At 44.1% G+C, this 142,226-nt stretch overlaps 2 protein-coding genes across 2 annotated transcripts; both read right to left on the reverse strand.

Moving 5' to 3' along the window:
- Window positions 1-198: 198 nt before the first annotated feature.
- LOC123856721 (phosphatidylserine synthase 1-like) lies at window positions 199-1,937 on the reverse strand. Its single transcript, XM_045892841.3, is given in 1 exon segment — window positions 199-1,937. A coding segment is annotated over 1 exon segment (1,419 nt). The 5' UTR covers window positions 1,841-1,937; the 3' UTR covers window positions 199-421.
- A 46,355-nt stretch (window positions 1,938-48,292) lies between these two features.
- Window positions 48,293-120,771, reverse strand: BARX2 (BARX homeobox 2). The gene is made up of 4 exons (XM_045892843.2): window positions 120,413-120,771; window positions 62,769-63,069; window positions 57,899-57,983; window positions 48,293-49,263 (listed from the first exon to the last, which is right to left on the reverse strand). Exons 1-4 carry the CDS (start codon window positions 120,597-120,599, stop codon window positions 48,997-48,999), a joined length of 840 nt encoding a protein of 279 aa, XP_045748799.1. The 5' UTR covers window positions 120,600-120,771; the 3' UTR covers window positions 48,293-48,996.
- Window positions 120,772-142,226: the final 21,455 nt, after the last annotated feature.

Genomic DNA, 142,226 nt, shown 5'->3' on the forward strand with positions numbered 1-142,226 from the left:
AGAATAGGGGCCTGAACTCACACCCATAGGTCGAATGGGAGAGGCAGATGCGTAAAAATAAAGCCCGGTCACCAGCCCGAACGTGCCGCGACCGCAGCGGACCACAGTAGGCTCAAGCGTGGCGCTGCCCGGGGCAGCGGGGAGGGAGCCGCCGCCCCCCGCCCGCCAACGCCCCGCATGCCTACCCGGGACCGCACGCCAATGCTGAAGTTGGAAGAGACCTCGAATTGGCAAAGGATGCCTGCGGTGGCCGGGTCTGTGGGAAACAAGACTCACGCTCTCAAAGAATGACCCCCGAGCCCCCTCTCCTCCTCCCGATGGCACTGCATGTTTGCCCTCCTCACAGGGAGGTCCACACCAGTCAGTTTCCCCTCTCAGTTCTAGGCACTCTCTGGGACATCTGCGATGAGCCAGGCTCTTCTCATTTCTTCCCCACTCCATTGGTGACTTTTGACTTGGAATGTCGATTCCTTCTTCTGGAAGAGTGGCTTTCGTTGTTGCCTGGATGCTTGGGTGGGCTGTCCTCAGAACCTTTTGAGCCTTTCCCATGAGACCAGGAGATGTCTGGACTGTAGGTGCCATCTTCACACCCTGAGTACGTCTTTTCTCGGTGACCATAGTGCTCTGCATACCAAACCATGCCATAGAGACACAGGAAGGTGGTGAAAGCAACACAAAGAAGCCAAAGCACAACATAGAGTATTTGGGTCTTAGAGAAGAGATCTTGTCCACATTTTATGCACATGATAGCTTCCAGGAAACCAATGACCCCAAACACCCAGCACTGTGTTCCTACGCTTTTGCACTGTGTGTCAGTGAGGTAAGCATAGTACTACCTCCCTGTGGGAGCCGCGATGCCACCCATGAAGAGAATTCTACACCAACTTAATGGATGACTGGCTTGGAACACAAAGATATGTTTCAAGAAGAAGGTATTCAACTCAGTTAGCTGCCAGATGATCATGAAAAGGTATATTCCAGCCACTCTCTGAAATGAAGATCTGGGGTCAAACCATCAAACGTAGGTCCAACTAGCAGGGGTAAACTGGAGCACGGCTCTTTTGATTTTCCCGGTGGTGGTGTGGATGTCTTTGAAGCTGGCCCAGTGGTAGGTCCTCATCTCAAGAAAGCGGCAAACGACCATGCCCAGCCAGATGCCGCCGCCATTGCACAGCAGGATGTCCAGGATGACCTGATCCCACCAGCACTCGGCGAAATTGGGCAGCAGGTGCATGAAGAAAAGCTCAGTTAGCTCCCAGGTGATACTGATTGTCCAGCAGAGACCATAACTATGGATCAACAAGGCCTTCATGGCCCAGCCCCAGAAATGTCCAAATGCAAATATATCAAAATGGCTGATAATCCTCTCCCAGGTGATAACGTGACAATTGACAGCAAACTCCATGGTGTCTGCTTCCCTTGTGGCGTATCGAAGATTTGGATCCAGCCAATACATCAGGGATTTAACCTGATCGAAGTTCAGGAAGAGGAGGAATACCAGGAAAAGGAAGTAGAGCACACTGAGTCCAAAAACCATTCTCCATAAGGCCGGATGAGGTCGAGTAAATGGGCCATTGGGAAAAGCTAACACACTGATGATAAGGAAGAAGAAAATGACAGAGAGGATGCCCCTCCAGATGTTGTCCTCTGGGACAGAGTCATCCTGGGTGAAGGCCAAGTACATGAGGCTGACGATGGTGAAGCTGAGCAGGGTGATGGTGTGCGGCCGGTAGAAGTCGATGGTGATGTCCTCCACTTGCTGCTCATTGATCATCCGGAAATGCATCTTGTAGTTCACATCATCTTTGCTCAGGGTCCGACTCCCCACGCAGGACGCCATGGCCCGCCTCCCCGTCCTGCGGTGGCGGCGCCGGTCCCCGCCCGTGGAGGCTGGGACCCCGGAGGTGACGAGCCGCTGCAGGAGGGCAGCCGGATGGCGGGGCCCTAAATATATTTATCTTATGGGTTTTTTCATCTCATTCCATTACTGAAATTCTTTGGGGTCTAATTTGTTAGGTCTGATTTTGTTTTTTTTATGCTCCTGATGACTTGCTTCTTTCTGTGTTTGGTAATGGTTAAATTATGAACTCATCTTGACAGTCATTTATTTCTGGCTTTATTTGTGGAAATTTGTGGAAGCCTGGATTACATCTATATTTATGTAGATGTGAAAGGAAGCGTCTCTGTCCCTCCAGGGAATTTGTTTTTGCTCTTGCCTAAGTTATCAACATAGGACCACCTTTTATGCTACTTCCTCCCCAAGGTCATGTATGTTTAAACCCCCAAATCTTTGAAGTTATGTAATTATAAAGTTTCAGGGGAACTTACTTCCCTCCACCAGAATCCAGACTAAGACAAATAAGTCTTCTCATCTCCCTTTACTTGCTGGCAGTTGTTTTCTGTTTGTTTTTTTATTTTAAGTCTATCCTTTCACTAATACGGTGAGTATCCTAGATTACATGAGGGTCTCAGTTTTAACCAACCAGCTTTGGGGAAGTGCCAAAGGTCTTCTTTCTTGAACCAGTGTGAGTATTTCAATCTAAGCTCCGTAAGGGCAAAGATAATGTATATTTTGCTTAACAGTAAATCTCCAGGACCCCACACAGTGCTTGATACATAGTAGGTCACAGATAAAGGGGTGTGGAATGGATGGAGTTGCTGTGAGGTTTAAATGAGAAATGGTATGGAATTAGCATATAATAGGTGCACAATTACTAGAAGGCATTTGTTCATAGTGTCTTTTTATTGTCTTCTTCATTTATGTGGATTCTTGCTTCTGAAAAAATTAGAAAGCTTCAATGGGACCACTTATCTTATTGTGAACCTACAATTTCCCTACCACTCTCATAAGCCAATTTGATTTGAAACAGCCTCAGATATGGAGGTGTAAAGGCTCCTCCTCACAAGTGGGTGCACTTATATTTTTTGAAATGCATTGTGAGGAAGATGTAGATGGAAGACAGAGATGGGCATTTGATCCTACTGGGCTAGCTCCTTTGACCTATATCCCAACATATTTTCTTCTGGTCTTTCTCTTCAACCGTTGCATTCTCTAGCACCCAAATGGGCTCTTATTGGACTAGCACAGAACTAAGCACAAAAAGACCAAAGTTTTAACCAAGTTCTGTCACTGGCAAGCTGTATGATCTTAGGCGGTCACTTAACATTCTTATATTTTGTTCCTAATAAGGAAAATTAAAACTTTGGGCTCCACTGAAAAATCTTCTGCAATGTAAATAGTTTATAACTTACTATAAAATTGCTTGCCTGTCTACTGGGTATTTACCCCAAAGATAATGTAGGGATCCAAAGGGGTACGTGTACCCTGATGTTTATAGCAGCAATGTCCACAATAGCCAAACTGTGGAAAGAGCCAAGATGTCCATCGACAGATGACTGGATAAAGAAGATGTGGTATATATATACAATGGAATATTACACAGCCATCAAAAGGAATGAGATCTTGCCATTTGCAATGATGTGGATGGAACTGGAGGGTATTATGCTCTGCGAAATAAGTCAAAAAGAGAAAGACATGTATCATATGACCTCACTGATATGAGGAATTCTTAATCTCAGGAAACAAACTGAGGGTTGCTGGAGTGGGGGTGGGGTAGGAGGGATGGGGTGACTTGGTGATAGACACTGGGGAGGGTATGTGCTCTGGTAAGCGCTGTGAATTGTGCAAGACTGTTGAATCTCAGATCTGTACCTCTGAAACAAATAATGCAATATATGTTAAGAAAAAAAAAAAGAAGAAGAAGATAGCAGGAGGGAAAGAATGAAGGGGAAATCAGAGGGGGAGACGAACCATGAGAGACGATGGACTCTGAAAAACAAACTGAGGGTTCTAGAGGGGAGGGGCGTGGGGGGATGGGTTAGCCTGGTGATGGGTATTAAAGAGGGCACATTCTGCATGGAGCACTGGGTGTTATGCACAAACAATGAATCATGGAACACTACATCTAAAACTAATGATGTAATGTATGGTGATTAACATAACAATAAAAAATTTTTTTAAAAAATTGCTTGCCTGTCAGACTATCTTCAACCTTCCATCACTACCAAAGCAGGATGCTTTCTTTCTCCAGCTTGCTTGTCTACCTTCTGGCTTCACTGTGCCAGTTGCTTCCTCCTTCCAGTCCATACTTTCATCACTGGCTTATCGCCTATTAGAACAGGTAAGCTACTTGAGGGTGGAGTAATATCTGTATAGAATCTACAGATGAATTAATGATTATCATTGTTATAATAATAATTACACTTTATTTTCACCCTGATCCTTTGAGCTCAAATTAATCCTGCCCTACCTTCCTAAATCAACAAGTAAATAATTGCTTGGAATCTCCTAAAAGAGGGATTTCTATTTTCCAAGTGTCTCACTCTCTGTGACATCTTGTCACTATCCTCCCTCTTTTACCAAGGAGATGACAGTGGCACAAATGAGGGAAGAGTTTCTTTCAGAGCCTTGTAGGGATTCAGTAACTCCCTACTTCCTCTCAGATTATAATAGCAATGAATGGCCTAGAAGGAGAATATAATTGAGGTTTGGTCGTCCTAGAATTGGTTTTATTAGAACATCTTGGTGTCCTAAGGCAAGTCATTTCACCTCTCAGTCTCATTGTCTTTATCTGTCATAAGAAGGAATTAGATCAGATGACTGATAAACATGGACCTTAAAGTCACATAGATCACAATTCAAATCTGGGCTCTGCTGCTTTAGCAGCTGAATAATTCTGGAGTCATTAAACTCTCTGAGGCACAAGGGCCTCCATTTCCTAACTGTCCAGCCTAAGTTAGCTATTAAGCTCAATATTTCTCTTAATTCACTCTATTTCATTTCCTGTCCCAACTAACTCAGTTATCTCACATCCTCACTCACTGTTCTCCTTTTTCACCAATTTTTTTCTCCCTCCCAAGGCAGCTCTCATTCCTCACATTTACTGGCCCCCACCTAGTCTCATACCCCTTAGAATCACACAGACTCAGGCTTAAAGCTCACCAGGGCTTTCCATCCTTCCTCATATGCCTAAGATCAGCACAAGGAAACATATACCCAATTAATAGTCTCCCAATCTCCACCACCACTACCACCACCCAGCCCTTGCTTACGACCCTCCACTGATAAGGAGCACACACCTGCTGAATCAGCCTTTGCCATTTTAGGTTACCTCTCTCTCCATCTCATCTATTCCTTTCAGCAGACTAGCTTTTTCCATGTGTTGAAAAATACGGTCCTTTAGTTTTTCATCTTATCACTTCACTCACAAGAGAGGACAAGGCTTTAATTATCTAGATCTTAAACATACTAATCTTGGAGAAGATATCTGTTGACCTATCTCAGATGAAAACATGATAACTCCTATAAAAGCCATATAAATGGAGCAAGAATGTAGTTGCCAGGAGAAAGGGGACGAGCTTAGCTGATAGAGTAGAGTTATATTTTACAGGGGTGTTCTAAAAGCATATAAAAAGTAAAATTTAAATATAGCATAGATCACCCTTGAAAATCTCTTAAGGATGCACTGTATTAGAGACTGAAATCCAGTGTCTCACAAAGTCCAAAGTCATTGGTGTCTCTTCCAGGGTTGGAACAGATTGTTGCTTCCTCACTAGATGATGCCTGTGGGTTATGTTTAGTGGCCATGTGATACCAAACAAAGCAAACACAAACAAAACCTCTGAGCAGACATTCACATTCATCTCACTAAGATTTACTATGTGGGGGCCCATGTGTATTGTTTGGTGCTGTGTGAAAATGGCTCAGGATTGCTTAAGTACTTTTGAAATAACAATCGCTTACTCCCTCCCTCATTCTTTCTCTCTTTTTAATATGGCCATACAGGTGAGTTCATGCGAATTAAAACCATGGAGGTGGCCTTTCCACCCTATTTCTACAAGCAGCTTTAAAGATCTTACAGCTTAGGGGCACCTGTGTGGCTCAGTTAAGTGTCTGCTTTCGGCTCAGGTCATGATCCCGGGGCCTGGGATCAAGCCCCATGTCCCGGCTCCCTGCTCAGCGGGGAGCCTGCTTCTCCCTCTCCCGCTTTTCCTGCTTGTGTTCTCTCTCTCACTGTCTCTCTCTGTCAAATAAATAAATAAATGAAATCTTTAAAAAAACAAAATAAAGACCTTACAGCTTAATATAAAGGGCAGACTGGTAATGGGCAAAGAGGATAATTGCCACAATAGAGTCAAATGAAAGGTCATGGGAGGCCATTGAAGAAACACCTAACGCAGTATAGGATGGGTCAGGAAAGCTGCCCACAAGATGGGACAACCAATTGGAGACCTGAAAAACAGAAGAGTTAGCCAGAGTGAGGAAAAAGATGATCCAGGCAGAAAGTACCAAGGTTAGGAGGCAAGTTGGAGCGTATTCTACTAGTTCAGGATAGGCTTTGAATACTGTGGATATATGACAGAAGAGTCAGGGAGCTGATGATTCAAAGAGAGCCTTGAATACGGTACTAGGGAGTTTGGAAATTATTCTGAAAGCAGTAGGGAGCCACTGAAGCTGAAGAGAAATATGATCAAGTTGTGTAGTACAAAGAAAATTCTGGTTGTGCTTTGCAAGTGAGAGTGAAGAACAACAAAGTATTAGAACAGGGGATCAATTAATAACATTCCAATAATGCAGGCAAAAGATGATAGGGGCCTAGACCATTGCAGTCGAGGTTTAGCGGACAAGAAAAAGGAATTTGTGACGCTCCCACAGGGTCTGGCTTGAACAATTAAGTAGATGGTGGTGCCATTTGCCTAGGTAAAGAATCATGAGAGTATCTTCCCATTTTCTAATTGGCTTTAAATTGCTCTTCACATTTCCTATCCAGTCATCTCTTTTCTTCCTCTCTCTTCCCACTTTCAGCCAATGAAGACCAGGATAGCAAAGGCTTTCCTATCTTCATTGTATAGGAATCTAGACAAAAAGACCTCAGAAAGAACCTTCTAACTTCAAGACTTCTCATTCCTTAGTCCTTAAAATGGTGACTGGATGGAAACACACAGAAGGTGGGGCATAATGGGATACAGAGAAAGAGCCTTCCATGGGGTAAAGAGTGATTTGGATGGCAGTTGAGAGACGATTGCAGTCCTCCCCTTTCCCTTGGTAACTCAAGTTCTGGGATGCCAATTTCCCTGTGGTTCCCCATCTCTCCATGTCAAAGCTTTCCTGGTGATGGCTCACCTTGGCTATAGTTGCTTCATCTTACTCAGAGCCTCAAAGGTCATTTCACCTGACAGGAGATTGCCACACAAAGAGCCATTGAGCAAAGGAAATCTAACAGGTGAAACCTTGAACATGATGGACTCCTCCTGACCCTTCCTTTTTTGGTTATAGACCAAAGGGCACACATGAATCCCAGGTTTTAGGATTAAGAGATTACCTGTAAAAAAAGAAAGAAAAATAGATAGTGTTAATTAATTTTTATTTGAGGTCTCCACCCTTTTCCTGCTCTCTATTCCTCTTTTGTCTAGTCCCAGGGAGAACCTGTGGGAGAGGCCCAGCCTGTCAGCAGAGTTCGCTCTTCTGCAGCAGGGGACTCACTGTGGCCACTGTGAGCTGCCCTGCCCTGGCCACTCCTCTTCTCCTTCCAGGTCTTACACAACAGCCAAGCAGGTAGATGGAGAGTCCAGTTTGTGCTTTTCTTTCTGGGCTCCCAGGCTTTTCAAAGAATCCCTTTGTTAGTTAATGTCAACCTTTCCCCAAAGGCCTGAAGTGGGAGCCAAGGAGGCTGAGCCCAGGTGAGGTGGAGGCTTCTGTGAGGCTTCCCCCCAGGAGGATGGGGATTTGCTGGTTGCCTCTGGGGTAACCTTGGCATCTGTCTGTTTTCCAGGGTGAGAGTGGTCTAGGACTTTCAAAGTCTTTTATAAGTCTTACCTACTAAAGGAAAACCTCCTAATTACTCCCATTCCTGTTCCAAGTGTGTCTTCGTTGGGCATTCTCTCAGGCTAGTCTGTGTGTAATGCCTCTTCCTGAGGTATTTCAAAGACCACTGAATACACACAAAAAAGGTACATGCTTGGGTCAGAGACAAATTCAAAGCCAAGACTCAATCAAAATTCTGTGCTCTTTCTACTGCACTAAGTTCTCTGGTCCATTCAATATTCTAGAATCAATTATAGAGTTTCAGGTGCCCAGTGGAGAGGTTGGTCCTTTTGTAGGACATATACTACTCTCTTGCAATGCTCAGTGCTTCCTCATGGCCTGAAGTGGCTTAAAGACAGTGGACTCTGTCTTTCTGGAATCCTGAGAAGTTTAGGAGTATTTAAAAGGAGGCCCTGACTGCTCCAGGCCATAGCACTCCTCTTTGAGAGCTTGTTTGGAGGTTCTAGCAGGGGAGCGCAGCTACTCGTATACCCTTGACCGAAGAACGGTCCTCCTCTATCGGGGAAGGTCGTCCTCTTCGACCGAGCACGCAGCTTCAGGAGGGACGCACATGGAGCGGTGAGGGAGGAAGGGGACACCCGCCTAGCCAGCCAGATCAGCCGAATCGACCCTGGCGATCAGTGGGGTGGCAGATGTCGCAGCCAGATCGCCCTCACATCCGATAGCACTCCTCTTTTCCGAGCAGGCCCTCTCACGGACTCCTGACATGGTGATATATTCGGGTTCGGGTGCAAAACAACCGGCTCCAAGAAAGACAATGGGACGGGAAGCTTACACAGCTTGTATAATATTCTCCATCTTTGATCCATTCTCACTGACAGGAGTAAAGAAAGAGGCAGCTAATGTTGGAGAGGCTGCACAGAGGAGCATTTCGAGCATGAACTTGAAGCCAGATGGTGCAAGTGGGCCCAAATGCTGGCACTAGTCATTCGTTGGATGGATTTAGAAAAATTTACTTATCTCTCTCTAAACTTTATTTCTTCCTCCTTAAAATGGGATTTATAATATATCTACCTAAGCTGTCATGAAGGTTAAATGCAGTAATGTAATTAGAAAGTACTTAGCATATGGTACTTCTTCAATAAGTGGTAGGTGGTTTAATGAAAGAATTCTGTACTGACTAGCCCGGGGTTAAATCTGAATTCTGTCTCTTTTGGTTCTGTGACCTTGAGCAAGTCACTTAACCTCTTTGGGACTCAGTGTCCGCTCCTTTAGTGAGAGATTGGACTGATGAACTCCAAGTTCCCTCCCAGCTGTGAAAGTCTTTGATTCTGCGTGTCTCCCTGCCTCATCTCCATGTCTGACTCCCAACTCACCTGTAAGCAAGGACCATTTCACTTTTAACCCTAGAGCCAAGAGCAAAAGGAAGGCTCTTGTCAGGGCATCTTGACACTTTAGGCTCAAGGTGCCTAAAAGCCTAAGGCACTGATAGCCATGACCACTAATCACAGGACACACTTCACGTGTGTACCCTGTAGACACAGCTTTGAGATCTTCAGCTTTGTCTGGATAATAGGAACATCCAATTGGTCATGAAGCCTTGTGGGTCCCACCTTTAAAAACTTCATGATTTCATTCCCCACTTTCCTTTCCTTACTGCCTCTCCCCCAGTGACATGCCCCAAGGTTTCACAGGTTTGTGAATGCAAGTGGGAACACATACACATACATACTGCTCTTCTCAGATCTGAAGGCTTACCTGCCACAAGAAAATCCAGCCCTTCTCAAAGTCTCCATGTTAGTCATGGATGTTCATAACATATGCAGTCTTCTGATTAATATCTACACACACACACACACACACACGCACACGCACCACCACCAGCTCTGTTACCAACACTTTCTGTAGGATGCCCATGTTTGACCTGGGCTCGGTTCTATGCCAGTCAGGGAGAAGTCCCTCAGCCCACTCTTTTGTACTCGGTCACAGCTTCTACCTGGGGGTCCATAAAGATCCTTGTGGAAATGGCTCCTTTCTCTTTTAGCTCCGCTAATTTCTCCCCAGAGTCTCCAAACCAGTCTAACAGACATCTGTCAGCCATTCAACCATTTTCCTCAAGGTCCCCTCTTCTTCCCTCAAACCCCGGGATGATTTTTCTGAAGGGGGAAAGAGTCCTATGCACACTGGCACATTCAGTCAAGAACCTGGGGGTAGGCAGGTGAGCCCTAACGTCATTTCTCAGAAGCACCCAAGTCCACTGTGGCCAAGCAAAGATGTCCCATTAGAACAGCTAAACCACCATTATCTTCTGCTTGAATTATTGATCACCAAAATCTCCTGGTTATCAGTCTCTCTTTCTTCCAGTACACCACCGACACTGCTTCCAGAGTGTGGAAGTTTCTAATCCAGCAACAACTGACCATTGTTCACAGAACAAAGAGCATGTTTTCAAGGATCTGCCAAATCTAATGATTGGCCCTACCCCCAATACCACCTCCTTTGCACCCCAGAATCCAGCCACTGGGTTCTCTTTCCAATTCCCTAAATAAGCCAGGTGTTGTTGTGTCTTGATCTTTTGTTGACACTGTTTTTTGCTTGAACTCTTCTCCCAGCTAACTATCCATTTTACTCTCTAGTTGACTAAATCTTACTGAAATCTCAAAGCCCAGCTTATATAGCATTGCGAAGAACTTCCGGCTTCCTCTATGCCCTCCTGCTACAGAATTCTTGGAAAGGGTTAGGGCTTAGAATTGGAGAATCCCACGTTCACATCCCGGTTCTTCTGTTTCTTAACTCTGTGAAATATTTAGCAAGTTATAAACTCTATAAGCTTCACTTTCTCATCTGCAAAATGAGGATAATAACCCTTTCTTCCTGAGAATATTTTACAGATTAAATGAGATAATGTACGTGAAGTGCCTAGCACAAATTCTTATGACTATTATTTATGAGTTACCTTCTCTGAGCTTCAGTTCCTCACCAATTAAAGTGCAACTAAAATACTAAATGTGAACATATTTTTTAAAGTGATTTATCAAGTGTTAAATGCAATTCACTAATTTCAGTATTTTTTACTTATAGCTATAGGCGGTTTATCCTCACCTGCCTGAATTCTTGTGGTCTGCTGGATGATGCATACTTGGTTCTGCAGTTAAGTGTTGTCCTTGGGTTTTCCATTTGTGTTCTACAGCTTTGTCTACTTTGGGGGGCAGATTAGAAGGTATTCAAACTATGATGTCACCACTGCCACCTTCCCCATTACAATGACACTCCATTTTTTTTCAGCTTTATTGAGGTATAATTGACAAATAAAATTATAAGAAATTTAAAACATACATCATGGTGATAAGCTATACATATACATTGTGAAAAATTCCCACCATCCCCCATCCACCACCTCACCTATTTTATGTTTTTTCTTTTTCTTTTCTGTGAGAACATTTAACATTTATGTTCTTCTTTCTCAGCAAATTGTAATTAAAATGCAGTGTTATTAACTACAGTCAACGTATTTTACATTAGATCCTCAGACCTTATTCATCTTATAACTGGAAGTTTGTACCTTCCCTTTTACTAACCTCTCCCCTCCTACCACCTCTCAGCCCCTGGAAACCACTCTTCTACTCTGTCTCTGCAAGTTTGACTTTTTGAAATGCCACATTGAAGTGATACCAGGCAGTATTTGTCTTTCTCTCTTTGACTTACTTCACTTAGCAAAATGCCCTGAAGTTCCATCCATATTGTCACAAATGGCAAGATTTCCTTCCTTCTCATGCCTGAATAATATTCCATTGTGTCTATATCCCATCTTATTTATCCATTCATCGATCGATCGATTCTTAGCTAATGTAAATGCAAATAATGCTGCAATAAACATGGGAGTGCAACTCTCTCTTTGATATCCTATTTTAATTTCTTTTAGATGTATACCCAGAAATGGGATTGCTGAATCATATGGTAGTTCTATTTTAGTTTACTTTTCTAAAATTTAAATTCAATTAGCCAATGTACAGTACATACTTAGTTTCAAATGCAGTGTCCAATAATTTATCAGTTGCATATCACACCTGGTGCTCATCACATCACGTGCCTCCTTAATGCCCATCACCCAGTTACTCCAACCCCCCACCCTGGTAGTTCTATTTTTAATGTTTTTAGGAACCGTTATACTGTTTTCCATAGTGGTTGCACCAATTTACATTCCCACCAACAATGCACAACCGTTCCCTCTGCTCTATATCAACACTTGTTAGGTCTTGTCTTTTTGATGACAGCCATTCTAACAGGTGTGAGGTAATATATCATTGTGGTTTTGATTTGCATTTCCCTGATGATGAGTGATATTGAGCACCTTTTTGTGTAGCTGTTGGCCATCTGTATGTCTTTTTTGGAAAAATATCTATTTGGATCCTCTGCCCACTTTTTAACAGATTGTGTGCTTGTTATGGAATTGTTAGAGTTCCTTATATATTTTAGGTATTAACCCTTTATCAGACATATGATTTGCAAATATTTTCTCCCACTTAGTGAGTTGCCTGTTCATTTTGTTGATGTTGAGCTAATACTAACATCACACTTAATGGTGAAATTTTGAACACTTGGCCCTTGAGATTAAACAAGAGGAGGATGTCTACTTGTATCACTTGTATTCAATATTGTACTGGAAATCTTATTCAATGTAATAAGGTGAGAAAAAAACAGGCATAGTTTAGAAAATAAGAAATGGAATGGTCTCTATTTGCAAATGATAACTGCTCATATAGAAAATTCTAACAAATATGGCAAAGAAACCTTAGTAGAACTAACAAGTAAATTTCCTAAATTTGCAGGATACAAGAAAAATATAAAGAGCAGTTGTGTTTTTATATGTTACTAGCAAAAACTGGGCAATGAATTTTTTTAAATACCATTTATAATAATGTAAAAATCATAAATATTTAGGCATAAATTTAACAAAGAGCATTCCAAACCTATTAATGAAAATTACATAACACTGCTGAGAGAAATTTTAAAAGATCTATATGAATGGAGAGATACACCATGTCTACAGACCAGAGGACTCAGTATTGGTGAAATAGCAATTCTCTCTAGATTGATCTGTAGATTTAATGCAATCTCAGCCAAAATTGATGTAGGGCTTTTGTATACACTGAGCAGCTGTTTCTAAAACTAATGTGATAATGCAAAAGACCTAGAATATCCAAAAGAATCCTATAAAAGAATTACCCTGGAAAAACCAAAATGTGTTCACACCACAACCTCTACTGTTCTAGCAGCTATATTTAATATTGCCCGAAATGGAAACAATCCAAATGTTGTTTAATGAGTGAATGGATAAACAAACTGCAATGTGTTCATAAAATGGAATATTACCCAACAAATAAAAGAAATATTATTGGTACATGCAACACCTTGGTTGAATTTCAAAGGCATTTTACTGAGTGAAAGGAGTCCGTCTCAAATGTTTACACATACTGTATGATTCCATTTATGTGACATTTTCTAAAAGACAAAGCTATAATGACAAAGACTAGATCAGTGGTTATCAGGGTTTAGGAGCAGGGAAAGGGTACCAGTGTTCTGTATTCTGAGGGTGGTAATGGTTACATAGATTTATATATGTGTTAAAATTAATAGAATGATACAGATTTAAATTTGCTTTTACTAGATGTTCATTCTAAAAATCAAATTTTGGGGCACCTGGGTGGCTCAGTAGGTTAAGCGTTTGTCTGTCTTTGGCTCGGGCCACGATCCCATGGTCCTGGGATCGAGCCCCGCATCAGGCTCCCTGCTCATGGGGAGCCTGCTTCTCCCTCTCCCTCTGTTGCTCTCCCTGCTTGTGCTCTCTCTCTCTCTGTCAAATAAATAAATAAAAGCTTTCAAAAAAATCAAATTTTAAAAAGAGGAACAAAATTAAAAGACAAAATATCTGGCTTCAGAACATAAGTTGTAATGATCAAGACTAGTGCTACTGGCATGAGAATAAACAAATATAGGTCAATAAAATGATATGGAGACCCACATTTATATGGCAATTTGATTTTCCAAAAAGACGTGAAGTCAAGCCAATTGGAAAGAAAAGTCTTTTAGACAAATGATGCTGGAAACACTATCTATCCCATATGGAAAACGATGAACTCCTACTGTATTTTCTACACAGCGATTAATTCAAAATGAATTAGAGACCTAAACATAAAAAGCTAAAACTATAAAACTACTAGAAGAAAACTTAAGAGGATATCTCTGTGACCAAAAGGTAGGTAATTTTTTCAGCAAGATTCAGGAAGAATAACCATAAAAGAAATACTTGATAAATTAGACTTCACCAAAATTAAACACTTCCCTCAACAAAAGAAACCATGTAGAAAACGAATAAGCAAGCCACAGGCCAGGAGGAAATGTTTGTAAGGCACATGTGTCTGATTAAATTATACCCAGGATCTCTAATGGTGGAGGATCTTCCAGAGACTCAGTGAAAGTTCACTGTAAGCCCAGTTCATATAGATGGCCTGAAAAATGGTGTGAAGTGTCTACAGAACCCAGAACATATCCTGAAAGTTCCTACTTGCCTAACCCCTACTGTGTATTTCTTTTCTAAGAATTATTCTCTCTCTCTCTCTCTTTTTTTTTTTTCTTACTGGGAAAGCCATAAATGCTACACCCCTCCACCAGGCGCCTGATTAAAATGCATACCAGAAGGTTTGTTGTTGCATCAGTCAGGTCTGTTTGCAAACAGCTCCTGCCTGGTTGGTTCATAGGAAAAAAAAAAAAAAAAAAGAATAGAATGTGTGGAATTGTTAAGGGATATTATGAGCTCACTGAATTTCCAGGGGAGCCAGAGAGGCAGAATCTGAGGCTGGGTAACAAGCCCACTCAAGGGCTTCTCTAGCAAAAACAGCTCCACAAATGTTGCTGGGCACCTATAATGCCTGGAACCAGATGCCAGAACTTCTACCACTGTCGCCATGAAGACTCAGCTATCGTTACCCAGCATGCTCTGCAGATGATCGCTTCCCCCACATATGTGCACCACCTCGTCACGTGGCCTACTTCTGATTTCAGGGCCCAGCAGGACGATCTGATTGATAGAACCTAGATCACATTTTTGCACTGTAGTTGGCATCTTTCTTAGAATAGGAGGTCTTAAAATGTAGGAAATTAGGGGGCGCCAGGCTGGCTCAGTCAGAAGAGCATGGGACTCTTGATCTCAGGGTTGTGAGTTCAAGCCCCACATTGGGCCTGGAGCCTACAATTAATTAATTCATTAATTAATAGGAAATTAGCAAAACATTACAAGGATGTTAAAAAATGCTGGCCGCCAAGATAATTTTCTCTACACGTACCAAACAGATGAGTTAAATGGGGGACATGGTAGGAATCACTACACCTGCATCTTTTAAGTCTTTAAAGTTACACAAATCTCTGTAATTTCCTTGGGGCTATAGAATTGCTTGTGCTTCCAACTGTGAGAACTGGGAATTTGGTGAGCGCCCATACGCTCTATTGTAGTTGCTAGAGACACATCTCTGTTCATCAGACCTAGGAATTTTTTTTTAATCTCTTCTAGAGTTGAAATAAAACCCTGATGAACTGACCAACTATTTCAGTCCTTAAGAACTTAAGAACAATTAGTAATGCTAATGGTCATTCTAGTTACCACATTAGCCCTGCTAAATTATGATAGTTATTATGGTGGCCATCCATTTCACCCTTGTTCTTGTACAACTGAGGCTGGAAAACTGAAAGCCACATTTCGTGGACACTTTTGCAGCTGTGACTCTGGATGTAATTTAGGTTCCACCAACACGACGTGTTTTGCATAAGATTTGGAAGTCCTAATTGAGGAAGAAACCATGCTTTTGCTGCTTCTGTTGATTCTCCTAGCAAGCATAGTTACATAGCATGTGTGTGGCTGTATTGAGTTTTTCTTTGTCAGGGTTGGCTGGATTCCCAGTATCCAAACCTTAAATTTATGGGTGTTAAGAGGCAGGACGGGGGAGCATTTATGTTTTGCTAGTATGGGTCTAGTGGGTATCCTTTGGTTCTGGAGTTAGCTGTTATGATGGTGGCTTATTATTCCATGGGTGGTGGATATGGTGGTATGTTTCTAGAGCTATCATTTATAGTGGTGATTCCTGATTCCCTATCTTCCTGATTCTTGAAAATGTAGAAGCTCAACTGACTGGCAATGTTGCTGTAAATGTCAATCCCTCAGCCCTTCTAAGGATTTTTGTAAGCACTAAGTCGCTGTACTTAATCCTTTTCTGATAGATGGTTTCCATGACTTGTCATTGAGCCTTTACTAATATAGACATTAGATAAAGTTCCCTTCACATACTGCTTTAGCTGCATCCCACAAAATTTGATATGTTTTTTTAATTTATTTTTATTCAGTTCAAAATACTTTCATACTTCCCTTGTACTTTCTTTTTTTAGCCCATGGGTTATTTAGTTGTGGGCTATTTAGTTTCTAAATATTTGGAAATTCTCCTAGTATCTTTTTGTTATTGATATCCAATTTAATTCCATTGTAGAGAGAGAATAAACTTGATTTGAATCCTTTAAAATTTATTGAGACTTGTTTTATAGCCTAGAATATGCTTTATCTTGGTAAAGGAAGTGTTGTATACCTTTAGTGATTTTCTATTTGTTTTACCAATTGTTTAAAGAGGCATCCTCAACCATAATTATGAATTTGTCTATCTCCCCTCGCAGTTCTCTCAGTTTTTGCTTCATATATTTTAAAAGATTTTATTTATTCATTTGAGAGAGAGAGAGAATGCATGGGGGGGAGGGGCAGAGAGAGCCTGCCAAGGGGCTCGATCCCTGGAGCCCAGGGTCATAACCTGAGCTGAAGGCAGACACTTAATTGACTGAGCCACCCAGGCGCCCCTGCTTCATATATTTTAAATGAATTATGTTACTGTTATGTCATTAAGTGTTAGGTGCATGATATTAAGTGCATGCATATTAGGTGCATGAACCTTGAAGATTGTCACAATCTCTAATAAAATGATCCCTTTACCACTATGAGCATACTTTCTTTTTATCCCTGGTAATATTCTTTGTCCTGAAATCTACTTCATTTGATATTAAAATACCCACTTTTTCTTTTAAGTAGTGTTAGCACTGTATATCTTGATCCATCCTTTTACTTTTTTTTTCTTTAAACTTTTTATTATTTGAGATAGAGTGCGAGAGAGAGTATGAGCAGAGAGGAGGGGCAGAGGGAGAGGGAGAAGCAGACTCCTCACTGAGCAGGGAGTCTGATGCAGGGCTCAATCTCAGGACCCTGAGATTATGACCTGACTAAAGGCAGTGGCTTAACCAACTGAACCACCCAGGCACCAGCCCCCCCTTTTACTTTTAACTTAGTTGTGTCTTTATATTTGAAGTGGGTTTCTTGAAGGCATCATATAGTTGGATCTTGGTATTTTATCCAATCTCACAATCTCTGCTTTCTAATTGGAGTGCTGCGACCATTTACATTTAATTGAGTCTTTTGTCTTACTATTTGTTTTCTGTTGGTTCCACCTGTTCTTTGGTTAATTTTTCCTTTTTTGATGCCAATTTTAGATTGAGTATCTTTATAATTTCATTTGAGAGTCATCTCAGAATGATAAAAGGGTCACTTCATCAGAGGATGTGAGAATCCTACGTGTTCATGTGCCTAGTAACATAGCTGATCTCTCTCAATCTCTCTCTCTTGCCTTCTCTCTCTATATATAGATAGATAGATGATAGATATAGATATATACAATCCTTTAATGTACACACACAGATAGATATAGATATCTATGTAATATATATATAGGTCTATAACAATTTATTAACTGTCTTAGAGGTTGCTTTCAGGTTTATAGTATATATCTTTAAGTTATCATAGTCTATCTTCAAACAATATTATACTATTTCACATAATGTATAGGAGCCTTACGACAATATACTTCTATTTCTCTCCTCTTGGCCTTTGTACAATTGTTATCATACATTTTCCCTCTTTATATGCTGTAAATTCCATAATGCATTGTTATTATTTTTGCTTAGTTACTTTTATTTATTTTTTTTAACTTTTTTAAGATTTTATTTATTTACTTTGAGAAAGAGAGAGAGTGAGAGAGCGCGCGAGCTGGGGGAGAGACAGAGGCAGAGGGAGAGGGAGAATCTCAAGCAGACTCCACACTGAGTGCAGAGCCCCACAAAGTGCTGGATCTTATGACCCTGAGATGATGACCTGAGCAGAAATCAAGAGTCAGACGCTTAACCGACTGAGCCACACAGGTGCCCCAACTCAGTCAGTTACTTTTAAAAAAGGTTTTTTTAGGGGCTCCTGGGTGGCTCAGTTGGTTAAGTGACTGCCTTCAGCTCAGGTCATGATCTCAGGGTCCTGGGATCGAGCCCTGCATCGGGCTCCCTGCTTGGTGGGAAGTCTGCTTTTCCCTTGGATAAAATACCAAGATCCAACTATATGATGCCTTTTCCCTGCTTGTGTTCCCTCTCTCTCTGTCTCTCTCTGTGTGTCAATTAAATAAATAAATAAAATCTTTTAAAAAGGTTTTTTTTTTTAACAAGAAAAAAATCTTGTATATTTATCCACATAGTTACCATTTCCGGTCCTTTTTAATCGTTTGTGTAGATTCAAAATTTTCATATTTTTATTTATATACATCCAATAAACTCCATAATACATTGTGATTAATTTTATTGGCACTGTCAATTATCTTTTCAGAAGGTTAAATAATAGACAAAAATATTTGATATTGATCCATGTAGTTATCATTTCACTCATTTGTATAGATCCTAATTTCCAACAGGCTGCATTTTCCTTCTGCCTGGAGGACTTTCTTTAACATTTATAAGTTGTGATAAATTCTTTCACTTTTAGATGGCTGAAAAAGTCTATTTCACTTTCATTTTTGGAGAATTGCTGGTTGTATAATTCTAGGCTGAATTTTTTTTTCCTTTCAGTATTTCAATAATGTTACTACACTCTCTTTGGCTTGCTCTTTATGACAAGAAATTTGCAGTCATTGTTATTTTGTTCTTCTGTACGTGATTTTTTGTTTTTTCTGGCTACTTTTAAGATTTTGTCTTTATCATATGTTTTAAGTAAGTGATTAACTATGATGTGCCTTGGTGTAGTTTTCTTCATGTATCTTGTGTTTAAGATTTATTGAACTTGGAGCACCTGGGTGGTTCAGTCAGTTGGGTATCCAACTCTGGATTTTGGCTCAGGTCACGACCTCAGGGCTGTGGAACTGAGCCCTGTGCTGAGTGTGGCGGAGCCTGCTTGGGATTCTCTCCTTCTCCCTCTGCTCCTCCCGCACCTCTCTCTCTCTCTCTCAAAAAAAAAAAATTCTATTGAACTTGCTGGGTCTGTGGACTTAAAGTTTTCATCAGATTTAGAAAATGTCCAGCAATTATTTCTTCAAATATTTTTTTCTGCCACCCACCCTTTCTTTCCTTCTGGGGCTCTAATTACATGTATATTGTGCCGCTTGAAATTTTCCTACAGCTCACTGATGCTCTGTGGGTTTGTTTAATCTTTTTCCTCTAAATGTTTCATTTTGGATAGCTTTTATTCTAAATGTTTACTAATCTTTTCTTCTATAATACTTAATCTGTTGTTAATCTGATCCAGCAAATTTTTCATCTCAGACACTATAACTGTTATAATGACTGTTTTTTTAAAGATTATTTATTTATTTGACACAGAACGAGAGAGAGAGAGAGAGACAGACAGCAAGCACAAGCAGGGGGAAGGCAGGCAGAGGAGAAGCAGGCTCCCTGCTGAGCAAGGAGTCCGATGTGGGGCTCTATCCCAGGACCCTGGGATCACGACCTGAGCCGAAGGCAGACGCTTAACTGACTGAGCCACCCAGGTGCCCCTATAATGACTGTTTTAATAACTTTTCTTTCTAGGGGTACCTGGGTGGCTCAATTGGTTAAGTGTCTGACTCTTGTTTTCAGCGCAGATCATGATCTCAGGGTGAGATCAAGCCCTATGTCAGGCTCCATGCTTAGCACAGAGTCTGCTTGACATTCTCTCCCTCCTGTGCTATCGCTCTCTCTAAAATAAATAAATAAAATCTTTAAAAAAAAACCCTTGTTTTCTAATTGCATCATCTGTGTCATTTCTGAGTCAGTTTCATTTAATTAACTCACCTTTCCTCATTACAGGCTATATTTTCCTGCTTATCTGTGTATGTCTATAAGTTTTGATTAGATGCTAGACATTGTATATTTTTCTATGTTTGCTGTTGAATATTTTATATTTCTATAAAATTCTGTAACTTTATTCTGCAATCCAGTTAAATTGCTTGGAAATAGTCTGATCCTCTCTAGTCTTGTGTTTATGATTATTTTCTTGGTGTCAGAGCAGCATTTAGGACTAACACTTCCCCACTACTCAAGCAAAAACCTTCTGAAGACTCCATCTGATGCCTCATGAATTATGAAGTTTTGCGCTCTGACAGGTGAGAACAGGAACTATTCTCAGCCCTGTGTGAACTCCAGACATTCTTCATTCTAATTCTTTAATGTGGTTCTTTCCCTGGGCCTAGGGTAGATTCCTCACATGCATTTGCTAATCTTTACTCTTATTTACCCTCCAGGGGGGATCTTCTACAGTCCTGCAGAGATGTCTCTTGAAGCACGTGCTTTCTCTTGGTCCTTTGCTCTGCAAACCCTAACCATTTTGTTCTTTGTACCCTCCCAGCTTTGTCTTGTCGATTCAGGGACATTACAAATTCTGCCTGGGTCTCCCTCCCTGCATCAAAGGAGAGTTCCCCAGAAACTGTCTCCAGAATGTAAATTGGTACCATCATAAAAGTCCCATTTGTTTCTTATTTCTCAGGGATACTTTGCCTTTATTACCTGATTTTCAATTTTTTAAACCATTGTTTCTTATATTTTCTCTCATTTTTTGATATTTCAGGTGGGAGGACAAATCTGGTTCTGGCTCTTTCATCTTGGTCAGGAGCCAAAGTCCTTGTTATCTACCATCGAACCTTGACTAATATATACACCAAGCTTGCCTTGCCTTTTGTTGGATAAATTCTGCTACCTCTGTTCCCATACTACTCCATAATCTTCATTCAATCAAAGAGATGCTTTCAATAGAAATATCTACCATACGCATCCCCAGCCTGCAGAAAACAGCAGTGACAACACAACACTGATCCATTGGTGTTCTCTTCACTAATGTTATATCTCAGGGCCTTAGAGAATGGAGTGTCTTCTGGGTTCTTTCAAGGACATAGTTAAGGGTTAGTGAGTGAGTTACATGGATAAATCCACTCCAAGCTTCCTTTTCTTTCTGTGATCTTGGGATTTCTTTCTCCCTACATTTTCCCCAATGATGTCTAACATCTCAAGTTTTATTTGGCATAAATCCTTACTGAGACTAAATTTTAACCAACTAAATGAGAAACCATAAAGTTACTCTCAACCATTTGAGCTAACACATTCAATTCAAAATCTCCACTAAGTGAACCCATACTAACCAACTTATCCCTATCTAAGATTACATTTCTACTCTTACCACATCCATCCTCTTATCCTCTATGACCATATGTATTTCCCAGTTTTTAACTATAGAAATTAGGAAAATCTTATCAGTATTTGTGTCACTTCCATAGATTGCCTTGGTAATCGCCTCCCTGGCATACCCAAGAATTTGACTTTAGTTCTAGATTTGAAGGCAGTGCGAGGTGGTTAGCATAGCCCATGAAGACAAAAGGTTACCTCTATGGTAACATCATGCAGAAACAACAGATTAAATGAGGAAAGGAGAAGTCCTCTCCTCCTGAGACTTTGGGAATTGTGATGCCTCAAATGTCCGCATACCAATTCTTCATGCCTCACTCTTTCCCACTCAGTGTCTTAACTTCCACATAAGAATCCTCTTAAAGCAATGAATTCAACCTATTTTAGAAATCGGTGTCCCACTGTGAATCTTATTTTCAGTTACTTCAGCCCTGTGGCTGTAAGAGATAGCATAAAAGCTACCTGATTACAGGATAGTCTCATGTGCTAAAAATTTTAACTTTTGACTTAACATTTCTTTCTTTAAAACTTCCAGCAGAGGGGTGCCTGGGTGGCTCAGTTGGTTAAGTGGCTGCCTTCAGCTCAGGTCATGATCCCAGGGTCCTTGGATTGAGTCCCGCATCGGGCTCCCTGCTCAGTGGAGAGCCTGCTTCTCCCTCTCCCTCTGACTGCCGCTCGGCCTACTTGTGCTCTCCATCTCTCTGTCAAATAAATAAAAACCTTAAAAAAAAAAAAAGAAAAAACAAACAAAAAACCCCCAAACTTCCCACAGAGTTAAAAGCACCAAGCTCAGCCTTGCTTTCCTCAGGCCTTCCAACATGGAAGCCACCAATACCTTGCGTACGTAGGTCGTGTGGTAATTTATGTAATTGTTTCATCACTGTCCCTCATGGGCGACCTGAATCCTCTCCTCTAACACCAGCTAAACAATCATTGCCTTGCCATCAAATCCAACCACTTCAGATAACCAACAATCAGGTTCCCATTTCCTTGAGTGTTTATTGCTGGTAACCATTCCAAGTACCAATCAGTGCACCTGGCAGGGTATTTAGATGCAAAGAGTAGAAGCTATTCTGGCCCTTTAAGCTAAAAAAAAAAAAAAAAGGTTTAAGAATATTAGGTAACTCATCAAATCTCCTGGAGGCCAAGAGAGCTAGGCCCTGAAGGTAAGCAGCCAAAACAATGTCCACCCACGTAGTCTCACAACACTTAGTCTCACAACAAGAAACTCCACCACTTCTGAAGATTTGGAGACTTCTGTTCCCACACCTTGAGGATTGATCACTCATGTGTGGCTATCTCCTATTTCTGACTTCTGAATCCAACCCTCATGAGGGTGTACCTGATTGCCAGAACCTAGATCATATGACTGCACCATAGTTGGGTGATGTCTGCAGTTGTGAATTTTCTGGCTTCTACCTTGGGAAGAGGGGATTCATAATATGGTAACTTACCAAAATGTAAGACAGAATTGAGAGTTGCAGGATGACCACAAATAATTAATGTCTTCTATACAATATTATAATTTATAATCATTTGTACCCCTAGTGCACAATTATGAGTTAATATACACAGACACACAATTTCAGTTGCCCAAAGATCTCTGAGATTTAGGGATCAGTAAAAGCCTCAATCTAGATTTTGTATCCATATACTACTTTCCTCCACTAAAATGGAAGCGTGGGTGATATAGAAAGAAGCCAAATCAGCCCACAGTGCAGTCTTACCTAAGACAAGAAGGCTAGATCTAGTGCCAAGAATGCCCCTCTGTCCTGGAAATCCCATCATTCTATCACCAAGCAATATGCTTCAGTGACCCTCGCTGCAATCTTGCGTATTGGTTCCTCTATTTATAAAGCAGAATTTCTGGGTAGAAGAGCCTTGGCGAATGTCAGGCTTCCTCTGTGCCAAGATACGATTAGGGTTCTCTTGGATCTTGGTCACACCAATCACTACCAGAAGAGACACAGGCAGGCTGGGGCTAAAATTAAGTGTTCAGCCCCACCTGACCCCCAGTAGCCAGCCCATTATGCCCACTTTTGGAACAGCTAATGTTCCCTGCCTCTCCTGGGGATCAGGTGGCTGGGGACTGCAGCCAGGGCTCTTCTGTATGGCGACAGGGACTCCAAGGTTTGCAGCAGAAGCAATATCACCTGGGCTTAAAGGATTGCTGCCTCTTTAAATCTGATCTCTCTCAGAGTTATTAGTAGGCTGGTCTTTGGCCCCATTTCTCTATCATCATTCATTCAGGAGAATAATTTGATCCAGAGAAACAGATCTCTGGGTTCAGGGGGATCTTTTCAAGCCAGAAGGGCTATATGGGAAGATCATCGTTAAGTAGACACATTCATCAAAAACCTGATTTCCAGCAGCTCTGCCTAGACTCTGCAGAAAGAGAAGTGGCACGTCCCCTGCTTTGGGGGGCATATAACTCAGCACAGACATGGGGGCTCAGACGGCTCTGTAAAGGACGGACATGTGACAAGGAAGAGCAGGGAGCAGCTGACTCATACCCAGACCACAATCTATGGTGCTGACTTCAAACCCACTGCTGTTCACCTCCATGCAGGTCCTCATGACCTCTCCCTGGAGCTCTGTGAGCAGCCTCCTCACTGGTTCCTCTACCTTCAACAGCTCCCTTCTTCGACCCACACTGAGCTTCTGTAACTCTTCTCAGAAACCTCCAGGGGCTCCCCCTGCTCCCACAAACCCTTCTCAATCATTCTGTCAAAGAAATTTACAGCTTTCCACATCATGGAAGTTGGACTGTACGATCTGCTTTAAATAGCCCAAAGCTACTTCATATTCAAGAAATCTTTCATATTAAGTTATATTTTATCAATCCAAAAACATCCACACTTGCTTCTCCACTTCTTCACCTTTGCTCACACTTTTCTTGCTCTGAAGGCTGTTTCCTACCCCTCTCCCTCCATCATCATCTGCCCAAACCCTCTCAATTGTTTGATTTGAATGCCACCCACCATCAGAATAATCTGCAGGTCCTTTTTTAAAAACATGGATTCCCCAAGGCCCTCATTTTCTAGCTCCTTAGTTCTGGGACAAAGCCCAGGAATCTATTTTTTATTGTCCCAAACCATTTTTACATCCCCCAGATTTAGGAACCACCCACTAGGGCTATGGATCCTAAACTTTTGGATTTCACAGAACAACAAGATTTACAGACACATGTGTGCATGCACACACAAATGCAATTGAAGGACTCAGTGTAGGCTGCCAACTTCATATTTTGCTCAATAAGGATATTATAAAACATCAGGAGAAAAGCACATTGCTTTTTATGTCTCCTGAATAAAGCCATCAGCCCAGCAGCATTAGTTGGTGCAATCTGAGCAGGGGCTCAGCCCTAGCCCAGATACTGGGGGGTTGGGGACACTGGAGGATGGTCCCTGCCTGAGGGGCCTGCAGCCTCAGAGGTGTGGGGGGCACAGGATAAGAGTCATCAACTGAAGAACAATTCAAGTCCGTGTCAAGGTCGGAACATGAGCTGACTCCCTGGGGCCAAGGCCACAGGGGAGGACTTCACAGGGAGGGTGGAATGCAGTTCCCATGAGTGGGAACCCAAGGGAGGGGAGGGGACAGATGAGATGGTGAGGGGGCAGCCTGCAATGAGAACTACCAGCCGAAAAGAACTTTGTCTCCTCAAGACAGAACTTCAGTAGCCTTGTCCCAAAACAGAACTTAACCCAATAAGGAGGGAAATAGAGGCAAATATCGGTGTTATCAGCTGAGCTTTAAAATCGGGCTCTGTAACTTTGCTGTGTCTCTAAAATTTAGCAACCTGTGTATAGTTTGTAGAAGTGTAATGGAGCAGAAAGGGCAGGGGGCCTGGATTCGACTCCCAACTCTGCTTGGACAAGTCACATGGCTACACAGAGCCTCAGTCTCTTCATCTGAATGATGGGAATAATATCTGTCTGCCTGGGATGTTGTCATTAGGTAAGAGGAGTGATCCGGCTCAGCCATTACCCTTTCTGTGAAACTTCTCTGTTCTCAGCCTCCCGATGTCATAGTTGGAAATAATCACTTCATGTTTTATGTCCTATTGTACTTTGTAGAGATTTCCAACACATCTTCCTCCATGCTTATATCCCTCTACCAGACTAAGAGCTCCTGGAGAAAAGAACTGTATCTTACTCATGTTAAGTTCTGGTGCCTTATGCACTCTTTTTTTTTTTTTTTTAAGATTTTTTTATTTATTTACCTGAGAGAGAATGGGAGACAGAAAGCATGAGAGGGGGAGGATCAGAGGGAGAAGCAGATTCCCCACCGAGCAGGGAGCCCGATGTGGGACTCCATCCCGGGACTCCAGGATCATGACCTGAGCCGAAGGCAGTTGCTTAACCAACTGAGCCACCCAGGCGCCCCGCCTTATGCACTCTTAATACAACTAAAAACTATCCATTTGATGACAGAAAAAATGAGTGTGCTTTATAATGTAAATAGATATTATGTATATCTAAATATTAAGTATATATAGAAAAAATATGTGGTGTAAAACACTATAAAAATGGTAGTAACTCTTTCCATTCCTTTTAGGAACTTCCTGCATTTGCAGTATTTTCCTGTGCTTGTAATGGCTGAGTGGTCATATGACAAAGGTAGTTAGCTAAAAGAGAATTCAGGGTAGGAACTGTAACAATAAAGCCTCTCTTTAAAGAAAACAGCCCCCTGAATTCTTGGGTGGTGAAAGATAATGTTTTTATGTGGCCCCCTGACATTTTGTGATTATAGGTCAAAGGCAGCTCTCACTCATGGGGTGGTGTTAACGCCATGGCTAAGGGTTCAACAGAGGCTGGTAATTAGTAAATGTATTCACTGTGCTTTGGTTTATGTTTTCGTTCCCAGAGGCAATTATATAAGTAAATATTTTGGCCTGATAATAGATAATAATAAACCAAAGTGCACTCACATTTCCTCAAGTATGTCTGAAATTCACAGATCTAGCCAGGATCATTAGACATTTGTTATCACCTCTAATCACAGTAAGAACCTTATGTAAACAGCTAATTGGCCTTAAGAACAGAAGGGCAAATGGGACCATGATTTGTGAACATATTAATTATCTTTTGTTGCTGTGGCTATTAGTTGACTTTTAGTCTTCTCTGATCATGAAGCTGGTAGAGACCTCCAAGATCATCTAGTCCAACTTGCTCCCAACACATAATTGCCTCTGCTCTATTGGATAGATCATTATCTGCCACCAAGAACTTTCAGTGACAATGTGCTCTCATTTTCAGATATTTGTAATAAGTATGAAAATTGTTCTTGATTTGGCAGATTCTGGCTACCTGCTCAGCAAACCCATCTCCTCTTCTTCCTAGGAACACAGAAAGACTATATCTCCTGGGTTTCCTTCAGTGAGATGCAGCATGTGACTAAGTTCCAGCTATGCTTGGCAGAAGCATGTATCCCACCTCTGGGCCTGGGCCAGTGAAACCTCTACTGTGTTCCCTGCTGCTCATCTACCAGCTGGATGCAGAGTATTCAGAGAGGCATTAAGAGATGGCAGGGGCCCAAGAGACATGAGCAGACAGTTCTCCAAATAAGACATCCAGAGGGCCAACAGACACATGGAAAGATGCTCAACATCACTAATCACCAGGGAAATGCAAATCAAACCTACGATGAGATATCACCTCACGCCTGTCAGAATGGCTATAATCAACAACACAAGAAACAACAGGTGTTGGCGAGGATCTGGGAAAAAAGGAACCCTCCTGTACTGTTGGGGATAATGCAAACTGGTGCAGCCACTCTGGAAAAAGGTGTGAAGATTTCTCAAAAAGTTAAAAATAGAACTGCCCTATGATTCTGTAATCGCACTACTGGGTATTTACCCAAAAAATATAAAAACACTAATTCAAAGGGATACATGCACAGTTGCATCTGTTTATTGCAACATTATTTACAATAGCCAAACTGTAGAAGCAGCCCAAGTGGCCAATGATAGACAAACGTATAAAGAAGATGTGGTATGTATATATACAATGGAATATTACTCAGCCATAAAAAAGAATGAAATCTTGCCATTTACAATGACATGGATGGAGATAGTGAGTATAACGCTAAATGAAATAAGTCAGAGAAAGACAAACATCATATGATCTCACTCATGTGGAATTTAAGAAACAAAACAAAGGAGCAAAGGAAAAAAAGACAAACCGAGAAACAGACTCTTAACTTAGAGAACAAACTGATGGCTACCAGAGGGGAGGTGGGTGGGGAATGGGTGAAATAGGTGATGGGGATTAAAGACTACACTTATGATGAAAAAAAAAAAATTTTAATCTATTTGAATAAGACAATAAAACCACGAGAAAAATCGAGAGAGAGAGAGAGAGAGAGAGATGGCCGAGCCCCTAGAATGAGGTCCCTGATGCTAAGTTTGGAGGAAAGCCATGCAGGAGAAACACGGGACTAGGAATATTCACGTTGGACCTCTGCAGGAACCAGTGAATTACACTGTGCTATGTGATAGAAATTAGGGGTCTGTCTTATAAAGCAACTAGCATACCTTGATTTGCACAAAACTTTGTACCTTGAAATAGAGCCCTGAAATCTCAAAAAACCACGATGATATATGACATTGGCTTAGCAGTGTGATGACAAGAGAACTGGTAATGAGGACTAGGAAAGGTATATACAATGGCAAAATCTTTGGTACAAATTTGCCTGTGTGAACTCAGAAGGCAGCCCTGGGGGTACCGAGCGTACAGCTCCAGGGGCGATGGCCGGAAAGAACCCAAGTGTTAGTGTGTGTTGGTTACTAGGGGCTGCCTTCAATAAATATTCTAAGAAAGAGATAAGCTCAGGAAAGAAATTGACCTTGATTAAAGATGAGATTAAGGGTTGTGGCCTCCTCACCCAAGCCGATTAGCACAGCTAGCTTCAAAGGAACAAATAAACTTGTTGAGGAAGCAAAGTAACTAAGCAAGGCTGAGAAATGCTTGGGGAAGAAATTTTAGGTATAGTCCTGGCACAGAGCACTGACTAGAAGCACACAGAATGGAAGCCCAGAAAACTCTTAAGGCTATTATATTACCAAAGAAGCCACAAAACCATACTAAAGAATCTTTCACCGTTCCAGCTCAAAAAAATCCCTTGGCCCTCAAACCGTCCACAAGCGTGAATGAGGTACCAAGGCTGTACAGGAAGTGATGTCACAACTTCTTCCTTCCTTGAATAAAAGGGATTCTTTGCCTCCTGCTTATCTCCTTCCCTTACCCTCTGTCCCAGGATTATATAAAATTTGAGTTCTGTACAGCAGCTCCCCCCCATTCTGCAGGGGATGTATTTCAAGACCTCCAGTGGATTCCTGAAACCACGGATAGTGCCAAACCCTGCTTATACTATATTTTTTCTTATACATACATACCTATGGTAAAATTCAATTTACAGATTAAGTACAGTAGAGATTAAACAACAATAAATAAGAAAAATAATAATTATAACGATATACTATAATAAAAATTTTATAAATGCGGTTTCTTTCTTTCCCTCAAAATATCTTATTATATTGTTGTTATATTATTTTTAAACCACATCGAATCAAACACCCCCTGGGAGAGACAGCAACATTAACCTCTGCAGTAATGGATCAGAACAATTAGCTAATAGGAAACGGTAGTTTGCCAGAAAGTGCTAGGATAGAGATAATATATGAAATAAGGAACATGAGGGGGTAGAAAGGGTCAAGAATGCTCTCTGGGTTTCTGACCTGTCTAACTAGATGGATGATAATGCCACGCACAGGGACACAGCATAATCTACCTTTGCTGTCTTTTTTTTTTTTTAAGGAGGAAGGAAGACCAAGATTGGGAGGATATCATGAGTTCAATTTTAATATGTTGAGTTTACGAGGCATTTTTCAGCAGCTAAGTGTAGATGATGCGTAGGCAACTAAATTATATTTGAAGTTGTGGATTTTGACGAGATGGACTGTAGCCATGCACGGGGGAACAAGCGCACCTGGTTCCGGGCGTCCCAGACAGAGCAGGTTCGGCCACTCACTGCTGACAAAATCCACAGGCAGAGAGAGGAGTGGTGGGGAATCAACGGGATTTATTTCAGTGAGGCCAACACAGGGAAAGACAGCTGATTAGCATCTCAAAGACTGTCCCCAAAGTGCCTAAAATACTTCCTGGTTTATGTAAAGAAAATGGGGGGCAAAGGTGGGTGGGTCCGCGCAGGTGGGCAGGAAAGGTCAAGTCAATCATTGTCTTGGGGTCAGTCACACAGAGTATCGTGTCTTGCTGGCTCAGGGCCATCCTTAATTGCTTGATGGGGGTAGTTTCAGTTCCCATCTCGGGATGCTTTGCCTGCAGGGTCTTCCCCCTGAGCCAAGAGACTAGCTGGAAAGAAGAACCCAACTACAAAGTTTAAGGTCCAAACAGAGACAGCCAAAGTCTTCTTTAAGGAGCAGGGAGGCAATATAGATTATAGAGAAAATAAGGGGTCTATGTAAAACCTAGAGAGATGCCAAGAATTTACTGGCCTTGATAGATGAGGATGAGCCTACAAAGGAACCCATGAAAGGTGTCAAAAGACAGTGGAAGAGCATGGTGTCATCAAATCCAGACAGAGAGGATCCAAGAATGAGGGAATGGTCAAACAGGTGGAAAGGCCAAGTAAGATGAAGGTGGAGAATTGTCCACCAGTTTTAGAGACATAAAAATCTTAGCTCTTCTTAATTTAAAAAGTGCTTCAGGGCACCTGGCTGGCTCAGTGGGAAAAGCGTGCTGCTCCTAATCTCGGGTTTCAGAGTTCGAGTCCCATGTTGGATGTAGAGATTACTTAAATAAACTTAAAAACAAAACAAAACCAAAAAACCCACTTCAGTGAAGGGAGAGCAGAAGCTAGATTGGAGTCAACTGAGCAAAGAAATGGAATACAGACAACTTCCAGGAACGTGGCTGGAGGAAGAAAAAGGTCAATAGCTGAACATAAAGATATATATATATATTTTTAATTTTTTATTGTTATGTTAATCACCATACATTACATCATTAGTTTTTGATGCAGTGTTCCATGATTCATCGCTTGTGCATAACACCCAGTGCTCCATGCAGAACGTGCCCTCTTTAATACCCAGCACCAGGCTAACCCACCCCTCTCCCCTCTAGAACCCTCAGCTTGTTTTTCAGAGTCCATCTTCTCTCGTGGTTCATCTCCTCCTCCGATTTCCCCCCTTCATTCTTCCCCTCCTGCTATCTTCTTCTTTTTTTTTTTCTTAACATATTTGTTGCATTATTTGTTTCAGAGGTACAGATCTGTGATTCAACAGTCTTGCACAATTCACAGTGCTCACCATAGCACATACCCTCCCCAATGTCTATCACCCAGTCACCCCATCCCTCCCACATCCCCCCCAACTCCAGCAACCCTCAGTTTGTTTCCTGAGATTAAGAATTCCTCATATCAGTGTGGTCATATGATACATGTCTTTCTCTGACTGACTTATTTCGCTCAGCATAACACCCTCCAGTTCCATCCACGTCGTTGCAAATGACAGGATCTCATTTCTTTTGATGGCTGCATAATATTCCATTGTATATATATACCACCTCTTCTTTATCCATTCATCTGTCGATGGACATCTTGGCTCTTTCCACAGTTTGGCTATTGTGGACATTGCTGCTATAAACATCAGGGTGCACGTAACCCTTCGGATCCCTCCATTTGTATCTTTGGGGTAAATACCCAGTAGCGCAATTGCTGGGTCATAGGCCAGCTCTATTTTCAACTTTTTGAGGAACCTCCATACTGTTTTCCAGAGTGGCTACACCAGCTTGCATTCCCACCAACAGTGTAGGAGGGTTCCCCTTTCTCTGCATCCCTGCCAACATCTGTCGTTTCCTGACTTGTTAATTTTAGCCATTCTGGGTGGTGTGAGGTGGTATCTCATTGAGGTTTTGATTTGGATTTCCCTGATGCCGAGCGATATTGAGCACTTTTTCATGTGTCTGTTGGCCATTTGGATGTCTTCTTTGGAAAAATGTCTGTTCATGTCTTCTGCCCATTTCTTGATTGGATTCTTTGTTCTTTGGGTGTTGAGTTTGATAAGTTCTTTATAGATTTTGGATACTTGCCTTTTATCTGATATGTCATTTGCAAATATCTTCTCCCATTCTGTCGGTTGTCTTTTGGTTTTGTTGACCTGTTTCCTTTGCTGTGCAAAAGCTTTTTATCTTAATAAAGTCCCAATAGTTCATTTTTGCCTTTGCATCACTTGCCTTTGGAGATGTTTCTAGGAAGAAGTTGCTGCGGCTGAGGTCAAAGAGGTTGCTGCCTGTGTTCTCCTTTAGGATTTTGATGGACTCCTCTCTCACATTGAGGTCTTTCAACCATTTGGAGTCTATTTTTGTGTGTGGTGTAAGGAAATGGTCCAGTTTCATTCTTCTGCATCTGGCTGTCCAATTTTCCCAACACCATTTGTTGAAGAGACTGTCTTTTTTCCATTGGACATTCTTTCCTGCTTTGTCCAAGATTAGTTGACCATAGAGTTGAGGATCCATTTCTGGGCTCTCTATTCTGTTCCATTGATCTATGTGTCTGTTTTTGTGCCAGTACCATACTGTCTTGATGATGACAGCTTTGTAATAGAGCTGGAAGTCCGGAATTGTGATGCCGCCAGCTTTGCTTTTCTTTTTTAACATTCCTCTGGCTATTTGGGGTCTTTTCTGGTTCCATACAAATTTTAGGATGATTTGTTCCATTTCTTTGAAAAAAGTGGATGGTATTTTGATGGGGATTGCATTGAATGTGTAGATTGCTCTAGGTAGCACTGACATCTTCACAATATTTGTTCTTCCAATCCATGAGCATGGAACGTTTTTCCATTTCTTTGTGTCTTCCTCAATTTCTTTCATGAGTATTTTATAGTTTTCTGAGTACAGATCCTTTGCCTCTTTGCTTAGATTTATTCCTAGGTATCTTATAGTTTTGGGTGCAGTTGTAAATGGGATCGACTCCTTAATTTCTCTTTCTTCTGTCTTGTTGTTGGTGTATATGAATGCCACTGATTTCTGTGCATTGATTTTATATCCTGCCACTTTACTGAATTCCTCTATGAGTTCTAGCAGTTTTGGGGTGGAGTCTTTTGGGTTTTCCATATAAAGTATCATATCATCTGCAAAGAGTGAGAGTTTGACTTCTTTGCCAATTTGGATGCCTTTTATTTCTTTTTGTTGTCTGATTGCTCTGGCTAGGACTTCTAATACTATGTTGAATAGCAGTGGTGATAGTGGACATCCCTGCCGTATTCCTGACCTTAGGGGGAAAGCTCTCAGTTTTTCCCCATTGAGAATGATATTTGCTGTGGGTTTCTAATAGATGGCTTTTATGATATTGAGGTATATACCCTCTATGCCTATACTCTGAAGAGTTTTGATCAAGAAAGGATGCTGTACTTTGTCAATGCTTTTTCTGCATCTATTGAGAGGATCATATGGTTCTTGTTCTTTTGTTAATGTATTGTATCACGTTGATTGATTTGCGGATGTTGAACCAACCTTGCAGCCCAGGGATAAATCCACTTGGTCGTGGTGAATAATCCTTTTAATGTACTGTTGGATCCTATTGGCTAGTATTTTGGTGAGAATTTTTGCATCCATGTTCATCAATGATACTGGTCTGTAATTCTCCTTTTTGATGGGGTCTTTGGTTTTGGGATCAAGGTAATGGTGGCCTCACAAAACGAGTTTGGAAGTTTTCCTTCCATTTCTATTTTTTGAAACAGTTTCAGAAGAATAGGGATTAATTCTTCTTTAAATGTTTGGTAGAATTCCCCTGGGAAGCCATCTGGCCCTGGACTCTTGTTTTTTGGGAGATTTTTGATGACTGCTTCAATTTCCTTAGTGATCATAGGTCTGTTCAGGTTTTATATTTCTTCCTGGTTCAGTTTTGGTAGTTGATACATCTCTAGAAATGCATCCATTTCTTCCAGGTTATCTAATTTGCTGGCATAGAGTTGCTCATAATATGTTCTTATTATTGTTTGTATTTCTTTGGTGTTGGTTGTGATCTCTCCTCTTTCATTCATGATTTTGTTGATTTGGGTCATTTCTCTTTTCTTTTTGATAAGTCTGGCCAGGGGTTTATCAATCTTGTTAATTCTTTCAAAGAACCAGCTCCTAGTTTTGTTGATCTGTTCTACTGTTCTTTTGGTTTCTAGTTCATTGATTTCTGCTCTGATCTTTATTATTTCTCTTCTCCTGCTGGGTTTAGGCTTTATTTGCTGTTTTTTCTCTAGCTCCTTTAGGTGTAGGGTTAGATTGTGTATTTGAGAACTTTCTCCAGCTCCTTTAGGTGTAGGGTTAGATTGTGTATTTGAGAACTTTCTCTAGCTCCTTTAGGTGTAGGGTTAGACTGTGTATTTGAGAACTTTCTTGTTTCTTGAGAAAGGCTTGTATTGCTATATACTTTCCTCTTAGGACTGCCTTTGCTGCATCCCAAAGATTTTGAATAGTTGTGTTTTCATTTTCATTGGTTTCCATGAATTTTTTAATTCTTCTTTAATTTCCTGGTTGACCCATTCATTCTTTAGTAGGATGCTCTTTAGCCTCCATGTATTTGAGTTTTTTCCGACTTTCCTCTTGTGATTGAGTTCTAGTTTCAAAGCATTGTGGTCTGAAAATAGGCAGGGAATGATACTAATCTTTTGGTACCATTTGAGACCTGATTTGTGACCTAGGATGTGATCTATTCTGGAGAATGTTCCATGGGCACTAGAGAAGAATGTGTATTCCATTGCTTTGGGATAGAATATTCTGAATATGTCTGTGAAATCCATTTGTTCCAGTGTTTTAAAGTCTTTATTTCCTTGTTGATCTTTTGCTTAGATGATCTGTCCATTTCAGTGAGGGGGGTATTAAAGTCCCCCACTATTATTGTATTGTTGTCAATGTGTTTCTTGGCCTTTGTTATTAATTGCTTTATATAATTGGCTGCTCCCATGTTAGGGGCATAGATATTTACAATTGTTAGATCTTCTTGTTGGATAGACCCTTTAAGTAGGATATAGTGTCCTTCCTCATCTCTTATTACAGTCTTTGGTTTAAAATATATTTTGTCTGATATAAGGATTGCCACCCCAGCTTTCTTTTGGTGTCCCTTAGCATGGTAAATGGTTTTCCACCCCCTCGCTTTCAATCTGGGCGTGTCTTTGGGTCTAAAATGAGTCTCTTGCAGACAGCATATTGATGGGTCTTGTTTTTTAATCCAATCTGATAGCCTGTGTTTTTTGACTGGGGCATTTAGCCCATGTACATTCAGGGTAACTATTGAAAGATATGAATTTAGTGCCATTGTATTGCCTGTAAGGTGACTGTTACTGTATATTGTCCATGTTCCTTTCTGGTCTATGTTGCTTTTAGGCTCTCTCTTTGCTTAGAGGCCCCCTCTCAATATTTCTTGTAGGGCTGGTTTCGTGTTTGCAAATTCCTTTAGTTTTTGTTTGTCCTGGAAGCCTTTTATCTCTCCTTCTATTTTCAATGACAGCCTAGCTGGATATAGTATTCTTGGCTGCATATTTTTCTCATTTAGTGCTCTGAATCTATCATGCCAGTCCTTTCTGGCCTGTGGTCTCTGTGGATAGGTCTGTTGCCAATCTAATGTTTCTACCATTGTAGGTTACAGATCTCTTCTCCCGAGCTGCTTTCAGGATTTTCTCTTTGTCTCTGAGACTCGTAAGTTTTACTATTAGATGTCGGGGTGTTTACCTATTTTTATTGATTTTGAGAGGGGTTCTCTGTGCCTCCTGGATTTTGATGCCTGTTTCCTTCCCCAGATTAGGGAAGTTCTCTGCTATAATTTGCTCCAATATACCTTCTGCCCCTCTCTCTCTTCTTCTTCTGGGTCTCCAATTATTCTAATGTTGTTTCATCTTATGGTATCGCTTATCTCTCGAATTCTGCCGTCGTGATCCAGTAGTTGTTTATCTCTCTTTTTCTCAGCTTCTTTATTTTCCATCATTTGGTCTTCTATATCACTGATTCTCTCTTCTGCCTCATTTATCCTAGCAGTTAGTGCCCCCATTTTTTATTGTACCTCATTAATAGCCTTTTTGATTTTGACTTGGTTAGATTTTTGTTCTTTTATTTCTCCAGAAAGGGTTTCTCTAATAACTTCCATGCTTTTTTCAAGCCCAGCTAGTATCTTTAAAATCATGATTCTGAACTCTAGGTCTGACATTGTACTAATGTCCGTATTGAGTAGGTCCCTGGCAGTCAGTACTACCTCTTGTTCTTTTTGTTGAGGTGATTTTTTCCATCTTGTCATTTTGTCCAGAGGAGAATAGATGAATGAGAGAACAAAATGCTAACAGGGTAACAATGTACCCAGAAAATATACTCTAAACAAATCAGAAAAGACCTGAAGCCGGGGGAAAAGAAAGGGAAAGAAAGAAAAAAGAAAAAAAGAAAAAGAAAAACATAAAAACAAACAAAAACAGAACAATACAAAAAAAACAGAATATGATCAAATATGATCAGGCTGGTGTATAGATCAGTGCCAGACACTAGATTTTGGGTGTATTTTGGTCTGTTAGAAGAAAGTGCCTCCAAAATTTTAAAGAAAGAAAAACTTATATATGTACAAAATAAGAGTTGATATGATGAAGGGATGGAATATGACTGTAAAGATGAAAATTATAAAAAATTTTATAAAAGGGATTGATAAGTTATTTGAAAAAAGAAAGAAAAGGATTTAAAAAAAGAAGAAGAAGAAAAAAAGGGAGAGAATGTGATCGGGCAGGAGACTAGAACAAAGCCATACACCAGAGATTTAGGGTATATTTTGATCTGTTAGAAGAAACTGTATCTCAAAATTTTAAAGAGAGAACAACTTATATATATATGCCAAAAATAAGGGTAATTACTATGAAGGGATAGAATATGACTCTAAAAGTGAAAAATAAAAATGTTTTTTAAAAAAGGGATTGATAAGATGTTGGTTGAAAAAGGGAAAAAGAAAAATTAAAAAAAAAAAGTTAAAAAAAATTAACTTTGAAAGACTAAAGAATCATGGTAAAAAAGCCATGGATTCTATGTGCATTATTCCCCTAGTGCTGGAGTTCTGCCGTTCTCATTGATCCGTAAACTTGGTCTTGGCTGGCTGTTCTTGCTGATCTTCTGGGGGAGGGGCCTGTTGCCGTGGTTCCCAAATGTCTTTGCCAGAGGCAGAATTGCCCCACCCTTGCCCGGTCCCGGGCTAAGTAATCTGCTCGGGTTTGCTCTGGGGAGCTGTTGTTCCCTGCAAGCTTTCCATACAGCTTTGGAGGCGGAGAGTGAAAATGGCGGCCTGCCAATCTCTGCCTTGGAGGATCCGAGAACTCGGGGCCCTGCTCCTCAGTGTGCCCCCAGAGAAAAGCCGTCAGTCACTCCCGGCTCCCCGGTCTCCGGCCGCACTCCGTGCTCACCCGGCCTGTGACCAAGCGTTTCTATCTCTGGCACCCGACCCTGTGTGGAGTCTCCAAACCCAGCAGATCCCTGCAGTGCACTCCCACACCTCTCCTCCAGGGGGAGGAAGGGGAGTCTCCCCAAATCTGCCGCTTGTTGGGTCCTGCTGGAGGAGCAGTGAGTGGCCCAACTGTGCCACGGATCACGGTTTATGGCCACCCCGAGCTGAGAGCCCGCTCCTTGGCTCTGTCTCTGCAGCCGGCTTCCCCGCTCCGATCCCTGGGAGCTCTGCCGCACTCAGGCACCCCTGGTCTTTCTGTGACCCCGAGGTTCCTGAGACCACACTGTCCCACGGGGGTTCCACCCCCCGCTTAGCCACCAGAGTGTCCTCCCTCAGTGGAGCCGACTTCTAAAAGTTCCGATTTTGTGCTCAGCTGCTCTATCACTTGCCAGAAGTGGCTGACGGAGGCCCCCCGCCGCCGTCTATCCTCCCGAATATCACCTCGGATTCACTTCTCTGCACGTCCTACCTTCCAGAAAGTGGTTGCTTTTCTGTTCAGAGAGTTGCTGCTATTCTTTTCTTCGATTTCCTGTTGAGTTTGTAGGTGTTCAGAATGGTTTGATCCCTATCCAGCTGAATTCCTGAGACCAGACGAAATCCAGGTCTCCTACTCCTCTGCCATCTTGCTCCGCCCCCTCATAAAGATATTTTTAAATGTTGCTTGTTTCTTAAAATGGGAGAGTCGAGATTTAAATATGTATGAGATAGATTTCTGCTTCTGCCCAAGATGGAGTCAAAGTGGCCATATTGACCCTCTGCCTGAAACAACAGCCACCAGATAAAATATATGAAACAAATGATAGGAAACAAGAGGGGAGATTGCCCCGAGAGATGGGAAATAAATGAGCAAAGTCTTAAGATTGCCTCAGTTTACTGCCTTGAGAGAGTTTCCAGGCTGTGGTTCATGGAAGAGGAATTCAGGCAACATCTGGTGGACCCCTGTCTCCCTTTGAACAGACAAAGCTGAGGGTTCGGGGATACCAAGGCAACTAGAATTTGTAGGCCAGAGTACCAAAAGGGAGAACACGGCCCACAGGGAGAATCCTGGAAAGCTGAAGACTGTTTCCTTGAGTGTTTGGCAGAAAGCTGACTATTTACAATAGTATCAGATTATAAAATACTTAGGGATAAATCTGCCTAACAATAGGACAGACTTGCACACCAAAAATGACAAAACTATGTTGAAAGAAATTAAAGAAGACCTAAGTAAATGGAGACTTATGGCTTACTCATGGGTGGGGAGATTACATATTGTTAAATTGTCTAATCTATCCAAATTAAATGAATTTCCGATCAAAATTTCAGCAAAAAAAAAAAAAAAATCTCAGCAAGTTTTTCTGTAGAAGTTAACAAGGTGATTCTAACATTCATATGGAAATGCAAAGGACCTAAAACAGCGAAATGAATTTTGCAAAAGAAGAAAAAACTTGTAGGGTGAATGCTAGCTGATTTCCAGACTTATTATAAAGCTGTAGTAGTTAATATAGTCTGGTATTGGTATAAAGATAGAAAATAGATCAATGAACAGAATAGTGTGTTCAGACGTATGTGAGTGAGTCTAGACATACAGAAAACTGTTTTTTGACAAAAAAATATAAAGCAGAAATGTCTCTCACTTACAATTTTTTCAATATGGCTATGAAAATATTGGCTATCCATATGCAAAGAGAGAGAAAGATTAAAGAAATGACAAAGAACTTTGATCCATTCTTCACATTTTACACAAAAACTTACCTACAATGGATCATAAATCTAAAGGTAAAAATCTAAAACGAGGGGCACCTCAGTTAAGCGTTTGCCTTCGGCTCAGGTCATGATCCCAGGGTCCTGGCATCAAGTCCCGCATCAGGCTCCCCGCTCAGCGGGGAGCCTCTTCTCCCTCTCCTTCTGCTGCTCCCCCTGCTTATGCTCTCTTGCTCTCTCTGTGTCAAATCAATAAATAAAATCTTAAAAAAAAGAAAAAACCAAGTATGCTGAATGAAAGCCAGACAAAAGCATAGGAGTTGATACCATCAATATGAGTTGATATGAGATGATACCATCTATCTAAATCTTCAGAAGATACTAACTAATCTCCAGTGACAGAGGCAGGTCAGTGGTTGCCTGGGGAAGTGGGGCGGGCGGAGATTAGCAAGGGGCATGTGGAAATCTTCTTGGTGGTGGGTATGGTTACTATCTTGATTGTGATAATGGTTTTCCATGTATATACATATGTCAAACTTGTCAAATTACGCAATTTATGTGAAGTGTATTGCATGTCAATTGTGCCTCAATAAAATTATTTAAAATAATACTTACGTGATAGATACAGAGATTGAAGAGTTGAGAAATGAGACGGCATAACCTATGTGATAAGGTTCCAAAAGTTGGAGGTGGGCATCCAAAACACAGGTCAGAAAAGTAATTGTGCATAAATGTAGGGACACTTCTTCAGTAACAAGAGGAAGAAAAGAGAGGCTGGGGACAGGGTATAGGTTTGTAGTTTTGGTAGCAGAGCGCTGAGCGAGTCCCATCTACTGGCTTCTTTTTTTAGTGGAAAGTCGGAGGTGTCGTTGCAGATGCAACACAATGTGTCTAGTAAAGAGAAGAATGGGGGATGCCTGGGTGGAGCACCGGTCTCATGATTTCAGCTCAGGTCGTGATCTCAGGGTCGTGAGATTGATCCCCGCATCTGGCTCCATGCTCAGTGGGGAGCTGCTTCAGATTCTCTCTCCCCCTGCCACTCCCGCTCATGCGCTCTCTCTCTAAAATAATACATAAATACATTTTTAAGATAGAAGAATGGAAGTCAGCATCAGAAAATAGTTGTAGGGGAAACGGCTGAACCAAGGATGGGAAGCATTGAAAGTTGTAATCAGAGAGCAGAGAGTAAAATGTTTCAATGAGTCATTTTCCAGGTAGGTAAGTCTGGGATGGTGACAAGGTTCATGGTGTGACTGTTGAGGTAGGACATTGAGGGTGCCTTGGTGGGGAAAGTTAAGAAAGCCCATTCAGATGTGTTACGGGGGGAATCGTCTGGATTTTGCTGATTGCTTCACTGGAGCATCATTTAACATGTCCACTGTCCATTTATTTCCTATAAAATTGGTATCTTGAGGTAGGAGCTCAATCAGGTTCAGATTCAATTTTATTTTTCCTTTGCAAGACTCCCTCATTGGTAATGGTGTGTACTTTAATCAGGATACACATCTTGTGGCTCTTTCTGTACTATTAGCATGTATTGGTGATCTTCACCCAGACTCATTCTGAATGAGGTTCTGAATGGTGACATTCGAAATCAATCATTCCTTGTTCACTTACTACTTTTTCTAAAGAGAAACCTCCCTCATCAATTATTTCATTACCTGGAGGCACAGTTCATATAGGGTAAATGCTTGATGCTTTCCCTTTATTCACCAGTTTTCAAAATCATAAATTGGTTTCATAGCATCCCTTCAAAGGTGATGAATGCATTTTGTTTTTTAAATTCTGGACACAGGGACTTATACATATTTGATGTACTTCAATCCATTGCAATTATTATTCTTACTGACACTCTCATGGCCCCACTTGTAGTCAGGGGAAGCTTCTTCAAGTTAGCCCTATGGCCCCTCTATCTTTTTGACATGACCCAGCTTCACTGCTTTTTAGCGCAAGACTTTCCAAAACAACCTTATGCAATTTCTGCCCTTGACCTAGAATGAGTCATTTCCAAGGAGTCCCTGTTCCTTTTAGTGGAAAATAAAATTTTGAGATCATCATGTAGGGGACAGAAGTTTCCACTGCCACTGGGCTAACCATTGTTCTTGGTCTTTTCCAAAGGCAGAGCTAGAAAACACTTTTTTTTTTTTTAAGATAATATACATCATGAGTTCATACTGATGGCAATATCTTTAAAATTCATGGAAACCATATGTCCAATTAGCCAATAAATTGGAGGTGAGGAAAAAAGAGAAGGGGAAACTATAGACAAAAAGGAGACTTAGGGACCCACCGGCTCTTAAGCCCAGACTCCTGCTTATATGCTAGAAAGGTGAAGAACTGGGCCTGTCCCTTCCTATAGTCCCATTCACCAAAAGAGAGTCAGATTCTTTTAACTACAAGATGACCCCGAATAAATTTAAATTAGAACATTCCTCCGGCATATGTAAAACAATATGTAAAAATGGAAAAGATCCATTTATATATCTTGCAAGATGTAAACTATAAGGTGAATTGAACACTGGAGACTCAGGTGAACTAAACTCACAAAAATTCTCTTATGCTTTTTCCGTAAATACTGCTTCCCCACCATTATGAATTAAAACTAGCTGCTTCCGGAGCACATTCTGTATCAGCCAGGGTTTTAAATAGTTAGAACCTGACACTAAACCAGTTTGATTCTGGAAAGTAAGTCTTGTACAGCTGCCTCTGTGTGCAGAAGCCTTTTTTTTTTTAGAAATATGCACTCACTGAATTGTCATGACCACACACGTGTTCCAGGGTCCAAATAAGCACAACAGCCTCGATTAGTTAATAAAAGCAAATGTTTGCCATCCTTAGAAAGCAATACAAAACAACCAGCTCCAACACATCTCCAGCTTTTGTATGTGTGAATGAAGCCCACTTCTTGCTTCACATTTGCATGCTGAACATGGGCTTTGATTGTACATTGTATCTGTGTAACTATGCTGTGATTCATAGTGACTTTCTCATATGGAATTTCTTTGCCTTGCGCACAAACTTCAAATAAAAAACCAAATAATTGGCTGAAAGGGAAGCCAAGAAGAAGAGAAGGAGGATGGCAAGGAACAGGAAAAGGAAGACTGGCTCTAGGGTCTCTGAGGGGCAGAAGCATGATGAGCTGGGGCCAGGGCCAGGGCTCCAAGGCTGGCTTTGACCTCAGAGGTCACTCCCAGAGCTGCTGAAAAAGAGCAGCATCTGCATTCAGAGCTAGAACAGAGGACTCAGCATTCTGAGCAGCTTCTACCCAGCATCCTCAAGCTTCTACTTGTGCCGCTCCCATGCTGGGACGGAAGCCAACATCCTCTAGCACTGCTTGCCATTGCGAAGTGAGAATGCCGTCCTGTGAGTGTGCCCCAGATGGGACCCCTTCCCCCGAGCTTCCTCCTGGGGCCAGCCTCCCTTTCCAAAGTCACTGCGAATGACAACACCATACAAGGACTATTCCCAAGCCCCTGGATCCACAAGAGAAGAGTTGGGAGGGGCCTGGACTGGTTGCTGGTCCGAGTGGGTAGATGGAGGGCTTGCTCATTCACATCGGAGGGGCAGACTGAGGTCTATTATCTGCACGCCAAATGCGAGGTCATGCTGTGTGGGGGTTACAGCAATGTGAGGACGGGGGGGTGGTGGCGGGGGGGTGGTGGGGGTGGGCAAAGGCACCTGTAGGGGAAGCTGAGGGACAAAGGGGTCTACCTACCTCCATGCTCTGCCCTGATCAGGCTCAGTCAACTTGGCCTTGGGAGAAGTAAGACTGGCCCAGTTGAGGGACGAGCAGTCCTCCCAGCTGTGTTGGGCAACTTTGTGTGGTGACTTACCTCACCACACGTTGTCTCAGCTTCCCCGGGTCTGAAGTGGGGCTGGTAACAGTGCCTTCTCACAGGGCTCCTGAGATGATGCAGGGCGATGATGTGACCAGCCCTTGTGACAGGGCCGGACACATAGCAGGGTGCGTGAAGACACTGCCCCAGAGTCTTGCGGCTTCCAGCAGAGCTCCGTGTGTGTGTGTGTCCAGGTGTGTGTGTGTGTGTGTCCAGGTGTGTGTGTGTGTGTGTGTGTGTGTGTCCAGGTCCTAGGGAAGAAATGCCACCTGAAGGAGGGAAGCCCTGGCAGAACCAGGAAGGCTCTCAGATCAAGGACGTTGTCTATGGAGCCCCAAAAGGGCACGGACTCAGCCTGACATGCCTTGAGGTTCTTGGCAACCATTTTGAGCAGGTGCATGGTTGCCACTCAGCCTGCCCCAAGCGGTATGCTCTCAGGCAGCTGAGACAAAGGAATGAACTCTAGACCCCAGAGTCCTGAGGGGGAGATGACACACGTCTTCATGGACAGGGTGAATTCAAAGCAACTCTGAGGGCCCTGGCTACATTCTTGAGCTCCAGGAGAGGCCGTGGCTTAGGTTTCAGTTGTTCTTGGCCTCCTCGCTGACCTGGGGCACTATTTCCTCCTCCTCTCCCCCTTGCCTCCCCACCTGCTTTTTAAAAAATGTTTAAAGGGTTTTGTCCGTGAATGATCTTATTCATAAAGCAGGCGTGATGACAGTTTGCAGAGCTAAATGGGCACTTAACTGCGTGTCTAATAAATCTGCAACAAAAATAAACAGAAGGGAAGCGGGTTTGGGAAAGAAAGGAGGTCAGGTATGAAAGGGGCCTGTCACAGTGATTTACCACCGCCCCCCTCAGCAGGCAGTGTCTGCCTGGTCCCCGCCTGGCCACTGTCGACCTGGAGATCCGGGGGGCTGACAGAGAGACCCGGGTGGAGGCCACTCCAGAGCACGCAAGAAACCAAAGGTGGGCTGGAGTCAAACCTCCTTCCTTTGCGCATCCAAGCCCAGATCACAGATGGTACGATCCGCATCTTTCTTCCTGCCCCAAACCACCCAGGATTTGGGTGACAATCTCTGGGATCAGAGGCCCATTCACGTGAAACTAGCAAACATCTGTTGTTCCAGTGTTAATCACCCTTCCAGGTGAACAAGGGGCCTACTTAAAACATTAACCCTCCCTTAGCGGGACTAGCCTGGTGAGTGACAAGCCGAGGATGTATCGTCCATAAATCACCTTCCTTGCTCTGAAAGAACCATCTCACAGGGAAGGGCAGGTGCAAACACCTCACAAGCCTAGCTAGAATCCCTGCCGCTTCTCCAAAGTCACTAAAGTAGGAGTTTCTCTGACAAGATGTTAGCTTATTTGAGGCGGGGCCATATTACCTTCACCTCTCCTCCCCCAGCCTCCCCCCCCCCCCAGCCCAGTGCTAGGCACAAGACAGGTGCTCAGGAAGCACCTGTGGGTTTCAACTGTGGCTACCACTGCTTCTGGTGGTAGAAGCCCGGAGCGCTCGGCTTCCTGAGGGCGCAGGACAACCGCACGGGCCTGCCACCCGGCCGGCTGGGGGGGGGGGTTCTCTCTCCCAGTTTCCCCCGCTGTGGGTGGGAAGGACGTTTCTGGCTACTGCCCAACCCAGGGTTTTAGACTTGGTTGCAGTCCTCAATGCTGAGCCCCGCGGTACACTGCGACCTTCGGGCCACGGCCCTCCCAGCCGTACTTGAGGATGAGTTCACCTTCCTTCAGCCACTCCATATCACCTCGTGAATCAGGTCAAACAACTTCACCAACCCCACCGCCCCCTACCGAATATGATTCTGGTATAGACAGGATGTTAATTTTTGTTTGAGACCAATGTCTTAGTAGGCATCTTCCTCCCAGCCTGCCCCCTGAAACCCTGCCCGTGATCTCCTTGAGGAGAAATCTTCTGAGAGCATCTTCTTCAGAGCCCTGTCAGTACTTTTTCCAAAAGGAATTAGCAAAATGGACGGGGTGGGATGGGGGGATTGACCCTTGGCCATGAGGGTCTTCAAGTCTGGGCTCCTCATCATCCTTTGCCTTCTTTGGCTCTGGGGAAATGGGCCCAGCATTGCTTCCCGTGGGTGATGGGAATGTTTTCCCGGACAACAAGGATCTTTTGCTCTGCCTTCCTTCTTGGCTCTGCAAAGTCCTGGCAGCCCCAAGCCCTGTAGCTTATTTGAGGCGGGGCCATATTACTGAGTGTGGCTCTAACAATGGCCAGTGACCAGGAGAGTTGCTTCATGATTTGGGGCCTCAAGGCTTCATGACAGTGGGCTGTACCCACCATACTGCTGAGAACTCAAAACATCTGGGCGTCCAAGAAAGATGTCAACAGGAGACCAGGAGCATCCAGATCCTCTCATGACCTACTCGTGGACCTTGGGAGCCCTGAGCACAGAAAAAGGAACTCAGAACACATAAACTGAGAAACAGCCTCAAGGAATTTAGGCTCTTAATAGGGAAACAAAACTCATCCATGTCCTCTTTGGAAAGATGGCAGGCCCATGGTGTTAACGACAAAAGGTGCATTAAGAGGGAGAGGTGGCGAGGAATGAACAGGTTAGACTGGAGAGGAGCTGAGGTTAATAAGGAACAGGAAGAGCTGGCTGAGAAGGGTAAAGGAGAGGGGAGTCAAGGCAGGTCGGAGAGAGGATGCGGTCTCCTGGGCATGGAGCAGGCTGGGGTGCAGCCCCTAGGAGTGTGACTGAAAGAGAGAGAGGAAGGTGGCATCTCTCGCGGAAGATGCAATACAAGGCAACACAATGGAGAAGAGAGTGGCGAAGGCGGTGAGGGGGTGCCTATCCAGACAAAGAGCCACAGCAGCTCCTCGGGGCTTAGGCAAACAGAAGCAACTCAGTGCACAGAAATCCTGAGAAACAAGTTTGCTTTTTTTTTTTTTGCAAAGCACATTTCAACCCTCTAACCCAATAGTTCCTGCCCTTCAAAGATCCTTCAGACGTGATAGGCGGCAAGATTTAGGCGGCACCTAAGGAAAATGGCAGGAGGATCAGGCAGCGACCTAGCGGCTGGCCCAGGCAGGGGGGAGATGGGGGAGAACCTCTTGGGACAAGCTTTAATCTGGTCCTTCGAAGTCCCTGCTCCTTTTCTGCTGACTGGACAACACGTGACCAGGCTGACGAAGCACAACCCATTGAGGAAAGCGCTTGATCCCCTGCAGTGGAGTGCTAGCCCAGCCCAGCCTAGGGCGTAGGACGGGTGGCGTGAAGTTGAAAGGTCGTGAGGAGGGCAGGGAACTCTAAGCGCCTGGGGAAGGGCAGAGGGGCTCACAGAGGTTCTCTGACCCCTTCTCTAAGGCACCTTTAGAACTGACTCGTCTTTGAGAGAAACTGAAAACCAGCCTAGTGAGGGTTGGTGTCTGATGGATCTGTTCAGACTAGTTTGAGGACTACAGGCTCCCAGCAGGAGACCCATTTGGTTATTGTTTGAGTCAAGCTAGGGCTGAGTGTGAGCAGAGGCAGTGGTTCCCGGTGCCTCATCTTCTGTAGCCAGGAAAGCCCCCACCCCCTCCCAATCCCCGCCTAGGACAAAGCTGACACAGGGGGCAGACCGCTGCTGAAAGCCCCCCAACCCCGTCACCCCCTGCCGCCTTGGGAGGGACGGTGTGGTAATGCTCACCTTAAAGGTCCCCGCAGGGAACCTGGCCCGGGCTTGGTTCTCAGCATGGCTCCTGACCAGCTACCTGACCCAGGGAGAGCCAACTTAACCTCTCTCTGGTTAACAGGCTTCCTATAAAACTGGAAGAAACAGCCCATTTCACAGCCTGAGGGGGGAGGCATCAGCTAAAAGTGCTCCTAAAAGCATTCTCCAATGCTCAGAGCAGAGACACTACAAAAAAAAAAGGGGGGGGGGGTTGCAAGGTCTCAGAGGCCGGCTTCCCTGTGTGGGCAGTTGGCTTCGGCTCGCTCCCTTCCTCTGGAAAACTTCAGAAAGCATCAAATGACTAGACCCTACAATAAGACTCTGAACCCTCACAGGGTCACCATCCTGGATGCCAAGCAAGGGCAGGAATGCTTTTATTTAGTAAGGCCCACAAAGTTGAGCTCAGGTCCAGAGAGAGGCCTCCTAGAAAGCAGCAGAGAAAGTGAGCAGACTGGGCTTGGGGCAGGGAAACCCTGGGGTCAGAGGTCCCTGAATAGCCCTGCTCCAGGCTGCACACCGTGACCTCCTATGCACAACTCAGAGACACGCTGTGGAGCTGGGTTTCTGGGTGCCATCACATGTCGTGGGAAGTAGAGGGAAGATGGGAAGACTGGAGGGACAAGGGAAAGGCGGAGAGCGAGCAGGGCTTGGTGCGGAATCGATGCCCACTCACATTCCCGAGGCCCAGCCCTCACCCCTCCTGGGGTCCCAGAGCAAGGCTATACAGAGCTGAGGCCAGAGGACAAGCCCAGGGCTCCCAAGTGGAGGTGCCCTTGGGCTCAGGGCTTCCAAAACAGTGGGAAAGATCAGGGGAGGTCTGAGACCATGCACTGAAATACCTCCAACCCCTGGAAGCATTATAGATGACAGGCCAAGGACTAAGGGCCACAAGTCAGAAACAGCGCAGAACCCCAGCTCAGGAAAACTACGTGTGGGTGACGCGGCCACCGTGGGACACCTCAGAGGGGGACGGTACGAGAGCCCATGACAAGAGACTGAAAACCCCCACAGGAAACCAGCATCAGTGAGAAGTCTCTCTGGGGCGGGGCTGAACGGGACAGAGCAGTTCCTTAGGAGTGAGCCCAGATTGGCACAGACCCACCTGCTTACTGTGGCCAGGGGTACACTTGGGCTCATTAGGACACCGCTTAGTAGGCAGACCATAAAACTGTCCCCAGGGGGTGGGCTAGAGATGCAGGAGGCAGCTTTTCGCCTGCACAGCACCAGAAACCTCGCACACAGCTGGGTGTGGTCTGCACAAACTGGTTCTCGGGAGGCCCAATCCTTAGCTCCTTTGTTCGCAAGAGGTAAGAACCCGCCGGCTGTCTTTGTGCTGGTCTCAAGAGCAGAGGGAATGAAGGCGCTGCCTGGCCAAGTCCAAATCGCAGTCACTCTGACTGGCAGTGTTAATGGAGGGAAGCAGGCGCCCCATGGTTGTAAACAAGCAGATCATTTCGTGTGTAAGTTTCCAAAGAATTACATGAGTTGTTTACAGAACTAGCAACAGGTTTTGCTCCCTAGTTGGGGCCATTACGAAACCGGTTAGATGTTTCCCGAGCCCACAACAGGGCAGTTACCCTGTGATCAATAACTGACAGTTGGCAGGACATCAGTGCTGAGCAAGAGGACCTCTGTGGGTTCAGGCCTCGGGGCCTGTGGGCACGACAACCAGACAAAAAAGGGTCAGAATTCCTACTTGAGCGAGTCTGGAGCCTCCCTCTTTCCTGTTCTTCCTGAAAGTGGGACATGGTTTTAAATTTAAAATCACAGAGCACCTCTAGCCAAGAAGCTCTCAAATCTTCTTTTGTTAAAAGGTGCAGAGCCCATCATCCAAATGGATACTTAATAAAGAAAGATAAACAAGAAACCTGTAAAAAATGGTTACCTGTGCAGGCCAGGGGAGGGGTGGGGGAGGGAGTAGGTGGGAGAAGCAAGCCTTCTTTTTGTTGGACTTTTGAAGCATATATTTATTATCTCTTACAAAAAAGTAAGGCTGTTTTTAAAGCTGGAAGCCCACAATGGAAAGTGGCTGACGACAGAGCTGCTCTGGCAGAAGGTGGTGGGAGGGGTGGTGGGCAGAGACCAATCTCTTATTTTACAGTGGGGGAAATGAAAGCCCAGGGAGCCGGGCTATCTCTCTGGGTCTTTCCATAAGACGTATACAGACAAGGCTAAATATACTCCCCAGAAGACACAAAACACCCAATCCTTTTGCAAGATTTATCTTTAATTAAAAAATAAAAGTTATCTTAACATAATCTGCTTTGCAGCTTCTGGGATGGCAACTCAATAAAGCAAGAAAACCAAGGCTTCTCAGTTCTTGGGTCACCTGACCATCTTATAATGGGTACAAAGGCACACGTGTCTTCAAACGAACTTTATTCAGAAACAATTCTAGTAACTCAGAACTCGCTTCCCCCAACTCTTCTTTGCCCACCCTCACCGGCCCCACCCTACCCCCCCCCAAAAAAACCAACAACCAAAAACATTAAATTCTCTTTTAAAACTACAGAAATAAGTGCTGAGTCAGCAAGGAAGCCAGGCCTGCTGCCCAAGCTCCTCCATGATCTCTCTGCTTTGATGACTGGCTGCCCAGGGGCTGGAGGGAGAGAGCCCGGGGCAGTCCTTCACCGCGCCAGCACCAGGGGGGTGCGGGCCCCACAGCCCTCACCCCAGCAGGGGCAGGCAGTTCCAAGGCACTGTCTCCCTTCATCAAGGGCATCCCGTGGCTAAAGCAGCCTTTCAGGAAGAGAAAGGCCTAAGGCAAGCAAGTCTTCGTCAAATGCTTGTGATGAAAACCACTGAGACCCGTGGGGGTTGGGAGACGTGGATCTCTTCTCCCCAAGTTTACCAGGCTTTGGGAAGCAGATCCCTCCCTGTTCTCCCTGACTTCCCTCTTTCCATTCCTCCCCGTCTCCCCCTTCCCCCAGAAGAGTTTTTATCTTAGCTTGATGGTGGGGGTTCCGAAGAGGCTACTGGCAACTCCTGGGGCTGGCCGGGGGGCTCTGCCACCTCTAAGGGGACGTCGCATGCTTTTGGTTCCTGTGGGTCACAGAGCTCCTCCTGTCTCTGGGAGGGTGCAAGGCATTCCTGGCTCTGGGCCTGGCTGTTCATCTTCTCTTCAGCTTCAATCTCTTCTGATGTGGGGATGGAGTTCTTCTTAGGACGACCTTTGGGTTTTGTGGGTGCTTCCTGTCCACCTTTAAGAACCTATGTGGGAGAAAAAAGTCATTAAGTCTAATAAATAACCCCCTCCCTCCACTTTCCCACTCAACAGTGTCTATACCGTTCCTTCCCAGCAGTGATAGTCTGGCAAAAGGTATTTTCAACCCATCACCTCTAGAGTATAAAGACATCTTCATTCTTTATTATTATTATTATTATTATTTTAAGGTGACATTTAAAACAAATTTTTATTTACTTATTTGAAAGAGAGAGAGAGCACATGGGTATGCAAGCATGAGTGGCAGAGGGCCAAAGGGAGAGGGAGAAGCAGACTCCCCGCTGAGCAGGGAGCCCGACGACTCGGGGCTCCATCCCAGGACCCCGGGATCATGACCTAAGCAAAAGTCGGACACTTAACCCACTGAGCCAACCAGGTGCCCCAAGACATCTTCATTCTTTAAATGTTCAATGCACTTTCAGCAAGTATCACATATTTTGGCTTTAAATAAAATGATCACAAACACATTAAAAAAATCCAACTTCAACAGTAAGGAAAGAAATAAAAATTAAAATATTAATGCATTATCTATCAAGTTGACAAGTTAAAAAGACAATATTTGTAGCAAGCAGGAAAATAAATCGTGTGGAAGGGTGATTGGTACAACCTTCTCAAAAGGCAGTCTGAGAATTCGAATCAGAAGTCTTAATATGTGCATACAGAAATTCCACTTCTAATAATTTAGCCTAAGTAAATCATCAAAGACTGAGATAAAGACTGATTTGCAAAAATGTACATCAAAAAATTGGTTATAATGGCGAAAACTGGGGGGAAATAAACTTTTGCTATATGATTGGGTAGGTAATTATAGTATATCCCAAAGAGAGAATACTTGATAACCATTACAATCATTACATAGGAGAATGTTTAATGACATGGGAAATATCATTGATGCACTTTTGTGGAAAGCAGGTTATAAACCAGCATAACCCAATCTGGAGGACAGACAACCTGTTCGCAGTGTCAAGATCATGGAGAATTTTTAAATTTTTTCTTTTTTCTTTTTTGTATTCTCTAATTTTTTTGGTACAATGATCATGTGTAAGTATTTCTGTAATCAGAAAAAATATTATAAGGAACATACAACTGAATGGTTCAAAGACGGAGTAGAGAATAGAAAGTTCTAGCTAGCTTTGAAAGGCCAATCACTAAGTTAAATTCTAACTCTGCTCCTTAGCAGCTGTGTCTTAGAGGGTGACCAACAGATACATGTATACAAGAGAGCAAGAACTCTTCCTGCCGTGCAGAACAGGCCTCCCACCTTCCTCACCTGGTGAACTCCGCTTAGAGAGTGCTCCTCCGGGGAGCTTCCCTGACCTCCCAGGTCCACGTCAAAGGCCCTCCACCGTGTGCACGATGAGCTCTTACATTTCCTCCATTAGAGCACTTGTCACAAACCACTGTCCCTGCATGTTTACTTGCCTGCCCCTCCCACTCAGCCCCTGCACGTAGCAGGCATTCACCAACTGGTGAATGGTATTGAACTGGTATTGAACAACGAGCCTTTCCCTGGAGGTGAAGAAAGGTACAAAGCAAGCGAAGTAACAGTGTCCCAAATAGCCTTTGCTGATGTCAAAGGACTTGCACATTTATTATCCCAACGTGTGATGTCCATGAGAATATTCTGACTTAACGAAGGGAGAAATTTAAGAATATGTATAGGTTACTTTAGAGAATCACAGACAGTCCCTTCTTCCACTGGCTCTGAACTCTGACTTGCTGCCTTTGTGGCTTTTCTGGGCAGCTGGTGAGAAGGGCTTCAGGAGGACCTGGATTAGCACAGATAATTAGGAGTGAAATGTGTTTTTGCTACTTACATAGCCTGCTTAATCTTATCTTCCGTAGTTGAACAGAGGTTCCTTGAAGGTGAATCTTGCAACTATCCCTTGCTTTATGCTCCAGACAAGTAACTTTCAACTGACTCTACTCAGTCACTAAATCCTTATCGATTACATCTCTTTCCTTCAAGAGGACAGGACCTCCGGGTGCTGAACTGTAGTAATGAAGGCAGTAACTCAATAAGCCAAAAGTTCCTTTTTTAAAAAGCTTTATTGAGATATAATTCACATACCATACACTTCACCCATTCATAGTGACGATTTAGTGATTCTGAGTAGTCAGAATTGTACAACTATCACCAGAATCCAATTTTAGAACATTTTCATCACCCCCAAAAATGAACCCCACACCCATTAACAGCCACCCGTAGTTTGCCCCAGGCCCTGCCCCCCAAGCCTAGGCAACCACACATCTGCCTTCTGTCTCTACAGATTTGCCTATTCTGGCCATTTAATATGAATCGAGTTATACAATATGTTATCCTTTGCGACTGGCTTCTTTCCACCAGCATGGTGCTTTCAAGGGTCATCCATGTTGCAGCCTATATCAATATTTCAATTCCTTCTTATGGCCAACTAACAGCCATTGTAGGAATATACCACATGCCATTTACCCATTCATCACCTGAGAGACACTTGGGTTGCTGCTACCTTTTGGTTGTTGTGAACAGTGCTGCTATGAAGAGGAATATAGAAATATCTGTTCATTTCTTTTGGGTGTATCCCTACAACTGGAATTGCTGGGTCATATGGTAACTCTATCTTTTTTCGAGGACCTTCCAGACTGTTTGCCAAAGCGACAGCACCATGTTCCAATCAGCAGTTTATGAGGGTTCCAGTTCTCCATATCCTCACCAATACCTGAGGGTACGTCTTTCTGATTACAGCCACACTAGTGGGTAGGAAGTGGTACCTTGTGTTTGTGAATTCCATTTCCCTGATGACTAAAGAAGATGAGTATCTTTTCCTGTTTTTATGGGCCAGCCATATGTCTTCTTTAGACAGATACCTATTCAAATCCTTTGCCCATTTGAAAATTCGGTTATCTTCTTATTGTTGAGTCCTAAGAGTTTTTTATACACATTCTGGATACAAGTCCATCACCAGATGCAAGATTTGCAAAGGTGTTCTCCCATTCTGTGTGTTGTCTTTTCCCTTTCTTGGTGATGTCCTTCACAGCACGAATGTTTTTAGTTCTGATGAAGTCCAATTTATTTTCTCTTTCGTTGCTTGTGCTTTTGGTGTGCTCAGAGGATTTTGCCAAATCCAAGGCCATGAATATTTACTCAAATTTTCTTCTAAGAGTTTTACAGTTTTAGCTTTTACATGTAGGTCTATGGTTCACTTTGAGTTATTTTTTGTATAAGGTATGAGGAAACCCATAAGCTCTCAAAACCATCTCCTTTTAGCTGGGAATCTGCTCACCCACTGCACTTTCCACACGCACAGCTAACACGAAAATATGAAGGGGACCTCTAACAAGGTATAGATGCTGACAGAATCCACCTCTGGGGAGAAGGCATCCCTATATTCCTTTTCACATAAGTCAGCATCTGATTTTTATTTCAGTCTGAGTGCAGGCTGTTGAAAGTGCCCAGATGTGCCAAGATGGAATTTACATGTTGAAAGCAGCTCTCCACTTGGTATAAAAGAGGTTCTACAAAATTAAGTTGCCCCATATAGTAATCAAGTTATAATAGGGCAGGTCTAAGGAACCCACCTAATTGGCAAAAGAAAGTCCAGCCCAGCAATTAGCGAACACCACCCACACAGCTTGGATAGACCCCACCTGGCTGTTTTCCTACCGCACAAAAAAAAAAAAAATCAAAACAATCAGACCATTTTCTAAATGGAATAAAACATTCCAGCGCAAGCAATAATTAGGAGATAACTACCCTCTTGACTGCTTCCCGCGCTCGACCTCTGGCCCCTTGCCTCCCAGCACACCTGAGACATGCAATTATCTCACAACCGCCCCATGCCAGGAGCTGCGCATTCTCATGCACCCCATGGCCCTCCTCCCGGGATCCCTCCCGCCCAATTATTCCTAAAGCCAATTTAGTCCCCTTGGTGGGGGGAGTCCAGACAACCCACCACAGCACCTGAGGTCACATGCCTCTCGGAAAAACAGCTAGACACCATCTACTTCTAGTGGCTGTGCTTGCTGCCAGCCTCAGAGCACCCCCCGCCCCCCAAATCCTTAAACTAGATATTCAAATGTTCTGTTGCTGAAGATGTCAGGACAGGCCTGTTTCCTTCCCAAGGTGCTCAGGTGGGAGACAGGCAGTCTGACAGCAGAGCATGGACTGTCAGTGCAGGGAGGAACCTTCTGCCTCCCCCATCACTCAGACAGGAAACCGAGCAGGCAGAGGTGGTTTGTCATGGTCCAAGAGCAAAGCCAAGGGCAGGGCTGGGATTTGAACACACAACCCTGCCCACTTGAATCTAACGCTCTTACCCGGATCTCATCGTGCATAACGAGCGAGGGATACATCGTATTTGCCACCGTGCTTTCTGATTCTAATACTGACCTGCAGTCCCCCCGTCTCCCGGCAGACCCTGGGTCACAGACTCCTTCACTAGGGGTGCTTTCTGCCCCTTTTTCTTGGTCTTCATCTGCGGCTCTCTGGAGCTGGGAGAGTCGGATCAACCGATGACTATTTCCATGAAGCTGAGAAGCAAGTTCAGATTCTCCGGCACAAATCTCTTCCCAGCACCCTGTTCCGCAGCCTGTCTCTGCCTGAAGATGCAATGCCGTCTCAGACGGGGCCCCACATGCTAAGGCACTGAGTGGGAGTAGGCCCGGCAAGTGAGGAACGAGCAAGAACAAACAGCCAGGATTGTTCTCACCCAGAAGAAAGGTTCAGGGCCCCAGAAACCTATAGAATTCATTTTCTGTCTCTATGTCTTCTGGCCTCCCAAACTGTGGATTCTCTGGAGACTTGAATTACGTGGCCAGGTAAATAATAATAATAAAGAAGAAGGAGGAGGAGAGGAAGAGGAAGAGGAGGATGGCGGCTAACACTTCTCAGCTCGTACAGGGATGAGCTCAGTTAGTAGCTATAAGGTACATATGTATGAGGCATTTTACTAATGAGGAAACAGGCCCACAGAGGTTAAGTAACCTGCTCAAGATCACATAGATAGTCACCATTAGCCATTTCATGGAACTGTTGATCATCTGGAGATCTGCAGCACCAAAGACGATGACGGTGCATGGTATGTGGCCCCCCCAATTCCGTGACCGGGGCAGGAGGGTGGTATCCATTTGCATCCTCTCATGGAACTAGGTTTTAGAGCTGAGAGAGATCCCTGAATGATGAGGCACTTTCAGCCTGTTGCAAAACTCTGGGTCCTCCCGAACTCAAGCCAAACAGAAATGGAATAGAGGGTGAGCGTCCCACCTCGTGTGCAAGATTAAATTTACCCAACCCTCTATAGGTTACAAATGCTGACCGGTAAAAACTAGTCCAAGATGCTATCTGGCCTCTGGCAGTGCTCTCCTTGGCTGCCGTGTGAGTAGCTCTTGAGAATCAAGTGCTAATCTTTTTCCAGTTCCAATTAGGTGACTAGCCTTGAGACATCTTTATTACCCAATTAGCTTTTTCTTTTCCTCCCAGTACTTGAAGAGATAGCCTTGAAAGAGTTCTACTAGGAAAACATATGAGGCAATCAGGATCCCAACAATGCCTCGCTGTTCTGGGGGAGTCAGAATTCAGACCTGCAATGGCACAACCACCTTCCCATTTTTAGCTCTGGCCATTCTGAAGTCATTCAAAGTGCCCCAGGTGCTCCGGCTCCTTCCTTCTGCCTGTGACACGCTCCTCACCTTTGCTTGGCATACTTCTATTCATCCACTGAAACCAATTTAGACAGCACCTCTTCCATGAAGCCCTCCCTTTCTCTATCCTGATTCTGAACCCAGTAAATCCCACTGTGGCCCTGATCCCTCTGAATAATTACTAGTTTCACGGGGCGGCCTCCTCCCACCTGACGGGAGTACTTTTTTCTTATTTTATTTTGTAATGGACAGTTTTGGGACTTATCTTGGCTTCTCCATCGCCTGGTGCTCCATTCTGAGGCTCAACATGTAACTGCTAGAGTGGACAGAGAGCTTGGTGCTCCCGCCTCCCCCAGGGACCTGAATTTGGTCGGCCCGTGGAATGCTGAGGTTAAATGTGCTGACTGACTTCCATTTTGCTTTATGCAACATGGATGACCCTCAATAACCAGCTCCCACTTGTGCCGCCGGCCCAGTGGCTGGTGAACAACAGGTAACGTCAGAGGTGAAGGCACACGCTCGTCCCACGGGCATCGGGCGGCGCGGTGCTGACGGGGATGGCAGGCTGTCAATTCCTTAATCGTCTGACTCATGAAGAGATCGCTGATAACCGATTTCAACAATGCCTCTGCCACTCAGGAGACCTTGATTTCGATGATGATGATTGATGAGGAAGGAGGTGGGTGGTGGACCTGCCCAAGTCCAAAGTCAGCCAGGGAGGGACAGGCATGAGAACTCGGGCCCAGAGTTTCTAACTCCCCGATCTGGTTCTTTCTGAGAAAGATCAGTTCCCCGGGAGGTTTCTGCCATCACTTTCTTCTTTTCTTTTCTTTCTCTCTTTTTGTTTATTAATAAAGATTTTATTTATTTGTTTGTCAGAGACAAGAGTGAGCGTGGGCGCGCGGACAAGCAGGGGGAGCGGGCGGCAGAGGGAGAAGCAGGCTCCCCACTGAGCAGGGAGCCCGATGCAGGGCTCGATCCCAGGACCCTGGGACCATGACCTGAGCTGAAGGCAGGTGCTTAACCGACTGAGCCACCCAGGTGTCCCTTCACCAACATTTTCATGTGTCTATAGCATTCTGGAGGTTTTGGACCGACTACATATTTAATCGAATCCCATTTATCCTTCAACATCTTCCTACACCTTTCTCAAATACCCATGCCCTGGACATTTCCGGGCTTATACACCTACAATAATTACAATTCAAAGCAGCCCTGGCTGCTTTCTGGACCTTGCTTCTCCAACAAGATCACAAATGCCACGAAGGCAGGTTTCTATCTCATTTCATTACTTCCTACAGTGCCCAGGATAAGGCACTGTTCACAAGAGATGCTAATACACATTTGTGGATTCATCCGGTATACGTGTGTTTGTACTGACGTCTCGGCCTCACTTTGTAAGCACTCTGTGAGCCACGGCCTCCACCTGAACATCCTTCCCTCGCAGGCTCGGGTCCCCCCAGAGGAAATTATGAGATTTGCCCAGGAATTCCCTTTTGGGAATATAATACACACTGCCTCACTGGCTTTTAAAAAAAATGTTGCCATCAATATTAATTTACAACGTATTTATTTTTCTCATTGTGAGTAGGCAACAGCAAGAACTAACGTTTTCAGAAAAAAATTATCGGACAAAAGCACAAAATTGAGGAAATGTCTCCGTATCTATTAGCTATTTTTTTTAAAGACTTTATTTATTTGAGAATGAGCAAGAGAGAGAAGGAACGGGAGAGGGACAGAGGGAGAAGCAGACTCCCCGCTGAGCAAGGAGCCCAGTGCAGGCAGGACTCGATCCCAGGACCTTGGGATCATGACCTAAGCTGAAGGCAGACGCTTAACTGAGCCACCCAGGCACCCATAGCTATTAACTTACCTGTTTTCCTGAAAACTAGGGGTGGAAGAAGGACCTCAGTTTTAGTAATTGTAAAAAAAAAAAAATCATATTCCAGCCCTTGAACACCAGGAAAGATGGCTTGTGGCCCGATGGGTTAGCAAATTAGAGTGTCATCCAAGCAGGTCTGGACTACCTGGCCCACACAAGAGGAGAAAGGGCCAGTAAGGTTCGGTGAGGGTGTGAGGAAGTCTCAAGGCACAGGCCATTGCTTCCTTGGTCTCTCAAGGAAACGGGCTGCTTCCCACCCTCTTTTCCCAGCTCACCTCTTTTCTCTGGACTTTGACCTCTTCCCTTGTGGTTTACAAAACTGGCAATGAAACACGCCAACCAATTTGGATAATACGGATTTAACAGATTATTCAAATTTGCTCTTTTTTAAGAAAGAGTGAACTATGATGAAGTGGAGTCCCTCACAAAATATGGAGATGTCTATTTTTTTTTTTTTTTTAGAGAGAGAGTTGTTTATGCTAATAGGTCCATTTAGAAACCAAAGATGGAATGATTCATTAGCTAGGTCGTAAAGCAGTTTTAGGGAAAGCTTAGTCCATGATACCATGTGCATCAGAGGAACCTGGGAGCTCGTGAACACCACATTCCCAGCCCTGTCACGGACCTCTGCACTCAGGATCCTGGGAGGGCCTAGACTTCTGCATTTTTACCTGCAATCCAGGTTCCTCTGACACCCACCGAAGCCTGACAACCCCTGCATTACAGCACACGGAGCCCAGGAACAGATGCACCCTATATGTCATTATAAACAAACAGTCCTGACTTCTATTCTTGGTGACTGGTGGGAGGGGGAAGGAAGTTCTTTGAAAAGGCTAGCAGGTGGGGTTAAAACTAGCAACGGAGAAGTTTGTGGGCTTTCTTTTATTTCTAAGGAAACTGTGAAAAAGAATATCCTGCTGGTCAGGAAATCCAGGTCAGGAGAAATGGCTTATCTGACTGTCCCAACTACCTCCCTCCCAGACAGCCAGCATCATGAAAGGCCTTCCACTCTCTGGAACCCCAAACCACCAATGGTCCTTCCTGCCTTCTTCCCAGTCCTGGAGTAAGAATTTTCCCTATCATGATGGGGGCACGGTGAGACTCACTCTCTTCTTTCTTACCATTTTCTTCCACTTCATCCTGCGGTTCTGATACCAAGTCTTCACCTGCAGTTGAGTGAGTCCCAGAGACTGGGCCAAGTCCAGCCTAGAAGGCGTGAGATACAAAGGAAGGATGAGGAAGGAGGGAAGGGGCAGTAGGGATGGGGTCCTGTGGACTAGCTCTAGGCACTGCTATCAGAGCATGGACTTCCCCCATTAAACCAGTCCTTCCCCCAAGAATCTCATGGATGAAACTCTGAGAACCTAAGAAACAGATGCCTATAACCCAAGGACACCTGGTGTCATCATCCTGGAAACACTGTCTGCACGGGACCTGAAAAGGATTTCTCAGAGTTGATCGCGAAGTCCTCCTTCTGACCTGACAGAGTCTTTACTGGGATCCCATACAAAATGAGGACTCTGCCCCCAAATCCAAACTGGAAAGGAAAAGTAAAGACCTGCCATCCTTGTCAAAATCCTGCTTATCACCACAGATGCAACGCAAGGCCCCTCCTACAGGGGAGCCTCCCCACCCCCATGACGCCTCCCACAGGTTCTGCCCTCTGGACCTTCCCACTGGTCAGCCATCACCCGGGTGGCTCCACGTTCTCAAGCATTCTCTGTTTCCCACGAGTACTTTCTGCCTTCCTGACTCAACCACAAGAGCTTCCTTTCTGTCCACAAAAGTGCCTATCAGGTTCTCAATCCAGACCAAGGGCTCAAAAATACTTTCCAAAGGATGGATTCATTCACTGTAGCTGCCCTAAGCTGTTATAATGTTGGGTTCCAAAAGAAACATTCCATCTGTAGCCCCTCCTGCTTCCCATTCTATTGCTAACCGTGGTTCTGCATTTCTCTGTAGCCTTCTGGAAAGTCCTGAATGTCAAAGCCATTCCTGGCAAGTGTGAGGTTGGAGCTACTTCCAACAACACAGCAACCATTTCTGGAGAACCGTGGCATCCCAGGCCCCAGGCTCAGCCCCCAACCTAAGCTGTCTTATTTATTCCTTTCATGACGCTGGGAAGTAGGTATAATTATTCCCATTTTATGGATGAGAGATCTGAAGCTTGGAGAGATTAGAATCTCTCGGTAACCATGGCCAAATCCTGTCTGCTGCCTGTTTTCATAAATAAAAGTTTTTATTGGAACACAGACACCCATTTGTCTGGTACTGTCCACGGCTGCTTTCCTGCTGCAGCCTCAGAGGTGAGTAGTTAGTTGCGACAGAGACTGAACTTATTTTCTCTCTGGCCCCGTACAAGAAAAACTTTGCTGACCCCCGGTAGATGATCCTAGAGCGAGAGGTGGAGCCGGGATGTAAACCTACTTACGTCTGGCTTGTATACCTCCGCCTGTATGGGGGCTCCCCTCCACCCACCATATTTTTGCACAAGTTCAATCTGTCAAAGGAAAGCTCTTGCTCTGGTTTTTGAAGAGAAAAGGCGCACAACCCAACTGGAGCATATTAAATGAGAAAGAGAACCAGGCTTCCAAACTCAGTCCTCAATACTACAACTAGGGACCTATATTGAGAAGAACCCCAAGTCTACTACCTGAGCGCCAACTGGAAGGACCACTTCCCTGGGGCTCCAACCCTGGTCGCTGCAGCTATGGGTTTCTAGAGCAGCAACCTGGGATGGGCATCCTCGCCACAGGGAGCGGGGGTCACCACTTTCGAAGTCCTAGATGTCTGAACATTACAGTTTGTGGCTCTGAGGTCCCTTAGGTCCCACAAACCTTCACAGCCACAAGCCTGAGCCATGGGGACTCCCGGGTGTGTGTTCTCGGCCTCAACTTTCTCTCCCCAAGGAGTGCTGAGCAGCATCTCACGTGAGCAAGGCCAGTGGGTATCGGCAGTGAAGGTTCCAGATACTGACTGCTGGCACTGCAGCTGCTCAGCCCCCTGCTCCGACCAGAGGGCACGATTTAAATCTCCAACAATAGGGCGCCTGGGTGGCTCAGTCATTAAGCGTCTGCCTTCAGCTTGGGTCATGATCCCAGGGTTCTGGGATCGAGCCCCGCATCGGGCTCCCTGCTCGGCGGGAAGCCTGCTTCTCCCTCTCCCACTCCCCCTGCTTGTGTTCCTGCTCTCGCTGTCTCTCTCTGTCAAATAAATAAAATTAAAAATAAAATAAAATAAAAAATAAATCTCCAACAATAAAAACAGTCTTCCCTCCAAAAAACCCTCAGAACCTGTCTTACATCTGCATTCACATGTATCTGGTTGTCCCAGGAAAAGGGCTACTGGAAGCTAACAGTTTTACTCGAAGTGATTAACAGACTGAAGCTAATAAATTCCCAGCGCCAACAGCACTTAGCTCTCCCCACTAATGAAGCGCTGCTTTCCAAGCAGCCATTCATTAAGAACCAAAAACCCAGGGGGCTGTCCCACAGGCTTCTGGTCTCCCAGGCTCCCACTGCGCCTTCCAGGCCGGTTCACCTGAGGCCATCAGGTGCATTAGTCAATGGCAGGCTCAGTTCACAGCTCGGCCACTGCATTAGCAAATGGTGTTAGCTCACTTGGGAAAAATGCACCCCTGACTCACTCTGGCTACAGAAACCCGCTTCACTGTCATCGGCTTTCTCTCATTACCTGCCACCGTTAGAAATTCTCACTTCCCTGCATATTCGCTTAAATGGGGTCACCTAGGAAACTGGAGAAACAAACAAAGGGGAAGACGCAGAAAGCTGTGGGAGGAGGGAGTGCTCATGGCGCTGGTCACGTAGGGAGGTGAGGAACATGGGAGAGGGCGGGTTAAGGCAGCAGCTTCCATGCCAGCCAGATGGTGTCCTTCTCCCCAGGCAAGTGAATCAGTCCTGCGTAGGTCACCTGAGAGGTGCCTGGGCAGGTATCAGGAAGTCCCAGGAGCTTGATTAGGAATGAACATTTCTGTTAAAACATTCTCTGACTTCTAGAAAATAAGCCTAAAATTCTACCCACGCCTGCTGAAGCCCCTTCAGTGTACTACCATGCAAGTCATAAATAATGGCGCCCACCTCCACTGGCTGCGCAACTCCCCGAGGCTCTCCATTACCTGCTGGGGGCACCAAAATAGCTCCTGATAACTGGGGATCCCTTCTGTCAATCCCCAATTCACAGCCACATCTCCACTGTCTGGCCAAAGGCTCCCCAGATGCTCATATCCAAACAGAACTCACTCTTTCCCCCACCAAACCCACTCTGCCCTCTACCTTGCAACTTCGGTCCTGGTATCCCTGTCTACGCCGTGGCCCAATCCAGGAGGAGCAGACTTCCCAGCTCTCTTCTCTCTTTCTCACACCAATGTCAAGTCTGTCCATTCCACCTTCTAAACTCTTCTCCAATCTATTCCCCTTTCTCTGTGCCCACTGTCACCACCTTAATTCTAGTCTTCAGTGACGATCCCTGGGCTCCCTCCCACCCCCCTGCTCCATTGCTTCCCTCTCAAATCAACCGTTTAGGGTGCCACCAAAGCAAGGAGTCTAAAATGTAAATCTGGCCACATCCCTTCCCGCTCTTAGTGGCTGTCAATGAGGATAAAGTCGGCATTCTTTGTCCAGGCACGTGAGCCTTCCCACCTCCAGCCTCATCTCCTGCCAGGCTCCCATCTGCCCCTTAGCCTGGAGACATCCTGACTGCCTGCAGTTCACTCGATGTGCCCAGTGAGACGTGCTTCTGTGCCTGTGTGGGCCATTCCCTCTGGACTCAAAGCTCTTCTTAAGTGCTGCCTCCTCTGAGATGCCTTCCTGAGCCCCATCTGACACACTGAGCAACGTCTCTGGGCTCCTCCAGCCCTTGGAAACACATTGGCACCAGGATCCGTGCCCTGTGTTGTGGGTACTTGTTGTCCTGTCCTTCCCTAGGATCTCCTCCAGAGCAGGACTCTTGTCTCCTACTTTCTGGACTCACAGCCCCTGCCGCAGTGTCTGGCCCCCAGCAAACCCCCAGCACACAGCTGATGGGGGGCTCGATTAAGTGAATCAGTAAACAGATGGCCTTTGATCAGTGATTTGTATATTCCTCTCTCAAATTTGGGTCAAACAGCTACTAACTAGCTTAAGAGATGCATGTGAGTTTCCTTCCCTTTCTCTTTAATAGGACTAGAGACAAACCTAATACAGACAAGGAAGTGAGCAAAAGAACAGAAAAAGGACCTGGAAAATCCTCCCAATAAATAAGATCACATATTAGCTCAGCCATCTCCAGCCAGATCCCCAGAATGAGTTTGAAGGAATAAGATTAAGATACACGTTCTTGCATATTTTGTAGTTAAGATACTAAATTAAAGAAATAAGGTGAGATATTAAGGCCTCTGAGTAGGTCAGGGGTCACAGTCCCCTCACCTGGCTCTCAAAGGCGTTTAAAGAAGGGACTCACATCCGGGTCTTGCTCGTCTCTCAGCCAAGTGGTTCTGACTTGATATCCACCAAATTTACCAGGACATCTAACAGCTCCTCAACTGAATCAATCCAGGCCTTCCCAGTCAAGAGCGAGGCCCGCAGCCTGAGCCAGCTGGGAGTCAGAGGGTGGGGAGAAGCCTGAGAAGGTCACAGGTCCCAAACGCCCAGTGGACCCCACTGCGTCTGATCCTACTCTAAGTGGCTTTAAACCCCAAACCTATTTTCCAGCTCAGAGCCTGGGCAACCATTCACTAAACTTGACTTTGTTTCTTATGGTGGAGTAGTTAAGTTAAATATGGGGATACAGCCGGGGCTTAAGTGTGATGAGGGCAGGTGGGCTGGGCTCTGTCGAACAGGCTGAGATTACACGAGCCAAGGACGAGACTCCTGCCATCATGAGGAACCTCTCTCTAACACAGTCCTTGTGGCTCTCCGTCCCACCCCGAGGGCAAAAGGCATCTCCCCTTCCCAAGGGCCTTCCCTGCGGACAGTCATCTCCCCGGGTTCTCACCTGTCTGGGGTGGACAAGTACTTCTGCTTCTGGAACTTCTTCTCCAGGCCCATGAGCTGCAGCTCGGTGAAGATGGTACGACTCCGGCGGGGCTTCTTCTGCCGCGGCGTGGGCTGCTCTGGCTCCGACTCGCTGCTGCCCAGAGCCTCGCCCCCTGGGGCCTCGGCAGAGGCGGCCTCGGAGGCCGGGCGGCAGGACAAGGCCTGGGCAGCTCCCGGGGGGGCGGAGACCAGGTGGGAGATGACCGCGGGCTGTCGGGTGATCACTGAGAGGAGAGGGTAAGCCCGAAGGGAAGCGGGGCCTAGAAGACAAACAGGGCGGCAGGTCATGAGACGAGCCAGGGTGGAAGGGAGCCAGGGGCGCTCAGAGGACCACTCACCCACACCCGTCGGACGGGTGGGGCCTCCTGATCGTAAGGAGGTAGAATGGAAGAAGGGGAAGAGGACCTAGAACTGCTCGGTGGGCAGGTGAGCTGTGCTCAGCCTGATGTGTGCGAACATTCGAGCTCCCCGCCGCCAAGAAGAGGTTCCCAAAATTCGTCTGGTTTTAAGTGGGCATGTCCCCACCCCCTCTCTTTTAAACCCCTAAATTCTGGCTTCAGAGATACGGGTCAATAGTCTGAGCAGATGAAAAGAAGTAGTTAGAAAAAGCTAGAAACCCACACTGAAGAATAGAGAATAGATTTGTAATATACAAACTGCCTGAGAACCCCCTCTGGTCTTTATAAAAACACATAGTTGCAACTATGAATTCCTCCTGAGAGGTCTCCAGACCTTGAATTGTGACATTTTTCAGAGCTGGAAGGAAGCTTAAAGATGATTTAATTCAACTTCTTCATTTTGGACACAAGACCGAGTGAAAGGCTCAGTGACTTGCCTAAGATCACAGAGCTAGGAGTAAGAAGATCCAGGAGTCAAACCAAGTTCTTCCGGCTTAAAGTCTAGAGCTCTTACCACATCATGAATCACATGGATACATCAATGGGGGGGGAGGCGGGGGGGGGCAAAGAGAAATCGATTTTAATTCACATGAAAACTCAGATCCATACGACCTGCTGCATACAGCACTGTGTGAAGGAGGCCGGTCAGGCTGGGTCAGAGCGTGGCTGAGGAAAGAGAGCGAAGTTTGACTGCTGATGTCTGCCGTGGGCATTTGCAGGGGCGTATGGTGGCACGTAAGCTAGTTATGTGCCACTCCTGCCTTAGGAATTTCCAGGCAGTAGTACTTTTCTGTCCAAGACTCTGTTACGTCTTTAAAGTTCAAGAGCTCTTGCTTTTCGTTACTCAATAGAATCGTGTTTAAAATGTCATGATCATACCTATGTAAGTCATTTTATCTCTCTGGGCCTCAGTCTTGCCATCCATATAGCGAGTAAAAAAAGCAGGTAATTTCAAGGACTTCTTCAAACCCTAATATACTGATGCCATAAAAGTACCTCTCATCCCAAGCCCATCTTGATACCTGATGAAAATAGGGAAGACTCAGGGGTCGCCCTTCGGGACTCGGCCCAGCCCTGACAGCTCACTACAAGGGCAAAGGCAAGCCTGTGAGCCAACCAACGCTCACGCTACCTCTGGGTTAAAACCAACCCATGTCACAGAAACACCCGGGTGCTACTTGTATATTGTATTTCCCTCCTCTGGGTTGGCATTTCTCTTCTTATTCATTCCCGTGCTTCTGTTTTGGGCCCCAGTCATTGTTATTAAAACAGGTAACTTCTCTTGTTCTTTGACTCCTTCTCATAAAGCCCAGTAGAAACCACAAAGTTGTTAAATAATAAATCACCAATGGCTATGTCTTCCATTAACTCTCCAGCCAATGCTAACACTTGAGGTTTTGTGTGGTGGATTCTTCTTGAGGGAAAAAAAAAATCATCTGGGAATGAATTATAGCAAGAAAATGAGGATACCTGGGTCTGTGGTTTGGGATCTCCCAGGATACATTATGAAATGTCACTTCTTAAAAACACTATCAGAAAGCTTCTTCACAGGTACAACGTAGTTCTCATCTCAAATCACTTTATTCCTTTAATTCTGACATTTCCTTTTAAAAGGAACTATCTTTATGAAACAGGCTAATTTAACATCTAGAAGCTTAGGAGCTTACCAGTATAGGAAGTGGCTAGTTATCTACCTGTCTGTAGGTTTTTAATCACCAGAGTTTTGGCTTTCTCTTTTGTAAGAGAGTTAAACTTTTTTTCCCCTAACATTAAAAAATATTTGGGACGTGTGGTAGTATCTAGTGTTGGCCAGGATATGGGGAAATGGGTACTCCTATATTGTTGGTAAGAGCGTAAATCAGTATAGTCTTTTAGAAAGACAAACTAAGCAATACCTCTCAAAGTACTGACCAAGCAATTCTATAACTTGAGACCAATTTTCCCACAGGCACAAAGATTTATGTACAAGCATATTCACTGCAGCTTTGATTATAATAGTGAAAGAGGGAAAACAACCCACATATCTACAGCAAAATGATTAAATAAATTGTGGTACATCTATAGTATGAACTACAATGTAAGCACTAAAAAGACCTATGCAAAAAGATAGCTAGATTACATGGAAAAATAAACTAAAATGGAAAAAAATTCTAAAGTAAATTATTGAGAGAAAATAAAGGTATGGAACAATTTGCATTCTATAAAAAAAAAATCTGGATGTGTGCCTGCATTTATAAATGCATTGTTTATAAGCCCTGGAAGTTAGTCACCAAACTATTAACAGTGATTACCTCTAGAGAAGACATGGGAGTGAAGTAGGGTGAAAAGTAGTCTACACGTTTGACTCTAATCCTGTATTCAATCCTGCCATACATGTTTATTGAGCATCTACTATGGGCTGTGTTCTGTTCTAGAAGTTGGCGATAGAGCAGTGAATAACATGAAGTCCCCACCTTCAGGAAGCTTAAATTTCAGTTGGGAAGTAGGCAGCAAACAAACAGATATATATATAAGGTCAGGTCGTGATAAATTCTATGAAGAAAAACACAGCAGATTGTGAAGATGGGGGAGGTAAGGAGGAGGCAGGCATTACCGAGAGGGGAGGCAAGGAAGAGGTAACAGTTCTCGCAGATAGGTGACTCAGTGGAGAGGAGAACATTGGGAAGGGTACCCCGGGGGCAGAGAACCAGCTCAAGCAAAGCCCTAAAGTGGGAATGGTCTTGTGTTCAAAGAGTAGCAAAAAGGCAGAGTGAGCAGGGCGGGGGGAACGTCACAGGAAATAAAATGTGGAGAAATCTGCCGTAGTCGGATCACGTAGGGTCTTGAAGGCCAGCGCAAAGAGTTTGGATTTTCTTCAGAATGTGATAGAAGCATTGGCGAGATCTTAGCTGGAGGAGGACATGATGGGCTTTGCATCCTCAAGATCCCCGTGGCTGCCGTGTGGGGGACTGAGCGCAGGGGTGAGTGTGGAAGCTGGGACGCGAGCTGGGAGGCAAGGCACCCTTCTAGACCAGGCACCACTGTGGCCTGAGCCAGAAAGGGAGCAGCTGCATAGTGAGAGTGGTCCATTCAGGGCGTGTGCCTTCCAGTGAGGGGTGGAAGAGCCTGCGGAAGCGCTGAATGTCACGTCTGAGCTACAGAGAGTGCCACGTCAGGTCTGGGTTTTTGGCTTTAGCACACAGAGGAATGACGGTGCCATTGGCTAAGAAGGGAAAGATGGGACAAAGAGCAGACCAAGATCTCTGTTTTATTTATTTATTTTTTTAAAGATTTTATTTATTTATTTTGAGAGAGAGAGAGAGAGAGAGAGAGAAAGCACAAGCAGGGGGAGGGGCAGAGGCAGAGGGAGAAGCAGACTCCCTGCCGAGCAGGGAGCCTGATACAGGACTAGATCCCAGGACCCTGAGATCATGACCTGAGCCGAAGGCAGATGCTTAACCAACTGAGCCACCCGGGTGCCCCGAAGATTTCTGTTCTAGAGAAGCTGCTGTTAACAGCTTCTCTAGACGGTAGATGTGCTGAGGAGGCAGCTACATGTACCAGTCTGGAGTTCAGAGAAGAGCTTAGGCTGGAGACACAACCTGGACTCCTGGGAGTACATGTGGCTCACAGAACCAGAGGATTAAATGACATCACCTACAGAGCAAGTGAAATAAAGAAATAAAGAGATCCAAGGATGGAGCCCTGGGGTACACCAACATCTGAGGTCATAAAAAGGAAGAGAAGCCCATCAAAGGGACCAATGAAAGGAAGCGGAGAAGTAGTAGGAAACCACTCCCTAGATGATACTTCTGTAGTACACCTGACCTCTAAACAATGTGGGGGCTAGGGGGACTGACCCCACAGTTGAAAATCCTTGTATAAAGTCTGACTCCCCAAAAACGTAACTGCTAATAATAGCCTACCAGTGACCAGAAGCCTTACCGATAAGCAGTTAACACATATTTTGTATGTTACATATATTATATACTGTATTATTACAGTTAAGTAAGCTAGAGAAATGTTATTAAGAAAATTGCAAGAAAAAGAAAATGCATTTGCAGTACTGTACTGTATTTATTGAAAAAAACCTGCAGCTAAGTGGACCCATGCAGTTCAAGCTCGTATTATTCAAGGGTCACCCGTATTTAGATTTTACTATAAGCTCGTATTATTTTTGTAATTTAAAAAAGGAAGAGTTAGACTAAATGAACTTCAGTTTTGTTCTCATTGTAAAGTTTTAGTATATGTCCAATTTGTCAAAAAAGAATTTTCATGCCCATAGTTAAAACTTCTTCTAAAAAGCTGAGCAAAACAAACAAACAAAAACCCCCCAAATCCCACAACCAACCAAACAAAAAACCTCAACAACCTAGAAATCCAGCAATATATAAAATATGTTTGGTTTTAGGACACTGCTAGTAAAACAAATATTGTGGTGTTCCGAACAAAGGGGACTCTCTCTTTCAGCCACTCCTGAGCCAATGGGTCTAAGGAATTTTCTTCTTTCATGATAGAAGATGTTTGAGTTCTCATGCTAGGTAGAATCATATTCTTTCTTTTAAAATAAAAACTGTATAATGTGGAGAAGTGATAGTCTTTAACAAGTGGTCCTGGGATGACTGGATATCCATATGCAAACAAAAAAACTGTAACCTAGAACTCATAATTTATTTTAAAAATCAACTGAAAATGGATCATAGATCCAAAAGTGAATATAAACTTATAAAACTTTTAGAAGAAAACATAGGAGAAAAATCTTCATGACTCTGGGTTAGACAGGGAATTCTTAGCTTTGACTCCCAAAGAATGTCACATTAAGGAAAAAGGTGAAAAGCTGGTCTCCATCAAAGGTAACAACTTTTACTTGGCAAAAGATACTGTTAAGAAAAAGGAACTACAGGGCGCCTGGGTGGCTCAGTTGGTTGGGCGACTGCCTTCGGCTCAGGTCATGATCCTGGAGTCCCTGGATCGAGTCCCGCATCGGGCTCCCTGCTTGGCGGGGCGTCTGCTTCTCCCTCTGACCCTCCCCCCTCTCATGTGCTCTCTCTCATTCTCTCTCTCTCAAATAAATAAATAAAATCTTTAAAAAAAAAAAAAAAGAAAATGGAACTACAAGCTACTGACTGGGAGAAAATATTTGCAAATCACACACCTGACAAATGATTTGTATCCAGAATATACAAAAAACTTCTCAAAGTTCAGCCATTTAAAAAATCACTCAATAAGAAAATGAACAAAAGTTCTGAGCAGACACTTCACCGAAGTGGATACATAGACAGTATATAAGTACGTGGAAAGATGCTTAGCATGATTAGCCATTAAGGAAATGCATATTAAAACTATAACAAGGGGTGCCTGGGTGGCTCAGTCAGTTAAGCAGTGGGCTCTTAATTTCAGCTCAGGTCATGATCTCAGGGTCCTGGGATCAAGCCTCACGTCAGGATCCACACTTAGCGTGGAGTCTACTCCAGATTCTCTCTCTCTCCCTCGGCCCCTCCCCTCGCTTGAGCATATGTGTTCTCGCTCTCTCAAGTGAATAAATAAAATCTTAAAAAAAAATAGGGCACCTGGGTGGCTCAGTCGTTAAGCGTCTGCCTTTGGCTCAGGTCATGATCCCAGGGTCCTGGGATCGAGTCCTGCATCGGGCTCCCTGCTCGGCGGGAAGCCTGCTTCTCCCTCTCCCACTCCCCCTGCTTGTGTTCCTGCTCTCGCTGTCTCTCTCTCTGTCAAATAAATAAATAAAATCTTTAAAAAAAAAAAAAATCTTAAAAAAAAAAAAAACTACAACAAGATACCACTACACATCTGTTAGAATGGTCTAAACATTTTTATAAACTGACAGTCTCAAGTGCTGACAAGCATATGGAGCAACTCAAACTCCTCTCATATGCTGCTAATGGGAATGCAGGCAAACAGTACAGCATCTTTGAAAAGGTGTTTGGCATTTTCTTATGAAGTTAAACTTACAGTTACCACATAACCCAGTAATCCCCCCCTCCTAGTATTAATTCAAGTGAAAAGAAAACATAAAAACCTATATGCAAATGTTTATAGTGGCATTATTAGTCATTATCAAAAACTGGAAATGATCCAAACATCCCTCAACTGGGATGTAGAAACAAACTGTGGTACATACATACATACGATAGAATCATGGAATACTATTCAAGAATAATAAGGGAATATGTAGCATCATGGATGAATTTCTTTGTTTTTTTTTTTTAAAGATTTTATTTATTTATTTGAGAGAGAGAGAGAATGAGAGAGAACACATGAGAGGGGGGAGGGTCAGAGGGAGAAGCAGACTCCCTGCCGAGCAGGGAGCCCAATGTGGGACTCGATCCAGGGACTCCAGGATCATGACCTGAGCTGAAGGCAGTCGCCCAACCAACTGAGCCACCCAGGCGCCCTCATAGATGAATTTCAAATGCATTACGCTAAGTGAACAAAGCCAGACTCAAAAGCTGCAGAATTCCATTTACAAGACATTCTGGAGAAGGCAAAACCAGAGATGGAGAAGACATCTAGAAATCAGTGGTTTCCAGAGATTAAGGGTGGAGGAAGAATTTGACTATAAAGAGGCAACACAAGATAATTGGGGGTGACAAGGCTGGGTTTTTATTATTATTATCAAAGTGCAGTTGACATACAATGTGACATTTGTTTCAGGTGTACAACATGGTGATCGGGCTACTCTCTACCTCACACTATGCTCACCCCAAGTGTAGCTACCACCTGGTAACAGGACTGGTTCGTATCTTGACTGTGGTTCTGGGTTATACAATTGGATGCATTTGTCAGAGCTCACAACCATACACTAAAATAGTGAAATTTTACTGAATATAAGTTAAAAATACAATTTAAAAGGAGGAACACTCATACACTGTTGATGGGAATGTAAATTGGTACAGCCATTATAGAAAATAGTATGGAGGTTCCTCAAAAAATTTAAAAATAGAGCTACCATATGATCTAGTAATTCCCCTACTGGGTATAAGACATCAATTCAAAAAGATATACGCACCCTTATATTTACTAGCATTATTTAAAACAGCCAAGATATGGAAGCAACCTAAGTGTCCATCAATAAATGAATGGATAAGGAAGATGTGGGCTATATAAATATATATATATATAATAATACATAATGGAATATTATGCAGCCATAAAAAGGATGAGCTCATGCTCTTGGAGAAACACAGATGAGCTAGAGGGGATTATGCTACGTGAAATAAATCAGACTGAGAAAAACAAATACCACATGACTTCACTCATGAATGAAATCTAAAAACAATTTAATAAACAAAAAGCAGAACCAGACCTATAAATACAGACAACAAACCAATGGTGGCCAGAAGGGTGAGGGCTTGGGGGATGGACAAAATGGGTGAAGGAGAATGGGAGGTACAGGCTTCTAGTTATGGAATGAGTAAGTCATGGGAATAAAAGGCACAGTGTAGGGAAGATAGTCAATAATATTGTAATAGCATTGTATGGGGACAGATGGTAGTTATCCTTGTGGTAAACAAAGTATAATGTGCAAACTTATTGAATCACAATGTTGTACACCTGAAACTAATATAACATTGTGCATTAACTCAAACAACAGATAAATGGCTTTTGGAGATTTATGCGATTTGGTTCTATAACACTTAAAACCAACCAAAAAACCTTCATCAAAAACAAAGAGGGGCACCTGGCGGGCTCAGTCAGTAGAGCACACGACTCTTGATCTCAGGGTCATGGGTTCAAGCCCCATATTGGGCATAGAGCTTACTTAAAAAAGAAAAACACAAAGTTCTAACGAATGACCATGATCTACGGCACCGTCCTTCACCAAAGCCTATAGCTGCAGGAATCCTGACCCGAACTCTGAGGCAAGTTCAGTGACAAAGCTGCACTCTATTCACGGGCTTCGAGCACCGTGTGATGTTGGAGACGCACACACAAGGCCACTGGGATGAGCATATATGTTTGGGGGTTTCAGGAGAACCGCCCTTGTAAATAATACGACTGCAGTGGGGTAATGTGTTGAGTTGTCGGTCCTTGGAAAGAAGGAGCTCAGCCGCACCAGAAGTCAGGGTGGGTAATGTGCGTGCTACGCACTGAGTCAGTCTCCCAAAAGGCAAACCAACCAGGGAGCAGAAAAGTGAGACAAAATACACTTTAGCCAGATGTTTGCTGTCTTCTCTTGTTTTACTATATGCCCCGATTCCCAAAGAAACCACACTGGCCCTGAGCTTTAATTTCACAAAGCTCTGGCAACTTCCATTTCATATTCCCACAAAAGTACTGTGAGATCATCCAGCCACATTTTTATATTTTGGCTGAAAATCAAATGTAGGTTTTAAAAATAGTAGGGAGAAAATAGTAGGGAAAAATTTACAATTAACACATACGTTAGGGGGCACTGCGGTCACTGGGAAGGCGGATGATGTATAATGCTATGTATTAAGTACGTCTTTCTCTTTCCCTGAGAATTATCACTATGTGAAAATGTTGACTGAAGACAGCTGCCCTGCTCTGCCAGATCATTCACATACACTTGTGAAATTCAAGCACATTATCTGCTACCGAGTAATGACTATAAACCAAGGACATTGTTTAAACAAACACATTTTTAGTTGACAAACGGAGTGTAAACATGACCACAGTGAATGGGCATTTTCTAATCATTGTTTTCCCTCAACCAATCCCCCTAGCCAATGTTTTGCTGCAGGACGGGTATCACATAACTGTCTGTATTGTATGCCTAGAAGTCATTCCCTGCCAAACGACTGGCTGTTTTGAGAATCTGGTTTTGGATTAGAAAATCTGAGTGCATCAGTGGTCGGTATGCCCTGGGACATCCCAGGGTGTTTGGGATGATACAGAACATTCAGCAGGCTAAGCAGAACATTTTCCGGTTGTGCTGATTCTGGAAACTGTAAGCTCGTGCACATGAATGTGTTTGGGCCAGGGAGAGGCACGGTCCAGGCACATCTCCTCAATATAAATCTTCCTTCATGGCAGAAGTCTGTCCCCTCCAACTACAGCTGTACTTGAACTTCAGAGCAGAATCCCCAAAGAACAGCTTCTGTTCCTACGCATCTCCCGTGGGCTTCTCTTCCATTCTTCCAACATACCAGTCCCCAAATCGACTCTCCACACCCACATTTCCGGTTGACACAGGCGAGGGCCAAAGGTCTGAGTGGATAAGAATCTCCAAGCTGCTTGCTTGACTGATTTATGTTCCAGGAATGTGTGACCTATATATCTGCTGAAAGCTTCAGAGGGTCGAAAGCAACACACACAAAAACATAGTGCTGAAATACTCAGATAACCTGACAGACTCAATGGGACAACTGGGTGGCTCTTAGCTGAGCTTCCTGGGAAAAATCATAAAATCACCCATGCCAAATGATTCCCAGAGGCTCACATTCCTACCAATTGGCTGGTAATCTGGGGTAGGGGAAAGAAGAGGATCTCTACCATTGACTTGTGGAGTGATCTTGAACAGGTTACCAAGACTTTCTTCGTTTCAATTTCCTCTTCCATGAAGCAGGGCTAATTATAGTTCACCCCTGAAGATTTCTGTGAGGATGAAATGCATTACCCTTTGTGAAGTACCCAGTGGGCATTTCATTGCTGTGCCCTCCCTTTCCTTTCCTGCCTTCACTGGAGTTGCCTGATGCTCTGTGAGGAAGCCAAAGGAAAGCAGATACATTTTCTTTTCTTTTCTTTATTAAAGATTTTTATTTATTTGAGAGAGAGACAGAGATAGTGAGAGAGAGCACATGAGCTAGGAGGTGAGGGAGAAGCAGGCTCCGCAGTGAGCAGGGAGCCCGACATGGGGCTCAATCCCAGGACCCTGGGATCATGACCTGAGCCAAAGGCAGCTGCTTAACCAACTGAGCCACCCGGGGTGCCCCGCAGATATGTTTTCTTACCGAGAAAGCAGAACATACTCATGAACTGCGCACTTGGGTCTCCTCCTCCTCTGTGCATTCATAGGCAAAGCAAGACCTCCACACCATAATCTGCCAGTTTCTCTTTGCCACGTGGACATCCTCAAATGCCCTTACAACTATGTAGAGAGACTGACAGCAGCAAGGGATCTAAAGGAAACTGGTAGAAGGGCTGACCTAGCTGGACATCCCCTAAAACTATCAAGATTCCAGAAATCATTTGCAGGTTTTGCAGACCCATAAAAAAAAATCCATAGAACACTTAAGAGGCCCAAAGCATAGCCCTTCCCAAGGTTAAGAAAGATGGAGGCAAAGAAGGATGGAGCTGGGGAGACGCTAGAAGGACCAAAGTCAATTTTTGACAATAGCAGGGAAAGGAGATGCGGGGATTAAAATTCATTGGCCCTGTCTTATGCTGAAAGAGGGTGAAGGAAAGGCTGAGTGGAGGGTAAGTGGTAACCAGACATGAAAATTCCGTCACTGTGTGTCTAGGTGGAGAATCTAAAAGCATGAGAAAGAAGGGGAAGAGGGATGAAAGCAAATATAAAGACGCTCCAAGGGGCCTTTTGACTTTGGCATGCACCAAGTTTCTAGGATGGTTCTGTACGACTAAAGAAAAGAGAAAATGTTTGAAGAGGCCAACTCAAAGGCTGACAAAAATGCCTTAGCCATTAACTACTTCATTTAAAAAAGGGGGGCATTTTGATGGGTTAAGTGTGAATGAATTAAAAACACATGGAATAAATTTATTCCAAAATCCACATGAGACTGCCATACTGTCACGTCTGGAATAAACATCTGGCTAAATAAAAACTTAAGATGGTTCACAAGGTTGAAAAATAAAGGAAGTAGGGAGAACACACTGGGGGGTGGGATTTAGAAAAACGTAGGAAGTTCGGAAAATGAGCAAAGGACATCGGAGCAACCCTGGTAGGCTGACGGCATGGCGCCATCTTTCCAGATTCTTGATTTTTGCACAGAGACAAGCTCAGTCTTATCACAGTCAGCCTGCAATGTCATCAAAACTGCAGCCGCCCACAGGAACACTGGGCTACACCGAGAGCTCAGTGAAACCAATTAAGCCAGTTGGGGCCGATAGGTTTAGGGACCTTCCCCTCCTGCCTAGAATGTTGAACTACCCAAATGTGGTCACCATCCACCTTCAGCCTTCACCACTCCCCGGCTCCTTCTGCCAAGGAACATACTGGAGATGGCACTGTCTGTCTCCTCCCGGCCATTCTGTTTTCTACAGACGCCCACACCTGCTTTCATCCACACCTCATAACCACTCACTGACAGAAAGCTTCTCAGAGCAGATGCTGCTCAGTACAAAGACTGAATTAATCACTCCTCCCTTCATGTGCCCACAGCATTTTGTTTGTGTCCTTATTCACCCTTAATTCAAACCTTGGAGTAAGAGTTAGATTGTTTACTCCTCTATTTCTCACAAAATTGCAAACTTCTTTAGGCCAACAGCACGAAGTGCATCTTCCTAATGTTGAATTCCTTGTCTTACTTGAGCTGATTTTTACCTGGGACCAGAGGATCAGAGCTGGAGATGCGCTTCTGCCACCTTTGGGCTCTACGGCCTCGGGTCAAACCAGATTCCCAAGCTTCTGTTTTCTCTTCTATGAAGTGGCAATATGATACTTCTCCACAAGCTTGCTGAAGGTTAACATCAGATAATGAGCAGGAAAAGAAATATCTTCCAACAACGAAGAACGATCCCAAAAGAGGCACTGACTTTTTCCAACGCTCAAAAGGAACTCATGTTCCATATTTTGGAGATGCCTCTGTTCATTAGAAGTAACAACACTGCTCTCTTGTGCTAACCTAATCTACCCCTTTGCTTCATATCTTGTGCTTTGCCAGTTCTAGTTAAGGTCTTGGCGTCCCATGGATGCAGACCAGGAGAGTCCTCCCGCTCACTGTCATGGTCATCAGTGAACCTGACCCACAGCTACGCAGCTCTACGCTAACTGCTAGAGACGGGAAGACAAACAATTCCTCATCTCTGACCTCAAGAAGGCAATCACCTCATTGGGAAAATGAGACATTAAAAAAAAAAAAAAAAAGAACTCAAAATTAAAAAGCAAAACAAAACAAAACAGGAAAACAAAGAAGCATGTGGCAATGCTGGGTGCCATAAGAACCCTAGGAATTCAGGACAGATGGCTGGGTTCTAGAGAGTACACGGCCTCGTCACAAAAAGAGAAGGAGCTGGGTGGTGGGGAGAAGGGAAGGAATGGATGCCAGAGTCACTGTCAAGGAAAACCCAACATGATCTGGAAAACCACGAGACTGGGGTGGGAGACAGGTGCAGACACATGCAAGGCACAGGGAGACTCAAAGACTCTAGCGGTCCCAGCCGGAACTGTGGCACCCCTGCCATGTGAGAATGTCCTGGTAGAAAAGACAAGGCTTACAGAGGCTTATTTAGTTTGGAGTGACAATCAGATACCCAATCAATGATACCTAACAGGCAGGGACGGTCACAGACTGTCCTGCCCAGAAGCGCTCAGAGATGGGTATGGAGATTGTCCCGAGAACCAGAGTTGAAGGCCTGAAAGTCAAATCCATCTCCCAAAAAGAAACACTTACAAACAACAGAGGATCAAGGACTGGGCCCCGGGGTATGACTTTGTCAAAGGGGCTGGAAAAGGAAAAAGCAGCAACAAGCAAGACACTTGCCAAAGGAGGAAGTAGCACAAGGGGAAGGAGCGCAGGCTCAATGAAAATGGCCAGAGAATTTCAAGAATGACAAACTTCCAGGAGGTTTACTCACTAGGAAATCTTCTGACTTAAGTTCTGAAACTAGCCCCCCAACCCCATTCTCTGCTACATCCAGACTGATCTTCCTAGTATCGGAATCTCTAGCAGGCAAGCTGGGAAAATGTGCACCACGCCAGGGCACTGGGCAAAGTTTCTAGAAAAAGTCACAGGAGGTTACCTTTCTGGAAGTGGCCCCATGGGTCCATAGGCAAGCTCCTCATTACCCAGAAGGAAAATCATCTGCCAAACTTAGAACCTATCTCATGCCAAAATGTAATTTTCCAAATTCAAGTTCATTTCCTCCTTCTCCCTATGCATTCTAATCCTGGCTTAAATGTATTCTCTCTAGCTTGCCTTTGGTTGCAAAGAATAGAAACAAAGTGGGATAAAAGAGAATAAAATTCAATTTAATTTGACAAATTATGGAATACCTCCTGTAGACACTGTGCCAAGAACTGGGGATAAAACAGTATGCAAGACAGACCAGGTCCTTGCCCAGCTTATGGTCTGGCCAGATGGCAGACACTTAAGAAAGCACTAATTCAGGGTGCTATAAAGAGCATTCAGCAAGAGGATTTAACCAAATATAGGTGGTCAGGATGCCCCCAAAAGAATGTCATTTAATGGAGATGTGAAGGATGAGATTAGCTGAGTTCCTAACCAGAGACTAATAGAGAATAAAAAGAAACAGGTCAAAGTATACAAATTTGCCAAATACTAACTGTAAAAAAAAAAAAATTTAAGAAAGACAAAAAACACAGGCTGGGAAGGCATTTGGGCCTTACCAGAGAATACCTAAAGAGCTTCTAAGGTGGAAACTGGTTCTACTGAGTAGGGCCAGTGGGAAGAATTCTCTGCTGGAACAAGAAGGCAAGTTGCTAAACTGGAGTGCTCTCAAAGAAACCAGGGTCTGGTAAGGCCCCCCAAACATACTCAGGCATCAGAAGATTTCCCTTTGCCATAACGATCGGCAACATACAGGCATTTTCATCCAGCTGTCTCCATGTCAGGCAGTCCGTCTTATCATTTCTGTGGTCGAGTCTCCTCTTCCTGGTAATTCCCTTGTTTTCTGATAAAAGTGCATCCTTAAAGGTTATACAGTGAATGAGGTCAGGGAACACAGAACTCTGTGGCAGGAAGGGCTCCAACTTAGGAGAGATGCACCCTATCAAAGAGAGGAGGAAAGAGCATCTCCGTATTTGGTAGAAGAATCTTGTTGGATGGAATGGACGAGTTCCTCTCCCTTTCTCTCCTGCTCAAGCTATTAAGATCAAGTGGCAGATAAACAGTAGTTGGAAAATTATACAGCAGAAATATCAATATGTACTCATGCTTGAGTCTTGCTCCTGTAGATAATAAAAGATAAGAGGAATAACAGCAATAAGATTCTGCAAAACAGTGAATGTGTACCACGTGGACCATGGCTACCCAACTGGCCAGTGAGGACCAAAGATGGTTGCTCCCTACAGCAACAAGGCCTCCCCCTTCCTGCACTGAGCCAAACCCTGTCTGTTAAGATCCAACTCTACCCTCAACAATACCAACATTAAGCTTACGTAGCCTTCAGTCCATAATGAGATCGTTGTCGGAATCTTCCTCATCTGCACACAAGGGAGTTAGATAGTTTTTAAGGTCCCTTTTTGGTACCGAGAGGTAATGATTTTATCAGTAGTTATCACAATGACAAGAGACAATGTGTCTCTCTTACATTTCTCAATCCAACTGTAGAGTCTTATATTTCTATCTCCCACACTGTACTTCCCATACTATCTCCCACACTGTACTTCCCATACTTTGCAAGAATACCAACTGAATAAGTATTAGCTGAATTAAACAAGGGTGCTGAGAACGAGAGTATTAATGCATGCAAGTAAACCTCTCCAGCATAACTGAATCTCCGTGCACAGGAAGTGCCGTGATAAAACTGTGTACTCATCTGATATCCCCATAAGTGATCCAGATCGCAACTATTCAAGGCAAAAGACTATCTTTGCATTAAGTCTAACCATTTACAATGAAGACTTTGAGGCTATGTGCTTTACAGCCAATGACACAGTGAATGACAGAACACAGACATTACTTTTTCTAGCCTGGCCTTTGACGTATGAGGCAGATGGTATTTGACAAACTCACACAGAAAGTTGATGTCTGAACTAGGACCAGAGCTCACACCCTTAGAGGTAAGGACAAATGCTCTGTTCATGTCATGTATTGCCTTTCTAGGCAGGAACTACCAAAACACTGAGTAGTGTCTGGCCTCAGACACTTCTTTTCTTCCTTCGTATCGTCTATCTTTTTTTTTTTATCACTAACTGACTCAGCAACCTATTGTTAAAAGCACTGTGATTTTAATAATCTGAGAGGACATGGTAAATACTACTTTGGAAGTTTCTGGGCCTTTGCAATTCCCTTTTATCCCCCCAGCTATACTGAAGCATGACTGAGAAATAAAAATTATATAAAGTGTACAACGGGATGATTTGATATAGGTATACATTGTGAAATGATTATCACAATCAACCTAATTAACATACCTATCAGCTCACATAATTGCCTTTTGTGTGTGTGGCAAGAACACACTTGGCAAATTTCAAGTATACGATACATTATTATTAACTATGGTCACCACCTGCTGTGCATTAGGTCTCCAGAACATATCTGTCCCATAAATGGACGTTTGTCCTCTTTGACCAACATCTTCCCATTTTCCCCAACCACCAGCTCTCTGTAACTCTTTTCTTCTCTGTTTCTGGGAGTTTCTAGACTGCACACATAAGTGAGACCATGTAGTATTTCTCTTTCTGTGTCTGGCTTATTTCACTCAGCATAATGTCCTCCAGGTTCATCCATGTCACAAATGAAAGGATTTTTTTCAGGCTGAATAATATTCCATTGTATGTGTACACTACATTTTCTTTATCCACTCACCTGTCAATGGACACTTGGATTGTTTCCATGTCACGGCTACTGTGAATAATGGTGCAATGAGCATAATAGCGCAGAAATCTCTTTGTGAAAGTGACTTTATTTCCTTTGGATGTACACCCAGAAGTGGGACTGCTGGATCCTACGGTAGTCCTATTTTTCATTTCTTTAGGTACCCTCCATACTGTTTTCCACAGTGGCTGTAATCACGTGGCCCATTTTTAAGGAAGCTGGAGTGTTTTAGAGATTAACAGCTAATAATCTGATATGTCACAAACCAATTTGAAAGACTTCTGCTTAGAAATTTCTCCTAAGTCAGGCAAATACACGTTTAGGAAGAGAGGAGGAATGGAAGGGAAGGCTTCTGATTTATGTATTACAACTTGATGGTCTGCAACATTGACACTGATTTGCTCACTAAAAAAAAGATAATAATAATAACTCACCCTGTGTTAAGGGCAGTAGGAAGGGTCAATCTCTCTAAAAGAAGACAGGCTCAATGAGACACTGAATTAGTGTCACACCTCTTATATTCTACCCGTATCTGAAGGCAACGGACAGAGGAGACAAAAGAAGGAAAGCTTACCGAGCACGACCACGGGCTAGACTTTGCGCAAACCTACCTCTTAGTCTGAGCAAAAATTTTCAATGACAGGCATACATCTGAAACCTGAACAGATATCCACCTGATTCATGGCCATGCTCTTTTAATTATATCACACTACCTTCCAAAATTCTAAAATACAATTTACCAGGGAACTTTCCTTTCTGATATTTCTAGTGTTCTAGGTAATCAATGTACATGCATATACAGTTAAAGCCTTCTGCTTCTTCCAGGGAGTGCTAATGAGTTAAGCACTGGTGTTGGCTCATATTGCCTGAGAAGAGTCAATCCTTATCTCAAGGCTCCCATAATTTTCATGATATGGTGCCCAATTCCCAAAAGAAAAAGGCAGGCAAGGAGATATTTTGGTTTCTTCTTAAATCGCATTAATTTTTTTCCCAGTAGGAAGCAACATGTTTCAATGTATAAAATTTAAATCTACAGAAATATAGACACCAAAAAAAGTATATTCCCACGTACAGAAAAACCAGCGAAGTTCACAGATTTCTGAAAGATAAAGGAGATCCTATTCAGAGACACTGTGCTTGGAAAAAAGATGGCACCATGGTTTTAGCCTAGGCCAGAAAAGAGAACAAACAGTTGTGTTTCCTGGGGAACAGCCTGGGTTGAAACAACATATGACATCCTGAAATCCATCTAACACAGAAATAATGGCCCTATTACCAAGACCAAAGAAGTGAGCCAAGCCATCCGCATGGGCAAAGAACTAAGATTTGTAGCCAGATGCCCAGGTACTTTCTCATTTTCCATGAGCCTTTTCCCCATTGACCATGTGAGAAGTAGAGAGGCATTTTTATAGAACTTGCAACCATTATTCCCAGAGATATGTATCAATACTGCTTTGGGTTTCCCTTAATTACTCAAATACATTTCCCCACGCTGGTAACAAGTTAGCAAATGCTGGAGTAAAGTAAGTGGAAAAGCAAATGCTCCCCTTCTTCATTTGATTCTGAGCTCAGGATTATAGGCTCAAAAATGGTCACTCTATCAACAGAAAAAAAAATAAGGTCAATAAATTGCAGTGTGGAATTGTACCAAGATTTATGTCAAAGGCACAGATTTTTAAAATAAGTGTATGTTTTTAAATTTTAGGATCTCTTTGGCCTCCTAAATAAGATGGATGTCAGAATAAGGTTTTGAAATGTAATCAGAAATGTTAATGTCATGGTCAGCATATTTCACTTTCTAGGTACTATTAACAGCTGAGAGGGGCAATACAAACGTATGCTATACTTATCATCTGACAGGGACCTCTGGGCTAGCACAGTCTTTCCTAGAATATCTCCCTTCTTACCGTCCGCACTACAGAACCCACTTCCCACGCCAAGTAGATCCACCAACACAGACACAACTTGGTTCTGCCACAGGCCCTGGTCCCCCTAACACCTGCAATGTGTATTCCTCAAAAGAGGAGTTTTGACAAGAGCAACTTGCCCCCAAAGAGAAGAACTTCAACATGCAATTTGCCCTGCCAGCTTGCACTCGTTTACATTGGGCCATGGCTCTCTTCCAACTGGCCCGACTCCGCAGGCTCTCCATCCAGCTGCCCATCCAGGCCCTTTCGGGCCAGACCCTGCCTTCCCTCTCCCATCACACAGCTGAGAGCATGAGATGGGAGCTACTCCGGGGCCAGTGTCTTCCCTGCCCTGGGGGACGAGGCCGAGAGTGAGTCAGAACACAGCGGTGTTCTCTCTGATCCAGCTGTGTCTATTTTACGACCCCGCAACTCAGTGAAGGACTGGCAGAAGGCAGGAGTGCTACATACAAATAAAACCATTGGATAGACAGACTCCCAGGACACACCAAAAGCCTCCAAAAATAGCCTCAGGCAGCAGCCAAATTATACCAGACCAACATCTCAGTAGAAACCATCCATTCACAGAGGAGAGGATGAACCACTGTTGATCTTTTTACATTTTTAGGCCTATAATGGAGTTACCAGAGTCAGGTTCAAGTTATCACTTTTCTAAGGCAGTAATTAAATACAAACTAGTGGTGACAACTTGTTAACCCACTCACCTACTGATTAAGACTCATGGCTGGTCACAGTTCAAGGGGGAACTGATCAGTCCCGACATAGCAACTCCAAGTACTGTTGATGGACTCTGCAATTTCTGCTTGTTCTTAACTAGCAAGGCTCGATACGATCCTGAGCTTCACAATTCTTTGCACATTATTCAAAGATAATCAATCAGAAACACTGAGCCAACTCATTTCCCCTAAGCCATCTCTGAGAAAGTTTCTGTAGGAAAAGAATGTCCTGCCAAACGTCTCCATTCCCCGGCACTGCTCCTCCAACTTCTCAACACACTGACATTTGCTAGTCTTTCTTAACCAACATTCCCACCTCCACCCTTAACCACACCCTACTCTCTCCACAACAACCACTGAGCATCACCCATCTGTCAAGGCTGGGTAAACAATCTAGGACCAAGACACTGGCCTGATTCCCAAACACAGAGAAATGAAACAGCAGAACTCACAGGGACACAGTGTGAGGATTTAAAAATAAAAAGCACATTCAGCCTCATCTTCTGTACCAGCCGCTGGCCCTGAACGCACCTGCAGACCATGGGAAGGCCCACATAGAGAACAGTGGGCCCATCTAATTCAATGTTTTCCATGAAAGAGACAGATAAAGCAAAGGACAGGAGATTTTTTTTTTTTAAGATTTTATTTATTTATTTGACAGAGAGAGATACAGCAAGAGAGGGAACGCAAGCAGGGGGAGCGGGAGAGAGAGAAGCAGGCTTCCTGCTGAGCAGGGAGCCCGATGCGGGGCTCGATCCCAGGACCCTGGGACCACGACCTGAGCCGAAGGCAGACGCTTAACGACTGAGCCACCCAGGCGCCCCAGGACAGGAGATCCTTAAGAAATCCACATCTCTGAAACGAGATGGGTCTTTCTGGACATGGACTCTGAAAAACCTAAGAAGGGAGCTAAAAGCCCAGGTGACACCAGACCCCGTAAGAAGAAGTTTCAAGAAATAGTATCATGGGAGATACAGGGAAATTGGTGGGATGTTAAGCCTTCCACTCACTTCAAAAACACCCAGGGTCACTACTTTTCTTCAGGAGGAAGGGTACAAGGGAAAGTTGGGGTAAGAGGAGAGGAGTCTGTTAAACCAAATCTTGATAAATGTCTTACTATATCCCATGCAATGAAGGATATTCTCATTCCTCAGCTCATGACTCTTTGAATGATTTAGTTCTAAGAAAGAGTCAAAAGGTCCCAGGTCAAAGAAAGAGTCGAAAGGTTAGCTGGCCAACCTTTGGGGCACCTGGGTGGCTCAGTCGGTTAAGTGTCTGCCTTCAGCTCAGGTCATGGTCTCAGGGTCCTCCGTGGGGAGTCTGCTTCTCTCTCTTTCTCCTTCTGCTCCTCCCACCATTTGTTCTCTCTAATAAATAAATAAAATCTTAAAAAAAGAAAAAAGAGGTCCCAGGATCCAATGCTCCATGATCTGGGAAATGGTTTGTAAACATCTGGTCTTCCTTGAGGAGAAGAGAGAGGTGCTGAAGGTGATAGTTGATACATTTAATATACGTATTGTAATAAATGGGCTCAGCTGAGCAACGATAATTGCTTATCTGAAATCTCTGGACAGCTGTAGGAAGGAAAGCTTGCTGCGTGGAATGGTTATGTGAAAGCATTTCCCATGATATCCTGCAGGCTTTGCCAAATAAATTATTTATTTGCCAAATAAATAAATATATAAATAAATAGTAGTAGTAGTAATAATAATAATAATGAGGTGAAAGGCTTTTCCTGATGCTTCTGGATCTAAAAGGGGAAAAGGGCCATGAGGAGAACAACTGGCCAGCCTAGCCCTACCCAATGATGTCATGCAAAGCATCAAAACAGTCTGTCTTAGTAGGCAACACTAGCACACTTAAAACTCATCATCGTCATGATTAATACCATCAAAACATTTATTAAGAGCCTAATTATGAGGCCTATCATAGGGTGTGAACTGAGAGCACCAAAACCACTCTTGCTCATAAGGTTTATAATGGGGTTGAGGTGAGGGAAATCATCTAATTTTTAAATTAAGATTGAACATTAAATTATAAATCAAAGTAAAATCAATTAACATTAAACTAACAGTTTTAAATAAAGATATAAATGAATTGTACTACTTACCATGACTTAAAATGAAATACTTAATGCCCTAGAGCCAAAAAGAACAATGAGTCCATTCATTAATCCTATCTCATTATTTGGGAGCTTTGTTGACAGCTCTATTGTTCACCCTAATTATTTTTGGCCTAAACTCTTTAGCCCTTATGAAAATCATTAGTAATAATGTGTTTGAATTTTTCACACCTAGCCCAGGTAGTATTTTCACATACCTAGCATACTTGCAATTGAGGCATTGGGTCTTTCTTAAGCCAGTGCATGATGATGATCACAATAGAGCTACAAATGGACTCTAATTCATTCCCATCTTCCTACCTCTGGCATTCCTCAGAGAGCTAACAAAGGATTTGAAGATACAGGTATCAAGAGAGCATTATGGAGGCCTACGAAAAGGATCTATGGAAGTTTCCCATCCCAGAGCTGGAAATCTCATTCAGCAGAGGAAGGTCTCAGGTCGTTAAAGAACGATCTGTACCTAGTAGCCGTAATTAATGCTCAACAGAAGACAGCAGGGGAATGAGAAAAGAGGTTCATTGGCAAATCAAAGATTGTACTTTATGTAATTCCTTTGTCTCAGAAGCTCTTCAAGAAGCCATAAAAACTAGCTTAGTCACAGGGCCTAAATTTGGCCTAAACAGCCAAAACTGAACTGGATCAAAGGTCATACTATCCTTACAAGCCTAGCACTTATGTAGATAGAGCTTAATTTCAGAAAAATCGCCACTTGCCTTTCCCTTAATATTCGCTCAAAAAATGTACACTCTTAACTCCAAAATCTCTCTACCTTGCTCATGTAAGGAAATTCAAACTAACATCAAACCGAAATTACCCCTGAGGTATTTATTGTCCAATCCCACGTGCACCACCATCTCTGGACATAAAGAACAGCCATCCTTCTCTGAAGCGCCCCACACCATTCCCACTCTTTCCAATCCCATTGACTGACTCTGTTTAGGCTTCATGCCGTGACCACTGAGACATCTTTTTAACTGGTGTCCCTGTCTTCAGGCTTGAAGATTTTCCTGAAAACGACTTTTCATCACTGTACTCCCTGCCCCCCAAAACCTTCAAGGACTCCCCAGTGTCCAGAAGATAAATTCCATGAAACGACAATCAAAACCCCTGACGAATGGAACTGGTCCCCAAGTTAGCTTTCGAATAATCACACAGTTACTCAACCTAAGCCGCTACTTAGTCAATGCACAAAAATCCACTTTGCTCCCTCTGGTCTCCCTCCTCGGCTCACGCTGGTCCTACAGATGGTGGTCACAAGCTCAGCTCAAGAGCCAACACCACTTAATCACTTGTGTGACCTTGGACACATTTCTTTCGCCTCCCTAAGCCTTGGCTTTCCCACCTGCAGCACAGAGAATGACAGCACACAGCTCCAAAGCACTCTTCGAGAACTTAATCTGTGTACGGTGCTCCTCAGGGTGCCTGGCTAGAAGCCCGTCCTCGTTGTTTGCTTTATAAATTGTAAAATTAAATGAATTCTATGCAACTCTTTAAGGTGACACTCAAAGTCCACCTGCAACTAGAAACTTGTGCCAAATACATCCAAGGCTACCTCTTGGAATTCTTAGTGCACTTCAATTTCCAGTCAGAACGTAGCAGCAAATAACTCGTTTTCTTCGGGCTTGTTGTTTTTGTTTTCCTCTACCCAAAACAGAAGTTTCTTGTGTGTTAGTCTCCTCTGTGTCTCCTTCAGAACTTTCTTCAGGGCTGGGTGCATAACTGGCACTTAATTAAGAGTACCCCGCTATCCCAAGCACAAAAATATCTCCCTATTCCAATCTCACCTACACCTATTTTATGAACTACTTCTTCGGCACACCTTACATTATCACTTAAGTTTTCAGCATTAAATTTCAAGCTCCAATCAAGCACCTTAAGGGCAGGAGCCCTATTTTATACCTGATTATCCTCCACAGAGACTCCTTTCCTAGCTGTGTCGATTCCAACTGCAAATTAAAATGACCTTGGGAGCTTTAAAAAAAAAAACAAAAAACTAATTCCCAGGCCCCATCCCCAGAGGTTCTGATTTAACTGGCCTGTGGTCAGGCCTGGGGATTCTACGGTGCAGCCAGGGTTGAGAGTAACTCACAACCAAATACAAACTACAAGTCAACAGATTCTTGCTGATTTACTGATCAGCAGGCCTGCTGAACTCTAAGGAAGCCTCCCAGTCTTCCTGTCTCTAAGTTAATCAACTCATTTTCTCTGTTCTTTGCCCTACATGAGCCTCATCCCAATTCCTACTGTTTGATTCCACCCAGCCCGTTAACCCAAATTTCAGTTACAGAATTTCCATCTAAGCCCAGCTCCCTGAAGATTTAAAGGGCTATTTACTGAGCATAACTTCATTGTGTCCATAATATTCTCATTGATATCCACTCGCTGCCTTTCTTTATAGACTCTCAGCTTAAGATGGAGGGTCACCATGGCACAGCAAGAGAGACCGTGAAATCCGCTGTATTACAGACCTATTTCAAGCCAGTCCAAGAATGTACTTGGAAGGAATCCTGTTACAGTGCGGGCTTATCTAATATGGTCATTACTCTGGATTCTGGATAGTGTATTAGACTCCCCCTTTGATTAGCTAAGGGCAGCAAAAGACATTGCCCGTCTTTTAGGGTTCATGGTCAACCATATTCAAGTAGTATTCCCATAGAAAACTTCTCTTTTAATGGCGCCTAAATATTTCCTGAGCTCCTGCAGTAGGCAAAATAGACAGGGTCTCTCTTCTTGGAAAGTTTACAATCTAGAGAGAGAGAGGGCCTAAATAATAATACAACAAACAAGTAAACACATATATAATCATAACTCACGATAAGTACTATGAAAGAAAGAAACAGGTTGAGTGATGGAGCATAGTGGGGTGTGGTTTGGGGACCGAGGAGATGGAGATCTTTTAGAAGATATCTCAAGGTTAAGAACCAGCCACAGAAAATGTTCCAGACAGTGGAACAGCATATGCAAAGGACCAGAAATAGAGAAGAGCTTAGTGTGTTCCAGGAACAGTGGGGAAGAGGTCGATGAAGCATAGCAGGAATTCGGACGGCCAGGGAGGGCCAGATCGGGCAGGCTGGAGTGGGCTTTGTTAGGCCTGCTGACCCCAGTGTTCGCAGCTCCCTTCCAAGGCAGGTTGAGGAGCTCAGTCCTTCTTTTATTATCCATTTTCACTACTTTTTTTTTTTTTAAGATTTTATTTATTTATTTGAGAGAGAGAGAGAGACACAGCGAGAGAGGGAACACAAGCAGGGGGAGTGGGAGAGGGAGAAGCAGGCTTCCCGCTGAGCAGGGAGCCCGATACGGGGCTTGATCCCATGACCTGAGCCGAAGGCAGCCGCTGAGCCACCCAGGCACCCCCCTTTTCACTACTTTTATCCAAAATCGGTCTAAAAGCAGAAAGGGTGTGCTTATCAAATCCTCTTATGTCACAAAGAAGTAAAATGTTACATGACATAACCGGGATTTTTAACGCTTGGAGTGGGCTAAAATCAACAGGGATGACTCCATCCTCCAGTGGCTTTCGGGACAAAACCCAATCTCTTTACATAGGCGTGCAGAGCCCGGCCCACCTTGAGGCTTCCGCCCTCATCTGGGAGCCTATTGTTCATCCAGTCCTCCAAATACCTTCGGGCCTTTTCACGCCCCTTAGTCTTGCAAAGTTTGCTCTGTCTGCCTGGTTCTCCTTGGTTAACTGTTAATTGTGTTTTTAGAGGTGACAGAGGTACCAGATCCTCCAGGAATCCTTCTCTGGCCCTCTCCCAACACTCTTTCATTTCGAGAGCATTCGATGGCTCTCCTTGGTCGATTGCACAGCATCCTGCATACAATCCTATCAGAGCACTTGTCCCACCATATTGGGAATTTCCATTTATTTGTGTCTTTCCTACAAGACTGAGTTTGATGCCAAAACTACATCATGGTTCAGAACTGCATCTGAGAAACAGTATCTAGTAGGGCCCCAAATATTTAGTACTCAGAGTTTACTGAATGAATGAACAAATGAATTAAATAAATACAGCATAGAAACCATCTGACTTCACAGTTGTTTGTGGAGTGCAGATGGGTGAAAAGTGGGATTTGAGTTGATCACAGTTCCAAGAGCACAGCTCTTAGGCTTCACTAATGGAAGTACAAAGCACAGACTGTGGGTAGAGCGTTGGGTCCAATTGTTGAAAGCACCCTTTAAATGCAACTTGACTCTCTAGGATAGGGTGATGGAAACAATATCATGTCTGGAATTTCTAGATGAACGAGACTATGAGCTCCTAAAGAGAGGGGAAAGCTGTGTCTTATCATCTTTGTATCCCTAGCAAGCAGCATTATACACAGAGTATGGGCTCTGTGTAGGCCCACTGCATATATTAAGTGAAGGTGGAGGGAGTTTAGTCCAATGTGACTTAGCAGGAGTATAAGAAGCTGCCTTTGAATATTTGCAGGGCCTTCACTTGGACAATGAGATTTCTATTTATTTATTTTTATTTTATTTTATTTTTTTAAAGATTTTATTTATTTATTCATGAGAGATAGAGAGAGAGAGGCAGAGGCAGAGGGAGAAGCAGGCTCCCCGCAGAGCAGGGAGCCCGATGCGGGACTCGATCCCAGGACCCTGGGATCATGACCTGAGCCGAAGGCAGACGCTTAACCGACTGAGCCACCCAGGCGTCCCGAGACAATGAGGTTTCTAATGTGTGGCTCCGGAGTATGAAATGAAGACTCTGAGTAGGTGGCTTTACCTTCATGAACACCAACAAAGGCATGGGCTGCCTACTCGAGCAGCATCGTGCCTCCCTCCCCACCGGACGTGCAACCAGAGACTAGGACAACCTGTGGATTCTGAGGAGGAAGTGCCCTCCGGCACATGGGAGGTTAACCAAGTGGTCTCTCTGGTCCCATGCAACGGGCTTTAGGACTCGGGAGACTCTACACTTGAACACGAGAAAGGTATGTCTGTTTCAAATATCCTTTTAGGAGACCACTGTCAGTGATTCTCATTAGATACCCACTCAGTGCTTCCTTGGTTTTTCTCCACAGTGTGGATTCTAGAAAACAACAGAAAATCACAGCTGCTTTTTTTTAAAAACTGATTTTTAAAGTTTGGTTTTTTTTTTAACCAAACACGTATTTTATTTTATTTTTTTTTATTGAAGTGTAGTTGACACACGATTTTGTATTAGTTTTCGGTGTACAACAGACTGCTTCAACATTTGTATAGGAAGTGACACATCTAGCTACCATCTGTCACCCTACAAAGTTGTTACACACCAGCAACTGTATTTCCGATGCTATACATTGTATACCCACGTCTTCTTTATTTTATAACTGCAAGTCTGTACCTTTTAATCCCTTTCCCCTATTTCTGCCCATTTACCAGCTCTTTAAAACAAATTCTTGTAGTCTCACCAAGTGGCCTCTTTGTTTTATGCATTTTATAGACTTACCTATTACCTCAGAAGCCATAAAAATCCAAAAACTCAAGGGTAAATGTCACGGTTTCCCAGAAAATGCATGCCGAGCTAAAGGGAAACCCTGAAGAACAGTTATACGCTCAAGCCCCGTTGAGACTGGTTAGCTCAGCACAGAGAAAACCCATGCGTCCATCCTCCTCACAGGCCCCTCTCAGACACAGTCCCCTGATTCTTGTGACGTGCCCTTCCCAGTGGACCCCCTCCCCCCCATCGCCACGGTGCCTGACCCCAGGCACCTTTCCTCCAGCAGCCAGCGTGACGGTGGCCTGCACCTTCATCGCTCCACCAGCCTGCCAGGCCCTGGGAAGCCGCTGTGCTTTAGGCACCTTGTCTCTACATAGGACACCTGAGGGACAACACGGCCCCAAAATATAAATGCAGGTTTGGGGAGTCAGACGTGAATTTGAGTTCAGACAAACAAGTTGGGTGGTCCCAGTGGAATTCATTCATCTCTCTGAGCCCCATTTTTCCAAACCGTGAAATGAGGACAAAAGGAATTAATTATGCGCTAGGATTATACTGGGAATTAAATGACATTTTTGTGAGTTTTATTAATGAAGAGCTCCTTAAACACCTGCTTAAAATAATGAACACAAAGACAGAGAAAGACAAATATTGTCTGGTATCTCATACATGGGATCTAAAAAAAAGTCTAACTCATAGAAACAGACTAAAAAAGTGGTTCGCAGGGGCTAGAAGATGGGGAAAATAAGACAGGTTGGCAAAAGGGTACCATGATTCTCATCAGATGAGTAAGTTCTGAAGATCTAATGTAGAACATGGTGATTATAATTGATAACACCATATTGTATAATTAAAATTTGTTGTGGGAGTAGAACTTAAAAATGCTCTTTCACACAAGAAAAGAAAGAAAGAAAGAAAGAAAGAAAGAAAGAAAGAAAGAAAGAAAGAAGAAAGAAAGAAAGAAAGAAAGAAAGAAAGAAAGAAAGAGAAAGAAAGAAAGAAAAGAAAAAAGAAAAAAGGAGGGAGGGAGGGAGGGAGGGAGGGAGGGAGGAAGGAAGGAAGGAAGGAAGGAAGGAAGGAAGGAAAGTGAGGCGATGGATGTGTTAATTAATTCCATGGGAGAAATCCTTTCGCAGTGGATACATGTATCAAATTATCATATATACTTGAAAATCTTAAAATTGCATTTGTCAATTATACCTCAATAAAGCTGGAAACAAATAAGGGGCACTAGGGATATTAGTGTAGTTATCATGGTTTAGAAAGTTCCATTTCTGTTTTAAAGTATTTATTTAGGAGTTAACCTTATGCAATGCACTACGCTTTGCTCTGTAGTAACAAATGGTGATCCCATATGGGAAAAAAAGAAGTCTTTTGTCCAGGAATTCATAATCTAGTACGGAAACAGATAAGTAATACCCATAGATATCTATAAAGCAAAGCATTCAATTAAATGTAGAATAAAGAATAGAAGGCCTGTAGAAATTCGGTAGAGGGAATGAAAACTGCCCACAATGTTCAGGGAAGACAATGGCAGTGAGCTGCGCTCTGAGTAATAGGATTTTGATCGGCAGAAGGAACGAATGCAGGCACTGTAAGCAGAAGGAATATCATGACCAAGATAAAAAGACCAAAACATGCAAGACAGGCTAGGGAGAAAAAGTCACGGAAGAGAATTAGAGACTGGCATTCGGATGTGAAACAGTTTCTATACTTTTAACCTCTCTTGTCTTTTGCAAGTCACTGTTTCTTCCAAGTTCTCCTGGGAGCCAACATGGTATGTCTGAGCTTTTCCTTCTACCATATGCATTACCAAAATGATTTTAATTTATCATCTTTAAATGTAAAGGTATATTACCAGTTAGGAAGGTGGTAACATTAGTCTGGGTAATGATGGCCTGAACTATGAGTATCGGTGAAGACACAGGCAAAAAAGAAAAACTCCACACTTTATGGAGACGGACCAGAGGTGGGGGTAAAGGAGAAATCAGGGAGACTCATGCCACAGCTTGCTGCCTGGGACCAGGCAAATGGTGATCCCATTAAATAACTGATGGATGTCAAAAGCAAGACCTCCTTGGAAGGAAGGGACACAGAAAGGAAGATGAATTTGGTTTCAGACTTGCAGACTCTATGGTGCGAGTGTAAATTTGTCACCTCCATGAGACAGTCAACTCAAGTCACCTACCCTCTGGAGGGTGAGCAGCACAGAAAACTCCCTTGGTTTTATTATACTATTGTTGGAATGTCTCAGAACGGCTTCAGGTCCAGAGGAAAGATACGCTTCTGCCCAAATGCTCAGAGGCCTTCAACCCCTCAGAGCATTAAGGGGCTGGATTTCACTGCATCCGATGGAAATCTCTCTCAGATCATACGATGGTCACAAGGAAGCAAAACATGGATCAAGAGGATATATGTATGAATGTATATATAACCCACATATTTTTTGCATACTTCCAAATTGCATTGTTTATGCAGCTGTTCACAAACTCAGCTTCTCTGTTTATTTTTGTCCTTAGAGGAAACAGAGCAGAGGGTTCTGCCTATTAGGCGAAGGGAGATCAAAGAGTCCCCTTCCCCCCGGAGAGGGTATCCCACTAAAGCCTTCCATCTGAGCAGAGATCAAAACAAGCCCGCTGCCCTCTGAATGGCTCCTCCACCAGCAAGCTTACAATGGCACCTGTTAGAAGCCTCCTTTCACTGCTCACACCAAATGGACAGGCTTTGTGTTTGCCTGGGAATGAAACATGAAGTAGCAGCCAGGCTCTCCAAAGAAAAGCACTTCCCACCAGGTTTATTAAGACAACATTCCTCTCACAGAGCAGGTAGCCTCGCTGTTGTTTTATGAACCAAGGAGGGACAAGAGCCCGGAAAGGTCAACGGGCAAAGGAAAGGTATCCAGCCGTTTGTACACGGACTCGGGAAACAGGCAGATGGCAGACACTTGCTTTCTCTCTTGGGCCAACGGGGGCGGGGGGGCGGGGAATCAACGCCCTCTGTGTTTTCTCTTCCCGTCTCTACGATGTGTCACCCTCTTAATTGGTTCTAATCACCTGAAGCAAGACTATGGAGTGACATCTCTTCCCAGCACCATTTTGGTTGGCACCGGAGACAGGCCTGCCCTTGTAACCTGTGAATAGAGCATTGTTCACCATGTCAGCCTGCGGCCTCCCGTGAAGCCCTCTCCAATCGGACTGGGGTTTACTTCAGGATGTGCCAATTCCCATCAAAACTGCAACACAGCTGACTGGGTGCGTGACTGTGGGCTTCGACGCTTCTCCTTCTGGGAAATTCCGGGGCGGAGTGGACACAAGGCAGACTATCTCTCACGGAAACTTGGATCAGATCATGATTTAGGATGGGAGCCTCGTTTCGCACCCTAAGCCCTGTTCTGGGGCTGCCCTTACCCCTACTGACCTTCCTGTGCCTTCAGAAAAGCACAAGTTGCCATTTGATCCACTTGCGGGAGAAGCCATACAGGTCTAGCCCTGCAGGAAACGGGGTGGGGACTTTGGTTACTGCTTTCGGGTCTGGGTACCTGCAATTCTCCTACAAGTCTACAGCAAAAGACACCAGTCTGTCGTATGACCAACATAAAGTGGACAGTCCTGCTTGGTAGAGGGATACGCCTGGCGCAATCCCACTGGCCGGCGCAACGGGTGCTGAGTGAGCACCGGGGCCAAAGGCGGGGGGCGAGCGGGGGTGGAGGCTGCCATCGGGAGGCTAAAGCTGGAGACGCCAACAGGGGCCTCCTGGAGGAACTGGGACTAACATCCAGAGACCGATCTGGATTTCACTCAGCCTTTAAATAGGACTCCTTCCAAGAAGGAGTGCAAGGATCCCCCAGTTTCCATGATAAAAATTACAGTTGCAGGGGCGCCTGGGTGGCTCAGTTGGTTGGGCAACTGCCTTCGGCTCGGGTCGTGATCCTGGAGTCCCGGGTTCGAGTCCCGCATTGGGCTCCCTGCTCAGCGGGGAGTCTGCTTCTCCCTCTGACCCTCTTCCCTCTCATGCTCCCTCTCATTCTCTCTCTCTCAAATAAATAAATGAAATCTTTAAAAAAAAAAAAAAATTACAGTTGCAGCACTGCTGTGCTATACCCACTTCTAGGCAAGGAGTAGTAGAAAGGAGGAGAGAATTTGTAAGTACACGACTGACAGCGACAACCGTCCCAAACAGCTAACTGCTGACTGAGAACCCTTGAGGAGACTGAGAAAACCAATGGAGCCCAAAGCTTTAGAAAGCCTCGGAGCTGCCCGGGAGGCCGGGTCAACCCAAGGACTGCAGCACTCTATTGCAAGGACACCATCAGCATTCCACCGCTCGTCTTGTGATGTGCCAATTTCTCCAAATACTGCACATGTGCGTGAAGAAGTGATTTGCAACTGCTCTCTTCCACCTTGGACCAACTTCTTGAGGTGCCCTGTTGGAGCGCCTCCCTTGGCCTGAACCACTTCCCTCCTTGACTGTCTTCTCCTTGGACAGACCTCACGCCCCTCCTAGTTTCTACTGCTGCTGTCTGTTTGTTTTGGATCTCCCTCAGTGTCTAGAATGTTCTCTTACCTACTTCAGACATTCAATTAGCAGTTGTTGCCTGATTTGCTAACTGATTTCTCCAGGAGAGGGTCTACTAGGAAACTGTCACAAGAGGAGTCAACCAACCAGTTAATCTTTGGACCACTGAAGTCGCAGTATTTACAAACATAGTGAAATGCTTCCTTTAACTTCTGAAACATTAGCATTTCATGAAAGCATTTCATAAATAGCTCATTTTTCTCTTTATAAAACCCTGTACATAATGAAGGTGCTATCATTCACCCTTCTTCACAGATAAGGAAATTGCAACATTCCCATCTTAAACAACCTACCTAGTCACGCACTGAGTGCACTTAACTCAATCATTCATTCAAACAGTTGTGGAATGCTTATCAGATCTATACCAGTATGTAACACCTGAGAGTTTACATACATACTTTCTCATTTAATCACTGTAACAATCCTACGTCGTGGGTATCGCTATGCCTTTTTTTTTTTAAGATTTTATTTATTTATTTGAGAGAGAGAATGAGAGAGAGAGAGCACATGAGAGGGGGAAGGGTCAGAGGGAGAAGCAGACTCCCTGCCGAACAGGGAGCCTGATGCGGGACTCGATCCTGGGACTCCAGGATCATGACCTGAGCCGAAGGCAGTCGCTTAACCAACTGAGCCACCCAGGTGCCCACTATGCCTTTTTTTTTTAAAGATGAGGAAACATGCTCAGAGTCTCTAAATAATTTGCCCACATTTACACACTTGATGGGCATGGACGGAGAATTCAAACCAAGTCTGTTCCTTAAAAAGCTGTAGGCTATGATTCATACATAATGATGCTTCTCAACGAAACCTGGAAAAACAGAGCCAGCACTGAGAGCCAAGCCTCACCACTCCAGGGCACCAATCACCCCACTTCGTCCCACACGACAATGACTTACATTTGTTCAGACACTTCTATGTAAGGGTATGTATGTCTTCGACATTACTTGTTTTTACGTTACCCACCTTCCTTATCATAAACCGCAATCTTTTTACTTTCCTGCAAGCCAAACAACAGGCACCCAAGTCTCTGCCATGCTAAAAACGTGGTTTCTTGACTTATTCCCGTCTATGACAATTTCTCCCTTTCCAACTTTTGCCAAATTTCTCACAAGACTGTATTACCTTCACCTTGTCATTACACAGTCACCCCCAAATTCACCGCAATGTTGATTCTGTCCCAGCCATCTGAATGAAAATGGTGTGTCAAAGTCATCGACAACCAAGTGTGGATCATGACTCTGCATTCCTAACCAGCTCCCAGATACGGCTGGTGCCACTGGCCCATGGACCACACTCAGGATAGTGCTGCTCTGGAAGCTTCTCAATCTTGAGTTAATTGGATCCCTCAGCACTTAACACCCTGATCCCTTATTCCTTTTGAAATTTCTTTCTTGACACTCTTTTCCGATTTTTCTTTCATCTCTCTGACTGGGGTTTTGCTCAGTCTCCTAGTTCTCTGCTGCTCATTAAATGCTGGGGTTCCCCAAGGCTCCCTCCTCGGCCCATTCCCACCACTGCCCTAGTTCACCTTTTGCCTGGATAATGACAAGAGCATCCGAACTGGTTCACCTGCCTTCAATCTTGTGCCTGTCAAAGCCATCCACCAAAATGACTCTCCCCCCAAACCAGACCCAAGTGTCAGTGCCTTGCTTAGACCCATGAAGTGATTCCCCAGGGCCTCCAGAATAGAATAAAACCCCCACTGGCATGGGACCCTTCCTCGTCAACCTCACTTCTCAGCACCATTTCACATTTTGTTCGTACTGACCTGCATGCAGTTCCCAGACATGTACTACGCTGTCTCAAGCCACATTATCCTTGGTCCTATTTTCCGTCTTCTCAGAATGCCCCCGGCTTCACCCCCAGGAGTCTCATTCCCCTGGCTAATTCCTATTCATCCTTTAAGATTCAGCTTGGGCTTTCTTATCCATAAAACCTTCCCCAGCCTTTTCCTGCTGCCTCCTACACAGACTGAGCTAAATCCCTGCCTTTGTGCTCCGCTCCCACAGTGCCTCCATGCTTACCTTTTCCGGGGCTCTCCACAGAGCACTTAACTGACTTATAATATGTGTGTATCCCTTTACCACTCAGTAAGATCTGAGGGGATAATTCATCTTTGTAGCTGCTCCCTCAACCTGGCAAGGCGCAGGCGTCCAATGAACGTTTTCTGAGCTGACTTAAATCTCTATTGCTCCTGTGCCAAATGAAGGTGCGCAGCCGATGAGCCGCATGGAAGGGTCTATGGTTCTAATCAAAGGACCATCTCTGTAGATTCAAGAGAAGCAGCCTCTGGCTTCCTGTCGAATTTGTTCTCCTGTCCTCCCACTTTGCCCCCTCCGCCAGTCTGAAAGTCTTCCCACGAGAACAGGAATCCAGATGGGAAGCTGGCTATTTCATCGCACTCCTGGAGAGGCTACAGCGCTGACGCACCGTGTGTGACCAGTGCCTACTGATGGCTAATCTAGTGGGCAGACAGGAGCTGATCTACACAGGCGCCTTCTCTCACAAACCCTATCACAGGCACCCCACTCTCTCAAGGTTTATAAGCCACGTATTATCAAACATGGCTTTGCCAATAGTGCCCAACTGTGTTCTGAACAAGGTCAACTAACACATTTGCTGGACTCTCATGCAGATTCTGATGAACTCAGCCAACCAAATGATCAACGAACCAGAATCAAAATACTCACACGTGAAGCTCTGAAATTCCAATGGGAACAGCAATGATACACTTTTTTTTTTAATTCACCTGTTGCAACTAGGATTCTAATGCTTTGCAATGAACTGTGAATGGTTAAACTCTCAATTAAATTTACTTCCGCAAACATTGCGGAAACAATGTTTGCAATAAATGCAAACATTTATTGAGCATCTGCTTGGAAGAGGCAAATGTGTATGCATGTAATTATATTTTGCATTTTCCTAAGTTTCCTAGTTGATATTGAAGAACCTCCAAGTACACCACCAATGAACATGATATCTGTGTTCAGAAGAAAAGTTCAAAAGAAGTGAAACAACTTACTTCAGGAATGTAGGTCACTCTGGGAGCTCATTACAAAATTAAAAGTAAACTCAGTAAATAAATGAGCCTCCATTCCTGCTAAAACAAAGCCTTAACTTTGTCAAGAAACATGGATGCTATCCTGACCCCTTAAGACAGTAATGATGAAAAGGGGGGATTTTTGAAGCAATAGTGACTCATGATTCAAAAACACACAACTTTTTTTTTTTTTAAAGATTTTATTTATTTGACAGAGAGATACAGTGAGAGAGGGAACACAAGCAGGGGGAGTGGGAGAGGGAGAAGCAGGTTCCCACGAGCAGCGAGCCCGATGCGGGGCTCGATCCCAGGACCCTGGGATCAGGACCTGAGCCGAAGGCAGACGCTCAACGACTGAGCCACCCAGGCGCCCCTCGAAAACACACAACTTACCCTAATGGTTTACACTGTCCTTCTGCTACACAGGTATTAGGTTGAGTTTACGTGGGTTTATTTTTATTTTTAATTTTTTTTAAAGATTTTATTTACTTATTTGAGAGAGAGAGAGAGAGAGAAAGTGCAGGAGGAGGAACAGAGGGAGAGGGACAAGCAGACTCTACATTAAGCGCAGAGCCCAACACAGGGCTCGATCCCAGGACCCTGAGATGGTGATCTGAGCCCAAATCAAGAGTCAGTCACTTAACTGACTGAGCCGCCCAGGTGCCCCTATGTGGGCTTATTTTTAATGATTTTTATTTTCATTTATTTGAGAGACAGAGAGCACGAGCAGGGAGAGGGGCAGAGGCAGAGGGAGAAGCAGGCTTCCCGCTGAGCTGGGAGCCCAATGCGGGACTCGATCCCAGGACCCTGGGATCATGACCTGAGCTGAGACAGACACTTAACTGACTGAGCCACCCAGGTGCCCTGTGGGTTTGTTTATTTATTTATTTATTTATTTATTTATTTATTTATTTATTTATTTATTTATTTATTTATTTTAGAGATTTTTATTTATTTATTTGACAGAGACACAGTGAGAGAGGGAACACAAGTAGGGGGAGTGGGAGAGAGAGAAGCAGACTCCCCATGGAGCAGGGAGCCCGATGCGGGGCTTGATCCCAGGACCCTGGGACCATGACCTAAGCCGAAGGCAGATGTTTAACGACTGAGCCACCCAGGCACCCCCCCACCCCCGTGGGTTTATTTTTAAGACACAACTTCCAAAGAAGCATTTCAGACTGTATTATCATTAATATTCTACTAGTATTTTATACAACTACACTTCCAACACTATGTAAAGACTGGTGATAAAAATAATTGCCCCAAAGTCCACAAGATCTTCAACCGTCAAAATAATGTTCAATCCTATTTGCTATAACATTCAGGAAAAGGAACTCATTTTAGAAACGTCTGCCTCTGCCTATTTATCCTGGAGCCCTCAGCTTAGAGGCTGCCTTCCCTGGGCCTTCCTTCACTGCTGCCCCAAGTCCTTGTCTGGGTTAGGTGCCCCTCTGCACACCTACCTACCACATCCTGGAATTTGCCATTTGATATTGTACTGATGACTTCATATTTACTCCTCTGCGTCTCCCACAAGAATGAGGGCAGAAACTCTGATGCTCTGTCTTCACACCTGGGGGATAAGTGCTTGAGAGTTTTTTATTAATGAACTCTAGTTGAAACAATAAGGGCTATTTTCTTTGTTTCATTTTTTTAAAGATCTATTTATCTGGGAGAGAGTGCATGCACGTGAACAGGGGGAGGGGCAAAGGGAGAGGGAAAGAGAATCCTCAAGCAGACTCCCTGCTGAGTGCGGAGCCTAACTCGGGCTTGATCCCAGGACCTTGAGATCATGCCTGAAGCCAAAATCAAGAGTCCACCGCTCAGTCGACTAAACCACCCAGGCGCCCCACCTTTTCTTTGTTTTAATCAGAAAGTTCAGTGTGGATCACTCCATTATTTAAGAGTTAAATTTAATTCACTAGATTTTTTTTTAATTCCAATATAATTAACGTACAGTGTTATATTAATTTCAGGGGTACAATATCGTGATTCAACAATTCTATACATTACTCAGTTCTCATCGAAATAAATGTGCTCTTAATTACTTTCACCTATTGCATCCATCCCCCCACCCACCTGTCCTTTGGCAACTACCAGTTTATTCTCTGTATTTAAGAGTCTATTTTTCTGTTTGTCTCTTTTTTTATTTGTTCACTTGTTTTGTTTCTTAAATTCCACATATGAGTGAAATCATATAGTACTTGTCTTTCTCTGGCTGACTTATTTCACTTGGCATTATACCCTCTAGATCCATCCATGTTTTTGCAAATGACAAGATTTCATTCTTTTTATGGCTGAGTAATATTCCATTTTACACACACACACACACACACACGGGTGCGCGTGTGCGTCCCACATCTTCTTTGTCCATTGATCTACTTACTGATGGACACTTGGGCTGCTTCCATAATTTGACTGGTGTAACTAATGTTGCAATAAACATAGGGGTGCATGTATCCCTCTGAATTAGTGTTTTTTTTTTTAATACTCTTTAGGTAAATACTCAGAGGTGGAATTACTGGATCACATGGTAGTTCTATTTTTAATTTTTTGAGCAACCTCTATACGGTTTTCCACAGGGGCTGCACCAGTTTGCATTCCTACCAAAGGTGCACGAGGGTTCCCCTTTCTCCACATCCTCACCGACACTTGCTGTTTCTTGTGGTTTTGATTTTAGCCATTCTGACAGGTGTAAGGTGAGAGCTCATTGCTAACTCACTGAAGTTTTTAATACAGACATTGTAAATTTTTAATGAACTTGTTCAGAATCTGATTTGTATAAAATCTGAAAAAAATCATGGCCATCTATACAATTTCCTGGGCAGGAAAAGAGGCAAGCAAGTTCATTAGTAATTTTATATCCAAATGGGTCACACTCTGAAATGATGCTATGAACATTTTAGGGCACCTTCCAATAACTGCCAGCATGCGATGGATTCTTTCATGCAAAGGTGTTTAATAGCAGTTTTCTATACCAGGTGACTTAATTCTTTCGGTTTCTTAGTGCTTTTCACTCCCCAAAGTCCTAAGAGGTTTTGCAGTTATTCTGACTGTCAACTTTATGGGACACGAAGGTGGCAAGAACTCTATGTCTCTATTATACGGACGTTTAACTAAGGAAGAAAGGAACGGATGTTGTTGACAACGGGGTGTAAAGCTCCCTGAGCTCCACTGGAACCTGGTTGATGATTCCACCAGCCTTTCTTCTGGGGCGTCATGAGGCTAAGGGTTCCGGGGCTCTGGTCTTCTGAGGCGTAGTCATTGTCTACAACTGCGAGTTCCGATCCCATGTCCTCTAGCACGCGGTGTCCTCATCACATTCCAGCATATTCTATTACTCCCATTCCCTTTTCATGTTTAAGCCGCTGTGAGGAGTTGCTATGCACTATTTAACAGCTGCTGTTGAGCTCCTACCCCCCCACCCCAGTAGGCTACACTTTAGTCTTATAGATTAACTTGAAATGAACCATTATCCCTCGTGGCGAAGTACAATCAATGCGAACTTAGAGAATTAAAACCACAGCAGACCCTTTAATATAAACAATAAGGGCTTAATATAAGGATTCGCATACTAGAGCAGACAATTCCACATAATAAAGTCTATTGGCCAAGTGTGACAAGCTGCATATTATAAAACTTAAACCAAAAAAACCAAAACCAAAACCAAAAACAAAAAACAAACCAAAGTGGGCCCGAGGAGGAGCAGCAACATCTGAAAACTGGAGGTATAGGATCAAGATGGTCCCTAGATAGCAGAAAGATCGATTGCGTGGAGAAAGCAGAGAGAAGGTGAGCAAGAGAAAAATATATTGCCTAGAGTACGACAAGTGCTGGGAGGAAACACCAGACAGAGACCAATCTCAACGGGTTCAGTAAGTCTTAGTAAGGTTCAAAACCACACTGCTTTCCGGACCTATTAAGTACCCAAAATATGCCAGGTGCCAGGGGCACAGAGATGAATTAAGGCACAATTCTTGCCCGATGGAAGCTCACAGCCCCACAGGAGAGACGGTCAAATAAACACAAGATTTCAGGACAGTATATTGGCTAAGCCAGGTGCTGCTGGAGCGGAGCGGAGCGCTGCGCCGGGGAAGAGGCCAGCTGGTATGTGACATGCTATGCATCTAGCCATCTCTGTGACCTCTGACTCTGCACATGCATTCCCCAGCTTTCTGATGCAGAAACCTAAGGACACGTGTAGGATATATATATATGTATTTCAAATTTATTTCAGAGGTGAATTCCTTTGTCCCCGTGAGATTCAGGAGATCTAGCTCGGGCAGTCTCTACAGCAAACCCAGGGGCACCAGTGTCCTTACATACCCATTTCCCAGCCCAGGAGGGAGAGGCCGAGAAGAGCAGAGCAGCCTGCCCGGTCACCAACTCGTGTGCACGCTCTGTCTCCAAGTCCCATTGCGTCCCTGTGCCATTCTCAAAACAGACTGTAAGCTTCCGGAGGCTGTCCTTAAGGAGAACAAAGTCAAAGCCCACCTCCCCAGCCCCCACCCGCCGCCCTGGCCCATCCCCCTGGCAAACGCAGAGCTCACCAGCCCAGCAAGATGAGACGAGCGAATGTCTTCCGTGCTGAACTGTGGCTATTTCAGGATGGGGGCAGAGGCTGAGGGCTGGACACGGCGCTGGAGGGGTGTGACAGGAGGGCCCAGGGAGACTGCAAGAACACGAAGAGCCTCACACCCACCCCTAAATGCATGGAACTCACTGCCCCTTAACCCAGTCTAATCCAAATGGCCTCATTAAGATCCCTCTTGCAAAGTGCCACTTCCTTCAGAGGCAGAGCCCCCGGCTGGGCTGCGGGCGGCTGAGGACGAAGTGCCCCGGGCCAGGGCTGGTTGACCCGGCAGCGGGATTCTTCAAGCTTAGTGCTTCTCCTCCAACGTTGGATGGCGGCAGCTGAATCACGAGCCAATGGAAATACTGTCAGTGACAGAAGCCAGGCTCTGGGAATGAAGTACAGTCTCTCTTAGGGTCAGCACAGTCGACAGGGTGGGGAAAAGCAATCGGAAAAATCAAACCTTACACTGTCATGATAGATCTCATTGATGATTCCAATGATGCTAAGTAAGACACACTGAAGCAAAAAATAGGACTATGACAAGACACTGCTGGCCTCTAAGTTACAAGCGGAACTATAGGTTCATACGGCTATTTGGGAGAAGCTGTATTTAAAAGGCAGAGCAAGGCCTCGCTGTGATCCTGGTTAAGAAACTTAGTTACTCTGGGCTTTGGTTCTCTTCCCAGGCACAAACAGCGGAGTGGACTGTAGATTCTTACCTGCCTTAAACCTCTGTGCCTTTGTACAATTCTGCAGAATATTTCAGAAAGTTCTTAAGGACTATCTTTTTAAGTTGAAAAATGTGCAAATTAAACGTTTCTTTTCTAGTCTCCAAATAAACAGGGGGTGGCGCAAAGACCAACTTACCTAAATAACTGCAGGATTTGCTATTTGTTGCTCGGGATGACAAAAGCTTATTTAATGTTTCACTTAGAGAAGGAAGTACTTCACATTCTAGTTAAAATTATTCAGTATTTTCAAACACTTATTTTATTAAAATATATATATAACCTCTACTATAAAATTGGACAGACTTATTTTCCAGTGATTTTTTACAATAAATGCTTCAATTTGTTTAGAAAATAAAATACACAAATCATTGTCAATTCTGGAAAAAAGTTAACCACAAAAGCAATTAAAAATAAATCCATTTAATATGCAATCTATGTCCCCAAATAAAAACTACACACCTACCTGTACAAAAAATAGGCATTACTTCATCTAAAACTAATGTTGTAATGTATGGGGATTAACATAAGAATAAAAAAATTTTAAAAAAAAATAGGCATTACCATTTTCATTAAACTCTAAGACTATCCTTTTCATAGGAAAACTATTTAAGTGAGTCTTCCTGATCACTGATTTTTTTTTTTAAGATTTTTATTTATTTATTTGAGAGAGAGAGAATGAGAGAGAGAGAGCAGATGAGATGGGGGAGGGTCAGAGGGAGAAGCAGACTCCCTGCCGAGCAGGGAGCCCGATGCGGGCCTCTATCCCAGGACTCCAGGATCATGACCTAAGCCGAAGGCAGTCGCTTAACAAACTGAGCCACCCAGGCGCCCCTGATCACTGATTTTAAGAAAAGGCATTTAACAAGAATGTTCAAAGCAACAATATCCCTGGGGCGCCTGGCTGGCTCAGTGGGTAGAGCGTGCGACTCTTGATCTCAGTGTTGTGAGTTCGAGCCCCATGTTGGGTATAGAGATGACTTAAAAATAAAATCTTAAAAAAAAAAAAAAAAGCAAAGCAACAATATCTCTAATGAAAACTGGACACAACCCAAAAGTCCATCGACAGAATGGGTAAATACACTGCATTATGTTTAGACACTGGGTAGCACACAGCCATGAAAAACTGAACAAACCACAGCTACATATAACATACATGAACCTTGGGAATGCAGTGCTACATGCAAACACAAGTCACCAAAAATACACACGGCATGCTTGCATTTATATCCAGTTCAAAAATGAACAAAGCTAAGTGATCTCTGATTTAGGGATACAAACATATGGTGAAACTACAGAGAAGAGCAGGGCATGAACAGAGAACTGAGACACTGGTTGCCTCTAGTGGAGGAAAAGAAGGGGGGCAGTGTCAGGGAGGGGCACAGGGTAAAACCGCAGAAGAAATGTCCTTCCCTTCAGCTCAGTGGCAGGTACACAGGTGTTCAGTTTTATCCACTCACATTTAATTTTGTTCTGATATTAACAATAACACAAAACTTAGTTAAATTATATCCATCCTGGAACAGTACCTAAGGCAGTAAAGCATAATGAGTAAAATACTGAACTGCATCCATCTCTAGCTCACTTTGCAAATATGGATACTAATAGATTCCCTAGGACTTCAGCCATAGAAGAACTTCATTGTTCCTTGGGGAAAAATATGTCCTAATCATTGCAGAGACAGTTGGATAGCCTGGAAATAAAGAACTAGGTAAGGAAAATCAAATGAGTCGTAATAAAAGAAAATCAGAATTTTTTTTTTTTTAAGATTTTATTTCTTTGACAGAGAGAGACACAGCGAGAGAGGGAACACAAGCAGGGGGAGTGGGAGAGGGAGAAGCAGGCTTCCCGCTGAGCAGGGAGCCCGAGAGGGGGCTCAATCCCAGGATCCTGGGATCATGACCTGAGCTGAAGGCAGATACTTAACCGACTGAGCCACCCAGGTGCCCTGAGAAAATTTTTTAAAATACTGCTTACGGGGGTGCCTGGGTGGCTCAGTCGGTTGAGCGACTGCCTTCGGCTCAGGTCATGATCCCAGGGTCCTGGGATCGGGTCCCACATCGGGCTCCCTGCTCTGCGGGGAGCCTGCTTCTCCCTCTCCCACTCCCCCTGCTTGTGTTCTCTCTCTCGCTGTGTCTCTCTCTGTCAAAGAAATAAATAAAATCTTAAAAAAAAAAATACTGCTTACGATCTATTCTGTACCCAGCACTGCTTTTAAAAATAAGAAATTTGGGGCATCTGGCTGGCTCAGTTGGTAGAGTATGCAACTCTATTTTTTTTTCATTTTTTATTTATTTAAATAATCTCTACACCCAATATGGGGCTCAACTTGCAATGCTGAGATCAAAAAGTTGCTCGCTCCTCCGACCACGCCAGTCAGGTGCCCTAAGTGTGTGACTCTTGATCTCGGGGTTGTGAGTTCCGGCCCCACATTGGGTGTAGAGATTACTTAAAAATAAAAGCTTTAAAAAATTTTTTTAAATAAAATGTAAATAAACAAAAGTAAAAATAAGAAATTCTTCAGGAGTCCAAGCTCCCTATTAAGCAACAGAGTTCCCCATGTGTGACAAAGTTGGTATTTATCTTCTGCTCTTCCACCGTATTTTTTGAGTATCATTTTTTGTCACACTCTGTATTAGCTTTGTAGAAACCAGAGGTTATCCCTCAATGTACTTAATCTCTAACCACCTAAAATGTGATTTCCTCCCTTCTGCCATACTATGCCAACCAAGGAGAGGTCTGTCTCTCTACTTCTCTGTTTCCTCATTTTTAAGTGCAAAGAATAATAGTCTCTCATATGATTGTGGTAGGAATTAAATTCATTAATTCATGTAGGGCATTCAGAGCACTGAGTGTTAAGTAGTGTTAGAGAAGTATTTGCTGTTATATTTCCTTTTGTTTTTATATTTATTTTGCTTTTCATTGTCGTCATTGTCCTTTTGTCAAATTCCTCTCCACCTGGAGTAAGAAATCATAAGTAGCAAGTACCACACATTCTTCTCTTTGAGATCAAATTTTACCTACCAACATCAATGATTGCTTCTTCTTGAGTTAACCTACCTTCCAGTGTACACCCCCCCCCCACCAAGTCCATTTTAGGGCAACATCTGTGGGATTCTCAACCCAGTTGGCTGGATAAACACAACGGGTAGGAAGTTATCTCGAGTCAGCTTCATTTCACACCTCCACTTCCCAATGGAGGGCTCGAAGGCTGCCTGGGACACTAGAAGCCTCACCCTAACCCGAGTGCCTAAAATAAAACAAGAGGGTACCGAGGCACCAGGAGAATCATCCTTTGTAAGGACCTTCTTGAAAGGTCTGGGAGCCCCTGAACCCGAACAGGTGAAAATTCCAAAGGCACATACCGACGGGCGTGCTTTTCTGCTGCAGAATGTGCACCCACAATCAAGTGCTTTACCCAGCCATGCAAAGCCTCCCAGGTGGGGCTGTGGTGATGTAACCGCAGAACTTGTGTTATTATTGCTATTATTTCCAGGGATGGGCAACAAGTTAAAGTCAAATAAGGAGCATATACAATGTCATCCAAACCTCAAACAGATAAATGTCAGTAATTTTGATACTCCCAAGCTCTTATAAGCTGTCATCCTCAGCTTTCCTCTGGGAAAACCAGTTGAGGGTTGGGACAGCAAAGAAAAGTCCCCAAAATTCAGCTGAATCCTGACCACTTTATTGTCAATATTTTTTAACCCCTCTCTTGGTGCAGAAAAATCTTGTGTTATTTCTAGAAAGGTTTAGAAATTCATCCTTAGTTCCAAGAGCCTTGTCTCAATTTAAGAGAGTTCCTGCAAAATTCCCCGCTAAACTCCCACTTCCAAGGCCGTTCACACATCACAGGATGACAACAGAACCTTGGTCTGTGATGAATCAAAGGGGGGATTTTGTGGCCTAGAATAACTAGGATGACATCATCTGTTGTGGATCAGCAACAACTTTATTAGCCAACTGAGGAACCCTGCTTCCAGTAGTCTAGTTTAAGGGCCTGCAAACTTCTCCTGTGAAGGGCCAGGCAGTAAAGAGTTTAGGTTTTGTGGGCCATACCCTCTCTGCCGAAACCGCTCCCCTCTGCTGTCGCCCAGTGAAAGCCACCAAACACGATATGTATGCAGGTGGGCGTGGCTTTGCCCCCATCAGACTTCACGGACACTGATATCTGGACTTTGTGTAATTTTCACGGGTCACAAAATACTCTTCTTTTGATTTCTTTTCTTCCATTTACAAATGTAAACACCATGCTTAGCTCCTAGCAGTAGAAAAACAGGTGGTAGGCCAAATTTGGCCCGCCTCTGGTCTCGCTGTCCAGAAAAACACAGTCATGCGTGTTATTACCCTGAAACGGAGGCAGCGAAGGGCCCAGGACGGGTTTTCTGACAGAATCTGCACTGTGAACTCTGCTCCCACATGGCCTCTTCACTGCAAGGACACGCAATTTCCTGCCAGGCACTGCACGCACACGATTACTGTATTATCATGTAATAATAACGATCTTTTGTGACACAGAATGATGAAATTCTTCAACGCATCATTAATATATATGATAATTACACAACGTGTGTGGCTGGGCCGGCTGCTGCCCAATCAGAGGTCATCACTGCTGTCGGTTATGAGGAACGCCTCTGGTAATAAGCAGGTACTCACAGGGCAATTTCCAAAATGAAATATTCCAGTCTCATTTTTAAATCTGTTTTTCTATGGGTGTCGAAGGACCCAGGCTTCAGGCTCCAGTAGTATAACCTGTTTCCGGACCCCTGACTCTTCTTTCCCCATTTGTGACATTCCTTCTCACACCCCACCTCCCACCTCTCATCCATTTCTGCCTACTCCCCTCCTACTGGGTTATAAATGCATGCACACTGCTTTTCTGAATTCATAGCTTTAACAGAATATTCTCAACAGGCTGTCCAAAATCCATTTCTCCCACTGAGTCCTATTTCAACAATGGTCCTGAGAAACTTAGGGAACCAGGTGAGTCCTCCCTACACAAATCAGCCCCACTCCATGTGGCCATGATGACACACCAAGTGGTCCTATTCCACCTGCTTCCACTTGCGCCACTCCCCCCTCCCCCCCCGCCTCCCCCACTGAGCCTGGATGATGTCCTAGACACTGCTTGTAGGAATCATCATTATAAATGGTGGGACGTACTGCCCTGTTCACCAGGGCTTCTTTCACATCATGGAAGGGGAGAACTCCTCATCAAGAGAATTTTTCTCACCCTATGGAGGGGATTCACTGATTAAAGTATTTCATTAGCAGATACTGGGCCTCCTAAGATACCAGTGACTAGTTGAGAAACACAATTCCCGGGAAAATCCATGTCAAACCCTTGGCCACGCAGTCCTTCAACACAACAGCCACCATGACCACTTAGAATGTGATCTTAAACTAGCCCCACGAGCAATTTAAAAGCTGTAAAACAGGGGCTTTATTTGGAACTCCCTGTGAATCACAGACCCAATAATATACTAGGACAACAACTGTTTCCCAACCTGCTACCTTTTCCACATCGCCAATTAAAAAAGATCACAACTGAATTTTTTTCTCTCTCTCAGGACTCTGAAATAAGAGAATATTCATATTCTCCTGCACAAGAAAAGATTATCCCTAACTGTACTCTTCAAAGAAGAAAAGAATCCAAACTTGTTGGGAAATTCTGCCACTTTTCTGAAACAGTTCTTGAGGTACACAGCTGCATGATGAAACCTTTCCTACGGGTAATTAATCCTGAGCAACTCTTGTAAAAGAAGAAAGTAACAAAGCACATTTTGTGACGATGTCGTGTTGACCTGTTTGTGCCACTCGTTTAGGAATTTACAAAATTCTGAATTCATATTATAAAACAGGAAGGTGGGGGAATCAAACGTACCTATTCATGACGACTTGAACTTGGCTCACAGACCACCCAGGTTGCAAGAGGCCTCAAGAGGCAGTTAGTGCTATGACATAACTCACAAGAATGCCCTGGAGTGAAGTGGTTTTTTAAAGATATTTAGTTTTTCTTGAGTTTAATTCCAATAGCAATCTTTCTCTAAAGGGCTGTGCTTCAGTCAACCAAGATGCAGTTATGATTATAAGATTATTATTTTTAAGAGAAGCTATCAATTACTGAGCACTTACATGCCAGGAACTATGCTAAGAGCTTTATATGCATTATCTCATTTAACCTACATGACTAACCCCATTAGGGAGTTAATATTATCTTCCTTTTGTAGATGAAGTAATTGAGTGTCAGGGAGGTCAAATGACCTGCCGAAGGTCAAACAAACAATAAAATGCACACAAACCCAGTACCACCCGACTCAAAATCCATCCACTAGGATCATTCCACTAACCAGCTTCCTGTATTTAAGTCATGGGGTACAAATTACATCTATCTCACCATTAAGCTGATATCTATACTACAGTGGTTCCCAAACTTGACTTTTCATTATAATCATTATAATCTCTTTTTAAAAACAGAGATTCCCAGAACCCACCCCAAGCTCCACAATATATAATGTGAAACAAATTAGTCTCTTAACCTTTGAAGTGATGGCAAACAAGTGGCCAGATTTTTTTCCCCACTAAATTTAATAGTGAGTATTTCATGAAAAATATTCCAAGTCTTAACTCTCCAGGCAATTGGCTGTATTCAGTTTTTAAGCATATTCTCTCTGATTCACAATAACGAATGGATGATGGATGGATGGATAGATGGATGGATGGGAATTCCACCCTTGACCCCCACAGAAAACTTTATTCAGAGAACCACAGCTCATGGAAGCAATGTGACCAAAGAAGCCTTAGGCATGTCACACCGGTAAGGACACCCAGGGGCAAGGAGATGGGCTCAAAATCACACCGCCAGAAAGCAGTAGGTCTATGATCTCGCTTCCTCCAAAGATAGTACTGCTTCTTAGAATTCGTCTAGAATCATTCAGAGACCCAAATAATCACGGGAAAGGAAAGACTGACTGGCACACACTAAGTGATTGTAAATATGTGTAAAGGAGTTAAGAGTTGCAAAATAAATTCCTTCACGTTCATCGGACCTTGCTTTATATACAGTATGGACCCCCCATGGAAAGGGACAGGCTTGACTTCTAATTTGCATACTTCCATATGGTTATACATAGTATGGAGCTTTATACCGAAAGAAATAGACCTGAATTCCAATCTCAACTGTGCCACCTACTCACGTGACCTTGTTGCCATTTCTTCATCTCCCCGAGTTTCTCTTTTCTCATCGGAAAAGCAGTGATCACAACAACTATTTCATTAACTTACATGCCCTCGTGTAGGCATGCACCTCGTGTCTGCCACGGGGTTACCATTTATAATTATTGTTATATCTATTTTATGGTTACCTAAAAAAAGTGAAATGCACTCTGCTTGCGCAGCTAATTGTTCCAACTGCCCAGGCTCAATGTTCCAGTTTAAAAAAACCAAACCCGCACTCCAACAGAACGTTCCTTTACGCTGTGCTCTAAACTGAGGATTGAAAACATGCTTCCAAGTTACACAGCTGTCTAACGTGCTAAGAGCAATAATGAGTTGCCATGATATCCAGGGATAACAAAATTAACAACATCCTCTGAAACAATCTCCTCCAGGGCGATTTACCAATTATTTCAATAAAATGTTCAGTCATGAGAAGAAAAGGCCTTGGACTGGAACCTAAGTCAAATATATTCCTATCTCTCTCCCTTGGTGAAACTTGCTAAAAAGTGACCATAAATATTCTAAGTCCTCGCCCGTTTTTTCCCACGTAGTTCCAAACAGAAGATCCAAGGTGGATCTGTCCGATTTGTTGAACAGACTCCATGGGTCGCGAGAACAAGTCCTTCTGCATGTTATCTTACTTAGAGAGTCGCACGGCAGCTCTTTGGAACTTGTCTTCGTAATGTTTTCTCCATTCACAGTCTCCAGCCCAGCTAGTCCATTTTATGAGGGATAAGATTCCACTGAAAAGATCCAGAAGGTTGACTGAGCAAGACACAGCGAAAACTGCAGTCCGTCTGATTTACTCCAGCCACCGCATGCATCTACGTGGGTCAGATAAATTGCAGCCTTGCTCCTGCAACCCATGAAAGTCTGCTCACTGGCAACAAATCTGACAGATCCACCGTCCCTTCAGTCATGTCCAATTTGGCCACAGTCCTCTAGATGTGGTCATTAATTCCTGCTGACCGTAGGTGTCACTGCCAAGCACCGAAGAAAGCTCTGTGACAGGGGCTGCAGATGGTCTGGGCGGGACGCACGCCCTACAGGGCTTGGACTGATTTGCTTCTCTGTGTGTACAGTTGACCGCTGAACAATAAGGGGCTTGGGGGGCGCTCAAAATATCACCGTCGAACTTTTGACTCCCCCAAAACTTAACTACTAACAGCCCGCTGCTGACCAGAAGCCTTACCGGTAACATAAACAGTTACCACATATTTTGTATTCTGCAAACAAGTAAGCTGGAGGATAGAAAATGTTACCAAGAAAATTGTAAGGAAGGGAAAAAAATACATCTACAGTGCTGTACTGTATTTAAAAAAACAAACCAACCATGCGTAAGTGGACCCGTGCAGTTCAAACCCGTGTTGTTCAAGGGTCTGCCATATTTAGGCAGAGAGGGATGGTCTAGGAGGGGGAGCACGTTGGCCAACTCTTGACCGTACAAACTGTTTCACCCCCACTGAAGAGTGTTTTCTCTCTGAAAGGGACACAGAAGGAGAAAGCCCCCAAGGCGACCTTTTGGTCAAAATGTCTTAGAGCACTATTTCTAAATTGGAACGAAAGAAAAAGAAAAAGGTCCTGGCTGTTCGGATAGACTGAGCAAAGCATCTGCCACTGCAGATGTCATGGTGGAGTAACATGGTCTCAGTTACCTTCTCCAAACCATACGATGACCACTTACTATCCCTAACACACAGCTCTCTGTGGGATTTCCACGGTCACGGTTCTCATCCCTTCCTAACCAGGTCTGCTACCACACATCAAAGTTTTCACAGCAAATCTGTGGTTCCAAAGGATAAGGAGAACTCAGCCAGTTTATACGCCAACACCAACATCATTCGTCCCTCCTAAGAAGTTACATTTTAACATTTTTAGATTCTTTGGTATTCACAGCTGTCCCTAGACAATTTTTTTTTTTTAAGTTAAATTGTCAATAGCAATGGACTACAGGTCAAAAGCCAAGGGTGGTATATCATCTCAGCAAATAAGATACAAAAGCAAGATGCAATAAAAGACAACTTATTGTGATTTTAAACATCATTAAGAAGGGAAAAATCCTGATGACTCCTGCTTGCATGATTATTGATGTATATCTGAAATAAACAAACCCTTCATGGAGAAAACCCCTTCTAGCCCTTATGCGGGGCTCAGAGAACGTTTACTCATATGCCAAAGTATCCCCCGGGGGAACAGCAGCTATCTTGGTGATAAATAGTATCCCCATCCAGCCAGGGGAGGTAAGTGAGATCCAGAAACCAATTACAGAAGCTACAGTGGTTGTTTTAGTGAGAGTTGTACTCATGTGTCTAATTATAAAGTGTTCTTATTTCCCTACTGCGAGACTATGTACAACAAGCTCTGCATTTAAAAGCTTCTGTTTCAGGACAGAAAAGCTATTAAGAAAGCCATCAAGCATTCCACAAGATCAAGAGCTTTGTGCATATGTGAGGTCTCCCATACTATCATTTTTCAAGGTTTATATTATGAAAAATTTCAAACATACAGAAAATACAAAGAATAATGTAATGAACATCTGTATAGCCATGACCAAGCTTTGTTAAATCTGAATGCTTAGCCATATTTACATTAGGCCTTTTCTTTTCCTTAATAAATAAATTTTTACACAGGAAAATAAAAACCTGTGGGTAGTCCTCCTCCTCCCATACCCTTGCCTCCCTCAACAATATATTAGTTTGCATGCTTTCAAGCAGTATATAAATAGTGTCAGATTGTAAGTATCAATCTACAACTTGTGTTTTTTTCTCAACACTGTATTTCTAACACTTACCCATATTCATACACGCAGAATATGGTTCTGGTTCATTCATGTTCTGGTTCATTCATTTTCATTACATAGAATTTCACTGCATGAATAGACGTATGTTTTTATCCTTTTTCCTTCTGAAGAGTGGTTTGATTGTTTTAGCTTTGTCACTACCATAAACAACACAGAAATGACCATTCTTAAACATATGTCCCTTCCCACACATACAGTGTTTTCTCAAGGCATCAACCCAGAGATGGAGCTGCTGAGCTGCAGGGCATGTGTGGATCTGCAGCTTTACTGGGTGTTACCACACGGCTCTCCAAAGTAATTGTACCAAAAAAAATATTCCTACCATCAGTGTATGAGAATGTCTATCACTCTACATCGCTGTCATCAATTGTATCAGATTCTTTAATTTTTGCCGATCTGATGGGTGTGAAATGGTATCTCGTTTTAATTTGTGTTTTTCTGATTCCCAGGGAGGCAGAACATCCTTTCATCTTTACTGTCTAGATATTCATTTCTATGAATTGCAAATCTTTCTACTTGCCTTCTTATTGCTTTGTAAGTGATCTTTACGTATCCTGTGACTTTGGGAAAGTTAATTTCTCGGCTTCCCATTCGTGGCAATAATAATACCTACTTCCTAGGGATGATCTCTAGCTGATCTTGAAGCACCTAGTCCAATGCCCATTACATGATAGGCATGCTTTCTATTATTGTTACAAATGTGAAGAAGAGGGTTCAGGGTATTTCTAGCATTTCTCCCAAGTTTGTAGCTGCCTTTGGGATAAATAAAAGAGGACACAAGAGGAGGAGTCTCGGCAACTTTCTTTGCCCAGGCGGTTCCCCCACCACAGAAGACGTAATATCAGGACTGGGTTGTTTGTAAGCTACCATGAGGGAAATGTACAACGTCGATTCTCCTAGACATCGCTTAAACTAAACTTCCATGTTACACTTCCTTCAATATACAAGTGGCTTTGATTTTGTCTGTGAAATCACCATAATCCTGAATTTCAACAAAGGTTAAGTTACAGAGTGCAAAGAACTCTGAGAAGAGGGAAGTGGGTGCTGGAGGCTGGTAGGTGAATCAGAATTAGGGACCTGCTAGGCATTCCTGGCATGGAAATACAGCTAGGACTTCCTAAGATTCCACCAAGCCCTAGACCATTCCATTTTCCCACACGTCATAAGCGATCCTTGAATTAGAAAAGCGAAAAGAAAATCATCACATCGCTTATCACACACATAAGGTTTTTTTTTTTTTTTTTTTAAATAATGACATTGACATCACCGGGGCAGCAGGTAATCTTATTCGACGTACACTGTGAGAATGCTTATCTATCCCCAATATCCAGAAGAATATGTTTCCTAAGGACATGCTGGTAAGCTAGAGGGATGCAAAAAAAGGAGCCACGTAAGCTTGTCTGCTTGGACTCTTAACATATTTAGTTTCGTGTGGAGATCCTCCCAGATTGGCTTCTATTCAGTGGTATCTTGACCTTTCCTTGGAGAAAGGCCATGTTCACCTTTATACACTCTGCCAGGGGAGTCAGAAAGCATAGATAGCTGTCCTCCAGGCCTATCAAGTAGTCCTGACATCAGCTTCGACTGGTGACTGGCAGGGTTCCTTTTCAGATGTACTTGCACATCATCTAACGTTCAGAATCCTCTCCCTCCATATTCAATTTCAACGGGCACTGAAGAAACCAGAGACTCTCCTTCGCAACTAAAGAAAGAGGCCCTCTATCCCCCTATCTTCTCCAGAGCAATCATGTGTAAGAATCAACTCCAGCCCAAACATAATTAGACCATCTTCTGATACCTATCTAGGAGCACTGCTTTCTTCCTTAAACGTGTGCCAAGTTTCCACTTTCAAGAAGTTAAATTGCCATATAAAAATGCCCTGGTGATGATGAGTAATTAGACACTGTAATGGAAAATTAACTGTGTTTTTATTTAGAGCATTCATTTTAACAAGACTTTTTTTTTTCCTAACTGTTCTTAAGCTGCAATAAAAATACATTAAATCCTGAGGGGTTGCAGAGGTTTTCTGGTTAAATACAAACAAACAAACACACACACACACACACACACACAAGCTTCTCTTTCTCGAACCACTTATTTTGTGAATATCACCAAGGTTATACAAGGTTCTGATCTGAACCGCATTATTAATACACTCTAATGCCAATTTTCATCCCGTCATCTGTGCTGTGGAGGAAGAAATAGCCATTCCAACCTCACAGGCCGCTATTGCCGAAGCAGGCCCCAGAGAGGCGGCACATGGGGGCTTGTCACACATGGGGAGCCTTCCCCCGAGTATCTCACAGTCCCCTCTTCCTCTCTCTGTTCATGCTGCTGCCAAGGGAAGCGGGTTGCTTCCAGCCGGGGCTCCTGACAGCTCTGTGAGCACCTGCGGGCTCTGGGCAGCCCTCAGTGAGCAAGCTGTGAGAGTGGGGTTTAGCTCCGTGCCACATTAAAAATGACTCCACGACACGGCGTGTGCGACGACCTTCCCCAAGGAAGAATGGCAAATGAGGCTGAAATCTGGACATCTCATCCCAATCCCCGCGGCCCTCTGTGGCAGCCCTCTAGTCCCACATTCCAGGGACGAGTTCAGCAATGGGTTCAGCCACAGGACCTGAGCGCACTTCACCCTGGAGCTGGACGAGGGGCCGGGGGAGCAGGCCGGCGACACCCATACAAGTTCACGCGCTTCATACCAATGAGGGAGCCTAAGATCATGTGGCTCACCTAGCTTTCCATCTCTGTTCCTGCCAGACCTCAAAAATAAAGTGCAAATGACACCTAACAAGGCTTCTGGCCTGACATTTATTCTACATGTACGGACAAAAATTTCAGAAGCCCCCTTAGCTTGGCCTGAGCAGCCATGCGGAAGGACCCTGGGCTTTGGGCAAGGCTCCCTGGAGCAGCTACGGAAGTTTCAGGGAAACCTTTTTCTTTTTCCCTATGCCTTCCTTTTGTGGGTTTTGTTTGTTTGTTTAATCTCTCCTTACAATTTAAACAACCTTTTATAATCCTTACTGCTTTTCCTATAGATTCCTGGGACTTATTCGACCTAACAACCTTTTCACTTCAATTCCTGAGGTGGGTTACAACTAGCAACTTCATACAGTCCACGCTTAGACCCAAATGCAGTTTCAATCCAGACAAACAACCCACAAGAACACGGGCAGACTGGCTTCATAAAAGAGGTACCATAAACACCGTTTCATTTTGGCTGTATTTAACGAGGTTAATATGACAAGTGGGCTGGCGATGACACCCTTTAGGGGGACTTCAAACAGAAAATTCCATCTGGTGAGCAAAAGTACTCAATTGTCACAATGTTGCCCGATCCCAATTCCAAACTGCCCAATACATTCTAGAGAACAACGAAAATGGGCTTGGCAGTGGTTCTACAGATAGTTTGGGGGAATTTGTAAAGTATCCCAACTGTGAGTCAAGATTTAGAATAAACTGAAATGTAATGAACTCATTAACAGTGCCATCACCAAGCAAGAATGAAGATCTGTTGAATGAAAATGGTGAATTAAATGATACTAAAGACTGCAGACATTCGGAGAGGCATTTTAACTTGTGGACTAAATTTCTAATCATTTTCCCCTTGGTTATTAGGGAAACCAGAACCGGAGAAGAAACTGCTAATGAACTATATTCACCAGTTAAAACTGACTCCTGAGGAGCCACTCAGCTTGTCTGTATAACAAAAGGGTCATAAAATTTAAGGAGTAAATGAGAACAGCTGAGGGGGGCCCAAAGAGCCCAGCTCCAAATCTATTCTGACCCTGGATGAGTCCTATGTCCTGTGCATCCCTCGATTTATTTACCCTTAGAATGGGAACAGGAGAAGCAGTTATGAATAATCGCTAATAAAAGCCTATCAGCCTCTGGCAGAAATACAAATGCTTGTTGATAATGATCACCCTCCCAAACCCCAGTTTACATTTTTTCCATTAACACTCCAGTCCCCAACCCTCAGGTTCCCAAGATCCTACGGGCTTCATTCTCAGACTGAAAGACCACACTGAGATTTAGGAAATGACTGGAGCCAACTCCCTGAAGCAACAGCAGGCTGCATAACTTCCAAAGAAGCCATTACACATGTCCCCACCTCATTTCATTTTTCACTGGGATGACACCCAATCTTTGTGATAAAAATGAACCCAAGGACACCACCCCAAAGAACTTGTTTCTCTTGGACCCACCAAAGGATAAAATGTTCTCAATGCCACCTCTTAAGATAAACACCCTTCCCCAAGTGCCCCTTTTAATTGGCTGGTTGACTGTCCCTTGGGTGTGACTGCACGGATTTATCCCGGGTGTGTAACCAAGTTGGAAGTCTTCCTGATTTCTGAGTACCCTAACAAGAAGGCAGGCAGTGGACAGCGTGGACTAAAACTGTGTCTAAGCACTGATGTGACCCTAGCGCTTCACAAAAAAAAAAGATATTCTGCTCGGGGAGATTGGTCCGTGATCTCTGTGATCCCTTCCAGCTCTGTACCTCAACAGTCAGTTCTACAAGGCTGGCCACTGAAGGTCACTGGGAGATCCAGCAGAACCATTCCACCAAGGAAGGAGAAAGAAATTGGCCTGTAGGTTTTAGTGGATTAATTAAAAGCCATGTGCTGGTCACAGGCTGCAAAACGTCCTAGTATCTACATTCACCTCCCCCCCCCCCCCACCCCGCCGCAAAACACGCATGTGCAAGTCTAAGGTAATTCTAGGTTGTAAGTATAAATAACTAAAATAGAATTTTAAGTAATTAGCACAGTAGGTTGGCTTCTCAGTATCCTCAAGAAAACTCTTAGGATAAATTGTTACAGCCTTGTTTTTGTGAAGCAGGCTATTCATCTTTTCCAAACTCTGCCTGTCTCTAAAGACCAAACTGAAAGAGAGAGCCTTCAAAAATGACCTGCCGGTATCTCTGCATTATACTCCGTCCTGAGAAAGCCAGATTTCTTTAAGCAACTCTTCCACCAAGAAACATTAATCACGACCAGGAAAATGAAATAATGCACTCAAGAGTTAAGTAATATTTATGATACTCTGAACTGCACCTCATTTTTGGCCTTTAATCACTGTCAATGTTCTAACATTTATGAGAGATTGTTAACTGATTTCTAGATGGCAATATATTTCCATTCTAAATGGGGATGACTGTTACCAGATTTTTTTATTTTTTTATTTTTTATTTTATTTTTTTTTAAGATTTTATTTATTTATTTGACAGACAGAGACACAGCAAGAGAGGGAACACAAGCAGGGAAAGTGGGAGAGGGAGAAGCAGGCTTCCCACAGAGCAAGGAGCCCGATGTGGGACTTGATCCCAGGACCCTGGGATCACGACCCTAGAGAAAGGCAGACGCTTTACCGACTGAGCCACCCAGGCGCCCCTGTTACCAAATTTTAAAATAATCCTAAACATATTTCACACCTCATCAGTGGTCCGAGTAACAAACTTTTTTTTTCAAATGGAGGCTCTCTTTGGGCTCGGTGTTTTAAATTTTATTTTAAATCTAACGACAAATGTTCCTTCAATTTGGCTTCAAAGGATAGGATTCCCTTTCTCACTGTCTATTATGTGATGTAGAACATCTCTTGGGAAACTTAAATAAATTTAGAGACAGCCTGCTAAGCCTAAAATTACTGTATTTGTAGTAAGAAAGGGCCTGTTAAAACAATTTTTTTTTTGGAGGGGAGTATTCCATCAAGGTTAGAGTGTCTAATAATAAATTACCATCAGGTGATGATCTGCCTAATGAAAAATGTTTCCATTTCTCAATTTACTTGAATACATGATCTTCTGCCTGAGGAGATTTAGTACCATAAATTGGCATTTGGATTACTAAATCTAAACAATGTGCACTGCTTAATTATGTAGAGGCTTCTTAAATGCTGTAGCTTTTTATTCACCCCAAATTTATATACTTATTGTGCAGGGTGGTAACTTTTTTTTTTTTTTAATCTTATTTCATTATTTTACCTGGCAAAGTTCACTGTTGGTAGTTATTTGAATCTTAAAAATGGCAAACCGAAGGATGAGAGAAAGTTCAGTAATTTTAATTCCAATGTATGCCTTTCACTTGATTTGAACTTTTTATACATCGGTTCTACCAAAAGTGCTAAATATTTATCTCTATCCAGAAAAAAAAAAAATACATATATATATATACATACATGTATATAATTGTATTGAATGTAGAATGCCAGCAACTTAATGTCATTTTTAATTAATAAAAGATTAAATTTATCCAGTCTAAGATTTTTGATCTTAAACATAACTGTTAAAAACAACAAAAATGCTTTGAAAGTGTGGTATTTGCAAAACCCTTGAGAAGTCACTAATGGGATTCCCATGATCTAATACACGTTAGGCTTTAACTGTAATCGTAAACCCACTAAAGGCTTATGACCTGAAAGTATGGACTATTGTAGCCAGTTTTTATGGGTTTAATTCCACTGGCAAATCCCAGTCTCTATATTTTAAATCTCAACTACCACAAAATCATGACATTTTTCGAAAGAACAATCTAAAGAAAGTAAACACTGGAATGACAGGGCAAGAAAACCATTACCAACAACCAGCCTTTCACACAAACCATCAAGGAACTTCAAAAGCACAAGACCAAGCAAAACTTTTAGTTCGTGATACGCGTGCAATTCACCCTTAACATTCTCAAAACTACATATGAATCATCTTATTTTCCTCTGACTTATTTCCATACAAGACTCAGTGAAACAGAACTTACTCAGCTCCTATTGATGACTGGATCAGTTTTCTGAGGTTATTTATTACCTTTTTTTTTTTTTTTAGCATGTTTTTACTATGATCCAATTCTGTGACTGCTAAAAGCCAAGCAAATCTGCCTTTGGGTCAATGCAGAGCACAAAGTCACTAAAAATTTTGCCGGCCCTGTGCTATACCTCAGTGTTCAGAATTGTTCTGTTTTGTCCTAGGGTCATGCGATGTCACAGCAGGGTGCATTGAAATTTGTGATTAAATCTTTTTTTTTTCCTCAAAGAGGAAAAGTGATGATTTATGCTCAGTACAAGACTTAGCCTACCTCCCCTATTTAATATATACGTAGACTATTTATTCAAGGGTTTTACATATGCATGGCAGGCACGTAAATGTAAAAATATAAACATCAAGCATATTTACCTTATTTCTAAAGTTTCTTGTCTCATATACTTCTTGGCCCTTAAAATTTAGTATTGCAAGTCCTGTTATGAGCTATCAAGGCTAATTCTACCTTACGGATAAAATTTATTTTACAAAGGCATACCTGAATATTGTATTCATTTCATAACCAAATACATGTGGAAACAACTTGGTTTTCAAAGAACTTTGCTGTATTTACATATATTAACTGATTGTCCTACAGGGACAACCCATCAAATCAAAAGAAAATATAGGACTCTAAGCATTGCGCACTAGAAGCTTCTGGCCTGAAAGGTCAAAAAAAAAAAAAAATGTCTTTTAAAAACACTGCTAGCTCTTCACTTTACTTTTTCAGTGGGAGTATAACAAAATTATTTTTTTCAGGACACCCATGCAACAAATATAACCTCACAGTTTCTTTTAGTTGGGAAATACTAAATTTTTACCTTTCGTTGAAAGCACACACAGTCACTTATTTTTGATAAAAACGGCTTTAACTTTTTTTTTCTTTTATACCTGCTTTTCGATAGCCTAAATCCTTATAAAGCCAGGGCACTTTGAAACTTGGAGGTTCTCTTAATACACTCAAAGTTTTAAAAATACCTTCGGATTCACTTTCCATATAAACCTACGACTTTTTCAACGTGTTTATTAAATGTTCTTTATCTTTCCTAGTGATCTTAGTTAGGCTCTTGTGGATAGAGGAAACCAGACGTTAAGAATGTTTTTATTGTTATAACTGCTGTTTTTTCAGTCCCTTAAAACAAAAGGGTGACCTCCTCAGCTTGCACCACAGGGGATGGATTCCAGAACTACTGCCCCAGAGGGAGATCCTTTTAAGTAAAGTTCAATGACTTCTGGATTTTGTTGAGAACCTCAGGACACTGACTGACTTGTAAAATTCCCAGTGGAGACAAGAGGAGGTTGGACAAGTTAACTCAAGGGGAGCAGCAACACCGCTTCCTGAAACAGTGAGTTAGGCGCTGAACCGGGTCAAGGGTTTGAACTTTCTGACCGAAAACGACAGCGGCGCCGGCGATCGTGGCCCGAGCCGCCGCTCCCCCGCCAGCCCTGCGATCCACACCTTGCCTGCCCGTCCCAGATCGCGGCCGCCCTTGCGATGCCCGCCGCTGACAAGTCTGGTCCCCCAGCAGGGCACGGGAAGAAGCCCCTCGCCCTCCGGTGGGAGGACGGAGGCGGGAAGGCGCCCGACACCCGCGCGAAAGCCACGGCACCCCACTAATTCCCCCACCCCACCCCCGGCGAGGCGTCTTACCGGTACAGGAATGCAGGGGCTTGGGTCGCACGACCAGCGACGGGCACACGGAGTAGAGGGAAAGTTTCTCAAAGTAGTCGCAGGTCTCCTTGGAAAGGATCTCGTCGATCATGAAAGTCTTGTAGCGCCGCCTGGCTGCTTTGAGCTGGCCGGGCGAGCTCAGCCGCAGCTCCGCGTGGCAGTGCATGGTGAGCCGGGGAGAGCGCCGGCCGGCCGGGGCCGCGGGGGCTGGCGCGCCGGCGGGGGCCTCAGCCCCGCTCCTCGGCCGCCGGGGAGGCGGCGGGCTCGGGAGGCGCGCGGACGGGAGCGGGCAGCGGGCGCGCCGGCCGCGCGTCTAGACCCACCCGCGGATCAGCATCTTCGCGGAGCCTTTTTGGGACGGCGCAGCTGTCAATCAGCGCGCGCTTCCTGCGGGGCCCGGTGCCGAGGCGCGCCGAGGGGCGTCGGCGCCCACCCCGCCCGGCCCGCCCGGCCCGCCCGTGCAAGCCGGCCGCGGACCTGCACACCTCGTGCCCGCCTCTCTCGCTCGCCTCCGCCCGCCTCGCGGTGTCTCGCGCTCCTCTGCCAGCCTCTCTATTTTAAGACACTCGCTTTGGCTCTCCTCCCCGCCCCCTCCTGGGACGAGCTCCAGGTGTGTGTGCGAGTGTGCGCGCTCGGGCGTGCGCGCGGTGCGGGGAGCGCGCGCCGCCCCCGCCCGCGGGCCGGGGTGGGCCGCTCCTCCGGGAAGCGACCCCGTGCGCCTCCTGGGCCGGGTCCCGTGCGCGCAACCCGCAACCCGGGGAGCAGGCGCGTCTAGGTCTCTTGCTAGAAAGAAGTCGAGTCCTTGCTGAGGCTCCCGAGGCTGCGGGCCACAGAGCCGGCGCCCCAAGGACCCGTGTGTCTTTCTCCCCGGTTTCCCAAGGACCCGCGGCCTCTGCAGTTCACTAGGCTCTCGGCCCGCGCGGAGCCGCACACTTGACCGCTCCCACGAGATCCCAAACCATAAATGACCCTTGCCCTGACCGTTATCCCAATAATAAAGTGTAAAAATGAGAAAGTAATCCCCCCAAAGCGTGCGTTCTTTTTTTACGTTTTAACGTTGATGAACTGTTTTCGCCGCCGGCAGGGCCAGCGCCGCGCGATGCCGCGGAGTCCGCGGGCCCTCAGCCCCCCTCGAGGATTCTGGCCGCCCGATGCTCCGGGCAGTGCGGTTTTCGTTCCCGGGTCCCTCGCGTAGGGTTAGGGGAGCCCCGAAGACACACGCTTATTGGGTGGCTTGCCTCCCCCCTCCTGGGCTCCTAACCTCCGAGTCTGTTCCAATCAGTATCTGTACGAACTTGTGTTCGATGGGAATTGGTGGCCGAGGGGGACCCCCACCCAGTCTCGGCGCCCGGGACGGCTCCCGCTGCCTGCGTCCTGCCACCCCGCCCGGCGGCCGGCCACAACCGCCCGTGGTGGCACCGCTTTCCCACGATTTTGTCTCCGAACTGGTGTGCGTGGGGCCGGAAGGAAAACGCACGAGAGAGAGAGAGAGACAGAATTATAGCCGCGGACGGCCTTCTCCGAAACCGAGTTTGGGGCTGGTGACATCTCGCCGGAAACCTGGAAGCGGCCCGGAGTCGCGGCGGGCTCGCTGCAGAGCTGCTCGCCCAGGAGCCCGAGTCGCCGCGGTAGCAAGCGGACGCGCGCCCCTGGGCTGGTGGTTCAGGTCGGACGGAAGGGACACACCTGGAGGACTAATAACTAGGCACTTAGAGAAAATAGCAGTCAGCCGAATTAGAGCCGGGCATTAGACATGGCGCGCAGTGCGACTTTGAGGATCTTCATTCTGGATGTGTTCACGTGTGCCGGGGCTCCCTACTCCTCCCCTCCTCTCCGTTTAGAATTGTTCTCGTTCATTCTCCTCCACGCGCAGGCGGCTCCAGGGCCCGCGAAGACTGCGGCCAGGTGTCCCGGCGGCGGCGCGCGTCCCTCCGCGGGGACGCGAGGTCGCCGCGATGGGCCCGGGAGCGCCCCGGGCTCTGGCGACCAGCAGTCCCCGCCGCCTGTCCGCTGTCCGGCGCCGGGGGGTGGGGGAGGGAGGACCGCTCCCGGCTCAGCCGGGGCCCCGCCGCGCGGTGCCAGCCCCGAGGGTTTCTCCAGGCCGCGGGCGCAGCGGGGACCAGCGGCGCCACGAGCTGGGGACGAGTCCCAAAGGCGCGACGCTCGCTCCGAGGACAATCTTGGGTGGGGGGGTTATATTTTGCCCCTGGCCAGCGCAGATCTGTTGACAGGGGCCGAGAAACGGAGTGTTTGGTGGGATTCGAGAGCCCGTGGCGTGGGGGCGACCCCACGGGGAGCGCGGGCCGCGAGGCGTGCTCAAGACTTGGGGCGCAGCACCTGAGCGACAGCCTCTCTTTAACCCGGCGACCCTGGCGAGGGACTGAGCTTTATCGGTGTGGACTGTTTGTCCGGTCCTGCCGGGCGCTTACCCGACGCGCTTACTCCGAGTTAGTCTTCTGGGCCCTGTTTCTGCCCGGCCTTTCCCCCCTGCAACTTCTTTTCTCCCTTTCCAGGCTTATTCCCCCGCCCCCCTCCGCGCCCCGTCTCACCCTCTCTGTTCCTTTAATTGCCTTGACTCCTTCCCCCCTTTCCTCCCATTCCTCCCTATCCCCCCACTCTTCCCAGCACTTCGGCCTCCCCTCCCCTGTGGGACGTCCCCCTTCTCTTTTCTCTTCTGCCCTCCCTTCTCTTCTTCACCCCATCTTCCATCCTGGTTTCTCTTTTCCTTTCTGCCCTTCTCTTCCCTCCCTTGCCCCTTCTCTTCGTCTCTTCCTTCCCTCTCTCCAAACCCGGATCTGCAGGCGCGCTCTCGTGTCCCTGCGTCGCGGCGCTGCCACACGGGAGGCTGCCGGCAGCGCGCGGCGGGGACAGCGCCGAAAGCCCGGGTCACCGTGCCCGGCGGGACTCTGCCTCGCCTCTGCTTCCCGCTCGGTTTCTTGACCACAGGCACAACATTTGCTCACACTCTCCCCCAGACTATCCTTTGGTTGGAAATCTGCAGTGTTTAAAATAGCTAAAGAATTTCGGTTCAAACTCCTTGGATCTTCCACCTTCTCGATTTTCTGCCACGGAGGCAAGAACTCTTAAAGGGGGTCTGAGGGCACACGTCCCAGGTGTAGGGGAGAGAGAGATTCCAGATCGTGGAATCTGGGGCCTCCAGCTCTCTGTCGCTTATAATCAAAGCTGAGTCTCAGCTTTTTCATTTATAAGTGGCAATGGTAATACCTACCTACTTCACAAGGTTGGCCTTTCATAATCCATGCCTTCACACAAGCTGTTCCCCTTACGGGAATGCCCTCCACAGCCCAGTCCCTCCCTCCTTCATTGCCTGAAAAACTAGTTCAAGACCCATCTCAAATGTCACCTCCTCTGAGAAAGGATTCCCCACTCCCCAAGGCTGTTGATTCCTACCTCTGCTGCACTATCTTTTGCATGTTTATTTCACCCCCTGGTGAAATAAACTCCTCGTGTGTTCTCCAGCATAGCACCTGGCACACAGTAGGGTCTCAGTAAGTGTGTCATAAATAAATGAGTGCAGAGGGGAGCTTGGGTGGCGCAGTCCAGTAAGCACTGGACTCTTGGTTTGGGCTCAGGTCATGATCTCAGGGGTGAGATGGAGGCCCAAGTGGGGCTCCATGCTCAGCTCCCAGTCCGCTTGAGACCCTCCCTCCCTCTCCCTTTGCCCCTCTCCTGCCTCTAAAATAAATAAATATATAAAATCTTTGGAAAGAAATGAATGCATGAACGCTGGCATCATTACATAATATGCGTGAAAGATCCAAGCACATGATGGGACTTCAAATCTTAATTTGTTGTACTGAATTTGTCTTTCTCCTCACATGAGCCTTTGCCACTCTTTCCTCAATATTTTTGGGTTTTTAGCAATGGCACCTAGCCCAATTCCCATTTTGCTTCCATTTTTCTCTTTTCACCCCCTCTCTCCTTCTCTCAGACTGTAAAGGGCTTTGGTGGGAGGAAGCACACCCTGGCTGTCAATCACAAAGTGGGGCTTTGGTCAAGAATAGTCAGGGGTTTAGTTTCCAACATTAGTGAAGTGGCTGGAACAGCAAACATCTGCCAAAGAGACTCAAACCTTTTCCAGCTGCTGGAGACCCACAGACGCTTCTCAGCCTCTGGTGACTCTGCCCAGGCAGTGTCTGCCCCCGTGCCCAGGGAGGGGAACACACACAGAGAGGAACGGGCCGTCTGCACTGAGCCACACTTGGGCAGGCATAGAAGGGGCTAACAATTCATACCCTCCAAGAGGCTTCAGGAAATCAGTCCCCCATTCCATCTGGTACCTGATTCCTTGGGGATAGAGTCCAGCCAGAAAAAGGGGAAAAGGACATCTTTGCAATGTTAGGAGGCTCTGATAATCAGAAACCAAGGAATCCCGCTTTCCTACTTCAGCTCAAACCTGGTATGTCTGCTCAACTAGTACTCATAAAAAAGGGATTTTTAAAAAAGATGTATTTATTTATTTTAGAGGGTAGGGGGAAGGGGCAGAGAGAGGGAGAGACAGAATCTCAGGCAGGCTCCGCGCTGAGCGTGGAGCCCCACATGGGGCGTGGAGCCCGACCCAGGCTGTGGAGCCCAATGTGGGGCTCGATCTCATGACCCTGAGATCACTACCTGAGCGGAAACCAAGAGTCTGAAGCTTAACCAACTGAGCGACCCAGGCGTCCCTAAAACAAAATGGTTTTTAAAAATCCTAGGGCAGGGGGGCGCCTGGGTGGCTCAGACAGTTAAGCGTCTGCTTTGCCTTGGGTCATGATCCCAGGGTCCTGGGATCGAGCCCCGCATCGGGCTCTCTGCTCAGCAGAGAGTCTGCTTCTCCCTCTCCCACTCCCCCTGCTTGTGTTCCCTCTCTTGCTGTGTCTCTCTCTGTCAAATAAATAAAATCTTAAAAAAAAAAAAAAATCCTAGGGCAGGGCAGCCTGGGTGGCTCAGTCAAGTGTCTGTCTTCAGCTCAGGTCATGAGTCCCAGGGTCGAGCCCCACATTGGGCTCCCTGCTCAGTGGGGAGTCTGCTTCTCCCTCTGCCCCTCACCCAGCTCCTGTTCTCTCTCTCTCTCAAATAAATAAAATCTTTTAAAAAACAAAATAAAAGAAATAAAAATCCTAGGGCAGCATTTAAATTGCATGTAAGCTCTAACCCTAGCTGAACTCATCTTGATGCCTAGTTTATTCCTTTTATGATCTTGGGCTATGTGTCCATGTAGATGTTCAGAAGAGCCATGCCAGAAGTCTTAGAAGTACATTTCCAACCAGCTTTTCTCCAAAGAGGAGAAGGGGGCAAAAGCACTCTTTATATTCTAGTAAAGTGTATTTAATAACTTGCATTTCAGTCACTAAGTTTTGAAATAGTTTCAGACATGTAAAAGCAAGAGAGGGAAAGCCTTGTAAGTTAATATTCCCCGGGGCCCCAGGGCCATGCCAAAACTGCTGCCTATGGAGCCCAGCGTGGCCGCCTTGTACAAGAAGCTAAAGGAGGTATACAAGGAGGCTAGCTCATTTGTAATGATGATATTAATTTACAAAAACTGCTCTCATACACGGTAAAGTATCTTTTTAAGAGAGGACACAAATGTAATCCACTTGACAAATGGGTTTGGGAAGGTCTGACTACGTCCTTCTGTCCTTTCTCAAAACATCTTTCTGGAGGAAAAGTTTAAACTAAAAAAAAAAAAAAAAGCAAATCAACTAAGACAATAGTTGTATCTACAGAACACAGAACGTTTACATGCAGAGTGGAAATGCCATTAATCCACCAAATGTTCCCCCAAATTTTAGAGGTTTGGTATACAGATTAAAATCATTTCTTTTGCTAATCCTTTCCCTTTTTTCCCTTTTTTTTACTGCTGCTATCCTGGCCTCAAACTGCCCTATTTCTGCCAATAGCCTGTGTGTCTCAATTATCTCAGCTGACTGACATAGCCAGGAAAATAAAATGTAATCTCTCCTATCTTTCTCATACTGTGGTGAAAATAAACACAGAAGTTTAGAGCATCCCTGACTTTGACATTTTTTTTAAATGTTTTATTTATTTATTCATGAAAGTCAGAGAGAGAGAGAGAGGCAGAGGCAGAGGGAGAAGCAGGCTCCCCGCCTAGCAGGGAGCCTGATGCGGAACTCGATCCCAGAACCCTGGGATCATGACCTGAGCCGAAGGCAGACGCTTAACCATCTGAGCCACCCAGGCGCCCCCTTTGACATTATTTTTTAACCGCTCACTAAGTAGAAAACTACAACCAGAGACAAAAGGCACTTCTCAATATTCAGTGGAGCGATGCCCTGGCTGTCTGGGGTAAGTGGAAAGAACTCTGAGCCAGGCAAATCTGGGTGCCGTCCCTACCCAATCACTCAGTAACTTCCCTGACCTCTGGTCTCCAGCAGTAACATGTGGGTGATACACAGCCAACTGCAAGGTTTGCTGGAGGGTTTCACGGAAGAGCCTGGGCCCAGCGCTCACTTATGCAAAAGCCTGTCTTCCCTCCACCTTTACTTTGAGTCCAATACAATAAGCAATTGGCTACCAAAAACCATCACAGGAAAGCCTGGGTGGCTCAGTCGGTTAAATGTCTGCCTTTGGCTCAGGTCATGATCTCAGGGTCCTGGGATCGAGTCCCGCCTTGGACTCCCTCTGCCTGCCTCTCTCTGACAAATAAAAAAATAAGATCTTAAAAAAAAATAAACAACCCATCGCAAAATAAAACTGCATTTTCAAAACCATCAGAGCCTTTGCTGTTCTACATGTGTCTGGGGTTGGTGTTGGCTCAATGTTCAAAAGCCAGGATCGACGGAGAAGTAAAGAGTGGGAGGAGGAGGTGTCGGAGTGCGGGACTGTCGTTAACTATAAAGGAAATGGCCTGGCCACCAAGAGTCCCCAAAGTGCTACTTAACATCTGGCACCTCGAGCCACAGACCCAGCGCATCTGCAGGAGTCAATCATTCTAACCAGCACTTCACAAGGGACTAGCTCATTTATAGTTGTTACATTGTTTTGTCTGCCAAAAAAAAATACCGTGATCCTGCACCCACTGGGTGACATCCCATTCAGATTATCTCGTAAAATATTTTTATTCTCTGTTTTGCCTCAAGCGGGCCTCGGCTAGGTTTCTTGTGAATTCTTGGTAATCTTCCCTAACACGGGGCCAGTCAGCAACCCAGCAAGGCAGGATTTCAGAGAACAAGCAGTTAGCAGTTGGACAGTCACGTCGCCTGTTATCAAGGACAAGAAGGTTCCTGTGTCAGCCAGCTCAGGGAAAGCCTCGAGGGGCCCGTCGGCCTTCTGAACACACAAAGGTAAAACAACATTCATGAGAGCTTTGGACGATTAAAGAAATCTGCTGACGTGATTGTTATTAGCTAATTAGCTAATACAGAACAGCATTTACTAAGAACACCGGGTGCCGTGTGCCCATCAGAGAATGTACTGTTCTTGGCGCTCCAGGTTCTTAAGAAAGGAAGATTGTAGAAACTCCCGGACATAGGTGCTAAGCACCTACCTAGGTCTAAGTGTAGGGGAAATGCATTTGCACACACACACCTGCCTGGGCCCAGAGTCTGTAAACTTTCTTTTTTTTTTTTTTTTTTTTTTTAAAGATTTTATTTATTTATTTGAGACAGAGAGAATGAGAGACAGAGAGCATGAGAGGGAGGAGGGTCAGAGGGAGAAGCAGACTCCCTGCCGAGCAGGGAGCCCGATGCGGGACTCGATCCCGGGACTCCAGGATCATGACCTGAGCCGAAGGCAGTCGCTTAACCAACTGAGCCACCCAGGCGCCCTAAACTTTCTTTTTTTAAGAGGAATGAAGGGATGGGTAGGAAAGAGGAATTTTTAAAAAGGGTTAAGGAGAGACATTTCAAAACCCTGTTGGTCGGGACACCTGGGTGGCTTAGTCGGTTAAGCATCTGCCTTGGGCTCGGGTCATGATCCCAGGGTCCTGGGATGGAGTCCCGCATCTTCTTTGGGCTCCCTGCTCAGCGGGGAGCCTGCCTCTCCCACTGCCTGCCACTCCCCCTGCTTGTGCTCTCTCCCTCTCTCTCTGACAAATAAATAAAATCTTTAAAAAAAAAATAAATAAAATCTTTAAAAAAAAAACCCAAAAATCTTGTTGGCTAAACAAATTCAAGAGAAGCCTTAATTTCAGGAGAAAAAGGAAAATGGAGCTGAGTTGCCCGGCCAAAGGTTCGTATTTGTAGTGTCCTGTTCTGGGCTCAGCCTAGATTAGAAGGCCTTGGTGCAGGGAACAGCATATAGACAGTTTCCTTTTCTTTCTTTCTTTCTTTCTTTCTTTCTTTCTTTCTTTCTTTCTTTCTTTCTTTCTTTCTTTCATTCATTCTTTCTTTCTTTCTTTTTCTTTCTTTCTTGAAGATTTTATTTATTTTTTTGACAGAGAGAGACACAATGAGCAAGGGAACACAAGCAGGGGGAACAGCGGAGGGAGAGGGAGAAGCAGGCTCTCTGAGGAGCAGGGAGCCGGATGTGGGGCTTGATCCCACGACTGAGCCACCCAGGCGCCCCCTTTTTTTTTTTAAATCCATCCACACCTTTTTTTTTTTTTAGATTATTTGAAAGAGAGAAAGAGAGAACAAGGCGGGGAGGTGCAGAGGGAGAAGGAGAGAAATCCTTAAGCAGACTCCGTGCCAAGTGCCCAGCCAGGCACGCGGTTTGATCCCGGGACCCTGAGATCATGACCTGAGTGGAAACCAAGAATCTGATGCTAAACTAACTGAGCCACCCAGGCACCCCTAGACTGTTTCCTTTTCTAAGAAATAAACCCCAATTTGAAATATTTCTTACAACGATTGGCTTCTAAGAGAAAACTGACCTCTGTGAGCTATTCATGGTGAATATTTTTATTATCAGTAGAGATTACAACACAGCACATATGTTCAAACAAAATGGAACATCAAAAAATAGTATGGAAAGTTCTGGTATTAAACACTCTCATCTAAAACGCCCAAAAGTTAAGAAAAATACAAACATATCATTTTTTAGATAATCTGAGTCAAATGAAATATTTCATCTTCAATTTTTTCATCTGGAGACTTTTGTGCAGAGAGATATTTCATTTTACTCTGAGCAGACAGCCTCAAGGACAATCTTTTTAAGAGAGGACACAAGTCCTTACCGAAGTATATGAGGTGGTGCCAATCTATGGGCATTTCAATTACACAAGCAGCCTGCGTTTTTTAAAGGAATTTGAAGACATCACAGAACAGAGAATCCCGATACTATTGCCAATCCACATCCTGATACGTTTACTTAAGTCAATTATTGAGTCTCTTAGATTATGTCTACATAAGCTGCCAAAACATCTGGTCATTTCAATCAGTTCAATAAAAGGTTCTGCCAAGCCAGGGGAAAAAAACTAGTCAAATTAGTCCTTTGTATAGGCAGAACAATGGATTGTTTTCTCAGGGAAGACAGTAAGCAGATACAGCTCAAAAGTTTTGGTTTTCTCTTCTAAAACCAGAAAACAGTCCATAGCTCCTGAAGGAGGTTGTGATTTTTATCAAGTTAATGTTTGGGAGGTGTTCTGCCAGAATTTCAGTCCAAAACGTTACGGGTATGAAGATGACTTAGCCACATTTCTGAGACAATTCTGTGCTCATTTGAGTTCCATGTTCTCAAGGTTGGGACCATGCCAGAATTAAGCCGGTCTGTGTTTGCTAAATGTTGAGAAATAAAAGTAGCAAAACTAGAAATCACAGAATAGTATTTATTACTGCTGGACCTTACTAGCATTCCTGTGAACATGTGACCTCACTTTGAGGAAATCTGACACATGATGTAAATTACCAAATGTAGGTGCATATAGCTTTTCATCTAAATCACTGTTGCACAAAATATTTCTCTGTAAAATAGAAATAATGCACTTCTTTCATTTCTTCAGATTCTTACATGGTATCTTCAATCGATATTTGGAATTTCAAATCATTATCTTTATGGGGCACAGAGAGAGCCCCGTGAAGAAACAACTCAGAGAAAGGGAGGGAGAGTTTTGGGATCCCAGCCCAACTTTCTGCTCATATTACCCCATTTTCCTTTCATATTAAGGTTCTCACTCGTGTAGTAAAAGTCCTCTGATCCGAAATGTTCTATGGAATGATTTGGTTCAGAAATCTGTATTAGCCTGCAAGCTTCTGCTTGAATAAATGCACTTGGAAGAAAATATTTTCATATTTATTTCGGGCAACATTAAGTACAGCTAATCTACCCATGTCCGATTTTATATGGCTTTATTCTCTGTGCATTTATTTGACATTTTTTAAAGCCATGGACAATTAGAAATAATTATTGTTATAAATGAATAATGTAAACTTTATATTGTCTGAGATGACTCACCCTCCCACTGAATATTCCAGAGTACATGATCTCTTAGGCTGATGTCTGCATATAACTTGTTAAATGTCTATAGCTTAACTGTTAAGGGTTGTCAATGAATTTGTGAAGAAGAAGAAGGAGGAGGAGGAGGAGAAGAAGAAGAGGAGGAGGAAGAGGAAGAGGAAGAAGAGGAGGAGGAGGAACAAGAAGAAGAAGAAGAAGGAGAAGAAGAAGAAAAGAAAGGAAGGAAGGAAAAAAGAAAGGAAGAAAGAAAAAGAAAAAAGTCTTTCTGTCTCCTTTGGGAGAGAAAATAGCTCTTTAGTTCAAGCACAAAGAAATTAAAAGAAATCCAGTTTCCAGGTAGGAGGAAGATAAATTTTGAAAAAGAGAAAAAGAGTTGTATTTAGAACTTCAATCCGAGGAAAATCTTGCTTTATAAAATCTGGGTCCAGTTAAAGAATAATGTGGCCAAGAGGGAGGATTTTAGTTTTGACATGGGGAGGCTGGAGGTTGGTAGGTTCAAGACTTTTTGGAGAATTAGGCAGAAAAATTCCGGAACTAAGAACAGGATGAATGAGGAAGATGAAACAGGGAGTGGAGGGCAGATCGTAGTTGACTTCTTGTGGAAAGAACCAGAATTTGTTTTCCATCTGTAAGGACTGATTATGCAGAGTTTATGCCTTCATGTATCCTGTATAATTTTGGAAAAATAGGTTTTACTGCCCTGAAGACGATGGCTTGGAGACCAGACAAGGAGCAGGGCCTAAGGGAGGGTACGGAAGAGATGAGAGACACAGACTGGGTGTCGTGAACAGAATATGCAGACAGGGTCCTGAGAACTGCAAAATGATTAATGAGTGCTTGAAGAAAAGTGCTCGACCTTGACTTCAAACTTTAGAATACACATGAGCACTCGCGCACGCACACAAAGTAGCCTACAAGTAGGTTACTGTCCTGATGACAGACTAAGAAGTAATTTACAAGGTAATATTGTAGAATACAGAGAGACCCAAACAAAAGAGGCCAAATTAGTCACACACTGTTTGTGGGAATGTGAACTGGTATGACATTTCTGGAAGGCAGTTTGGCATTATGTCTCAAATTCACAATCAATCCAGTAAGCCCAACCTAGGAATTTAAACCAAGGTTGTGGTTCTCAGACATGACGGTAAAACACACACACACACACACACACACACACACACACAAACCTGGTAGGAGAGCTTGTTTAAAAATTCCCAACTCCTGTGTCTCTTTCCCCAGAGCTCTGTAGGTGTGAGAACTGATATTTTTAAACAAGCGGCCTTCTTAATTTTGCTACTGTCTAACAAACAGGTGCTAAAGAGATAATAATAAAAGTGGAAAGAGCTGTAAGCAGAAGCAAATATGTTAATTGCAAAATTCCATGAAATTGCAGGAATGGGAAAATCTCTTTCACATCTCTGAACCTCGGCTCCCCCTCTACGATAAAAATGCATAGGCAATGCCATTGCTGTGAGATTAAGTAAGGATTCCACATAAAAGCCTTAGACAATGCTTGACACGTTGTTAAAGATCAACAAATGCTAGCTACATTATGCAATGTTGAGTGGGGGGAAAAGGCATTTAAGTAACAGAATGTATAATACAACTCAATTTTTGTAACACTCTTTAGATGCATACAGGGGCATGCAGAGATGCCTGAAGGCCTGTTCAGAAATTAACAGCAATAAGTTCTCCATAGTGGAAATTCAAGGGACTTACTTTCCTTTCTGAAGTTTTGAGTACTGTTTGAATTGTTTTACAATTAACATGTATCATTTCCCCCCAAAATATTACATTAAGTTCAAAATAATAAATTGTACTTCAATAATATCTTAGGTTTGTATAACGCTTCCATTTACAGAAAATTTTCAAGTATGTGACTCCATGTAAGCCTCACACAGTCCTATGAATGAAAAAGGAAGTCTTACTTCCATTTTGCAGATGAGGAGAGGGAAGGGAGGTGGCTTACTTGTCACCCGCACCCTGCTAACGTTGCAGATCCTAGGGTTTGAGAAAACCCAGGTCTTTTGAGCCCAACATCATACCTTCTATTACACATTGCTTCCTCACTGACCCCAGTTAAATATCTTTAAAAGGGGGGGGGGGGCGGGATTCCAGTTTTACCGATGTGTATTTTTCTTACCCTCTGCATTAAAAAAAAAAAAAATGCTAAGCAGTTGATAAAACTGAGATAAACTGAATACTAACGAGCCTGATATGGAAACATATCAAAGTCAGGTGTCTGATGCCAACTTCACCATTCACGTGCCCGGCAGCTTTGGGGGACACAAGCAGTCCTCTAAATAGGGTCCCAATCACCTGTTAAAAGTTACCAGAAATTCCAGGAGCAAAGCAAATGAGTTGACAATGGTGTAGAATGTGGACTGTCAGCGGGGTTTCTCAGACTTCTCACAGGTTTGTTCAGCAACTAGCTGTCAGGCCCAGGCGTCCAACAGAGCTTTAGGGCCAAGCAAGTTGGACTTTCCACCGCGCCTGGAACCGGGAGAAGATTCTAAGAGAGCGGCCGCGTCCCCGGGCTGCGGTGTGGCCGACACTGCCCTCTACCGGATGAAGAGGAAGTGCAGCGTCTGTGCTGTGGAATCCCGTCTCCCTCTACTGGCAGAAAAAGTGACTACACCGAAGACCCGCTTCAGTGATGTGCAGAAGGGGCTCATCACTACTGTCCTGGTCTCAACATCGTCTCTGCACAGACAAGCTCACGTGGTCTTCAGCAGATATCGTTCTGTGGGTGTTCGGGGCAGACATTTAAGTAACTCTGCCAATGGCTAACAGGTTCTCCTCTTCTCCGCTCTGGGGGCTCCTTAGCCCCAATTCCGTGACAGAGGTGTCAGGAGTTGCTCTTCTTTGCTAAAATGGTGAAGCCGATCAAGGGACACTCTTTATCTTTGAGGGTCCTAAACTCTAGTCTTAGTCCTAATACTCTCACTCTCAAAGATTCAAATTCTCCACCTAAAATGGTTTTATACAATTTAATTCTACTTCTACTTAATAAGGGCATTTAACAAGGGAGGATATGAAAAGAGCACATGATGCAAGCAGAAAGTCTGTGGCACGCAATTACAAGATCCTGGACTGTGCCCCCATAACGCAGATTAAGAGAGAATGCAGCTCTAGTTCCACATAGGTTTGGGGTCCTCGACAGTAAGGAAAGGCTCGCTCTCCCAAATTAGTCTCAGAGATCTAATTAGCGTATGTTGGTAGATCTCTCGTGCATTCAGCAGTACGTACATACTCTTACATTTTAATGATGGATCAGGTGCCCTAACAGTACTCTGAATTCATACGTGACACCTGGTCTCCTTTCACTCAGGTTATAAACCCTCTTGAAAAAAAGAGTTGAAGTCCGACAAGGGAAAATGTAAGACGTAAAATATTAATAACGAGATGACTATAAAAGAAGAGAAATAGAAAGAACTCAATATTTGCTATGGAGAGAAAGCCTGACCCTATAAATTGTAATTCAAAGCTGCCGGTGACTTTGCTATTTTCTCATAAAAACAAAAAACAAAATAAAAACAAAAAGAAAACTCCTTATTTCCTTATCCTCTCTCTTTTTGCAACGGATCATCCTGAGCAAATCAGTCTTGCCAGGTATGAAAAACAAGTTCGTACATAACAGCAACTGCCCCCTACCTCCACAAAATTTTCAAAACAAAACTTCAATTCACGTGATTTGTTAACAGCACCATGGCTCCATGGACAATGATGAAGAAGCTGGCTGAGGTGCTGAGTTTGGGAACAAGATATTGTGATATTTCAATATATTTAATACCATGTTCTTCTTTGCATTACATTGCATTTCATTGCATTGCATTATCTTAATGGCGACAGTGCCTTGTGATTTTGTGATATATCTAATGTATGCAAATTGAACAAAGAGATCATTTATCCTACGAATATTTATTAAGCATCCACTTTGCCCCAAGCACCGTGTTTCTTCAAAGAAATACACACTGCCGGTCCTCAGAGTAATACACCAATAACAGACAGACTGATACTCAAGATTATGTACTGGGAACTATGGGAGCACGAAAGAGAGGTACCTAGTGTCAGGAGGGATCAGGGAGGGATTTCAAGCTTTTTCCTAGATAAGACCTGAAGGTAGATAAGGAGTTAGCAAGGGGTAAGGGAATTGGGGACATTTGAGGAAGACAAGAAAATCATCCAAGACCTAGAGCCAAGTGAAAGGGTCTTGTTGTCCCGGCATCTGCAGTACTGAGTGTGATTGAAACATAGGTTTAAAGGGGAGCGTGTTGAGAGGAAGTGAGAGGAGAAAAGTAGGGCTGGATCATAAAGCATCTCTTTTTTTTTTTTTTAAAGATTTTATTTATTTATTTGAGAGAGAGAGAATGAGACAGAGAGAGAGCATGAGAGGGGGGAGGATCAGAGGGAGAAGCAGACTCCCTGCTCAGCAGGGAGTCTGATGCGGGACTCAATCCCGGGACTCCAGGATCATGACCTGAGCCGAAGGCAGTTGCTTAACCAACTGAGCCCCATAAAGCATCTCTTAAGCTATGTTTTTGATTTACATTTTATTCTGAAACAAGGGTAGGTGCTGAAGGGTCTATAGCAGGATGATGACATAACCCCAGTTGTGCTTCCAAAAGCCCTGCCCACAATGTTTGCTGAGTATAGACCAGAGCAGAGCAGGGACATCCACGTGGAGGCAGGAAAACCAGTTCAGAAGTGACTACATAAGCCACATGAGAGGCAGTGGTCTTCCAAAGGAAAGGTGATGAGAAAAAAAGAGAGATTGACGTGGTTTTCAGAAAATAGAATCTGAGACTCAAGAATGATTTTGATGTGGGAAAATAAGGGAGTCAAAGTAAAGAATGAGATTCATTTAATATCCAGAGTAAAAAGAACTCCCACACCAGCAAGAACACAAATGACCCAATTAAAAAATAGGCGTGAAAAATATTTCTCCAAAGAAGAGATACAGGTGGCTAAAAAGCACATGAGAAAATGTTTAACGTCATTAGTCGCTAGGCAAATGCAAATCAAAGCCACTCTGAGAGTTATCACTTCACACCTGCTAGGATGGTGATAATCAAAGAAAACAGAAAATAATAAGTGTTGGCAGGGAGATGGAGATCGGAGCCCTTGTGTATTGCTGATGGGAATATACAATGGTACAGCTGCTGTGAAAAACAATGCCTGCAAAAGCTCAATATAGCGTTCCCATATGGCCCAGCAGCTCCCATCCTAGGTACACACAATAAAAAACTCAAAACAGAGATGTAAACAGAGTTTATACCCAAGAGAATTGAAAATATATGATCAGGGGCTCCTGGTGGCCCAGTCGGTTAAGCAGACAGCTCTTGATTTTGCTCAAGTCATGATCTCAGGGTCCTGGGATCGAGCTCCCCATTGGGCTCCTTGCTCAGTAGGAGTTTGCTTGTGGATTCTCTCTCTCTCTCTCCCTCTGCCCCTCCCTCCACTTGTGCACATGCTCTCTCTCTCTAAATAAATTAATCAATCTTTAAAAAAAAGCATATTGTCCCCAAACATCTACTTAAAAAAAAAGAAAATATACAATTACACAAAATTGTTTATACAAATGTTCACAGCGCTATTATTTGTAATAGTTAAAAATTGGAAACCACCCAAGTATTCATCAACCAGAGATTGGATAAATAGTGTTACAGTCATACAATGGAATACTACACAGCAATCACAAATAAATTACAACTGCTTAGATACACAACATGAATTCCATAGACAAAACTGAGTGTTAGAGGTTAGGCACAATAGATCAATGAAAATATGATTCTGTTATTAATATTATTATTATTATTATTGTAACTCCTCCATGCCAGGCACAGTTCTTTTTTTTCTTAATTCAGTTAATTAACATATAGTGTATTATTAGTTTCAGAGGTAGGGTTTAGTGATTCATCAGTTGCATATAATACCTAGTTCATCAAGTACCCTCCATTTTAATTAATTAATTTATTTATTTTTAAATTATACATCTCTCCTAAAGGAGTATGTGAATTTTTTTTTTAGATTTTATTTATTTATTTGTCAGAGAGAGACAGAGCACAAGCAGGGAGAGCGGCAGGCAGAGGGAGAAGCAGGCTCCCCGCTGAGAAGGGAGCCCGATGTGGGACTCGATCCCAGGACCCTGGGATCATGACCTGAGCCGTAGGCAGCCGCTTAACCGACTGAACCACCCAGGCGTCCCAGGAGTATGTGAATTTTTAAAAATATTTTATTTACTTAGAGAGAGCAAGAGAGAAATCATGAGCAGGGGGAGGGGCAGAGGGAGAGGGAGATGCTGAGCAGGCAGCCTGACTTGGGGCTTGATCCCAGGACCCCAGGATCATGTCCTGAGCCAAAGGCAGATGCTCAACTGACTGAACCACACAGGCGCCCCCCATTTTTGTTATTTTTAAGAGCAGACCAAACTAATCTCTAGTGAAATAATCAGAATGGGGTCTACCTTTGGCAGATGATGGTTCCCTGGGCAGTGCATGAGGGAGCCTTCTGATGTGCTAGAAATGTTTTATGCCCTGACCTAGGTGTGAGTTACATAGATGTGTACTTTTATAAAAAAATCCTGAGGGACACCTGGATGGCTCAGTCAGTTAAGCATCCGACTCTCGGTTTCGGTTCAGGTCACGATCTCAGGGTTGTGGGATTGAGCCCCACGTTGGGCTCCACGATCAGTAGGGAGTCTGCTTGAGAATCTCTCTCTCCCTCTGCCCTTTCACCCACTCACATGCTCACTCTCTCTCTAAAAAAATAAATAAATAAATCTTTTAAAAAAAAATCCTGGAGCTATAAACATAAGAGCTGTGTCCTTTATGTGCATTTTATCTTGATTTTTAAAAATGTTTTTAAATGCCCTTAAAAGTTAATGACTGGCTTGTTTAGACAAATACAGAATGAGCAAACTATCCTAGAAAGGGAAGTCAGCTTCAGTTTTGTCTACTGTTGACTTTGCTGATGCTCACTGTATTGTCTCCATCAGCTCAGGCTGCCATAACAAAACTCCATTGACTGGGTAACTTAAACAACAGGAATTTATTTCTCACAGTTTTAGAGGCTGGAGTTCAACATCGTGGTACCAGCGGAGGGCTGTGTCAGCAGGTGAGAGAGCTGGCCTTTGGCTGCAGACGCCGCCTGCGCGCTCTGTCCTCACATGGCCTTTCCTCAATATGTATCCATGGACAGACAGAGGAAGCAGGCTCTCTGGTGCCTCTTCTTATAAGGACACTAATTCATCACGAGGGCCCCCCCCCATGACCCCATCTAAAACTAATTACCTTCCGAAGGCTCCATCTCCAAATACCAACACATTGGGTGTTAGGGCTTCAACATATGAATTTGGAGGGAATACAGTTTAGTTCTTGGCAGTGGTGCAAGATTCCCAATTTAGAGAAATCTAAAAACAACCTGAAGAAAAATGAAAGAACCAGATGATTCATTTTATATAAATTCAGGGATATTGACTAAATGACATGAACAAGTAAAATAACCCTTCGCAGGTGTGAGAGAATTCAGAGATGTCCCCAAGATCCCTGCCCCCTGGTATACATGATCTGTATAGTGCTTGGCACTGTAATTATGGTGGAATATCACTCCTAGGACTATATGGCAAAAGGAATTTTGCAGAAGACATTAAGTTCCAAATCCAAATTAAGCTGACCTTGAGATAAGGAGATAATGTGGGAGGGCCTGGCTTAATCACATGAGCCTTTAGATTGGGGCGTAGAGGTCAGAGACAGATCTAAAGCACAAAAAGGATTCAATGCACCATGGCTGGCTTGAAGATTGAAAGGACCACGTGGTGTGAAATGGTGAGAGCAGCCCCTGTCTGAGAGCCAGCAAGGAGTCGGGGGCCCCAGTACTAAAACAGCAAGGACCTCAATTCTGGCAGTGACAAGGTTGAGCTTGGAAGCAAAACTTTCCCCAGAACTTCCAGATAAGAATTCAGTGGCCACCTTGATTTCAGCCTTGCGTGGGATTATCCACCCTTGGCACGCTGGAACTATGAGCTGCTGAGGAACTGACCTGCAGAACTATGAGCTACTAACACATGAATGCTGTTTGCGGTAATTTGTTTCACAGCAGAAGAAAACTAATTAGCAAAGCTGTCATAGCTTTAGAAATTATATACATAAAACGTCAATACAGTGAAGGTGCTCCCCCAATGGTAGCTGTTATTACCGTGTAAACTAACAATTACGTGATAATGACTATAATGAAGATGTTTCTACCAGGTGTGCTTTGAGACGGGCATCCTAAATCTTTCTGAGGGATTCGTGAAAAGTTCCCCTGAGAAGGTAGACGCTGAGTTGAGACTGATGAATGAGTGAGTTGGTAAGTTACTTCAGCCTGGGCTGTCAATGAGAAACAGAGAACTGCAAGTACCTCATTCAAGTGAAAAATGTTGTCTGAGAAGAGAAAGTAGGAGATAAAGATGATCAGGTCTTCAGGGTCCAGTTCTTCCCTGCTTACAACCCTCTATATGGCGGTGGGGGTGGGGGGTGGGGTGGCTCCTGGCTGGTCAGTCAGTAGAGCATGCAATCTTGATCTTGGGATCAAGAGGTCCAGCCCCACGTTGGGTGCAGAGATTACTTAAAAAAAAAAAAGTTTTTTAACATCAACTGAGGCATATCAAAAATTTTTTAAAACCCTCTCTATGGAAAAAAATTCAAATTCCTAAGGAACTACAAGAACTGGTTTGTACCCATATCTTCCACCTCCCATCCCATCCCACCTCAAATCCCATGCTATTGTAAATTGCATTATTTACCCCAATTCTTCACTCTTCCCTATATCCATCCTTTTGTCATGTAACTTTTCAGCACCTTTTCACTCAGCGATGTGACTTGTTTGGCCAATGGAATGAAGCAGAGGTGATGTGTCTGTTCTGTGTCTGTCTGGACCAAAGACCTTTTCCATTAATACTTAAACTCTTTCACTTCTGATGTCACCATGAGAATAATATACCTGGCTAGGTCACTGCCCCCAGAAGGCAGATGAGAGACATGCAGAGGAGAACCAAATTAACCTCGCCAGGTTCAACCCCAAGCAGTCAGCCCTCAGCCAACCTGCCAATCCAAGTGCAGAAACCATTGCTGGTTTGAGCTTCAGAGTTTTGTTTTGTTTTTTTAAGCTAATTGTGGCAATAGCTGATGATAAAAAACAAAACAAAACATGGAAATCTGAGAAACCTGTTTGTATAATTTACTTGCTGGAGTGGCCACAATTCTATGCTGTTTCTCTCTTCAAGAAGTAGAGTCTGTTTCCTTTCTCCCGTGAGTCTGACTTGGCCTTCTGACTGACTTTGACCAATAGAATGCAGCCGCAGGGACACCATTTGGGGCCTGGTACTGAGGAGAACTGGCAGTTCCACTTTTCTCTCTTGGGAGTCAGCTGCCATATAAAAAGTCCAGCTACCCTGAGAGACCACGGTGCTGTGAAGAACCCAAACCAGCCATGTGGCAAGACAGTCACCGTGTAGGGGAGTCCAATGGAGCCAAGCATGTGAGTGAGACCCTTTTGGACCATTCAACCCAGCCAAGTCCTTCCTGAATTCCTGACCCACATAGTCATTAGAAATGATAAGTCGTTGTTTTGAACAACTAAGTTCTGGGGTGGTGCTTTGCACAGTGACACATAACTAAAATACTTGTGCCTTCTGGACATCTTCAGGCCTACAGTGACATACTGCTCTGTAGTCAATGCTATAGTTTGGTCAAGCAGTTAAGATTCAGTTCAAGAACAGTGATTCAGGTTGTATAATTACTTGGTGTCCCAGAGTCAGACATTCCATCTCTGCTAGGGCCCAGTAGCAAGTAAGCAAATTGAGAACAGTTGTCCGTAGTAGAAGGCATAGCCCGGCCCTGGGGTCTCCTACTGGAGCTTGCCAGAAGTTTCATAGCATTTCTGTCTGCCAGAGACACTTGTAATAATTTTAGGTCTGCCGGGTTTTATAGTGAAATTGGTGGGGCAGTTGGAAATAAAGCCTGGACCCCTGCCAAGACTTCTTGTACTGGGCCCCACCCAAAATATGCAACCTTATGCCTTACCCAATGCATGAGTCAGACCAGCACAGCCAAACGTCATACATGATACTCCGAAATCCAAAGAGGTCCACAGACTGTGCCCTTCTTTTGTGATGAGCAATGCAAGGTGCAGCAACTTACTCAATTAGAAGCAAATATCCCAACATGCCTCAAACCACAAGACCCTAGTAATTTCACTGATATAGCAAGCATGTTGGAGCTCCCACCCTCTAGCATATATGTGTCATATCAAGGCACCCAGAGTGCTTTCTAATGCCTTCTTCCAGATACAAACAGAAAAACAACATCAATGTCAAGAGCCAGCATGATGTTCTGTGGGATAGCAGAATGACCAAGCTCCTCCAGACTATATTATGCCAGAGAGCAGGAGACATGACATGGCCCTGAGACAAGAAGGTAAAGGTAATACTATTATTCCTGCCATGTGAAGGCAAACTGCTTCTAATTATCTTCCCTGATAGGAGCGGCAGGCAGGGAAATGTGTTTGGCCAAGAGTTGCATACCAGGAGCCAAAGGCCATGTTGATATGCTCCTAATAAAGATGCTCTCTCTAGAAATGCAGCCACGATTAGCATCACTACCTGATTAAGTTTACCCTACTCTATAATCATTTGCAACTATTCCTCTGGCTCTTGCACAAACTAAATAGAAAAATTTGAAAAGGATACAGAAACATGAAAAAAATTATGTAATGATGGCATAATTTTTTTACTCGATTCAATAGAATAAAGTAACTAATAGAAAAACCAAAAACCCCTTTATAATATTTACAGGGAAAACTAAATAACAAGGTATCCCTATGAACTATAAAATGCAAGCAGTGAGGGCAACCCACCAATAGCACAAGACCAGCGGGGCACAGTTACATGTGTGAGAGAATGTAGATGGAAGCAATGGGTTATCTGACAAGCCAACAACAGGTGAATCCCAAAAGAGCAATGGTATTCCCTGGAAAGTGTGATGCTCTCACTTAAGAACAGCAGCTGAAACTGAGTTTTGCCTAACCCAATGGTAAGTGAGTGCAAGGAGTCCAAGGTAAAGACAGAAAGGTCTGGAGTGCCTCGTCTCGGTAACTCTCAAAACTGACCCTCCAAGACTCCCTTCCAGAATAGGACCCACACTGAGGAGAAAAATCCCAAGAGTGAAATCAAAATTTCATAGGACAAGGATAATAAAGACAAAGGAAGAAAAGGCCCAGATGAAGTAGGGGGAAAGGAGATCTCAGAAAGCAAGCCACTATATATTTTTTAACACTACTGTGAAGTTAGAAAAACCACTCTGAATTATGCTTCCTTCTAAAATTTCAGGAAAACTAATTTCACATAAAAAATTAGCAATAAGAAAACATCAAGGTCAAATCCCATGGAAATTCTTAC

Source organism: Mirounga angustirostris, unplaced genomic scaffold (assembly GCF_029215605.1).
Source record: "Mirounga angustirostris isolate CCGP_5_RB_7025 unplaced genomic scaffold, mMirAng1.0.hap1 SCAF_13, whole genome shotgun sequence".
NCBI classification, from domain to species: Eukaryota; Metazoa; Chordata; class Mammalia; order Carnivora; family Phocidae; genus Mirounga; species Mirounga angustirostris.

Excerpts from the sequence above, each read along its gene's own strand:
- BARX2 (XM_045892843.2), bottom strand. The coding sequence starts at position 120,599 with ATGCACTGCCACGCGGAGCTGCGGCTGAGCTCGCCCGGCCAGCTCAAA. Across the intron at positions 57,984-62,768 it reads TACTTGTCCACCCCAGACAG|GCTGGACTTGGCCCAGTCTC; the intron begins GTGAGAACCCGG and ends CACGCCTTCTAG. Across the intron at positions 49,264-57,898 it reads GGATGAAGTGGAAGAAAATG|GTTCTTAAAGGTGGACAGGA; the intron begins GTAAGAAAGAAG and ends TCTCCCACATAG.